General features: G+C 39.5%; 5 protein-coding genes and 1 long non-coding RNA gene across 18 annotated transcripts; 4 read left to right on the forward strand and 2 right to left on the reverse strand.

Annotated features, from left to right (window-relative positions):
• The first annotated feature begins 988 nt into the window (after nt 1–988).
• On the forward strand, nt 989–4001 carry LOC122877836. Its single transcript, XR_006378357.1, has 3 exons — nt 989–1980; nt 2821–2906; nt 3073–4001. It is a non-coding gene; the product is annotated as an uncharacterized LOC122877836 (long non-coding RNA).
• A 19589-nt stretch (nt 4002–23590) lies between these two features.
• Nucleotides 23591–29898, forward strand: si:ch211-262h13.5 (uncharacterized protein LOC571127 homolog). The gene is made up of 7 exons (XM_044200318.1): nt 23591–23904; nt 24953–25063; nt 25655–25742; nt 26772–26938; nt 27415–27522; nt 28077–28163; nt 29134–29898. Exons 1-7 carry the CDS (start codon nt 23671–23673, stop codon nt 29629–29631), a joined length of 1293 nt encoding a protein of 430 aa, XP_044056253.1. The 5' UTR covers nt 23591–23670; the 3' UTR covers nt 29632–29898.
• A 2575-nt stretch (nt 29899–32473) lies between these two features.
• Nucleotides 32474–54317, forward strand: LOC122878322 (G-protein-signaling modulator 2-like). Of its 5 annotated transcripts, none has more exons than XM_044201002.1 (15): nt 32474–32694; nt 41185–41406; nt 41767–41902; nt 42286–42425; nt 43671–43794; nt 43992–44107; nt 45061–45216; nt 46312–46420; nt 46700–46865; nt 47611–47708; nt 49022–49213; nt 50146–50308; nt 51072–51257; nt 51333–51442; nt 53288–54317. In XM_044201002.1, coding segments are annotated over exons 1-15 (2088 nt in total). In that variant the 5' UTR covers nt 32474–32692; the 3' UTR covers nt 53456–54317. The 5 variants fall into 5 exon arrangements, with proteins under 5 accessions (XP_044056937.1, XP_044056938.1, XP_044056934.1 ...); XM_044201003.1 differs by having other exon boundaries at nt 32475–32823; XM_044200999.1 differs by lacking the exon at nt 32474–32694 and adding an exon at nt 37948–38102.
• mcoln3b (mucolipin TRP cation channel 3b) lies at nt 54253–61398 on the reverse strand. 6 transcript variants are annotated; one of them, XM_044201008.1, is made up of 14 exons: nt 61032–61185; nt 60403–60632; nt 60148–60315; nt 59563–59716; nt 59356–59431; nt 59172–59268; nt 58680–58779; nt 58414–58526; nt 57690–57839; nt 57413–57514; nt 56743–56865; nt 56390–56596; nt 55578–55705; nt 54253–54735 (listed from the first exon to the last, which is right to left on the reverse strand). In XM_044201008.1, exons 1-14 carry the CDS (start codon nt 61090–61092, stop codon nt 54696–54698), a joined length of 1749 nt encoding a protein of 582 aa, XP_044056943.1. In that variant the 5' UTR covers nt 61093–61185; the 3' UTR covers nt 54253–54695. The 6 variants fall into 6 exon arrangements, with proteins under 6 accessions (XP_044056943.1, XP_044056942.1, XP_044056944.1 ...); XM_044201007.1 differs by having other exon boundaries at nt 55578–55708; nt 61032–61184; XM_044201009.1 differs by lacking the exons at nt 54253–54735; nt 61032–61185 and adding an exon at nt 61214–61398 and having other exon boundaries at nt 55573–56596.
• Nucleotides 61399–61467: 69 nt separating this feature from the next.
• Nucleotides 61468–83145, forward strand: dnai3 (dynein axonemal intermediate chain 3). Of its 2 annotated transcripts, none has more exons than XM_044200997.1 (23): nt 61468–61601; nt 62631–62707; nt 62832–62870; nt 65851–66035; nt 66522–66626; nt 67152–67280; nt 67392–67591; nt 67920–68036; nt 68441–68637; nt 69343–69461; nt 70139–70228; nt 70547–70636; nt 72336–72455; nt 73573–73646; nt 75428–75581; nt 76285–76384; nt 78433–78557; nt 78982–79042; nt 79460–79590; nt 79814–80021; nt 80751–80842; nt 81275–81388; nt 82408–83145. In XM_044200997.1, the coding sequence occupies exons 2-23, from the start codon at nt 62653–62655 to the stop codon at nt 82546–82548; spliced, it is 2646 nt and encodes an 881-aa protein (XP_044056932.1). In that variant the 5' UTR covers nt 61468–61601; nt 62631–62652; the 3' UTR covers nt 82549–83145. The 2 variants fall into 2 exon arrangements, with proteins under 2 accessions (XP_044056932.1, XP_044056933.1); XM_044200998.1 differs by having other exon boundaries at nt 76285–76372.
• Nucleotides 83146–92066: 8921 nt separating this feature from the next.
• syde2 (synapse defective 1, Rho GTPase, homolog 2 (C. elegans)) lies at nt 92067–140849 on the reverse strand. Of its 3 annotated transcripts, XM_044201011.1 has the most exons (9): nt 138549–140849; nt 130081–130376; nt 129327–129729; nt 117034–118175; nt 111016–111142; nt 100499–100680; nt 99691–99922; nt 97022–97077; nt 95764–95900 (listed from the first exon to the last, which is right to left on the reverse strand). In XM_044201011.1, exons 1-8 carry the CDS (start codon nt 140632–140634, stop codon nt 97064–97066), a joined length of 4482 nt encoding a protein of 1493 aa, XP_044056946.1. In that variant the 5' UTR covers nt 140635–140849; the 3' UTR covers nt 95764–95900; nt 97022–97063. The 3 variants fall into 3 exon arrangements, with proteins under 3 accessions (XP_044056947.1, XP_044056945.1, XP_044056946.1); XM_044201012.1 differs by lacking the exon at nt 97022–97077 and having other exon boundaries at nt 92067–95900; nt 140517–140849; XM_044201010.1 differs by lacking the exon at nt 97022–97077 and having other exon boundaries at nt 92067–95900.
• Nucleotides 140850–144179: the final 3330 nt, after the last annotated feature.

Below are 144179 nucleotides of genomic sequence, written 5' to 3' on the forward strand. Positions count from 1 at the left end.
AGCAAAATGTGGCAACCATATTTGGGCCGGAGCTGGCTAACATTTGGTCCTCTGATGCCAGAACACAGATGAGTGCATTAACATTTAGCTGCAACTGGTTCTGGCTGGCTACCTGGGATATTTACTGTAAATGAATGAGAACACATTCAGGAGGATTGGCAGCCTCTATCGAACGCTACATTCATGTTGTGTGCCACAGGCTCAAAGCTGACTTGAGATGTGCTAGATTGCTTTGTAACACAAATCAGGAAGATATTAATGTTCTTCCAGCACAAACAGAACTAATGCTTCAGAGTTTTTCACAAAGGCAGATGGTAGAAAGAGCGAAAGACAGATGGAAAAATCACTTTCTAGCTCTAGTTTATCCTCTTCAGAAAAGTAGAAGAGAAAATATTTGTCTAAAGAGGCACCATCTTCTTAATTGAGAGGAAGTGTTGCTTCCTCTCAAAAAGATTAAAGTTTATTGGTTTTTGGGAAATAGGGGCTTAATTTAGAGAAACATTAGCAGTGACAGCATCACTGGTGCGAGGCTCACATTACCAATCATCTCTACCATGGTGTCATTTGTTTACAGTAATTATACAAGGGTATCACAAATAGTTGGCAATGACTGATGTTTAAAAAGCACCTAGATTTTCAAGCATATCTAGAGGAGTAGCTACCTTTTCATGAGACAATTTCATATTTTTTAATACTGAATTAAGGCATCATAAGGTCTGCATACTGTCATGAAGGTCTCCTCAGCTTTCTTCAATAAGAGAGTGGGGGGTAAAGAATGAAACATAGCAATGCACTTAGAAAACTACATCACATATAATATAGACAGTTATTCTTAATTCTGCTCTTCCAGCACGGAATAATGAAGACTCCAGGGATATTGTGACCTCAAAGGTAGAATAAGGATCAAAGGTCATACAAGACAGGCAGCTCATCATGATAATCATCTCACTGCTTCAACATTTATGACTTCTGGGATGGATTGCTGTGACTCAATGTTTCTCTTTTTTTTTTGACTCTCCCACTAGGTGACAGTATTTTGTGAATCCTAATATATCTGATGGGTATGAGATACGCTGCATTTAAAAAGTTCTGAGGGGGCTGGGTTTTTTTTTTTTTTTTTGTCTTTCCAAAACCAAAAACACAACAAAAAAAGTGAAATGTGGATTAAACAGTGTATTTACAGTTTATTTACTCTAAAGTTAGGAGCAATTGTTAGCATGTCCGACTAAATAGCTTACTACCTACGTAACCAAATTTCCAAGGAGCACATCGTTAACTAACTACATTAGTTTGTGGGTTACACGCTAAGTGAAAAAAAGTTCTCTTAATAACCTCACAGTAGTATTAGTAGTATAGTAGCCGGTCCTGCATGATATCAGAGTTTAAGCTAACGTTAGGTACTCTGTCCTGCTCTTGGATTTGGGGAAGTTTACACTTCAGCAACCCTAGCCAATGTAAGGCGAGTTAGCGGTATGTTTGCCAAACACATCAGTTAGACCTCATCCTAAAAGTCTTGGCTCTTGTGACGTTAAAAGTGTGTTTGAAAAAACAAAAAAAGTATGTAAGCTAAAACAGGGTTGTTAATAATAAGTCTGATCTTACATTTTTCCTTTTTATACTTAGCCACACTGCAATACAAAAACAATGATGTTTCTTTATTTTGCGTTACATGTCATGGATCAGCAACTATTGAAGATTTTGATTTTTTGCCTGGGACATGAAGCTTTAGCCTCAGTAACACGATATAGAGTGTATTTTTAAGAACCCTTTTACAGGATTCTTGTTTAAAAACAAGTAAGCTGAAAACATTAAAAAATCATGACTTTCTCTCTCCACAAGCTACCCAGAGCCGCTGAAGCTACAATGTTGTTGTTTCATACATAGATTTATAAAGTACCAGATTTAGTCACACAAGCAATGCTCGTTCTTTTGCTTCCAGGCTGATAAAAGGACCAGGAGTCCCCGGATAAAAAACATCAGGTAAGCTAACGTTACAAGGGACGGCAATGTTAGTGTTGGAGACGTATATTGTGCGAGCGAGAGATGTAGTTCACTGAGCAGTTTCCCACAAAACCAAATGGTACTACGACAAACTGCGACTTTTTAAATTGACAAACATCATATGTGTAATTCATGGCACAATTCAAAACATTTTTGTCTCTCGCTGTTGACTACCGTACATATTTTTTCCGAAATAAGGTTAAGGAAATAAGGTTCCATGGGGGAGACAGGAAGGGGAGGGACCTCGCCTCTCTATAGCTACAGCTTGATAAAATCTGCAGTTGTCATTTCAAGTTGATGGTCGTCAGTTGAAAATGAGCAGCCTGCCTTTGTCTACCGCTGTCTGAAGTGTTTTAAAAATTATTATGAATATCGAGTAAATCTGCCATCATTTTCACAATAAACGGCATTTAAATGTGGTGCGAGAATGGAAAGCTTGACAGGTGTAGCAACAGTAACTGCTACGAATGGTCACTTCTCTCAAACCCACATAATATTTTACATTATACCTTTTAAATATATTACTTCATAAATTAAGAGGGACTTTATGACGTAATGATTAGGTTTTTTTTCTGGTCAGGAAACTTATTTTGATCTCTAAATGACCTCTTGTTCTTTATTATATAGAATCAACACACACCCACGAAGCGATGATGGCTTCATTGATTATTATTATTATTTAGATTAATACACTGTAGTTGTGAACACAAACATTAAACACTGCAGAAATAATCAGCTGTCACCAGAAATATGGCAGAAATATATGTGGATTTGTGGAGAATTTATGGCAGTCATTTAGGGAGAGGTTTACTGTTGCAGGAGCTGGGGAGGAAACGCAAGGCTGATGAAAAATAGTCTGTCAATCTGTCTGCCCTGGGTAGAATCTCAAACCCAGGAATCTGACGGTAAGAATGAAATATTATGTGAAGTGTGAAATATTCCAGTGGTGAAATATTCTGCTTTGTCTGTCCTTATTATCCATCTCTCTCTGTCTGCCCCTATCCTTCTCTTTTGTCTCACTTTCTACCTTTCTCTCCACCTACTGCTCTCTTCATCTCTCTGCTCTCCCAGTCTCTCTTTGTCTCTTTTTGTCTGTCTCTTTCTCTCAGTGCTGCAGGGAGTCATTCAGCATTAAATTAGTCACAGTTTTCACAACAAAGACACGAAAAGAGTGGAGAGTAAGTAGAGGGTGAAAGGGCATGACCCATCTTTATGTTTTTTAGGTTTCTGATTTATATTCAATTAAGATTCTTGTAGATAAAGAGCGAAGTAAAATAACAAGTGACGTAATTAAGAAAAGGGTAGTGAAAGTCACTACAACTCAACACACAGCACCCCTGGGAAATACTGTAAAAAGTGATGTGGAGCACAAGCCTATATAAAAATCTTAAGAGCTCATCAACTCATGGGTGTGTTTAAATAGAACAAGCTCAGCTCTCATAAACATTAAGAAGGCTGTGAATAGGAGGGAACCAAATTAATTTGATCTGACTTTAACTGAAATGAAAGTAGAGACACTGAGTTTTATTTCATTTAATTTGTGTGGCAGAGAGGGCGATTGATTCTTAGCACAAGCTATGGAGTTATCAGGGCTGAGGATACAAAAGCTTACTCAAATAAAAGTGGATGGAAAGAACAGATCATAGCGCATTTGGTCTGCTAGGAATCGGGTGGATTTGCACCACATTTGATTTGCTGTTTCCAACTAGCAAAATTTGATAACCAGGAAGTTAATACGGTCATTGTAATCTTTATACATTGTATGTGCAGGTCTTGAATTGTCTTAAAAAGCATTGAATTCGGTTTCTTCAATAAAAGGCCTTAGAAGGTATTCAAAAAGTCGTTCATATTTCTCTTGCCAGCTGTAGGCAGTAATGTAAGTTATTGCACTTAATATGGGCTGTCGAGAGACATTTTATATCTATGAACTCAAAGATAGTTGGAAAAGGATTGTTGCAATGTTGGATTGTGCTGCAGGAGTCCTTTATGGTTGAGCTTCAGACAGCACCATCAGACCTGTAGCAAACACTGTCACTACTGCTATCTGTAGTGTCTGGGAAGCTCAATGACTGATAGTGGACAAGTGTCGATTTTAGCAAAACTTGAAATTAAATAAATTAATGAAATAAAATTTAAAAAATGAAAATAAATAAATTAATCATTTTTCATTGATTAATACTTCAGTCTATTTTCTGCTGCGTATCTGGGTCCAGGTCAAGTTAGTTTTAATTAATTATATCATTAAAGCTTAGAAATACTGAATGTGATGTGATAATAAATAATTCTAGGCCATATTGCCCCTCCTGGTTTTCCATCATACTTTCATATTTTGGCTGGTAGGATTGTGAAACAGGTTTTAAATTGCATTGTATGTGGTATTCAAAAGACCATTGTGTAAGGATCACAGATAAAATCTGATGATGCAAAGTTTCCCTTAATATAAATGTAATAAGTTTAATTTATGATTTGTTGATTGAAAAAGGAGTTACTCCAAAATGCATTGATAAAATAATAGTTATTGAAGAAATCAAGAATCAAGATATACTTAGAAAAAAGTTCAGAATGGCAAGTTCTAGGTAATTTTTTTTCGTGTAGAATCACACATGTGTCATTAAAAAGAATTATAAATTAAGAAATAAATAAAAATTAAAAAGAGAGAATACAATTACTGAAATGGAAAAAAAGAACAAAAATGCAAGTTCAAATAACAATTAAGTGTTCCATTCCTTATCAACACAGAAGGCTATAAATAGGGAACAATAAACAACAGAACACAGCAGCAAGAAATGCTTTTTCTTTCTTCTGTAATAAAGCATTTTCAATGTAAATTTACAGTACTGCTGTATGCGAGTGTGAGACATTGTAATCTAAATGTTATTTTAACACATTTTCAAAACTCCATTCCTTTGACAAGGCAGTGTTGGACAAACTCCACTCAACACATCACAGCTGGATTCGGTCTCGATCGGGTTTGACTCACTGTGCTATTGTTACAGTCCTTCTACTCAGGCACATTTTTAGCATTAGAAGTGACAACCCCCTGATTTGCCTCCCCATGTCAGATTTACATCATTTGAATTACAGGAGCAGCAATTCTGCACCAGTCTGGGTCCAGTGTGGAGATTAGTTTTCCTGTGAAGACTTCAGATTCATTCATTCATTCATTAAGCTTCTCTTTAATGAATCTATTTGGACGTATTGGTCAAAAACGAGATGACTCTCAATGATCAGCACTGGAGTCATGGTGCAGTGAGCAGGGAGCTGTCCGTGGTCCTGATCAGACACTGTTGTCCGTGGTACTGACAGCAACACAGCAACGCTTGGCTGCCTTTATCCAGGTGCAGCACAAAAGCACTAACACCTTCTGCAAGCTTTTTGCTGATGTAATTGATCGTGTCATCTCTTTCCTCTCAGGGTGAATCCCATCCCACTTTCCAACACATCAGCCCTGTGCCTGCCAACCTGATACACAGTCACGCCATATACTGAGTTAATTCAAAAGCTTGCTCCTGAACAAGATGAAAGATTGTATTTGTGCCAGTGACTTGAACCGATTCCCTCGACACTGTGACACTTGATGTGCTGTAGCTTCTTTGTTACAGGAATTTTAGTAGGAAATAAGATTTTCCGCACTTTTCAGCTAACCAGAAAGCATGAGAAAGTCTCTGGAACTTTTTGAGAGGCAAACATTTTGTGAAGCGCCCACCCACACACGTACCCCTTCCTCCCTCCCTCCCTGTACCACACACTCATCTATGTGTGCATGCATATGCACAGACTCACACACAAAATAACACAGACAGAATAATAAAAATACCTCTGCACTCATGCTGAGATGAGAGCTTGCAAGTGGAAAATAATGACATCTATTGGGAGTCAAGCATCCCTCTGTGCAACACACAGAGATATACACACAAGAATGCACATGTGCACACAGAAGTTGATAAATACACTAATTTTCCTGCTCCTGTTGGATAGAAACAGTTCTGCCAGTCTTTTCAGTTCGAGTTAACTCAGTGTGTGTTTGTCTGGCACATAACTGTTAGTGGTGTGGAAATTAACAGGACGTCTCTGTGTCACCTGTGGTACCTGATGAGGCATTTCTTGGCTCAGGGATTCAGCGCTGGTTGTGTTGTGCCAGTTTTCTGAGACATGTGCTGTGACTACAAAAGAAATGAATCTGCCGAATGTTATTGCAGCTAACTTGCATGCACTGGAAAGAGTAATTTGATAATATAGAGTTCCAGTAGGTGTCCAGTCTATTTTTTAATTTGATGGGTTGTGCATCACCAAGTCTTCTCTCCTGCTGGTGCCTCCAAAAGCAGAATAATCCCAACTGCAACGTAAAGATAAGGATTCACTGTACGCCAGGGGATAATCTCCTGATACTGTGTTGTGTAGCAGCGGGGTGTGCAGTACAGGTAGTCATTCAAAAAACCCATTACCTGGCAAGTAGACAGCCTTAGTACTGAGGGATTTTCCAAATTATTGCACCTGAGAGAGGCAGGGGTTACCAACAGCAGTGCAATAGGGGATAGCTCTTCCCTGAGTGAGTCACTATGAGATTTGGAAGCAGAAACAGATTAGAGTAGTGAGTTGGACGGGTTGTATTTGTACAGGTTTTCATTCCAGCTGGTCAACCAGAGGAGAACTTAGCTGCTGTAATGTATTGCTGGGTGTATAATGCATCTCAGTTAGTACATGTTTGGAGACCACTGGCTTATAGTTTGTTCTGGCAATTTCATTTTGCATAGTTGTATGAAAGGACTACTATCAGGTTCAAGTTTATTCTTGACCTTGGAAACAGCAGTTGAGAAAATAATCTTGCATTAAGATTCATATCCTGAGTTTTAGTCCCTAGTATGGGTCAAGCTCCAAAAATGCCGGATCCAATATTTCCCATAATACAACCAATGGCATATTTTCATTAGACTCACCCTGCAAATCTCCCATTACATGCCCACAGCTTTCAAACTGCACACCTCCAGCTTTTAACTCAGACTTTATTTTATAAATTTGAAGTCTCTAAGTACAGGTTGATTTAACCTTGATGGCATCACTAGGGTTAGGCTGTGTTTAGACTAACTTCAGCCCTGCATTTAAAAAAAAACTATTCATTCATTTGAATGAGGCCAGTCCACTGACACACAAATGCAAATGGGTTCCGGCAAAAAACGCTGGATCGTCCGGCAAAAAGTTGAACCTGGCTCAACTTTTGCCACAATGCAATGCAATGTCATTCAACAAGTTGCTGTGTTGGCCAATCCCATTCCTGCAAGCACATTTCTACAGTTTGTCTCACAGTTGTCACTGCAAAAGATAAACTGATTATGATAGTGACAACTTTCCAGAGTCTCTGAGCATTATAAACTGCTGAAGGACAAAGCAGGAAATGAGCAAACTTTTCAATCATGCTCGATTTGTCCTTTAACATTGACCTCAATGATTGAAGCAGCGATTCTCCAAGCATCATTTTATTCCTGTAGCCTTTCGAATCAAAGTAGTAGAGAACTGGGAAGCTTTGAATGGTTGTAATCAGCTTCTCGTCCATTTTGCAGCCGCCATTGCTCATGACACAAAATTATAGTGATGGGGATACAAAGAAGTGTGAGAATTTGATTGGCTGTTGATGGCCCATTGATTCAGAAAAGTTCAGTTGTGGCCAACTTTTTGTTTGGCTTTTGACAAGATTGTTTATCATCCACACACAGGCCACGTTTGGTTACTCAGCGCTAGGAAATTAATAGTTTCCCAGTGACTTGTTGATCATGTTGCTTGCAGTGTGAATGCAGGGTTATGGGAGGAATATAATGGTATTTGTCACAGCAGTAAAAGGCAGCAATTAAGTGTGTGTGTGTGTGTGTGTGTGTGTGTGTGTGTGTGTGTGTGTGTGTGTGTGTGTGTGTGTGTGTGTGTGTGTACATGTATGAATACTTAAAACTGAGAGCCACAAGCCACCAACACAATAAATTAACTAAACAAATGAAGCAAAAAATGAACAAGCCAAGCAAAAAAACCTCCATCACGTTATCACTCTGTCTTTATGTCTATGTGTAGTTCTCTTTATCACTCCTAATCAGTGTATTAGTCAACTTTTACCGTTACATTCAGTGTTTTCAAACCTTGTTAATGTCCCACTGTAGAGTGTTTTTGGGTGTGTTTTGGAATAGCACGGTACAGCCTGTGCTCTGAGTCAGCAGACAAGAGTGGAACTGAATGTTAAAATGACTAAATGTTAAATGCCAGCTCAGTAATGAGAAACTGTCTAAAGCTGTCAGAGGCACCCCGGACCAAATGCTCCAGTTTGATTAAGACACCTATCGTCTCACAAACAGAAAACAGACTGCGCTCTAAAAAGGTCAGCTTTTCAGAAATTGAGAAACATTTGTTCATTTACCCAGTGAGATCTCTGCAAAATCTTAAAATCTTATCTTTGGACACATTAAAGTTTTATTCCTTCAGATTTCAGTCCTGGTTAATTGGGCGACACACGTGGTAACAGCAAGTGTGGTTTACTACAGCAAACACCCCTTGAGCAGCTGCTTTGTCAGAAATACAACAGCAGAGCAACTGGTGTATCTGTTTGCTGATACACCAGCCAAACAAACTCACATTGTTGTAATAAAGAAGTCAGTCAATAATTGCCCTTTTTCCATCATCCATGAGCAATGCTGACCTGATGTCATGCTGCACACAGTAGTTTTCCACACAACACCAGAGCACAGTGAAGTTGGTTACTGTGCTGAGGAGTTGGAGGTGTGCAGCCTGTCAAGCAGCTCAACAGTCAAAATATAATAGTGTTTTACAGTCATGTGAGAAAGAATGTTGGAAAGGAATCGTGCAGAGGTGAAAAGAGAGACTGAAAACACCAGAACATTCTTCTATCCAAAGTAGGAACGATTCTCTCACACGCATTCACTCTTTCTGATTGGTACTTTATCTGCTCTTTTTGAGATTATACTTCATAACATTCAATGTCATTATATCACACAAAATGTAAGGTATTTTGCACCCACTTGCAGTACCTGTCTTTTAAATATGGGTTAAAATAGCCAAACAAATTAGTTGATATCAAGATCAAGATAAAAACAACAACAGGACAGATTAAACAGTCTGAGTTCCTAAAAAGGTTCATGGAAAAGGTCCTGCAGTTAAAAAGGGCCATTTAAACCCAAGTTTTTACAGCTTTCTTGGACATTTTCCATTGTACACACTGATTATTAGAGGTTTTGTTCTGCTTGTTATGTCTCGAGACTGTCCTCCCTAGAAGAAAGACAGCATAATTCGTTTCAGCAACCATGCTGAACCATGAAGACGAAGCTCCTTAATGAAGGAGTCATTTTAATCCAAACCATGTTTCCCTAATCTTAACAAAGTGCTAATTTTAAACACAGACCATAATCTATCTGAGTCTAACCAAGTTGTTTTAAAAAAATAAAAATCCTGCATTGTTTACATCCACAATTTGTTGCCTTTGTTGGTGCATCGCTGCATTTCTTTGCTCCATAGCACTACCAGTGGTCCAAAACGCTACAGGGTACCTTTAATAACCACAATATTCTCACATAAAACAGATTTATTTTTCTGCATTGACTTGTAATGGTTTTGGAAGGCACAGACAAGTGATGTCGACCTGCCGATAAGGGCATCAGATCAGAAAACGTTTCTATGTGTTGTTCTGGACAAACGACATATTTTGTTGTTTAATTTGGAGGACTTGTTGGGGTCTCTCTTCCACATACCATTCTTTGTGTTGTGCTTTGTTTTGCCCCCCTGCTGTTTTGCATACTGTATTGCATAATTTTGTTCTCTGATTGATTATTGATTGGTTAGATGTACAAAACCTCTTTCTTGTGACTGTGTTGTGATGAAGGGCTTTATAAATAAATTATACTGAACTTGAACTGATTATGTTCTGTTCATATACACTCTACAGCCATATTTTATTCAGTTTGATAGTATTGTACAGTATGTTTCCAATCTTATTGTATTCTGTTTGATATCGCTTTGTTTATCATCTGGCTTCAACCAGCAGTTCAGACCAGCTCCACGATGGCCATATAAAATCTTTCCCTATGTTTAATTCTACTTTTTTTGGCCTTTTTTGTTAAATTTCAGTCTGACCAGAAAACAGACGCATCTTGGTTTCTCAGTGGACGATTCTCATCTGAGTAACCCAGCGGGAAACTCCTACTCTGGTAGTCGGCGAGCTCTTTTATCAAGGCCGGGGAAGCTACTTTGATTTAGCAGACAACACAGAGTCGGTAATGATGTTCTCAGTGGAGCACTCCCTCTAGAGTGATTGTGGGCCATGTTTGTTGGTGTTGTTCAGATGCATCAGTCTCACCGCTGAATGGAGTGGACTCCTGCTGCCACTGTTCAGCATTCAAATTATCTTCCAGTCAATTAGTCACAAAGTTGAGAAGCAAAACTGACGGAGGAAGTTTTTTTATTTTCAGAATGACCTAAATCTGTTATTTTAAAGAAGTGACATGTAGTCTCTGACCAAAAAGCACAAAGTCACCAGAGCAGACAGATAAAACCCCCGCCGTGTTGCTTAGAATTTGAGTCCACTTTTCATTTCAGAGGGGGTGGGGGGTTATTTTAAGGGTCTGTTGTTTTTTTTAAAATAAAGTATGAACACACGCGCGCATGTACACACCCTCTCGCATATATACACATCCCCTCTCTCACTGACGACTGTAGAAAAACCTCCTTAAGATCAAAGACTTGTTTCTCTTAATTACTCTGTTGCTGCAGTCCTATCCTGCCCTCACACGCACGCACGCACACACACACACACACACACACACACACACACAAGCAAAGCAAAGCAGAAAACTAATTAGACTGGTTATTTTTAAACCAGGATCACTTTCAGAGAGTGTTTTCTGTGTGTGTGTTCAGGATCAGGGCTATATAACCTATAACCTTATATCACTATATATGGTTATTTCCAAGTCATCACTTGTCTTATGACCTAAAGGTGGATCATACATAGTGATGGAGAGTAACTCATTTACTCAGGTGCTTACTTACACATTTGGATTATTATCTCTGTACTTTGCACATAGTATTTGAGAGAGAGAGAGCAGGTTACATTGCCCTGACCAAAGACCAATGCTACAAAAAACAGTAATGTATAGAGCCATATCTCTGCTTTATAACTCAAGAAACTACAACTTAGGTTTTAAGAAGCAGCTAAAGAGGTTATTCTTGAATACAGGCCTGCAAAATGAATAAGCAAAGTTGGTTTCTTCTTTGCAATATTGATGTTTAAATGAATTGAGATTGTTACTGTTGTTGTGTTTTACTTGTCAACCCATTTAAATTGTTCTATTTTGATGTTTTGTATATGTATGTTTTTTTTAAGTAATTGTATTGTTGGATGCAATGGTAATGTTGTAACTAAACTATTTTAGTTAGTTGGTAAACAATTGGTTATTGTATATAGTGTAAGTGCAAACCTTATTGATTATATGTATTTTATTTGAATATGGACCCCAGAAATAAAGTTATGATCAAGTAATAATAAAGTTTATTTGTATAGCACTTGTCAAAACCAATGTTACTTAGGCATAGATGCATCAGTATTAACAGTATTTCAGTAGAGATGGGCGATTACTATTTTAACGATACCGATACAGATACCGATACTGATCATTTCTTAAATGGGTATGTGATTTTTCAAAATAATGGTCATTTTTAGAAATAAAAGATCATTGCAAAAGTTTAAAGAGAGCGGCTGGGCGCTCGGTTCTCATGTCACATAGGTTTCCACAGTCATCTTACACAGGCCAGCTAAATATGTCAGGGCTGTGTATTGGTACACAAACATTATACAAAAGTACTGAAAACGTTTGGACGTGATGCAGACTAATTTTATTATCAATATTTTTTAAAGGAATCGATTCCAAATGAGTAGCTTGTGAGTACTGAAGTATCGATCCCACAGTATAGATCCATCCATCCCTATATTTCAATCAGAGGGGCCAGTTTTCTGCAGAATTAGTACTTTTGATACTTTAAGTAAATTTAGCTGATAATAATTCAGCACTTCTACATTGTGGTATTGTACTTATATAAAGGATCAGAGTAATTTTTCCACCACTGGTGATATGTCAAATAAAAAACCTCCAAAATGATTTTATAGATGTTGTTTTTAGTCTATCTACTGTGTTGTTTTGTTTCTCTGTGTCTCTGCAATGCAAGATAAAGTGGGGATTAAAACATGACACATGCTGGTGGAAAAATCTACATATTAGCTTGCAAAATCTTTTTGGGGATCACATTTATGCGTCCCCAGAGAAGGAGAAAATAGTTCTGTTTAGCCCAGTAGTTTTGTCAAACTTTTTGGCTCATTTGCAACCTCCAAAACAAGACGTGCATGCTGATGTATGTGAGCTTGTGTGGAATAGTGGCACCAGACAACTGACAACGACTTTTCTTTGACTTATTCTACTGTGGCTTTGGTACACCTGCACATAATTTCAAGGCACTTTTGCATGTGTGTGGATGTGCACGCATGTGTGTAAATCCCATCTTTTTATGTGAAATGCAATTCTGCCATGCCACTGGGAGGTGAAATCATGTTAGATCAGGTCTTTCACACATGAGTAGAGAGACTCACGTCAAGTCAACGCTCATCCCAGATGACTTATGCCTGACAACCATGTGGGTTTTAGCCTGTTTTCTTCTGCTCATTAAAGCCTCAGTAACCTGTGTGTGTGAAGATGTGTGAATCTGACTATTCTGTATCAAAAACAGTCCCTACACACCAAAACGACAATGTGTATGTTCTTTGTACTTGCCAACAAAGGACTATGTCTTTCTCTCATTCGCCAACATGGTGGCATGTAGATGGCACACCTGCCACTTCAAAGCCCTAGCCAGATGTGAAAGCACAGGGACTGGCTACACAGGGACCCACAGTGGGAGGTACCCACACAGTTCACTAGCATTATTCACACATGATAATTATACATGCAGAAACATAATGGATGGAGCTCATTACAATGCTGTAAATCATGCACCAGCCCCATTTCTTCACCTGTGGTCCCACTTTGATGGTCCAACATGCAGCAACCTCTTCAAATAAGCAATTGTTTTTAAATGTTTGAGACACTCAAGTGGTGTCTTTTAGCACTGCTATTACAAATCTGTGTGTCAGGTTTGAATACTTGTTAGACATAGACATGTGCTCAGTTGAAGTGTTCAAACTGTCAGGTAAAAGATCAGTGTGTAATGTCTGATTTTCTTTGTTGCTGCCTTAGGGGACGAAATTAAAGTCATATTTCACTTTGCTAGAATACTTTCTTGTACCTGTAGTCAGAGTAAATTCCTGGCATTCATTTTTAAAACATGGACCAAACATTGTATTTCACATTTATTCCTGACAAAGAAAGAAGATAGTCCAAAGAACATTAATTTAATCTTTATCCAGTTTCATACTGTTTTCTTTATAGATTTGTGAAGTACCATACATTTTTTCCAAAGACAATGCAATGTGGCTCACAGTTGAAGGACTTCTACAGCTTGAATGGGCATGAAACTCACAGTTAAATAATCAGTACAACAGATACACAAATGCTTCAGAAAATATCTGCTTCCAAGGTGCATTTTGGGAAGAAACATCCAATCACTGAGCTTAAAATTCTCACATGCACTGGTTACGGCGGGTGGAAGCTAAAATGTATGAATACACAATCTGCAGCTTAAGTCAATTCAGTTTTTTTTCTGAGTCAATTTTGGATTAATTCAGCAGCTATGTTGTTGTGTTTTGTTCTCAAATTCAACAACGAAGCATTTTGAATTCACTACCACTCTGATTCGCACCTCTGACTGGTTTCTTCTCCATGGCAACGGTGGCTGAGTCTCACGGGTACTGTAGTATTTAGACCTGTCCACCATGCCAAAATGACAGACAAACCAGGATTTCTCAGAAACAAAGTTGAAATAATTAAAACTGGTCATAATATAAAAAAATAGCATGATCTTTACATTATCCGAGAGAGTCCCATGTTTCTATGTTCCGTAACATTGTGGATATATGAAAAATTTGATATGGAAACAGAGAATGGGGAAAAACACTTCCAGAACCAGCTGCTCATCCCACTTCGCAACTCTATTACTATCGTGATCATGGCAATGATCAAGATAGAGTAGCAAAACTGAGTTATTTCAGGTATCCAAGGTTCCAAGGTATTTTATTTCAATGATATGTCCAGAAGTCAGCTCACTCCTTTCTCCATGTTTGGCATCAGCCAAAGGGAGGCTCATCTCTGCACCAGAATCATGTTACATGGGAGGGTTCATTAGGATTACAGGGACCCTGTTTGCCCGTTGGACCATCCTTTCCTCTCTCTTCCTCCAACCAACACCCTATCCGCCTCCGCTTGCTTGCCACAGTCACGTATTCCTTTTTAATACCACAAACCACTTCCCATTTCAGGGTTGATAAAGCTGCAGAACTGTTCCTCTCAAGAGCCACTGAGGTGTGTGTGTGTGTGTGTGTGTGTGTGTGTGTGTGTGTGTGTGTGTGTGTGTGTGTGTGTGGAGTGTTTTTCTTATCCATTAATGCTTAATATCATTCACAGAGGGCACAGCTCTCAATTTCCTCTCCTACAGCATTTAAGTGTTGAAACATCTATGATTGAAGTGTTGAAATGACTACATCATCGTGTTCTTTGCATGCCACTCATGTGCATCCTGACTTGGGACAACCACTTCAGTGATATCATGGAAGGTGTGCACGCACATCTTAAAATGGATTTCATGTTTGGCTCTGAAACGCTATGTGCAACTGTTACAATGTAAATGTGTTCTATATTTGGAGTGTGTGTGTGAGCTTGTGCATTTTGATGGAAGTTGTTACATATTTATGGCAGTCCCACTTTGGCTAAAACAACAAGGTTTTGATATTCCTTAGTTCATGGCATGCATTATAACACTGTCATGCCGAGGGTCTTTATTCAAGTGAAGAGAATCAGACAGGCAGAAAACTGGAAAGAGAAAGGAATGACACGTAACACACACACATGCACACACGTAACTTCACACAAACAACTGCATGTACACACACACAATCAGCCACACATGCACTGACACTCTTTCCTTGTTTCAGTCATTCTTTGGCTGGCATTTCCTAGGGTTTCTCTCTCTGCATGAGCTTTTCACACCTCCTCTCTCCCAGGCTGCGAGCAACACTGATCTGATGGGCAGAAAGAGAGAGAGAGGGAGTCAGGCAGAAAGAGAGAGAGAGAGAGTGCAATCAGGCAGATAGTTGGTCAGAGGCAGCCAAGCAAAGAGTGGTAGTCAGACAAAGAGACAGACTGTGTGGGAGTGGTGCTGGGTCCTGAATTTTTATTTTACCCTAACCAGCTGTCTTCATTCAAACATCAAACCAGGATCAATCCAGCTGAAGTGAAGGAAAGGTGAAGTTCAAGTGACCGGAGGTGAGCGTTCTTGAATGCTGGTGAAAACTGGACATGATCTTTAACTCTTCAGTTTCCTCTAGTTAGATTAAATTATATAATTTAAAGAGCAACTTAATACCAGAGCACCAGCTGAAATTTTTGTTTTTGTTGATGGTCTAACTTCTCACCTTGTGACATCACTATTTGGTGTAGATCCAAGGATAATCAGACCCGATCAATTTCCTGCACTTAACAGTTCACACACTCCATTTTGCCTCAAAAGACAAATTATTCTCTTGTGATGATTATTATGACACACTGCATGGTCAGAGCAGCTATCGAGTCGATCCACTCGGGTATTACACATATTGACACACAGACCCGAGATCTGCACTAATACAACGGGAACCCACCTGACCTGATTAGACTGAATATAATGAGGACCTGGCTAGGGTCATGTCTTGGCTACTAGGAACTGAGTGGATCTGTGAGTAGCCTACTTCTAGTCAGGTGCAGATCACTTTCGAAAAACATTTCATCCAGAGGGGGCAGGGAAACACTGCTCTTACAGCCTGGTATTAAAGGTACCTTGTGGAGTTTTCTTCTAAAAAATATGAAATAATGAAATGTTGTGTTTACATTTAGTGTTCCTCACTTAAATGCATTGTGTATCAGGCCCAGTCAGTCCTCACCAAAAAAACATCCATATAGGTTGTTTGAGCCAGCAGTTTATCGTGACCCATGCTTACATTTATGTGATGCCACCTCTAGTGGTCGTGGTAATTATTACGGGTGCAAACCAAGAAGTCAGGTGACATGGTATAAAGACCTAGAAAGTCCACTTGTGGAGATTGTGGGGTGGTTGGATGGCACAAACAAAGAAAGGACTTTCACTCAGGAGACTGTGGTTCATGTTCCGTGTGAAACCAAAAGTCAACATTGATTATTTAAAGTTTTAAGTTACATAACATTACGTACGGGACTTGCATAACTTATGTTAGCTACGTAACTTACGTAACATACTTATTTGAACCCAAACCATGATCTTTGCCTAAACCTAACCAAGTAGTTTTTTGCAAGCATTTCACAACGTAAACCATGTGTTTAACGTGACGTAAGTCACGTGATTTACGTGACGTACACTTGCAGCCAGTCCTCACCTTACAGCCCATCCTCAACTGCCACCAGTGGGAACACTCATTTAGGAAAAGCTCCTGTGGGTCGTATTAGAGGGTAGGAACAAATGACCTGCGTGGTCGTATGAGAACGTGTTGATCAGGCCTTACAAACGTGTTGAATGCATTTCCTTATTCACGAAACATTTTCAAAATCTTTTCTGTATATGAAAACTGCATTGTTTTCATCCGTGTTTGCTAGCTTGCTGTCTTCTTCATCCCTGCATTTTGGTGGCGCATTGCTACTTTTCTTTGGCGCATTTCAAGTTACTCTTAAAGTGGCCATCTTCAAGATTTCAGTTTATTCACACTGGTGGTTGACTCATGGTAACTATCACTGTTCATTGCTGACTGGTCAGCCGCTCCTCTGATTATTCCAGAAAAATGGAAATGTAAAATATATCACTTCTAGTTAGTGACAGATTTTATTTAAAGAAGACAACAAGTGCTTAGAACAGAAGATGTACAGGCTTTGTATTTATACCTGGTATAAGTTGTCACCGTTGTGTTATATCAATCTGAGATAAAGAACAGGAAAAATGGTATTTTTTAAAATGAAAATGTCACAAAATATTGCTGGGAAGCATGGAACAGGCATCTGCACAGCAGGAGGCTGTTGCAAGACACACAAACAGAATTAAAACAGAAAAAAAAATTATTTGATGGACATTAAAGAGAGAAAAATGCTAAGTGATTTTCAAAGACTGGGCTGAGACTGAGGTGGATAGCAATAAGATTAAAAGATTACTCTAGAGAAACTGAAAGTGAAAGATAATTGAAATGGCATGCTGCCAAGACATTCCAAGTCTGTGGTATATAAGGTAGTCTGAGAAATACAATGTAGGCTAGCAGATCAGTGGCTTGTTGACAGAAAAGACACAGGTACAACACATCTACTCAACAATCTGAAAAATTACAGTACAGGTTTAGACTTAAACTGAAGAGAACTTATTCTAAAAAAATAGATGCTAAAATGTCCTGGAAGATTTTAAATGTGTGAAAGCTTATTAAAACATCTCACCCTAAAACAAAGACTGCACCTCAGACGCTGGAGCAGATGGACATAAAAGGGATGAGAGGTGTAAAGTCTAGAAATATGAAAGTTAAAAAATGGTTAGTCATCATGAAGCTAAACACGGATGGGGAGCATGCACATACAGACACACACACACACATGCACACATTCTCACACATACCCAGACGTACACACACACACACACACACACACACACATGCACCCACATGTGCACACACACACACACACACAGGCTGAGACATCCAGAGCATCCTCTGTGTGCCAGGCTCTTCCTCCAGGGTGAGTTAGTGGTGCTTTTAAGTGCCGACATCAAAGAGGCCTGTATGGGAGTATAAATAGGCTTTAGGGCTGGAAAAGTTTTAGCTGTCATGAGTTTGATACCCAGTCGGTTAGACAAGGTCATGCATTGACTCAGTGACTTCTCCGTAACCCCTATCACACATAAAAACATATGAGCACACACACAGAGAAGAGTAGACACAGAGGTAGACAACCACCTGCTCACAGGCTTTCTAACACAGTATGTGCAAATAAACACATGCATCCAAACACATTTGAGCAAATTCAGCATGCACATGTATGCATACACACGCCAGAAATATAAATAGCAAATTGTGGTCAAGACATTTTCTAAATAGCCACAATATTACTGCCAAATAATTTTTTTGTCAACATGACTGCCACTGACGTCCAGCTGGGTAGCGGGGTAGCAGGTGACTGGCCATGATACATCTTAGAGTTGGCCGAGGAGGTAAAATGAGGAGTGGGCAATGCATCATGAGGGCCAGAGTTTGGAGTACCACACATGGCACTTCAATCACATTCAGTGATTGAGCCAGTCGCTCATACTGTGCGTCATCATCCCAGCTCTGGGTTTCTGTAACACACCCTGACATGACTATGTTCCTCTGTATTTTCTCTCTGCGACTTAAACCGATGCACTGTGCTTACATTTACTGCAGTGGTCGTGCAACTCATCTCGTGATGTCTTTAAATCCATTTAGCCAATTCTCTTGTTCTCACTCATTCTAATTTGTATAACAGAAAACTGACTGTGAATGGCAAGCCAAAAGTCGTGTAAAAACTTCAAAGCTGCATGTATTAATATGTGAATCAAATGAATATTTGTGTGGAAGAGGGTCACTTGAGAACAATCACCCAACTCAGTTCTACAGAGCTTTATACCCTCTTTGAGCTCATTGCTTTGGTTTTACAGAACATTTATGTATGGTTGAGTCTCACCGCTCTCAACAACCCAATTTCATTGTTCTCAGCAAACAAGCTCTGGTAATACCACTAAAAAAACATCTTCCATTTTGGATGATTCTGCACCTCACAATTTACATCCAACACCAGCGTCTAGTGCCAATGCAGAAAGTAGTGTGCCCTATACTGTATGTAACTAGGTGGATTGTAAGGGTGTGCAGATTTGAGTCTGACTTTCATGCAGGGGACTAAGGTTCATCTCCTGTTACATACCTTTTATTTTACCAATTAAAATAACTTCAACTAAGTGTTTTAGTTGTCAAGTAACCATACCTTAACCATAGTTTACTTGCTTTAACCACAATCTTTCCTGAATCTTAACCATACCATAATTGTCCATAACCATACCATATTGCAGAAGCAAGAATTTTTAAAACATTTGCATTGGTTGTTAAAAAAAACATAATCCAGGGATTTACAGAATCGTGCAGAGTTGATGTTTTTCTCAGGAGACCAAAACAGTGATAAAACAAGTAATATTAAGTAAGTAATATAGTAAGTAATATTTAGGCTTCCTATTTAATGTAAGTACAGAATTATGTTCATGTAGCATATTTTAAAATATTTATAGTGAAAAAGCAAGATGAGGTAAAAGTAGGTAAATATCAAATTATTGTTTTTTATGTATTTTATTATTCATTGTGGTATTTCATTTCTCTCTTTGTGAAGCATTATGTTTGTTTTGATAAATGTTCTATAAATAAAGTTCTATTATTATTATTATTATGAAACACAGGAACATGATCTTCTATTATGTAAGTTAATATAAGAAGCTGTGCTGTTTTTTAACTTCCAAAACCAAAAAATGCTACAGTACAAATAGTTAAATTTAGAATCACAACTATACTTATAACTATACCATAGAGTTCATCCGTGAAAAATTCGATTTTATGAACAAGACATTTGAGATAAGCAGTATTGCATGTGTTAGCAGTGTTATGGTGCAAAAAGATAAATAATTGATTGAGTTAATTTTATTTCCATTACAACACATGTTGTTAGGAAGCATCCTTGGTGAGCTTGTGAGTGCATTATACATTATAGTGCCAAAGGTTCATAATTCAAGAGTCGAATAACCTAAACATGTTAAAATACAAAAATATCACAAATAATTGCAAAGAAAACCATTAGCTGAAGGTAAAACGTACATTGAAGTGCCAAAGGTTTACAATTCAAGAGAGTATTCTTCTTTCTCTCCTCTTAATTAGAGTACAGTCATCTGCCACTAACTGCGGGCATAAAAACATGAAACTTCTCATATTGCAACTAATGTTTCACTTTGGGTGTCCTGCTCTCATTTACTTCCTGTGGCTGCAGTAAGAGAAGCTGAATACATGACGTGGAAATGAAGAGTCTAAAGCTGATTACTTTATCCAAGTAAAATGACAGGGATTTGTCACCACTGCTGCAGAGAATGCCAATCACCTGTGAAAGCTTTGTTAACGTGAGCTCATAGCTTGACCACTTACAGTGAAATTTAATGGGTTTAACATCAATGTCCATGTTTTGGCCACAACAGTGTAAGAAGCCGGTTTTCCAGGCGAGAAAAAGTTTGAAACCATTTAAATGAGGGAATTATCTGTCTTCCTGCTCTGTCTCCATCCTAATGTCTTCCCTTCTCCGTGCAGACTGTGACCAATAAGATAAGAAAAAAATCCCAACAGCATCTTGTGAAAGAAAAAAAAAACAGAAGAGTGAGAGAGAAGACAAAAGCAAATATAGTGTGTGAATGGAAGCATGTGAGATGGAGATAAAGAGGATGATTTGCAAAAGATAAAGGCTGGCTGCCATCCTGTAATTTTGTTCTCTTCATTCACACGTGTCTGTGAGAGATGGACAAAGTGATGATAAAAGACAAAATGTAAATACTCTGACTGAGACACACAAATCCCAGGTAGAATGTGGTTAGAAAGGGAAAGAGGAGAAATGGCATTGGCCTTATTTTTTCTTAAATGTGCCCTGCAGTAAAGAAACCAATTCTTTTCCTCTCCTACTGGCAGGCGATGTGACACAGGAGGAGATTTCTGCCAGTATTTCCCCCAGAAATGTGTTCTTGGCAAGGTGGAACGGTCTGTGAAACAGCATTTAGACCATGCGATACTGAAATTCTCTGCTGAAAACAATACTAATGAACTTCCCCGAAACGCCATTTATACCATGTCAGAGTAAAACTTTCCACTACAAGTAACTCCAGTGAAACCTTTCAAAACAGCATTTAGACCACATCAAACTGAAATTTCCTCTTCTCTTCCCGTCTCTTCTCCTCTTACCCCTGGCCCATCACTGTACAAAGTGAACAGCAGGAGCCCCAGTGGCAGCAACCCCATGGTATCTGGGCCTGGGCATCACTACAGCGTAGCATCTCTCCGTAGCGAGCAGAAGGGGAGATTACTCTGTACTCACATCAAAGAAGGTTTGTCTAACTTGGGTCTGGCGTTGTGCTGGTAGAGCGAGTCCTTGGAGCAGCCTCGTCGTTCTTATCTCTCCCCCACAGACTCTTTCTGCTTTCTGCTGCAACACAACTAGCTGCCGGTAACATTGACACATGCAGTCATGGCTCTGCACGGTCAAATGTGCACACAGACAAACACAAGTGCACATTCTCTTGTATGAAAACACACGCACAAACTCACACGCATACACAAAGACACACACAACATTGAGGCAGCTCTTTTTTTCTTCTGATATTAGCAGAATTTGTTCTGCTGAGTGAGTCTCTCTCTCTCTCTCTCTCCCTCTCTCTCTCTCTCTCCTTCAGCCTCTGTTGAGAGCTGAACCTGGTTCAGTGAATATTTGATATGTGTTAAATGATTATCCCTGGACAGATTCTTGTAAAAAGAACCCACTACACTTGAATTTCATGTTATATTTTAACTACTCAAAGTGTAGGCATACTTAGCACTGAAGTGAACAAAGGACTTACATGAAACATATAAACAAGCTGTTTTCCTTGATAATCATGGCTTTTATACTTCCTGATTGCTCAAATGATTTAAACCTAAAAATGAATAGCAATTTGAAACACTGTGGTCTACAGCTATGCTAGGGGCTACGTGAGGCTATACTTAGGCACAGTGGTGCTTTGAGCTCATTGCTGATGCCAGCGTGCTTACATGCTCACAATGACAACGCTAACATTCTGATGTTTAGCAGGTGGAGTTTTTTTAACAACTTTTTATAATGTTGGTAGTTTTTCTGTAATAATGCATCATATTTTATAACTAATCTTGTGTTTTATATGTGAAATCTTGATTTGAAATGTAACTAGTATGGCTGGTGTAAAAAGTACAATATTTCCCTCTGAATTGTAGTGGAGTAGAAGTATAAAGTAGCATAAAAGCTAATAAAGTACCTCAAATATGTGCTTAACTACAGTACTTGAGTAAATGAAGTTAGTTATATTCCACCACTGCATTTCACTCAAGTCAGGGGAAAGTCATTAGGATACATTGTCTGGGAACTATGAATTTGTGTACACAATTTTGTGCCAATCCATCTAGTAGTTGCTGAGATATTTCACTGAATACGTGAAAACTTTGACCTGTTGGTGGCGCTACAGGAAAAGTAAGGGGATTACCAAAGTCATTAAAATGTATCCTGCTGGAACTGTAAATATCTGTTGCAATTTTCACAACAATCCATCTGGTAGACTTTGATATATTTCAGTCTGGATCAAAGTGGTGGACCGACCAACCAATCAACATTGCCATCCCTAGCCACGCTGTTAACATGGTTAATAAAAATAAAATTTTCTTACTTTCTTCAAGTGTCCACAGACAAGATTTTTCAATCATTCGTGTATTTTGTTTCACACTTAAAAATCTGTGTTAAAACTCTGCTGAATCAAATATGTGTTAGGCAGACAGAGATTAAGAGAGTGTGTGTGCTTGCCTCTGTACACCTGCAGACATTAATCGATGTTGTGAACAATGGAACCAATCTGACTGCTCCAAACAGTGTGAACCCCACCCATGACACACAGTGCAGCTCGGTTAAACTGTTTACTGCTTTGAAATAAAAAACAATATATACTGTACACCCCATTTATAATAAATTCATCTGAATTCATTTTTGTAAATAACACAATGATTTGGAACAACTGAAGTAATTACCATTGCTCATTTACCATAATGAAGTAAATTCAGTCAGATTAAGGGTCAATGGTTTTTCAGAAAAAATCAAGACAGCAAACACAAATATTAGAGCTATGAGATTCTAATACAACAGCAAGTCTAATTGTCTAATTAACTGGATATCAGTGAATCATTAACCTAGTTCTCCAGTACGGCACACCAAACTCACAGTGACCCCTCCTGGTGAGATGCTCATATTACAACCACAAACATATGATCCACAATGTAATTCTTTGGTACAAGTTATAATGTAAATGGGGACTGTTGCATTAAATTAGTTCTCTTAAATACACTAAATGCATCTTTTGATCTGGATTTTAAACAAACATACACTGAGAATAAAACAGCCTTAAATCTTATTTGTGCATGCGTATAAACGTATGTATATTATGAATGAAATGTTTGTCATTCACTCTATTTGTCTTATAGGAATGAGTGTTCTCCAGGTTAAACGAATCACTGGAACATTCATTCACAAATATCAGCTCCCTGCCTTCAAATAAACTTTGTCCTTGGCATCATTTCAACATCTCCGTCCTGTTTTCATTCCAAAAGTCACTGCAGAGACTGAACGCAAACACAAGAGAACAAACTTCACTTGAAACCAGCTCTGTCTTTTATCTCCTGCCTGAACCTGTGCTACCATGGACAAATCCATCTGCACATTAGTACTGCTATTATCCCTGCTATCCATTCACACTCTGTGTGTGTACGCCGAGGGTTTTGCACTGGGCCCCATTGAACTTGCTCCCATTCCTTGTAATGACAAAGCAGTGGAGAAGCTGTCTCGTCTGGCGGCCACTTACATCAATGAGGATCGCACCGATGGCTATAAGTTTGCCCTCAACCGCATTGCAAATGTCCACCTGCACGCTCAGGTCAGTACAGAGATAAATGCCCAGTGGGAATAGCTGCCTGGGGTTGCTGTAATACTCTGTCAGTGGGTTATTTGTTTATGTTTAATGAGGGAAGTGGGGTGGAAAGGTTATTTTCCCTTCTGCTGTTGCTGAAATATCAAAACATCCCTGTGAAAAATGGGAAAGTCACACACTGATATATTTAATCAGCCGTGGCCAATCTTCATGTCAGTGGGATCCCATTTGAGAAGATTTGTGTTTTGTTGTTAGAAATGACACAGTCAAACTTCTAATCAGAAATCATCCCCTTGCATTGTCACAATGTACTGACTCTCACTCTGGGGAAGTGATAATAAAATTAAACTCTGCTTCTCAAGGACTTATTGTGGTCCCCAGACCCTAGTTTGGGAACCACTGGACTACATCAAAGACATGAAAAATAGCAGCATTAGTGTGCAACCATTAACGACTAAAAACAACAATAACTATTTGTTGTTTGTACTTTGTTGTGAATGACTGCCATCAGCACATGTCGCTTATAATAAATGTAACATTAAAATAGAAGTACAGACTTTTCTATCATGAAATGAGAAGCCATCCCCTTTCACGCCTCATGAAAAAAGGCCTTTAGGACTGAAATGACTGTTAATAAAGTCCAGGTCATTTCGGTCCAGGACCACTGGGACAAACCTTACACAACAGGCTTTATGAACTTCATGCTGTCAGCTGCTGAAGGCTATTGAAACCTGACTGCGAGATAGATCAGGTTTTAAGAAACTCAGTTCAACTTCATGACCTGAAAAGGCTTCCATTACACCTGCGCAAAGTGTTGACATTTGTTTTCAGTGCTACTGCTCAAATCAATATTGTCTTAAGTGTCATAGGGAATTACATAGAGCACCTCCTAAATGGTTCCTTAAAGGTGTAACTGAACAAATGAAGGTACTTGACCGTAGACTTTTCATAAATTTGAGCCTCAGAGATACACTAGGATAAAACAGTACTGCAGTGCACAGCATTGTTTGTATTTCCTCGCTCTTATTACATGTATTTGCATTGTGCATGTCAGGGCCCAGCAGGCAATGTGTATTACCTGGATCTGGATGTCCTGGAGACCAAGTGTCACATAGGCAGCCCAAAACCATGGAAACGCTGTGATGTCAGACCGTTCATGGAAACAGTAGGACACACACACACACACACATTTACAAATAAACACACGTGTTTGTACTTGTGCTATACTTGTGAGGACTCACGTAATGCATTCCCTGCACTGCAAAAAGGGCAGTTTAAGAATATCTTATCACAATATCTTTTTTTGAAAACACTCCAGCACCTTTATCCTGAATTTCTGAAGTGTCATGGCTAGTTTAAGAAATCTTATGAAGTCATTTTTGCTCACGCCACTGACCACTTTTTTTTTTTATAGTAAAACATTTCTATATTCTATATAATATTTTGCTCATTTGCAGAAGGGGCAAATGAGCACCCTTATGCTGGCCTAAACCTAATTCTAACTTTTAACCTTAAAACCAAAGTCTTTCCTCACATCCATCCATCGAAGAAGGAAGACAGGCCAAAATGTCCTCACTTCCCAAAAATGTCCTTACTTTCGAGGTCTAAAACTTTGGTCCTTGCTAAGATAGAAGTACAAGAGCACACACACATTTAAAGTCAGTTTGTCTTGGACTGTTTTAGTTATGTCACATGTTGCCCAATCTTTGTAGTGAAGTGGCTTTGATTGTTATAACTTCTATTTTATTCTTTTCAGCAAATTTCTGGCAACTGTAACACCACTATTCTCCACACACCAGAGGGATACTCCTACCTGTACAGCTACGACTGCACTCTTGTCCCAGGTAACATTAACATATTGTTAGATTAGCAGTTTGACATTGGTAGTTATTCATTCATTACTTCTGTACTATATTGCACAGAATGGCAGTTGAATACAAAGTGTAAAAACTGGTTTGTTCAAGAAGCCTGTTTCATTTTCATAATTGTATACACTGGAGCACTGAAGGGATGTAATCTTATTCCCCTGTATACTGATTCATTGCTGTATATGAACCTTGTATTTAACAAGTAATATTCTACAATATTCTACGATATCATAGGGAGATGTAATAGAAATTATGGATTTTGCCATATTGTGTTGTATGACAAATCTTGCGACTACTGGGGCTGGTTTGAATTTCTCAAAGTAATATTTGTGGTAGTAACATCGCTCAGTATAGAAGGATCATCAGCAAGAAAAGAAAAGAAAATCTCAGAATAGACATTTCCCTCTGTAGTTTATTCATTCATTCATTCATTTCAATTTGTCACAAACTGGTGTAACTAATAACATTAATAATGTCTTACTGGCACACCTAAATGGAATTGAGCCTTAATTCATGTAATTAGTTACGCCTGTGCATTTCCCACTATGACAAATCAAAATGTCGACCATGAAAAATGTCCATTGGTTTCGCCTTAATCTCAAACTGAGATTTAATATTTATTTTTTAGATCACTTAAAGGCCCTGAACACCAACACAGGTGTTCAAGTTATTTTGGCTGTTTAGACCTCTGCTCAAACTCCAAATTATATATTTTTAAGAAGCTGTAAGTTACAACCAATGATTTCAATCAAGCATGACCTGTACAAACCCACACAGTCCTGTAAAAAAGTTAAATGTGGGCTTTATCAAATAATTAACAAAAGATGTTCCAAAACATGTTTTACTAATTCAGCTTTTACCTTATACTGCTAATGACTTACTTTAATACTACTACTACCTACTTTAATGTCCATGCGTTTCTGCCTAACATATTCTGCAATTAGTTGTAATTTCAGTGCAAATGTTTACTTAACCATCTATATTATCCCTGTCTGGTCCCTGTAGATCCCCCAGAGAAGCTCCAGCAGACCTGTCCAACCTGCCCCCTCCTGCTACCTGTAGAAAGCCAACAGGCCGTGACCGCTGCTCAGGTCACTCTGGCGTCCTATAAGAGACAGTCCACGCTGGGTGCAGGGCTCGGAGTGAAGAAGATCACTAGAGCTGCAGCGCAGGTACGACTGGATATACAGAAATTAACTTTGATTGGACAAAGAAAGCTCCAGGGCTGATTTCATTACACAACAATGTGTTGAATGTTATGTTTATTGGTAAATTACACTTGAGAAAAATCTCTGGGTGTACATAAGCAGACGGCACAGTGCATCTTTGACACATCTGTGTGCCAGATGAGTACTGTTACTGCTCCACAATAACCATGATGATATAAGAATCTGGCAAGGCTGCAAAGGATTACTAAAGGCACTTCAGACCGTACTGTCTGGCCAGGCGTTTGTTTGGGGAGCAAATGAGAAATTGAGTAGTTTGCTTGGGGGCAAAAGCTCATTATATTGCTACTCTTTGCATACGGTAATTCACCTTAGGTAACATTTTTTGTGCTCTAAAACCAAGATGATAGCCATTACATTACAGCAACCATACTACCTCTCTGTATATGACTGTATGTTTGTGTTTATTTGTGCAATTTCAGGTTGTACCAGTGAAAGCCAGCTTTGTGGAGTACACAGTCCAAGAGTGTCCAGAGGGTGTGACAGAAAGAGGCACCTGCCAACGACTGACACTCGAATCTGACACAGAGGTACTCAACACAGAGTCCAGAGAGTCACCAGATTCAAAACACAATAAACATGCCATACTAGACAAGTAAAATGCTAAATAAGTGTAATACTTGAAAATTCACACAAAAACTGAAGTTGCATATCATTCCAATCTTGATTTGGATACATAAAAATGTTTCTTCTAAGGACAAAAAAAGGGATGTAATTGAACAACATTGTCTGATGGTGTTCCATTAATTAAGAAAATGGATTCCAATGCTGACAGTCTGACACTGTTATGACGCTAATTAATGGTGTTCAGAAAACTTAAATAAACATCAATCAGCCAGCAAGTTGTTTACTATCACTAAAGCAGTTCCTGACATGACAGATTCATTTTTACTGACACCACTAAAAGGCTGCAGTAATTGATTCTTTTTTAAAGACGCCTGACAGGTCCTCTCCTCTGTTTTTCATTTATTATTGTATTACTTATTTATATGTTTTTTTACCCTCCCTGCTCTATCCTGTTGCTTTTTTTCATGTAGTGAAAAAGTAGTATCCTAAAAGAAAATGTCTCATCTTCTCCTCTCAGACTGCAGGTTTCTGTGCGGGATCTGTGCATGGAGACTTGAACGTCCATCCTGATGTTCAGGTGTCCTGTGAGATGTTCAAAGTACAGGTACAGGAAGCAGTTAAGAAATACTTACCATCAGAATCAGAAACAGATTTATTGACAAGAAGGTTTCATATATAAGGAATTTGCCTTGGTGTTGTGGTGCACAACAGTCAAAAATATGTTATGCACCAATACATACATCTTATTACTAAGTGACAAGTGAAAAGTTACAACAAATATAATAATAATAAATGATCAATGTGTCTAAAATGAAAGGAAGAGAACGTAAAACAATAACAACGCCATCCAATATCTTCTTGCTGCTAACATATTTCTACAGTTTTCAGAGCTTTCATGTTCTTTCTTGACAAACACAGGAACCAAATGAGATTTATGATACTTTGACCTACATGTGAAATTTGACTTAAAGACTACCGAATCAAATTATTTCGATCCTCCTCTGTGAACCATGAGAGCACACCGAATACAGGAAAACAGCAGTAGAGGTTTAACACACAGAAAAAAATGTACACCCCAAAAAAGAACAGAACAATTGAGTGCATTAAAAGATGTAAGTCAGTAAGTGAACAAAGTACAAAAACTTTGGAAAAGTGTAATATGAAGTGCCAATCACTTCACACTGTGTGACTGCAGTTGGAAATGTAATAACCCACTGCCTGACTGAGATTTGATGAATGTTTTATGCTCTGTTTTGTTTCAGATTTTACTAAAGCGACCTTTAAAATGATAAATTAACTTTCTGAATGAATGCCACTGGCCATATAATTATTGTGTCATATCTTGTGTGTTGTGTTGTGTCTTAAAATGTACTGTATGCTGTGCATGTGTGTGTTTAAACGTATGTGTGAGATTTAAAATTGTATGGTTCTGTGCTATAATTATGTTGTCTTCTCACTCCTTTTTAGAGCTGTGGTGTGTAATGTAATATTGCATGACTGAGACTCGTTTTGCAGCCAGTGAGAGTGAGTTTGTAAAATATCAGTTTGGTGCGATCTTGTCTCTTTGTCTGAAGAATGTGGACATCCTCAGACCAGTGAGGCCTCAAGGTCACGACCTCCCCCAAGACCCTGCGATCCCAACCTTCCCGCCTCTGATCGATGACCCAAGAAACGATCCGCAGCCTGTTCCCTCTGACCCCACACTACCTCCTGCTGTTCAACCAGCGCCATTTGACCCAACGCCCATTCACCTTGTGCCCTTTGACCCCTCTGTTGTGGTTAACCCCTCTAACCCCCTCGCCTCATCTTCCAGTGAGTCTGCTGAAGATCTAGTAAACCAGCAACGGCAACCAGCAGTCGCTGGTCCTTTTGATTCATCCTCTGAAGAGATAGGAGGCCCTGTGGCACTGCGACCACCCTTTAACTTCCGCTACCAGAGGCGTGACCGCAAGAAACGGCAGGCCTTGATGGAGACCTCACCCTCTCACAACCCCATCTTCCTGTCTGATTTCCCCAGTGGGCCCTCTCCTTTCCGCTCCTGTCCTGGTCCTTCTCGATACACCACAGTTTAACTGGTGCTGCTCAGGAGTCCATTTGTTCATGTTTGATTTACCCAGAGGGGGTTGACCGATAAACTGCTCTGCTCGCTGTCACTGGAGGCTTGTAATAATTTGTGCTAATGAGAGGAATGTTATCTCTTCTCACCGGCCCTGAAATTACCTCTCTGCTGCTCCTGTAATGCTGCTCCCAAAGCAGCCAAAGCTTAAACCAAATGTATCTGAAAACAGCTTCAAATATTTGAACAATTTGAATAAATCTTGGTTTGAATCCCCTGTCAACTACCTGAAGAACTTACTTAAGCTAATAGTCTGGCAATACTTATTACAGTAAATTAAATATAATATTGTACAGTATCTATTTTGGTGGTATAAAGCAAGACAATTTTGATTTTAGAGCTGATTATTCATGAGCTGAAACAACTAGTCGATGGAAAGAAAATTAAATGACTATTTTGAAGTTATTCTTAGAACAAAAATGCCAAACATCTGCTAATTCCAGCTTCACAAATGTGAGGGTTTTCTGCTTTTCATGTGTTTTTTATCTTTCTAAATTGAATAGCGTTGGATTCTGGAGTGTTGTCAGACAAAACAGGACATCTGAATACATCACTTTGGCCTCTTGGAAATTATGAAGGCCATTTTTCACTAATTTCTGACATTTGTGGTCTAAATAAATAATGCATTCATTTAAAAAATTGTTATTTGCTGCCCTAAAATATTTAGCTGCAGTGTTTTCTTATAACCCATGTATTGAATTCCCTTGTAACACATCCCACTACACCATGATAATGATAAACAATAAATTAATTTAATTTTTCCTTGAACTTGCCCTAAAATGTTTTAAGTGAACACAAAAGGTAAATTGAGTGAACACAAAGTGTTGCAAAAGAACGCTAAAACTATCATTTGTGAGTTTTAGAGAAGGCAAAAAGCACTGTGAAGGGATGCATTAGCATTGTGAGGGAGCTGAAACATAGTCAAGTGGTCACTGAACATGGCCACTTGACTAGAGAAAGCTTTGCAAAGATGTCCAGAGAAGCAGAGGAAAAGTCAAGATTTATTAGGACTCTACACCACAGGGCTGACACTGTGCCAAATAGCACTGAGGCGAAAGACAAGTGCAAACATTTCAGGAAAGCTTTAAAAGCTTGCGGCTACCCAAAGTGGGCCTTTGTCAACACAGAAACTGGAGCTATTAGAAAGAGTAGACCGACACGAAGGAGAGAAGTGGTGGAGATGGCTGGAGTGTAACGCAGTCTGATTTTCAATAAACACAGCATCCCCGTGTTTGTCAAACCCAGCTAGTCAGAAACTTGCCCTCTATAAAAAAAAAACACTCACCAAACATAAGCAGAGCAATGTGAAGTCTAGAGTAATGACAAATACAGAGACCTATACATCAGGAGATGAAACACAACTAAGGTAGAGCAAATCCCACAGGTCAAGATGAAGCAGTATGTCTTCATTTAACGGACAGTGGAAACTCCTTTGGGGACAGCAAAGTACACATTTTTGACAGAGAGGATAGGTGGTTTGAAAGATGAGTGAAAAAGGCTAAAATAACCATCCCGAAACAAAGTGAGCGAGGCTGCTGTAATGCTGCATCAAACTCATATGATTGCCATGTAAACTACTTAGTGATTTACATGTGACATCAAGGTGTGAATGACCCACAGAGGTTTTAAATGCCTGGGAAAATGAGGCTTGGAAGAGTGAGTGTCAAAACATCTTGCCTTATGTATACTTCTGAATAGCACACTTTCATTCCAGACCCCTGGTAGGCCCTGCTCATAACATCGAGGGTTAACTTTTTTATGTGTTAATTCAAAGGGACTGAGAGTAACTCTCTCCTTTCTCTCTTTTCCTGGTTTTTATCACAGCTTTCTGCACCAATAGAAATCCCCAATGCTATTGGGGAAGGAAAGTTCAGGTGGGAGTGAGACCTCTGATCCTTCCTATCCTGTTGAACTGAGAGCAAAGCCTTTTTTGTACAACGTATCCTAGTCTATGATCCAACTCCCAGGCATGTTGTGCACTGACAGTGTGATACTCTGAGTTTTATCCACTGTCAGGATTCACAAGATTAGACCACAGTAGCTTGTAGATTCAGAATTTCAAACGGGCACTACATTTATTAGCTTGTTGTTGTTTTTACTCGTGGAACTGACGGATATTAAAGAAAAAAAATTTAAGATTTTTTAAATGTAGTTGGGACAGAGTTATTTTTGGTAAAGGTAAGAGAGTATATGTGGCTGGAAGATGGTGGTAATTTCAGTATTTAGGTCTGAGAGTTGTGAGATAGGGCATCTTGAGATGTGCTTCACTGGGGTGTATTGATGGTATAAAAAGCATGGAAAACAAAGAAGAAATATTGAGATTAAAAGTTCAATCTCGACCTTGGAAACATCAGTTGAAAAAACAATATCACCACAAGGTTCATTCAGTAGCTATTACTGAGCTTTTATTGTATCATAATATCTTTCCCAACAGGTGTAGTCGACCAGTACAATTTACATTAGACATAAAGGCTCCTTATTTGAAATCTTCTAATATTTGATAAACGTCTTGCTGCTTTCATGCGTTTCTCGGAATTCCCGCCTCTTCGAGTTCAGAACTTATAAACATATTTGTAAATATATTTCTCAGCCTTGCTTTTGTTTGGGAGTTTTAAAACAAAATAACGCATGTAACAATAGTTGTTTAATTTAGGTGCTGTTGATATATTTTTGAAATCGAGTAGCACAGACACACTTTGTGCGGCAGGGGGCGGGAGAGACCTTCAATGTAACTAACACGTCAGACATTGTGATCATTTGCGGCATGTTGATGTATAAAACACGACTTTAATGCATCTGTAAGGGCCTGCAACTTCCCTCCGCCCCCTAAACGTCACATTTAAAGCCTATTATTTACAGATTTGATTGGTCGTTCGTTTGCGCTTAAGTAGCGATGTCAACATTTGACAAGGCAACATTTGAAGGCAGCAACAGTGGAATCCTAATTGGAGGCAGATTTTCAGCGCAAGGAGTGGCTTCTTCAACTTCCCGGGACAACGGATTCATCTTCCTCCCAGATGTAAGAGTTAGCGTTAGTAGTCTTGTAAACAACTGCGTGAAAAGATTAGTTTAGAAGATTTTGAGTTGGTGAAAATATTTTTTGAAGCTGAAGACATGTTTGTGGTGTATTCGCGCACTTCAGTTTGAGGTAGGTGAAATGAATTACCTAAAAAAAAGTTTTGGTGTCCTGTTGTCATTTCTAGTAAAAGCGACCCTCTGATAAGTTACCTCTGACGTTAACGTTAGCTTGTTTTGCTCAGGGTGAAGCCTTCCTTAAAGTTACTCGGTTCTTCTATATAGTAACAGACGTCTCTCCACTTCATTATCTTCCGTTAAGCCAGACAGCGAACATGTGATGGCATGTTCATACTAAACTGACTCATTTCCAGCTTTCTGGTATATGATTTCCCAAACACGAAGGCTGTGTCATCATGAGACTTAATTTAGCCTTCTCAGAATAATTGACCTGAACTGAAAGAATAACTTGCAACTTCTCTATTTTTCCTTAAAAAACATAAGAACAGGATCTGATACTTATAGGACACATACATGTTAATTAATTGCAAGTATTAAATATGCTCTCATTACAATAATTAAGTAGCTTCTCTACACTTTTCCTGTTTTTTTTATACTTATTGGTAATGCTCCTTTAACATCTTGATGAAACACACTTAACTAGTTTAGCTCAGCTTTCCATTTAAATTAGCTTGTGACCTCTTTTCCCATGCAGGGTTAGGGTTGAGTCTCTAGTGAAGGTTTCTTCTAAAAAAAAAAAAGATGGTTATCACTTTAGAGAGCATCACCTATACTTGTCACTTACACACATGTGACTCAATAACTGTTAGTCAGAGGCTGTTTTATACTTTTTATTTGTAGTTTTACAATCAAGTAATCATTTTTCTATTAAAGAAAGATTTAACACAACAACAACAACAAACTGTGTTTTCATGGTTCTATCATTGCTGGGCTGTAATTTAGGGCTATAGAAATGATTTATTACAACTAATTGGTCTCACCTTATTTGCAAAATGCCCACACATCATCCCTCCCAGCAATTCAGAGGTCTACACTAGCAACAGTTAAACTAAACAGATGATATTTGCATTACATTTACATCAATTTAGATTTATATGGATGAAATCAGAAGTGAAAGGGCAAGTATTCTGTACTCTCTTGTTTTGTTTTGACATGGCAACACATCTCAGTTCCTGTTGAACAGGGTCCCTTGACATTGATAAGCTATTGTACAATACTACATGGTCAGAGGCAGTGAAAGTGAACTGTGCAAATGTAACAACAAAGTTAAATGTTTGCCCCAGTGTTGTTGATATTATCTTTTCTTCATTAATATGTTTTCAGTGAGCTGCAGCTTTTTACTTTGAAATTTACTGGGGATTGTTAAAGAAATGTGCCAGTATTTTTTTAATTATACATGCTGCTTTTCTTTTTCTTTACTTTGATAGCTACAACCCAAGTTTCAAACACCACTGGAAAAAATTATGTAAAGCATGCAGACACATCAAAAAGTAAAGTTACCATTTGATATATATTATAAAGAGCTAAAGTGACTTTGAACATGGTTTGATTGTTGCCAGACATTGTGGTTCCTGCATCAGAAACTGCTGCACCCTTGGGATTTTTTGCGCACTACACTGTCTAGAGTTTACAGAGGATGATGCAATCAACAAAAAATCATGCAGTCAGCTGGAGTTTTTTGGGTGAAAAACTTCAGCCAGTGAATGAGGTCATAGGGTAGTAGACTTAATGAAGTCAACAGGGTGGCAAACAAGTCCAGTACAGCTCAATGCAGCGGTATGTGCAGAAGAGATCAAAACAAATAGCTTACAGTGGGGACATGATCACCAAAATGGGAGCCACATATCAAGTTAGTAATCCTACCCAGTAATAGCTAGGCTTAACTGATAACGTGGCACAAAATGTTTATTGTATATTTGACTTATTTATAGTTAAAGTTGCATATTGCATGTTAATGAAACATCAGGGAAAATTGCCTGTATTGCCTTGAACAAAGTTGGGAACTGACTTGGGCTGCAACTAACGATTACTTTCATTATCCATTATGTTTTACAAAATAACTTGATGAAGGTCTGTGTACCGAAACGTTGTTATTAAATATCTCTGACTGCAAGTGAAGAGGACAGTGTGCGGGAGTCTTTTGTTTTGCATTATCGACCTAGGGTCTTCTACGCACCCGTCGATCCACAGGTGTGCAAAAAAATTCTGATTTTTCATTATCGTTTAGTCTGCCAATGGTTTTCTCGATACGTTTATTTTTTTTATTGTTTGGTCTATAAAATGTCATATTTTCTAAAAGTCAATAAAATGTTGGTCTGTAAAATATTGAACGTTTACATTTAAGTCTTGTTTTTTCGACCAACAGTCCAAACCCCCAAAACATACAGTTTACTATCATAGGGGACAAAGAAAACCAGTGAATAATCACATTTTAGAAACTCAACCGGTGAATCTTAGATATTTTTGCTCAAAAAGTTACTGAAATGATTAACAAATTATCAGAATTGTTGCCAGTAAATTTTCTGTTGATCAACTAATCGTTTCCGCTCTAGAATGGACAGCTTCTACAAAATTTATGGCAACTTGAGCATATTTAAACTGTGGAGCATTGCAGATTCGAGTGCTTTCTGTTTGATTAATGAATGAATGAAATAAGATGTTGCTGGTGCGAAACACATGACAGTGCATGTCAGTGAGTGTTTACTCTTGCCTCCTAGCTCCAGTTTCAAGATAAGAGGTGGGATAGTATGACGGCTGAATTCATTGTCCAATGGAAACCATGCATGGCAGTATTCAGCCTTTCACGACTTTCACGTATGGTAGTGTGTAGATTCCTTGTCAGTTATTCTCCAGATTTTTTCAAATACTCATTTTCCTCTTTAGCTTGGCAGTTGTCAGGGATCCATCATGTGGTTCATTCTCTGGCTGTGTTCACCCTTCTCCCTTGGGCTTTGTTTTGTACTGCTAGGCTGACTGTTATGTATGGCAGTGTTTCTCTGCACTGTGTACAGCACAGGGAGCATTTACTTCATGTCCGCCAGAGGTAGGCTGTAAATTCAGTGTCTGATGTGTGAGGTGTCACATTAACCGTGATGTAGTATCTTTCTATACTTTTTGAATTTGAGATGACTGCAATATGATCTGTTTTCATTGCTTAGTATCTGAAGAAAGTTTTTTGTGCTTCATATATTGCGATAAAAGCAGATAGCCTGAATGCTTTAACTTTTATTCTAGATTTGCCTCATAATATTTGATATGGATTAGAGCTGAAACAGTCAATTAATCAGTTAGTCCATCAACAAATATAATGTATGAAAACAATCTTGATAATCAATTAATAAATAACTTTATTACACATAAATGCTATAATCCTTTGGTTACAGCTACTTATATGTGAATATCTGCTAGTTTTCTTAGTCTTCTGTGATAGTTAACTGAATATCTTTGGATTTTGGACTGCTGGTTGGACAAAACAAGCAATTTGAATGAAATTGTGATTGGCATTTTTCCCTATTTATGGAATTTTTATTGATCAGTCAATTTATTGAGAAAATTATTGTTAGTGACAGCTCTAATATCGATTTTTATTTTTCTCCTCTATTACTGGGGAAATGTATATCTTATTGTGTTTCGACTTTGTTAATTCTAAAAAGAATATCAGACAATCAGTTAATTATTCAAATATCATTCAATATTTTATTATTGTATTTAAATGTCATTGTAGTAAAACCTGCCTATACTTGATTTTATAGGTATATTTACAGATTTGTGTGTCCACATAGATGTGAGGATAACTAACAACAGTTAAAAGTTTTTCTGTGGCAGTAACATGAGACCTTATTGGCTAACTGATGAAGGATGCTGAGCAGACTACAGGAGGTCCTTTCTAACCACAATGTAAATATTTCATGGCACAACTGAAACAACTGTGAGAATATGCACCTGATTGCAGGCTATGTTGTCATTGAAGGGTAGTTAGTTAAGACATAATATTGCACCCTCATTGTAATGTTAGATATTACATACAAGCCTCGTCAAGTCAGTGTGCCATTGGCACATTTCCCTCTAGTGAATTCTCCTCTCTGTATTCAGTAACAGGTAATGGACTAGCCTGCAGGTTATTGACACAATCTGATAACCAGATACGTGCTGGTCTAGTCTTGAGCACCAACAGCTATATCTTTTTCAGAAAGGAGCTAGCAAGAAGATGGAAGATGTGTCTTAAAATTTTGGAGCCCACCCAAAAGCAAGAAACTGCACCAGAGCAGCTGCAGTAAAGGTGGCTCTGTGCTCTGAGTAGCTGTTAGAGAAAAGGCATTTAGAAAGCATCATTATCTGATTTTTACTAGTCTAAAACATTTCCACATGCACTAAGGCTGGGTTATTCCCAACATTCGCCCTAATTACAAATGATTGAGCTGACTTTTAGTCAACTGAGGTGGCAGCTTTAATGTCACATGTCTTGTTCCAGTCCTTGTGGTCAACCTAATGGTGAGGCAACATATTGTTTCTTCCCTAGAGGGCACATTGGTCCAGACTTCTTAGTTAATTCAGACAAGTGGATTTCTCTGGATTGGCTACAGCTGAGTAACTAGAAGCTTTGGAGAAGGGAGGGATTGTGATGTGGTGTCAATTTATTTCTGGCTTGCCTTTTCTAAAACATTATTATGCCGTCTCTCTGGGATTTGCCCCAAGAAATCTTTGAGAATTATGGAAATTCAACAATGAGTAACCCACCTCATTAAAATGAATATTATCATGCAGGTGGTCAGTAGAAGAATAGAATATTCCTACCCATCGAGGCAGCCTGCCTCTGAATGATTATTTCATGGAGTGTTGAGCAAATAGCCTTAGTGTTCGCTGGAGCCACTTAAAGTGCCTATAATTACCACTGAGGTCTGACCTAATTGGAAGTGACACAAACCATCGGGTGGCTTAGAGATGCAGGTTACCAGTGGCTAATTGATAGAAAGAAATACAACAGTCAGCAAGACATGGCAACCTAGCTGACCATTCTCTTCATTCATTTCTGCTTGGTAACAACCTGGTGTTAGTCTGCATTCAGCTAAAGAAAAGATCTCCCGCTCCGGCACCTGACCGTTAAAGTCGTTGTGAACGCTGAGTGGATTAGGTCCTTTTGTTTAGCTGTTACCACAGGTTAGCAGAGTGCTCTGACAGACGGCAGCAGATCCAAAGGAGCCGTGTTTTCTTCATTTTTTAATGAAAGTGGGACACTGTGGCTGCATGCGTTATGTGTATGCACGTGAAGGAAGAGAGGGTAAATGGTGTTGTGCTGAAAGAGCTGTGTTTGCTCCAGAAAGTGATTGAGAAGCTTGAAATGTCTGTCGTGTCAAACTGTCTTGAGTGCATCAGAATGGGAAGAGGCAACAGGTATGTGAGCCTGGACATTGGTATGTCACTTCATATTGACTCGAGGTTATGATTTGTTCTGTTAGATGTCAGAAGGGATGTTAATGTAGACGAGGAAACAATTTGTTTCTGTTTTTTAGCTTTAAATAATACTCACGGCAGATTCAGAGAAATCCATCCCTGAGTTTCACAACATGCCTGGTTATACTATCATAGAAAACCTGTCCAAAGAATATCTTTAAGCAACAAGAGCAAACACGTCAGTATTTGTAGAGCCAAAAAAAAAAAAACATGGAGATTTTTTTTTTTTTTTCTATTCAATTTTCTTAAAGTCTCTGCATCAACTTTCACTTTTGAAAGCAGGTCCCTGCTGTCTAGTTGACATTAAATACTTCTGTCCTTGCCACCAAGGTGGGTTTAAGTAGTACCGGTGAATGGAGATGTGGAAGCTTCTAAGTTTAGAAAGCTGTAAGTTAAGGCAGCACAACAGTGACAAAAAAATACTTTTTTCTTTTGTTTTTGGAAAATGCGAATTATATGAAGCCACATTTGGACATTTCTCAATACAGGGAGTGGACAGGATAATAGATAAATGAGTTCTGCAGCAAATACAACATAGTTTGTCTTATTTGTTTGGAGTGGCAGACCTTAACAAACTCTACCAATGCTTTAGGAAATTAATGGTTAAGATTACTGTTGAAGGGTCAAGTTACAGACTTGGTGGAAGTGCTGTCTGTCTGGGAGCCTTAATACTGGGTCTCTCAGGGACTCAAAAGTCAGCTTAGAAGGGGAGTATGCACGCAATGTTTTGAGAGCTAGATGCCTAACTCCTACTTGTTTTGATTGGTTACATTTGACCTCAAGTCATAAACCTGTGATAAAATTCATGCAGGCAAATGTCATTTGTTTTTGTGTGATCAGCACTAAATGACCCAATTCAAATTATATCTCAAAAGCCACATTAGCACTTTTAATATCTGTATTTTTAGAAGGAAAGAGATTGAATTCAGTCTGTAAACATAAACCTCTTTATAGGTCTGAATACAGAGAAGTAGTGTTGTTTGGTCCAAATTTAGGATCAGTCAACTGGAATAAAGTAAATTCAGCTTTTGAAATTTTATCTTTAGACTTTAAACTGCATCCTACAAATGAAGTAAATGATGGATGTCCTTATTCGCAGTCCTGCAGATAGAAAACCTGTGCACCCATCCATGACTGGATTTGTTTTACAATCTTATGATGTAATCTCATAGATTTACTCATGTTTACGCACTTCTTTTTTTCATTACTGGCAGTTTGAAGTTGACAAAAAGGGATGGGCTTATTTCGTAGAAAGGGTGTGGAGGTTGTAAAATGGTAGTCCTTACCACAGACACATCTGAGTTTACTTTGTGTTTGTGGTTAAATGTAAGGTACATATTTTCATTCCAGGGTAATTTTGGAGTTTTTAGGTTCACGACAGACAGGAAATGCGCCATCCTATTTTAGATTTATAGTTCTTGTCTCTGGCTTCACGTGGTGTGGACTTCTCTCTGCTTGACATTTGCTGTTTCTGTGTCTGTGTGTGAGAAAGGATCCCAACACTGAGACTTAAGAGGCGCTTATGTAATCATTCATTCAAGTAATCTTAACTGTCAGGTTGATTGGCTTAATGCAACACACAGAAGACAGCCCTGTGCTATACTTGCTGATACATTCACAGATTTTGGGACATGGCATTTCTGGGTTAAGTATATTGTTTAAAACTGTGGCAGTTAGAAGTCAATTTGTTGATCGACAGAACATTAATTGACCAAAGTTTTGATAATTGTGTCTTTTAAGTAATTTATCAGGCAAAAATGCCAACGTTTAGCATTCACCAAATCCTCCTTTTACATTATTTTAAATTGAATATCTTTGGGATTTGGACTGTTGGTAGGACAAATCAAGCAATTTGAGGACGTCACTTTGGGCTGTGGGGCAAAAAATGTTTAAACAGTTAATCAGTTCATCTAAAATATAATCAACAAATTAAGTGATAATGAAAAGAATGATTAGTTAAGCCCTAGCTTAAAATATTAACCTTTCATATGTTACTTGATCAGCAATACTCTCTTAATGTGACAAAGTATCAAACGTTCATTGTAGTTATGTGGCTCTTTCAACAGCTCTATGTGCAACACCTGGAAAGGTTCCATTCATCTATGTCTGCAAATGTATGATAGGGAACTTAATTTGTAATTGTATATTTGAAAACTGGATATCCCAGTTCAGTCTAGACCAATGTCTTTTTAAAAGCTCCATCTGCCCTACCTTTTCTCCTGTTCCTATAGGAGCCTGGGAGAGCTGTTTCAGTATGACAGAATTATCAGAAAGAGAATTGTGGCCGTGACAATTAGTTGTAAGAATTCAGAGCTGAAATGATTTGTTGATTAGTTGATCAACAGAAAATCAACAGAAAAATTATGTGCATTTATTTTGATTAATCGATTTAATTATATTTTGATTAATTGATTTAATTATAGTGAAAAAATGCCAAACATTCTCTAGTTCCAGCTTCTCAAATGTGTCTCAAATTGTTTTTTGGACTGTTAGTCAGACAAAACAAGACATTTGAAGTTGCAATGGGCAGTTATTCATTATTTTTTGATATTTTATAAACTAAATGATTAATCAATTGATCAGAAAAATAATCTGCAGATTAGTAGATACTGAATATAATCATTAGTTGCTGCCCTTTAAGAATTGTAGTTAATTTTGACATTGCAGTCAATTATCATATTCAAGCTGTTTTGGCTCAAATATTCTATCAATGTCTATGTATTTTGGCTCAAATATTGTATCTATAGTAATCCCTTCCTCTGGGTGTACTAATGTAAAGTAGGGGTATAACTTAGCTCCTTTGATCCTTCGTTTTGCCTCATGTCATTCATTGATTTACTGTATCCCCCTAGGATCTAACAAAGTTTTATTTGAATGTGTTGATTGCATTTCAATATTTGCTTTTTGTAAATCTGGAGTGAGGTAACTTTGGAATTCTCCCGATATAGTTTTTCAACAATGTAATGACTTTTGGACAAAGAGTTCACTGTCACTTCTCACGTAGACCCCATTTCCCCTGCAGGATGGAGTCATCTTGTCTGGACCTGGCTCTGGAGGGTGAGCGGCTCTGTAAGGCTGGTGACTATCGTGCCGGTGTGTCCTTCTTTGAGTCTGCCATCCAGGTTGGAACAGAGGACCTCCAAATCCTTAGCGCCATCTACAGCCAGCTGGGCAATGCCTACTTTCACCTACAAGAGTATAACAAAGCCCTAGAGTACCATCGGCATGACCTCACACTTACCAGGTAAACAGTTTCACAACCTTTAATATTAATTTGTCCTGAAACCATATCCTGCTTTTAACCCTTTTCATACGGATTGGACAGCTTTGAAAAATACCTGTGTTTCCTGCTGGTGGGATTTTTGACCTGGGTTAGCAACTGTGTAGGTCCAGTGCGAATAATCTAGGACTCTATGCTAAAACTTTTTTAATAACCATTTCCCTCTCCATGATTAAACTGCCAGACTTGACTCCACTGTATTGCTTCTTGGCTGTAAATTACTTTCTTGCCTCTTGTGTTTTCGTACTAATACACCTCAGTAATCCACTAATATTTCAGTCTAATTATTTCCTAATGTGTTTTTTTTCCGTTTTGAAATCCCAGAACAATTGGAGATGAGCTTGGTGAGGCAAAAGCCAGTGGCAACCTTGGGAACACATTGAAGCTTTTAGGACGGTATAATGAAGCAGTGGTTTGTTGCCAAAGACATTTGGATATCACCAGATCCATGTATGATAAGGTGGGTTGTATTTTAGTGTAACAAGAGTTATGTAGGTTTAAGTGAAACATTCCTTCAGTCCTTTTTTTATTTTAGCAAACTGACAATGGATGACTTTGCACTTTCCTGTAAATAAAAAGTTCAGTCAATGATTAAAAGGCCCATTTGCTTTTATTAGAATAAATGGATCCAATTTTTTTTCAATCCTACCACATGACATGCTCTGCAACCACAGAACAGTTTTGGTACGCACGATGACTGCAGAGCGTCGGCGTACTAACATCTAGAATAGTTTGCCTGCCGCATGCAAACAAGCAGGTCTGGTGTCAGTGTATTTTAAGTATATAATTACAGCATTGGTCACTCTGGTTTCCGTCTGTGAAAATCTGGTGTGCGTGCTGTAGGTTGGGCAGGCTCGAGCGCTGTATAATTTCGGGAACGTTTACCATGCAAAGGGCAAGGGCATCTGCTGGTCTGGAGCCGAGCCAGGAGAGTTCTCGGAGGAGGCCAGGATAGCCCTGAGGAAAGCTGCGCACTACTATGAGTGAGTTGGTATCACTGTTTACTTCTAAACATTGACTATCTGTTGTTTTGCATTTATTTTGAAAGCCCTGAGGAATGATACAAGTGACTTGATTGTTAAATTGCCTGTATCTCAACTGAAGAGTGACAGGTTTGATTCCCACCTTGTTAGTTTAGTTAGTTTTTTCTTTCTGTGTCATGCCAAACATCTGGACCATCCCTCATGGGATTACTAGACACCATTATTTTACAAAGCATGCATCTTCCAGTAATACATATACAAAGTATTGCACAGTTTCTAGTAAAAACGACAATAGAAAACAAAATGGAATTTTCTACATTCAGACAAGACATTGCACAAATCTGCTTTTCTCCTTCCAGACTGACATACCCTCAAGTTTCAACAGTAAAATACCAGATCTTAGCTGGGCAAATAAAGATCTTTGCTATTTAAATACCATATTCGTATTTTATCATCCTAAATGTACACAGTTTTGGTTTTGTCCATATATTATCAGCCCACTTCTCTACCTTGTATCAAAGTATTCTTGATTAAGATGCTGCTCTCCTGGTTACTTTTTGTAAATTTGCCAGCCAAATTCCATAGATATAAAACATACTCTAGTCTGATTGGAGGCTGTATAACATTTGCAACAAAAAAGTTTTGCTCCAAGTCTCTAAAGGACACCATGGCTGCCTCAACTTTTACTTTTTGGAAGTGTTTACAAGTTGTGCTCCCCCTTGACCGTTCAATCAGCCTGTAGGTAAAATCTCTGTAAAAGAAAATACTTCTGATGGAAAGTGTTCTGACATGTTCCCAACTGCCACTAACATGTAGCCATGGTAGTATTACACAGTATATGTAATGTTGAGTGTGAAAGTTCAGTCATGACTTTGGAAATAGTATTTTGACAAAATAATCTCAACTCAAGGTCCATCTACTAGCTTTTGAACCTTTGTATGAAACTTACTCACATGCTAACAGGTGATGGTACTTTTAAACACTTTCTACAGTAGCTTCTAATTCAGAAAAACGCATTGATTTAAGATTATTTTATCAAAATATATATAAAATATTTTGGCCAGTTAATTCATCACAAGTAAACAAAAGGAAAGGAGTGTTTGTTCTTAAACGGCCTGAAAATACAAAGTCTTTTTTTTTTTTTTCATGAAAACTAAGCAATTAATAAGTGTCCATGTCTATATGTACCATAAAATGTGTGAATGTGTTTCTTTGTTGTCCTTTTTTGTTGTTTTCTTTAAAAAGAGCAAACCTGTGCATGGTGAAGGAGTTAGGCGATAAGGCAGCCCAGGGTCGTACCTATGGTAACCTTGGCAACACTTACTATCTGCTGGGTGACTTTGAAACTGCAGTAGCTGCACATGAAAAGGTAAGTGGCAAAGTTGTGGTGACGGTCAAATGATTGTGAAGGCTTTGTCTTGTCTTGATTATCAACGCCCCTTAAGGCAAATTATGATTTGTGATTTTGGACTATATAAATAAAATTGACTTGACCTCAAAATGTTTCCTGTTAATCCTATAATGGCATTAATGTGCACCCTACTGTTTGTCCTGTTTGTTTGAAAGCGGCTGCTCATCGCTAAAGAGTTTGGGGATAAGTCGGCTGAGAGGAGGGCCCACTGTAACCTTGGCAACGCTCACATATTCCTCAACCAGTTTGAAGTGGCAGCTGGTCATTACAAGTGAGTAAACAAGTGAGGCTCAAGGCTTTTCTCACGTATGTCATCATCATCATACTTGAACACGAAACTAGCATGCTAATGTTATTTTTCATTTTAGCACGGTTTTAACATTGATCCTGAAATATATATATATATATATATATATATATACTTTATTTCTGTTTTCTTCTTTGTACTCTAAAAGTGTAAGCGACAGCTTGAGAAGGTGTCATTTAACTTATAAACACACAACCATAAATCAGTTGGATAAGGAAAAATCAGATCAAGTTTAAATGATCCCCACTCGGAAATTGGTTCATCACACCAGCTGAGACTGACTTTTGTTCGCAACAAATTGCTTTATGTCCCCCTATTTAGCATTTATCAGCATTATATAAACATTTAATAAATGGTTTATAGCACACTATAATGTAGATGTAAGCAAATATAAGTGTTTATTATTGTATTTATCAGCAACTATAACTCCGCCTGTTGGCATTCATAAGTGGAGGCTGGTGTATAAACAGGAAATGAATGACAATATAGTAAAATAGTCATAATATAAAATGTCTTTTTTAGTAGAAGTTATTGCTGACAAATACTGTACATTAATAAACACTTTAAAAGGTCCTTATTAGTGTGTTTTAAACCATTTAGTAAATGTTTGTTTACTGCTTATAAATGCTAAATTGGGGGACTTGAAGTAAAGTGTTATCATTTTGGTTATATAAAGAAGACAAAACAATAGTCATTTATAACGACCACAGATTTGTGTACAGATATGTAGTTGTTCAGAAACAGTAGTCTGTTTAAATTCAAAAGTTTTTAATCCCTTACTCAAGCATTTTCTTGATACAGAAGCCCTTGGAAAATGGCAACAAAGAAAGAAAAGAAAGGAGCAGATAACTATAATTCTGCTGCTCCCACCCTAGACATTCTTTGACCTTCTTCCTCCTCTTCTGTTTCGCCCTCAGGAGGACTCTGCAGCTGGCCAGGCTTTTGAAGGACAAAGCAGTGGAGGCCCAGGCCTGTTACAGTCTGGGCAACACTTACACACTACTTCAGGACTATGAGAGAGCCATTGATTACCACCTCAAACATCTGGTCATTGCTCAGAACCTCAACGACAGGTATAAAAGCCATTTGTTGTCAGCTTTCTGTCAAACTGTCTTTGAAGTATAATGAGCATCTACAAATGTTCTAATGTGGGTGGCCCCTGAACTAATTACCTGCCAAAATTAGGTGGCGTTACTGCTAACGTCCATGAAGCCACTGTAAACTGCAAAAACACTGAAAATCAGACAAAGTCACAAGGAAACAGCATTTGGGCCTTGCTTGAGGGAGTTTAAAGTCCTTAACACATAATAATAGCTATGAGATCCCTCTATGAAGACTATCTAAAATGATCCAACAGCAAAGATGTGCAAATTCACATGCACATCAGAAAACAGGCAGAAAATAAGACTTTCCATTTACAGATTACATATATTATACATATTTTATCCAAAATATATAATCATTTATAAAACATGATACTCTTTTTTTTTTTTTTTTAATAGATTACTTTTAAAATTGGCTCCTCCTTGACCAACTACAACATTAAAAGGCTGATCAAAAGATGTGTCAGCCTGCAAACTTAAACTGGTTAAACTCTTTTTTGTGTTTCACTTTACAGATAGTCAGTGTGTATATAGGCTTCTCTACTACATCTCTGCTAATAAGGCAATGCTGTAACTCCTAGTGAGGGAGTAACTCTCTATTTTTATAGTCTTAGGAAAAGGAACCAAGACTTCTGGTAGAATAAACTTGAACAGCCATTTTGTCATTTAAGTCACGTAAAAGGTATAAAATGTGATGTAATAGGAGGAACAGAGACAGAGTTCTTCAAATTCTGTGATTATTGGTTTTGAAAATTTCTATTTACTGATACAAATATTCTTCCTATGAGCAGAACCTATAATATGGTATTCTTGTATAAAATAACATTTTAAAAATAGTATTTTTGTACACTCTGTGAAATGTGTACGCAGACGTGAGATTGATTTAAGGACTATGATAAATATGGAATTCTTGAATACCAGCCTTTGTTGCGAAATGAGCATAATCTCATGTCAAAATCAGGTTTTAGTGATTGTACTGTGTGATAGTTTGATGAATGCCCTTCCCATTCTTGCATAATCTCAGCTGAAGTTGCTCAGCCAGTTTCCCTCTGTGTCTCGCTGCAGAGTCGGTGAAGGAAGAGCGTACTGGAGTCTAGGAAATGCCCACACTGCCCTGGGGAATCATCAGCAAGCCATGTACTTCGCTGAGAAACATCTGGAAATTGCCAAAGAGGTGACTCTTTACGGTCTACCTCCTCCCTCGGAGACCAATCAGTACCTGCCACCAGGCAACACCCCCCTCTACTGGTTGTATTGGGAACAGCAGGGAATAATAGCTTCTTTGTATGCAGCATTTGTATGTATGCATGCATTAAGGATTTTTATGGACATATAAACTACAAATCCAGTGTAAAAATGAAGCCCACTTAGCAATAGTATGTTTTGTCTTTGTTTTGGAGTATGCTCACATTAAACTTTGTTTACATTAACTTTGATGTTGTCGATGTTGCAGACTGGAGACAAAAGCGGTGAGATGACAGCCAGGATGAACTTGTCGGATCTACGGCTGGTCGTAGGCCTGAAGTCCAACTCCAGCATCTACCCAAACATCTTTCGCAACACCAACATTAACAGCTCTGCTCTGGCAACAGCCTTCCAGGGTTACCCCAACCTCGCAGGTAAATCTGCAATCCTCAGAAAAGCCATTTTCAGGACATTTTGACAAATCCATTTTGGAACATGTAGCCATATGCCATTAAACTTGTGAATCTGTGTAATGGCATTTTTAGCACCATGTTTGCCAGAAAGCACAGTTAATGATATATTGCTCTTATACTGATAATGCTCTATATGCACACATTTAGAGATGTAAAATTCTGTGTAATGGAAACCTATTTTTCCAATCTCCAAAATAGGCCGCCTTTCGTTATGATGCTTTGTTAAAGTGGTTTTTGACCTCTAGTAGTGCTATGGATAATTTTTTTTTTTTTAATGAGTGGACCCCTGGTTTGTTTGCACACGTATGTGGTCGCAGGTGACACGATACACAGTCCCACCAATGGTGTCACGCTATTCCACTGATCTACAGGTGGCTGTAATGTGCCAAGAAACACAGCAATACGCAAACAAAGGCAGGGATGACAAAGACTGCAAGCTAGTAAACATGAATGTAAACAATGCAGGATTTAAAATACTTCAACAATCAGCTTTGCAAATGATTTGTGAGGAAGGAAATACATTCAACATGTTTGTTAGACCTCGGGGATACACACAATGAGTTAAACATTAAACATAACTTTTGTTTGTGTACAAGAAAACTCCACAGAACACCTTTTTAAATCACTGTTGTCCTGTAGTTGTGAAAGTGCTGTATAAATATTAAAACATGTGGCCACACTGTTGAATTTTGTATTTTTCTTTCAGGGGTCAATTCTCCATCAAGAATAGGAGGCAGTGCAGAGAACCTGGAACTAAGTTCAAATCCTGATAAAAATCAAACCGGAGATTCATCAGCACATCCAGTATGTATAAAAATACTTCACAAGGCACAAACACTTATGATGTGAAGTATTCACAAGTATTTTATTTTAGTTTAATGCTTTGCAACCCAGTGGAAGTTTCTCACTCTGATTTCAAAACCTGTCGAACAAACTCGTTAGTTTGCATACATATACAACATTGGTATCTGACATAAAAATCTAACTTGTAACACACAAAACTCTAACTGTAAGCACTACTCTATTTGTCATTTAAAAATTAAAGTTATTTTTTTCTTATTTTTTTAGATAATTTATGAGGCAAATTATATGGTTAATTTCTTTTGACAAATTGCTGTTCTGACAATGAAAATGTACTAAAGTGCCAAATGATGATACTTATTCAAAGTGATGCATATTAAATTGTGGGTGCAGTTTTCCTGGAAGCAGGAAGATATAGCAAGCATAGATATTTATAACTTAGTGTTTTTGTCATGTAAAATAATAATAATAATAATAATAATAATAATAATAAAACTTTATTTATAGAGCACTTATCAAAACAAAGTACAAAGTGCTTCACAACAAGAAAAATAAAATAACACAGTGAATGACGAAATATAAAGAAATAAAACACATGAAATACAGAAAAGCAATAAAATAAACAGTAAAATAAACAGCCAGTTCACGTAAAATCAGGATATGCTTTCAGATAAAAATGTGTTTTGAGACGAGATTTAAACGAAGACACTGACTCAGACAACCTAATTTCTTCGGCAAGTTGTTCCAGAGCCTCGGGGCCCTGATAGCAAAAGCTCTGTCCCCTTAGTTTTCATCCTGGACTCAGGAACAGACAGGAGACCCTGCCCGAAGATCTCAAACTACGTGAAGGTTCATAAGGGATTACAAGGTCTAAAATATAATCTGGGGCCAGGCCATGAAGAGCCTTAAAAGTAATCAACAAGATCTTAAAATCAATCCTAAAATCAACAGGGAGCCAGTGTAAAGAGGCTAAAACAGGTGTTATGTGGTCATACTTCTTGGTCCTGGTTAACAGCCTAGCAGCTGAGTTTTGTACAGTCTGCAGTCGTGTCAGAGCTTTTTGATTAAGACAAGTGAACAGGCTGTTACAATAATCAAGGCGTGAGGAGATAAAAGCATGCACAACAGTTTCTGCATCACTAAGATTTAAAATAGCTCATATTTTTGCAATGTTTCTGAGGTGATAGAAACATGATTGATGATGATACATTTCCCTTTACCCCACAATACTGTTTACCCAACCTATAGTGTTAACATGGGTAAAACGTTAGTCTGTAATGGTCAATTAAAATGATCAATCTGTATGCACCTTGAATGTACAGGATTGGGAGGGGGATGTATTCCCCGGGTCTTCAAAAAACAACACAATCAAGGCTTCTACTAAGCTCTTCCTCTTCCAGCGGCTGAAAAGCAAGAAGCAGAAGAACAACAAATCATCTCCTAAAGACCTGAATGAACCCGGCACCGAGCACTCAGCCCCTGAGCCGGATGCACCAGTGTCTCCTAAGGTATTTCTAAATATAGTAGATTTTTCTGCCGATTCCTAACAGTCTTGGAACCCACAAGAGGCTAATGGGCAATGATGATTCACCCTCAAGAAAAAGTTCAAAGTGAAACATGTATCCTATGACACAGCTTCACTCACCCAAAGATTTTTTTTCACATACAGACCGTAGGAGGAAATGTTTTGGTCTGGCAATGTGGGATCACCGTTTCTGACTCATGTGTTCCAAAACAATGTCAGACTCCAGTTTTGTTGTGAAAGAAAAGTCAAGTCAATTTCAAAATGAATAGTTAATTTGTATCAACTGAAAATGGCTTTGTAAAAAATGTTGCATTACAAACTATACAGTGTTGTCAAAAACTTGACACAGGAATTCAACTGAATCTAAAAGGTGGTATGCACAAGAACAAACCCATACCATTACAAACTACAGCAATGTTCAACTTTCACTTTTTTCTTTGTTTTTGAAGTGTTCTTTAAATTTTTGTCCTGGTTTCACTAAAAAACTTCCCAAAAGGCTAACAGCACAGATGTGCTGCATCATCTGCAAATACCTGCTGCACTGTCTGCGAGCAATATCTGTTTGGATTCATCTGTTAATTGTTTGGGAAATTGTGATGGGCATTTTCCCACTATTTTCTGACATTTTTTAGACCAGAGTGTAAGGTAACTTATTCAGATTCTTCAAAATAGTTATTGATTAATTTTCTGTCAGTTGAAAAATCGACTTGTCGTTTTAGTCCTAAACTAAAAATGACTTCTGTATCAAGAGAGTTTTGAAGTAGGAAGTCATGCAGTATGTCGATGCTGTTTTTCCTCTCTTTCCTGTAATTTGATTGTTTTCATTAAAAGCTTGTCAGCTATCCTGATTCTCTTAATTATCTGGAGCCCTTTTCTAATGTTATTAAGTCTATTTATCTTTTTTTAACATTATAGCCAGGATCACGGGACACTATTGGGGAGGATGGCTTTTTCGACCTCCTCTCTCGTTTCCAGGGCAACAGACTGGAAGACCAAAGGTGCTCCCTACTGGATGGCCAGAGCCATCCCCCTGCTCATTCCTCTCCCTCCTCCACCCCACCTGTAGATGAAAGGAAATGTAAGTTAGCCCCTTGTGTTTTCATCTGTGTTCACACCATATGTAATAATACGATTTTCTGACTCATCTTTCAAGGAGAAATACAAGTGGAAACATGTAAAAGAAATTAGTACATGATGGTCTTTTCTTATTTAATTACATGTCCTTCCTTAATTAATGACAAGCCAATTACTCATCGTATTCAGAGTCTGCTGTGTAATAACACCTCTGCCCCTATATGGTGTGAATGCAGCAAGTCCACATGGGTCCTTTACATAGTAAATGTTGTGTGATTAATCCTTTTGTGTTGTTTGTCTCAAAGACGACTTAAAGTGATACGCTACCTAAAATCTATGATTGTTTGAGTATCAAAACTCAAAACGCTTCTAATCTTGAAAGTTTCATGGAAAAGGTTTATAGTCTGATCCTTTTTGCCCATCCTAAAAACTGGTTACATTTGCTGTCCTTCTGTAATGGTCACAAATCCAAGCTTATCACAGCATGAAGGCTGTGATAAAGCATGAAGGACAAAACTACATTATTTTACAGCCAACTATGGGGAGTGTTTGATGCTCAAAAGATAGATTTGTGAGAGTGTTGCTTTAAATACCATAGAATAACCATTAATCACCTCATTCTTTTCAAACTCTTATGTGCTCTTTTTCCTGTATTTACCTTCTACAAAATCAGAATGAAATGCTAGGAAGAGGCGTAAAAGGCACAACTCACTGTTACCAGCACAAGCGTAATACACCACACTACATTTGTTACAATCTCTTTCTAGCTATTTTGGAGTGCGAAACACCATTGCAGGATCCTGGTCATTTCCTGGAGCTGCTGGCCAGCTGCCAGGCCCGTCGTCTGGACGACCAACGAGTCAGCCTGAACCATTTTCCTGGCTTACGTCTCAGCACTTCCAACCTGCCTCATACACCCTCCACCTCCAGCCCAGATCAACTCCACCCACAAGGTAAAAAAAATACTGCTCATTTTTGTCATCTCCTTCAGTATTCGCATCGTGACTAATACTAATTTCTCCTCCCAGTCCCCAGTACAGATACCTCTCACACACCCTCCCTGTACAGTCACCTCGAGGCAAGCGCTGAGCAGCCTGAGGGGGATGATGTCTTCTTCGACATGCTAGTGAAGTGCCAGGTGAGAAAAGGAAATCCAGTATATTGCTTCCTGCCCAAGCATATAGTGTTTTCCACATTACAGATTTAGATTCTAGTAAGACTTCATTTTACATATAATTTCCTAATAAATTTCAAGAGGTCTCCTGGAAAGAACTACATAGTTTGTTACTAATTATGGGGAGAAACAACTTTCCTTCGAAGAGCTGATCCATTAATAGTCAAATAAATATTCATTCAATATTATGTCATTATTAGGAACTTAATTCTCAATGTATGTTGAATTGTATGCTTTTCTATGGACAGATTTTACATTTTTGCATGCTGATATGACATGGTGCGCACTGAAAAGACTCTCCAGGTTACATAGCAATTTTTTTTTAATGCACCAGTTGAACAAGTCTCTATTTTTCCTATAATTAGTTCCACATTACATGGTTCTTTCCAGGAAACGTCTTGGAAATTAAAGTAAAAAAAAAAAATATAGCTTTTCAGAAACCTTTTAGAAAGTCATACTATTTTGAAGAGTGTTCAGTCCACTTATCGCAATTATTTTTCTGTTTACACAGTGGGAAGGTATAGAGAAGGTTCTTGCACTTGAAGTAACTATCTTGGTGCACTATTTTATTTCTGACCTGAGCCCCACTTAATTTTTTTTTTCTTTGTGTGTGTTTTGACTCAGTCCTGAGTGGCTGCAAGTAGATCACCCAATGTGTCATTGGTATATTATGACAAAGAAGGTGTGCGGTTCCAGATAAGCAAGGCCTGTGCAGAATCGGTGATCACCGTGTGGCTCAGCCTAATACATGACTTGCTGTAGTGTCACATCAACACAGGCAGTGATAATCTGAGAGTGCAGGCAGTGAGATCAAGCTGCTGAAGTTTACAGAGCCAGGTGCTCAATGGCATGATGGGAAACAATTGGCTTTACCCTGAGCTAAGTGTTCATTTGCTCTGAGGTTTGATCAACAAGATTTTGTTTCACATTAATTCTTACATTTTCTGTTCAATTAATGCATTTAGTTAATATTTTTTCTTGCCATAATTTAGACTATGAAGGTTTATCCTAAGAAAAACACTGAATTGATAACACCCAAATAAGCAGAATTTCTTTCCTTCTAGATATCTCAAATACTTTTACAAAGTGTAAAACATGTAACAGACCTCAATTAATAAGAGCTTTCCTTAAAAGGAGCAGTGTGTAGGATAGGGGTGTGTCATATTATATCATGCACGATAATACCAGTATAATTTTTAATGATTTTTTTTTTTTTTAAATGATATCTTTAAATTGGCAACATTCAGACTTGTTGATGTCTTACTGTTATGCACAGCAACAACAGTTAAGTACGGCTGTGTGTGTGAGTGTGTGTGTGAGTGTGAGAGAGAGAGAGAGTCCTACTTATGCTGTTGTTTAGTAAAAGCTTGTAAGTGGAAATTGCTGTTTGCAACCATTTGAATACTGCTCGCCTCACCCTCCCAAGTGTGTAGGAGAAACTACAGTGGCCGCAAAAAACGCAAAAGGCCCCATCTAGAGCCAGTGTTTGTTTTGTCCATCCTGGACTACTATAGAAACATGGTAGTTCAACATGGCGGACTCTATGGAAGGGGACCCTTTCCCTCTGTAGATATAAAGGGCTTATTCTAAGGTAACTAAAACACAACGATTCTTATTTTCAGGTGATTATACACTAATGAAAAAATACTTATGAATAGTATCGCGATATTCTGCAAATAGAGCCCCCTAAATCTTACACACTGAACCTTTAAATTGGCAGTGATGCATACATGGTTACTCATGCCAAACTGTAAATTGCTCTTTATAAGCGTCAGCTAATTAACTGTTCTGTCTCTTGTCAATGTTTAGGGCTCCCGACTGAACGACCAGAGGTGCACTGCTCCACCTTCTAAAACTAAGGGACCAACTGTTCCAGATGAGGATTTTTTCAGTCTCATCCTGCGTTCCCAGTCCAACAGGATGGAGGAGCAGCGAGTCCTGCTGCCTCCTGGCGTCACCCAATCCAAACCAGACTGACTTCATGAGTGATTTTTCTTATTGTCTCAGGATTGTTTTTTTTTTTTTTTTTTTTTTTTTTTAAAATCAAGAGTTGATGCTATTTTTGTAACCCACAATACTCTTGATTCCTGCCTTTTTGGATTGTCTTGACAACGTTCCTGCGAGACTGCCAAGAACACAAGGAACAATATTGGGAATCAAGGTCTCAACTAATACAGAACTGGTCATTGTGACTGTAAATCATGGGAAATTTAGTTTTTCAAGACTTATGGACTTGTTTTTAGATGATGTCTGCCTACATCAAGCCACTCCATACAAACCGTGGGTTGTGGTGGTTTATGTTTGGACTAAAATTACTGTATTCTAAAGGACATAAGCCAAACCGAGAATTTCTGTTTTATGATGATGGACATAAGAGACATTCTATGAACCCATCTCAGAGGTTCTGCAATTATGCAAATTAAAACATTGTTAGGCCTGTTCTGCCCATTTGCGATTACATTAAGTCTTTCAGAGTGGTACATCTTGGTTTGAATTGATCTCAGACCTCTCCAACAATAACTCAGAGGGTCAACTGATAAATCTTCTCGGGGGAAATAAAAGGTCCACATCCACCGCTACTGCTGCACTGGTGACTAATGGAGCCATTAATAGAATCTGCTTCCCGATATTGCTTTTGAAGACTTAAAGACTGTCAGTTTTACATTGTTAAAAGGTTGTATGGGTGGAGTTGTTATTGCCATGAACTGAAATGGGATTTTTTTTCATTAACAAGATTTTACAGGGGATTAACTAGTGTGAGAGAAAAAAAGAAATGTTATTTTAGCTTTTATATTGATAACTTCTATTCACAATGGAGAAATAAAATCATGAATTTACATTACAGCTTATTTACTTAACCTTGATTCGTTATCTTCAGTGTACAACACAGGCGTCCTTCCAAGGGACATGATTTGGAAAAAGAATTAAAATTAACAACCTTTTTTTTTATCTACATAGCAGTATAAATATTTGTATTTACAAAGTATTTTCCACATCACATTAGGCTTGAGGTTAGAAATGAAGGAACTGAGACACTTAATGTTTGGTCTTTTCAGCACTGAAAAACTCCCTCACATTAAATCAAATCACCTGAGCAAACCTGGGGCCTAATGTTAAATAAAAACTCCCACTGAATATAACACTATAAAATGCACATTAATTGTTAGGCTATAGTTAATACAGTATAGCCTTCCAGTATCTCCACATTAAAGGCCTGCTATGCCTCTGAAGTCAGGCTCTCTTGATGCTCCCTGCACCTGAAAGGAGAAAACAGTTCAGCTTAGATTCTATTAGAGATGTCATGTCTACAGACTACATAGAGTATTAAAAAGTGCTTTGACGGACTGCACTTGCATCCCCAGTTTAATTAGTGCTAATAAGGGGCACCCAAAATGGTTGACATTGTGAAGGAAATTCTTTGTGAGTTAGTCGACTCTGACGATGATGATGAAGTTTTCAGGAAATTCAGGATGTCTTACACAGCAATGTTTAATGAAGCTCTGCTGATGAGACAATGATATCAGCTGTACAAGCTAAAACCCTGTGTAGTGCCAAACCAAGTCTGAAGTTTCTCTTCCTAAGCAACAATATATATCACTTATAGCCCTATAGAGTCTAACATGTTCTCACTACAAGGTTATGCTTTTCTAGCCTAAATATGTGAATTCTAATGCTTACTTAAGTCATGTTGGAATTAGGAAGTCACATGTATTACATTTTAAAAGGGAGACGGTGTGTTACATCTACATCGGAGACAGAGAATCCAATCTACTGTCCTTGAGTGTCTAAGCAACGGATCTTCCTATCTCCACAGCTGTCGTTAAGGGTCTACTGCAGGAGACAGCAAAATGAACTAATGCTAGAGACTTAGAGGTCATTTCATTTCTAGGTTTGCAAGTGACCCCAAGTGTGACTTGTATATGACCTGTACCTCACCTGACACCCACAATAGGGCCACCTAAGGAAAATTCCTTCAGATGTTACCACATAAAAAGCAAAGGATGCCAGGATACCAATGATATTAAACTCTAAGCAGGATAAAATTACCCGTTAGCATTGGCCAATTAATTTTTAGTGGAGTGATCTGCATTTGACCTACCTAGCAATGCAGCAGTTAAAGAAGCAGCTGTTGTGCTCGTCGAGTCTGTATACCCCAGAGTTTGGCAGATCTATACACACGGACAAGAACTTTTGCAGCTCTGATGTCGGGGTTCCACTCTGCTGCTGCTGCTAAATAATACGTCAGAAAGTGACAGTTGACACCGTGTGGCATAGTTTGCTATAACTGCAAATGAAACATTACCCTTCTCCAGTAACGACAGTAGTGTACTTCAGTACAATTTTGAAGTACTTTACTTTTTTTCCCCCATTTTCTTTCACTTTATACTTCTGCTCCACTACAATTCAGAGGCAAATATTGTACTTTTTACCCCACTACATTTATTTGATAACTTTAGTTACTAGTTACTTTGCAGATTCAGATGATTAATACAAAATATTCAACAAATAAAAGGTATTATTATGGGTTAAGATAAGACTTTATTGATCCCCAGGGGTGAAATTCACAAGTTACCCAGCAGTACCTAAAGTAATTAAAATTAGCCCCACCTTTACCAGCTGCAACATTAACGTGATGTACACATTAACAGGTCAACAATTTACAATCCAATATTATAACATACATTATTCTGAAATGGGCCATACTACATGATGAGTACTTTTACTTAAGTACAATTTGGAATGCAGTGTATTTCTACACTGTGGTTTTGCTATTTTTTTTATTTTACTTAAATAGAACATCTGAGTACTTCTTTCACCACTGTCCTCCTTTGAATAACCAGCACATAAATCATCTTTCAAAACTAGGTAGGGAAAATAATAATACAAATATCTAAAACGAGTAAACATCACCTTGATGGTGTCATAGGTGTCGGTGATGATTGTGATGAAAAGGCTGAGGATCATGTAGATGAAGAGCGAGACAAAGGTGTAGAGGTAGACCCTGCTGAAAATCCACACCAGGCTACTCTTCTGGGTCATGTTCTTAAAGGTGGGAAACATGTCATCTCCGTTGATCAGGGAAAACAGACACTCTGACACGGTGTTCAAGGTCCGAAACTAAAGAGAAGAACGGTTATTATTTGTATCTGTCCTTCATTAACTACAGAAACTTGCAGAACCTGATTAGAATTGAAGATATTTTCTGGTTTGGCTTTTGTGAAAATCCAGCAGACTTTTCTTTGTATTATGTAAACACTCATTACCTTCTCATGATACGGGCCAAGGACGATCCAGCCGCACAAACAGTAACTCAGGTAGATGATTCCAGCACAGCAAATGAAACGGATAACATTTGGGAAAGCTGCCCTGAGTGTCAGGATGAGAATCTGAAAATAGCCACAGAACATATGGTAAAAGTTCTGAAAAATGTACACTCAAGACAAGCATCTGGAAAACCACACACACAAATGGAGTTTCTCTTAACAGTTCAAAATTTCCTGTAATTTGGTGCAATCATCATGAATAAATAAATCAAATAAATGCCTAAGCATGTAATGCCAAGATACAATGTTGCACTGCTTCATTGACGTTAAGTGTAGGAAATATTTTGTGGTCCCTAAGGACGTGTTTTATACAGCAACTGATGTGTTGTTACAGTGAGAAAAAATCCCCTTCAAGAGGAGATGTTTGTGTTCAAATACTGGCAGATCTATCTTAGACCACATGAAAAACAAAGTTTAGCGGCATTCCCTTTTTAGAATTGCAGACTCAGTTTTCAGAACTATGAACAAATAGGTAAAAGAGCAAAGATAATGACAGTTGTATCTGCATTACAACAATACGGCAATGGTATTGTTAAAATCATTGCACTACATGTGACACTCATAGAAACTAATGAACATGTACTGTATTTGATAAATGATCTGGTCTTACATTATACTTCCTGAAGTAACCCATGTAGCGGATGACCCCAATCCAGACAAGCATGGTGCCTGTCCCAAGGAAGATGCTGCAGATGTCATAACTTGTGAGAACCTAAAAGAAACAGTGGATGTTTAAAAATGTGACTAATGGACTGAAGGAATACCTCTAAGTACATGTTAGCTTGCACAGCTAATATTGATAGAATGTAATGTTGAAAGACATTGCAATTTACATGGATCGATTAATATGGATCGACCTCTATACTGCAATAGCAAATCCCCATTACCTTAGTCTGGATCGCTATCTTGAGAATGGAGCCGATGATGGTCAGTGTGTCGCTAACAATGATGAGGATATACCAACCATTCACAAACTCCAACTTGTCTGACCATGGGACTTCTTTACTGCAATGGTTCCTGCAGTATAGTGTGTACTCCTGTTTACAACAGAGGAAAATGCAGCTAAGTTGTACTGTAAATCTCAACAATAAATAAGTGTACAGGCCCAAGAATGAACACAATCCAGATAATGGAGATCAAATAATAACAGAAAAAGTAATGGGCAGCATATTACATCACTACCAAAAAGGTCACAACTCAAGCTGACCCTGTTTACATTATTAGAGCGTCTGAGAATTACAGAGTCAAAAAAAAGGAAAAGAGAAGTACAGAGAAAAGAGAAGTATCTACCTTCTCTTAGCTGCTGTTGTACCCATAAATAATATACATTTTTAATTAATGGACAGATTAAACAAAGAAGTACCATGAAGAAGTAAAACTGACTGAGCAAGTAAATGTTTGGCCCAAGACTGAAGTTGCGACGTCCATCCTTCAGTACTGATTTTAAGGGGGGTGTAAAAGGTTTTTGGCATTGACTTACCTCAACTTTATAATTACAGTACCATAATGAACAGATATCAGACAGACAATCATACATTTTCTTATGTATGAACAAATAAACTACTAATTGGGATAACAAAAATGCTTTTATGGTCAGTTGAGTTTACTTACAAACTGCAGCTGAATCCCATTGATCACTGAGCGTGTACAGAGGGTGAAGGAGGTGATGCACGTTATAATGATGAGGCAGTCAAACAGCACAGTCAGGTGTATGTTTCTAGCAGCTGAGGGAACAGAGAAATTAAAATGACTCATCTGAAAATGTGCAGCAAAGTCTGAAGCTTAGAGAGCAGCCTTAATGATTCCCAGGGATCCTGGACGTGGGCTTAAAGCAATACAGATTATTCCTTTGTACATACTAAATTCAGAAAACTTACATGCTCCAGTTACCTTCCAGTCTCTGCATTCATTGATGTCTACATCATTTTCCAGGTCAACCTTTATCCTGCCGCTGTGAGCCTGGTTGTTGAAAGTGATCTGTTAACCAGACAGTCATGTTTGAGGGAGGAAAGACAATTTTTGCACAGGACTACATGCTTACAGCCAAACCCAATAGCCTCCCAACATTCACTTGGGAGGCCCTAAAGATAACATTTAACTATGTAAATAGCTGGCACTGTGTGCAAACAGCATTACTTTTAGACTGCTCAGATTTATGTCTTCAAAGTAGCTTCATTAAATAAATAAAGGATTGACTCTGACTCTTAATTTTTCATCACTGCTGTGTGAAGAGGTGCAGTGACACAAGGAATCGTTGGCACCATTAAGGTAGCAATGAAGTGATCAGATGTGTCACTGCTTTTAAAAGACAAAGTCTGATGTGATCCACTAGTGTTTACTGAGCCATGAAGTCAAGTGACGAGACGTACAATAACATTGAAGTTGTAGCAGTCTGGCAGCTCTCGATGTCTCACTGTCTGTAAATTTATGGCCTTGAGGGCAAATGTGATCTTGACGGAGAGCATCCTGGAAGACAGAGCAGGAACAGTGAGGAGTTTTTCACATCACATACAAACCAAGAAAAAAAAAAAAAAAAAAAAGTTACGTACAAACCTTTTGAAATGCAATTCAAAATTTGGAAGTGCTTCCTGCAATGATGGGTGATACATTGGATAAACTTTAAGGCACTCTGTAAGATGCAAGCCACAACCAAAATTAAAAGACAATGTAAAACAAGCAATGTCAAATGTTTTACAAAATAAACTGATCCTGGTGAAGTATTCTGTTTTTCCTTTAACTCAAACAATCATGTTTACATACCAGTTTCCACTTGCACATCTATTTCAAAGGTCTCATTTCCAGGGAAGATAGTACAGTTTCTGTAGAACTCCTGACACAGTGACAGGGGGGTGTAGATAGCGCCATTTTTCTCATATTCGTGATTGCCTACTGTGATGTTGTGCAGACGTCCATACTAGAAATTAATAATGTAAATCTCAGGTTTAACAAAGTCAGGTTTGTTGACAATTTCACAGTGTTGGGGTGGAAAAATAACTCTGAAAAGAGTAGCTGCAGCTATAGGTTGTTTAGGTGAACTGTCATTTTACAGAAGATTTCTGCAGTCAAAACATACAAAACTAAATTACAGACTCAAACAACATAAGCAAAGTCCAATCCCATAACAAGCTACATCTTGTTGTGGGAGCTTAAGCTTTTTGGCCATTTAAGCATGCAGTAATAAAATTACAACAATGATTTACAGTTACACAAAAGCAAAAGGAAAACTTTTCTGTGTCATATGATCAAAAACGGACACACCAAGAAATTCCAACAAATAAAAATCTGCCTTCCTGGTGTTCCTTGCAAAAGGTAGGAAATAAAAAGAAAATGCAAGCAGTCAGTTACCTGTTCAATGATGTAATCGATGTGATCATAAACGTCAGCCTGTCTGTAAACTGCATACGTATTCATGCCTCCATCAACATAATCTTTTAAGAAGAGGTGCTTGAATGTCATAAGATTTTCCTCCTTGAATGTGACAACCATCTGGTTGCTCAGCCCAAAAGAGACTAACTGAGATGGGGGGGGGAGAGACATTTGTTATCAGAATGGTGAAACAACACAATTAACATCTGTCCAAGTCATGTCTGAGATTATTACCTGGATAGTAATAATAGCAATTTTGATGATCTGCAGTATGAGTTTCCATGGTTTTCGGCCTCGAGCGTGGTACTTCTCACAGGGGTTCATGAAGTAATATTTGATCTTCCTTCTGAGACACTCCACACTGTCCAGATTCTCCAGACATTGATGATGGTGGTCGACCCAGGGAGGGGAGCCATTTGTCTCATGCACATCATACAAGATTGTAGATATGGACTCCTCCATATCTACAATCAATTAAATATGGGTGACTTACATGCAATAAAAAAATGGCATTACATTACTGAGATTAATAAAATGTGAGAGAAAAAAATGCTAAATTATCGATCACATTTACATGTTTGGACTTAAGTGTAGCCTTGGTGGCACCAAAAAATAAATAAAAAGCAAAAATATTACACATTTTTTAACATTAAAAGCTTCAAAGATGTATTGCCGGACTGCTGTAACGTTACTGGACTGAACCTGAAAGTGAGTGTAAAAAAAACAAACACTGACATTTGGCATAGGATCAATATGAAGCTCTAATAGGCTATAGTTCTACTTTGATTGTCTTTACCCACATAGCAAATGGTTTACTAATCAGCAACTGTCTTTGAAGACGAAGGAAATTAAGTCAGGTGTACCTGAGCACTGTTGAATAATACACAGCAGCTTACATTCTGAAACCTGATCAGCTTCCACCATTGCAGCAAACTATTAAATATTCATTATTTGTCGTGTAAGAGTTAAAATCATATCCTGTCGATCCCGGCCAACAGTGAACAGGAATGAAATCAAACAGAAAATGTGCCAATGGGCAACTTACCAATGTCCCGCACCAGGTTAATCAACTTCTAGTTGCATCCACCTGTCGTCTGCGGCGTTTTGTCCAGATGTCTTGGTCTAATTAAAATTCATAACTTACTCAAATTGTTTTTCTCCTGTGAGAGTCGTGACTGAAGTAATTAACTCGATTTAACTTCCGGAGTGTGTTTTGTCTTGTGCGCGAACTCCTCAAGCTGAAGGCGAAAGCCTCAGGTAACATTTTACAGTGATGTAACGTCATTTCACTGCTGGGACCTGATTGGCTTTTGGATCTGTCAGTCAATATTTTTTCCACTCCTGTAACCCCTGGCAACCAAACAGTCCTACTGATGAGTGACGAGAAAAAAGTGTGAGAGGATTTCAAGCTAACTACTACGGCTTAACTACCGGTAAACTTTTATTTATTCGTCTATAAACTAAAGCTGTAACGTTTAGTAGCTGCATCTCTAGTGGAATTTACGTTATCGTTAACTGCAAATAGCAGCACCTTCGACGAAACTGACTTGTAATAAACAAACTGTATCCCTAGATCTCTTTAGCCACAGTGTCTTTTTCATTACTGTTAACGCTAGCTTACCTCTTCTAGTTAGCTAGCAAGTAAATTCTGCTAAATAAACATAAGCTAACGTTATTCTAACGTCTTCTTATTGTGAGGTTTTTACAGCTATAGTTTCTATTTACAAATTGTCACCCAAAATATGTTATAAAACATGATGCCTTCATAGATGAATTTACCCAATTAATATATATATATATATATATTGCTTTTGATACTTTGGGCAAGGAAAGTTTATTTGTATATCACTTTTCATCAACAAGGTAATTCAAAGTGCTTTACATAAGACAAAGACATTAAGAAACGATATAAGATAAGAAATATAGAAGAAACACTAGGTAATATAAAAAAGACAAATATAAAAAAGACAAATCTTTATATAGGCTTTAAAAACGTTAGAACAAAATAGAAAATAAGCTAAAATGGAATAAAATATTATAAACAGAAGAATAAAAAAGACTTGGATTCCTGAATACTTCCTTCCACACTCTATATCATTGGTTATAACCGTAGCAAGTATAAACTGAAGTACACCATAAAAATGTAAGTCAGCCTGAGGACATGGCTTAATTTTGTTTTTACAGATAAAGTAAATTTAGATAGGCTTCTCTTATTCTAGGGGCCTTCTTACAAGGCAATGCAAAAATGACTTCTGAATGAATTCTCTTATCCTCCACAAGATGTCGCCACTTGAGTTGATAATGATTTTTCAGGCACTTTAGCAAGACAATGCTCTGTTACTGTGTGTAGTATAAATAAACATGTGTATAGATAAAAAATATGCAGTTTGGTTTTTTACTAGGAGAATTGTAACACCATATGTTGTTTTCAGAGACTTTGTATGTAACCTCTTTCTCATTAGTGAAGCTATCCTAAGAGCAAGGATGCCACCTAAGAGCGCAAAAAGTGCAACAAGCAGTGCAGGCAGCAAGGGGAAAGGTAAAGCTGAGTGTCTGAATACTAGTATAGTGTTAATGTGTGTAAATGCATGCATGTTTATCTAAGGAAGATCAAATGGAGACACACGCAGTAAATAAAATGGTGACTGTTACTTCCCTTTTAGGTAAAAAGATTCAGTCACCTGCACCAGTGGAAAAGCCTGGTAAGAGAAAATTATTCACCTTTTTTACTTATTTATTTACCCATCCTAAACTATGATGTAGAAGAGACAATTAAAAAGGTATTTACTTTGAGCTTAGTGCATTCACAGTCATGTCAACTTGAAAAAATAGGAAAACACTTTTAGTAACTGTGATGGCTAAACTGAGCTTGGATTTGGCTATACTCAGCATAGATGCAGCTATCTAAAAGTAAACAACTGGTTTGTATTAGGTAGTCTGCAGGTCCTGAAGCAAATTTTAATAATCTTAAATTATATTAACTAGAAGTCTCGTAAAGCTTACATGGCCTTTGAATACAGTACACTCAAGAACTTTAAGTGTTATATTTAGTTTTATACATTTCTAATTTTAACTTGATGATAGATTCCATATGTATTTGATTACCTTGATTTATTTGAAAGGGTAGGGTCATTTTAATGAAAGTTATGTACCATTTATCCAAATTGGACTTAGATAATGTAGGACACCTAAATCACAAGAACTGTCTTACTTTGAAGTAGAGATGCAACAAGCATGGCTGCTTGAAACTAATAATCATAGATGTCTTTGAGGAGTTGGATAAACGATATGCATTCTTCTGATATGATCTTTATTCAGCTGTGGTTCCCCATTGTCATGGTCTGGTTTACTGTCAACATACCATGGTTTTGGTCACGAACAGTGTATCTTACTATAGACATTTCGTCATTGGCTGTTGTGGGAGTTTAAAGTAATGGTGTTAAGAGTCCTCATTCAGATTGACTCTGTTTTGTACATTTATTCATTAATTTTGCCCATTTTCAACTTATACACCCATCAATATAAGTGCACGTTTGTTAGATCTCCTAAATGAACACATCTTAAATAGATTTACCCTAATCTTGATCTAACCCTGGCCCTAAAATGTAATGGTTAACATTGTGAGGACCAATTTTTTTGTCCCCATCGTGTGACTATATGGTGGCCCACTGACACAAATATAAATGCAACTCATGAACAGGTTTCTCAAGGACATTGATTATATAAGTGATATGTAATCTTATCAGCTGATAAACGCCTATTTTTCAGGCTTAAATTCTTCTCTAGTAGCAACATAAAACAAACAGCCATAGTTACAATGTACTGTGGTATAGTATAAATATCTTACAGTGTGTAGTCGAAAAATGCTAACTTTGAGTGGATTATGCAAGAGGAAGGAGGCCCGACAAATTTAAAATATCTCTTCAGCGCAGCCTACAAGTGCAGTTTAATTGCATTCTTTAGGGTTATGAAACATTGCACATCACACTCTATGTCACTCAAGCAAATATTTCCCATGAATACAAATGCCATAGTTGACACATAACTCTGTGAAATGAGGGGTGTGAGTTTCCACTACAATGATTTGGCATGAGGCCTAAGTGGTGTGAGTGGGAAAGGTTGACACACCCAGCTGGGAAGTGGTTACTTAAGCTGTACTTTGGCATTCCCAGGGTCCCCTCAGCAACCTTGGCAAAAGACTTTGAAGAGAGAGACCGCAAGCAGGATGAAAACTATCATTATGCACAGCCCTGTTTACTGTAGTGTGCCCTGGACTGAGCCTGGCCTTAGATATGGAGGAGTCTACATAGATTATGTTTATTAGAAAAACTTTGCTGTGGTGATGGTGCAGTACTGCAGTTTTATATAGTAACAATCCTGGTTAGATGACTGTAACTAAGCAGTTTATGTCTCGAATTCATGCATAATTGATCTGCCTCTCACATGCCGGTATAGTACATGTAATACAGCAGCAAGCGTTTGGACATTATGTGTAGGCCATTCACAAGGATTGCATTTCATCCTGTGATTTTGTAGGGTGGTCCACCCTGCAGGGAGGGGCAGGTGAAGGATCAGAGGTATTGTTGTGCGTTTGATCAGAAAAGTAGGGGCAAGAATCTATGTCAAAGTCCATAGGCAATAGTGACTTTAAAGCCTGTCTATTGTGTGAATATCACTTGATAAGTAAGGTTTAGGCTCTTAGTTGTGGTATCTCTACATTCCTACTCATCATGCTTGTGTCTCGTTTTTCAGCACTGTTTCATCTATTTCTACAAATTACATTTCTGCTTTCTGTAGTGCATTCCCGTATGTCTGTCAGTCCTGTCTCGCTCCGTAGTATATATAATTGTTTTTGTTCTCTTTACTGTTCAGTACCTAATCTGCAAACAAGCTATTCACACTGTATATTGTTTATGTTTCTAAACCTCTTGTTTTTTCTCCATTCATATAAAACTGTTGAAGATAGAAAAAAACACAGATTTTATATGCAGGATATAATCAGACATAAACCATTTATATCTTTGTTTTAACAGCTCTATTTTGCTACCTCCAGCTGTAAAGGATTATTTTCGCGTGATATTTGTACATTTCATTTCAGGAAGATATTTTTTTGATGCACAGATGATGACAGCAATTTGTTTTGTACAGTCTACAGGATAGGCAGAACACACAGACATTTAAACATGTAACACAGCTCATTATTATCATTGTCAACACCATCAACATCAAATCTTCTGGCATCTGACAAGAACACCTAGACTTATGATTTCAGAATGATCGTAATGATTGACTTTATGAGGCCTATGAAGAAGATATGAATACACACTATGTTTCTGGTTAAATTCACCAGCGTGTGTTTGTTTACATTGTTTTGATATAGGGCTTCTTGCTATTAGATTAGCTGTTACAATCTATTTTTTTTAGATCAACATGTGTAATTATTCTCATGGTAGACTTTTATTTGTTGATCTTGTATTTATAAAAGAAAAAAGTTTCAGAACATCTCTAGCCCTAGTGATAAAAACTGTTTTGAAATGGGAGTACCTTTAACATCTTGAAAAGGGACCCAACTGACAAACAAATGATGCTATTATTGAGTGCTTTGCCCCAAAACTAATAAAATCCAAAACAAGATGCCTACCATCTTTCTTGTCTCCACTGATTGTGAACTCTCTCCCCAAGGTCATCCTGATGATATCTTCCCCATGGTCTTGACATCAGCCACCCAGGAGCTCTTTGGTTGCCGCACAGATGAGGACGTCACAGGGGAAAGCCCTTACAAGCTGCTGAAAAAAGACGACATCATACAGGACATTAAGACAAGAGCCGCAGTGTCCGATTTCAGCCCTGTGAAGCAGATTGTGCTGGTGAGGCTGATCCATTGTCATACAGATCACTCAGACAATACCCCCAAGACACTGTGATGATACACAGTACCCAAGTTAAAGGGCTGTGGGAACAGACCAGTAACCAGTGCAATTTTACCTAATTTTCCCTCTGTCTCTGATCTAGATTAAATACATGGTAACCACCACTTTTACTTTATGCTTTCATGCCCCTTCTACTACAATACATTACTCTAATGAGACCAGAGAGAGTCCTAAGGACTACAGACTTATCTGTTCTTTGGTGATGTGTGTGTGGTTGTCTGTCTTTTTCTGTGTTTCTAAACCCCACCACGTCGGTCTTCATGTCTGAAATCCATTCTATCAATCATTCCATCGTCCACTGTCTCGACCAAATTCCTGCTATAATAGGTTTCCTTGTGGTTGCCAGAATAAACACAAATACACCACGTTAATTATTTCTAAAGATACGCTGTCATAAAAATAGCTGAATCTTTTATCTGACAGGACTATCCAGAGGATGAGATCTTGCTGGTTTTTGACAGGGACTTCACCTATGATCAGAGCTTCTACCTGGTTCTGACACCAGAAGCTAAGGACAAAATCCTCAACGTAAGCAGACAGTAGTTTTGGTTATTGTAACAAAGTTCACTGTTTCCTAAATTGCTTTTGTTCTTACTAATACCCTACCCACTACTTGGTGTTTGAAAAGTGGTGCAGTAGGTTTTTCATTTTCATTTTCCTAGTTATGAGGATAAATGCCTTAATCATTTAGCATGAACATATTAGCACCAATGCGGGGGCCAATATTTTATTTCAATTTTATTCTGGTAAACAGTTTTGTAGACAGGAATGTTTTCTATTATTTACTTTCCTTTTATATTGGAGGTATGTACACTGTTTTATCCCTTATCACTAACAGTAATGGCTGGTATCAGAGGTCATACATTTGGAACCCCCATTTGGCTTTGCTAGTTGGCATATTTCCAGTTAAAGTAAGACTTCTCAAACTACTTCACTATCTTGCTCTAGCTCAAACATTTTGTGACAAGTGTAACTATGTGGGAAGATTTCAAGTTTATCAAAAAAAAAATTCCTGTTCTTTATACTGTATGTTCTTGTGATTGTGCTCTGTAGCTCCCAGAGCCTGAGACACCAGAAGTGCTTGAGAATGAAGTCAATAAAATCCCAAAACCAAGGCAATGGATATCTCTTGGCAGTGAGAAGGAAATAGACGAAGAGTCTATCAAAGAGACCAGAGAAAAGGTACTGCAGTATATAAAAAACAAATTAAATATGCATATAAAATCAGAATTTTTCTCATTCACCCTTGTCCTTACATTACACCTCTCTATTCTGTCTCCTTTTTGTCATCAGCTGTGGTACAAGTTCTCCAGAGTGCGGAGGAAGTTTGGGGTACCAGTCTGTTTTTCCGACCGCAGCACTGCAGATGCTAAGGGTGGCTACCTAGAGTGTGTTTCCTATCAAGACAGCAGATTCAGCATCATACAGATGCAGAGGGACTGCGGGATACAGGCTGTTCCCAGACTGCAGAGCAGCAGTGCTCAGACACAGTGGTATGCCAGCAAATCACTACACATAAAATGCAATTGTTCTACAAGGGGGGCACTTACAGGGTTCTGCCAACACCTGTTTCAATGCATTAAGAAAATAAGATTTTAACACTGAATGCAATATTAAATCCCTTTGTGAGACAAGTATTTTTCTGCAATTCATGCCTATGTGCCCTATACTTAGGTGATGCAGATTATATGGACGTATATTATGGACATATTCATGAAGTAGCATTCACCATATAACATTTTTCTCTCTTTATTGTTTTATATTTTCTCCACCGCCACAATTAATTTTAACAACAATATTTTTTTTCTGCTCACTTTACAGGAAGGTTCAGAGGAATATCTTTACCCAGTACATGCCAAGAGAGTTAAGTGATGAAGAAAAAGACAACATCCTCCAATCTGACAGTCTGAAGAATTTTTGTAAATCAGTGACCCCCAGGTAATATGAAATATTCTTGTAATTCATGTTTTGCTTCCTATACTGTATAGCAAGACTGATAGTCATTATTACCACTGTAGGACCATCAGAATATTCAAAAGGAATACTTTTAGGACACCTTCACCTTCCCCCAGTGTATTATATTTTGTGTTGTTATAGTTGCCTTCACAGCCCAGACTTTGGGTTTTAAGCAAAAGTTTCAATAATACATTGTAATCTTTCACTTTCCCACACCCCCAGCCTTCCTTTGTATCCAGGTAAGAGAGAAGAGAACATCTGGAGTATTACAAAACTTTGTACTGTAGTTATAGAGAGATATGATGGAAGAAAATGAAAAATTATGCACACTTTTATAAAAGTGTTTCCACTAGAAGTTTTACCTAAAAATGTTGTATTTTTTTCAGGGTTTTGCAAGCCCTTCAGCAGGAAGAGATCATGAATGTGTTCTTTGATGACTGGAAGGCTTTGGGGACAGCAGCTGAAGACGGTGACTATTCTGGGAAGGTTTCCGAAGGTTTGATGCTTTATCAGGCCTTCACAGACCAGAAGTACACGAAGGACAAGAAAATCAGCAGCATTAATTGGCACCCTACCATCTACGGTAAAGTACAGAATTACAGTCAGGGAACAGATTTTTCTACCAAATTTGAACAGTGGAAATATATTATCAAATTCCTGTGTTGTATTGTATTATATATTGAAATATTATTATTATAATATTGACCAAAAGACTTAATCCCTCAATACTTAAAGGTCATCGTCCGCATGCATAATTTTCTGTCAGTTATTTGGTTCAGATTACTTTAGTTAGTGTCCTTGAAGACATTTTCAGCAAATGAAAACAAATGTTGATACCTTGTGTGACTTGGGGAGGGTGCAATGTTCAGCAGATGTTCAATGTTCAGCAATGTCTATAATAGCATTTGGTTGGAAAGTGCTAACAAGGATAGTTTTGATGGACAATGCTGGCAATAAATATAACAAAAATAAGTGATATTCTTTCTCTGTGTAATCTCACTCTCACTGACAAGTATCAGAATTTCAAATCCTCATCTAAAAGCATTATTGTTCTTCAATACTGCTTTGTAATGTTGCCCAGCTGTCATCACCCATAGAGTAGGCAAGACCCAGAATAATATCAGTGCAAAAACATGTGATCAGTACGTACAGTAAATATGTTATTCAAAGAAGGGATCAGAGTTGAGCCACCGATTTCTCAGTTAAAAATACTTGGTAAACATATTTAACATCTATTTTTTGCCGCTGTGTAGTTCATACATTGTATGATGTGTTTTTGATGTGGTAGGTGTGATAGCTGTGGCTTTGACAGAGAAAAAGGAGGAGCGGTTGAACGAGTCCACAACGTTTGTCGTCAGACCTTCTTTCATTCTCTTCTATAGCTTCTCCGACCCCTCTAATCCCCAGGTATGGAAAGTATATGAGAGGGACCTTCTGAGTGAACGTGGAGAGTGTAAGTTGGAAAAGAAATTGAAAAGACAGAATTTCTCTCTCCCATATCTGTTTGAGACACACTTTGATAAGAAATGGCTGGAAGGATTTGCTTTGTGCTGTCATTCAAGGCCATTATTTGCTTTAGCAAAATTTGATAGGCTCTATCGATTTGACCCAGGCTCTCAATCAATAAAACTGAGCTGCTAAATCACTCAAAAGTAATATGAGATCTGGATGATGTATGCCTTCACTGGTGCATGTGTCATGCTTTGGTTTCACTGTCTGCTGGAGCAGTGATCAAAGTGGCAAAGGGAAACCAGAGACATTATATAATGGATAAATATATTTATTTAGTGTGGGGAGTAAAGTGCTGTAGTACAGTCTTGCTGTTAATTTAAACTCCAGCATGATGCTGAAAAATGACTTCTCTGTAATACCATCCTGCCCCTCCTGGGTCTTTTTTTCCACTTATGCCTGATGAAATGGAATCTACTGTATGCATCTGGTTTTGTGGATTAAAAGCTGAACTTTGTATGGAGAGACTAGAATAAATAAATACTTGGGATGGCAAGCACCCAATACATGGAAATGTCTACTTTGAAATATAATATTTCTGCCCTGTGTATGTGGGTTTTCTGTGTTGTTTGCAGTTGCTGCTGGAGTGCCCAGATGACATTTTTGCCTTTGAGTTCTGCCCCTCTGATCCAAATATTATTGTTGGCGGCTGCATAAATGGCCAGGTGCTGACTCTGTTCTGCATCTCTGCTTTGCTGCATCTGCTGCCTTTTCTGCCTCATAGTAGCTTTTGTACCTCCACTTTCCCATCCCTTTCTTTTTATTGTAAGGAAAAATGACGAGAGATAAATGTGATTTATCAAATATACCTTTAGTCATGTTAGTCATATCCTGTAGAGTTCTCACGTATTGTTTCTGTTCCCATTCTGTTTTTAATCAACATTTGATCATATTTCTGAGTGTTTTTTACATGAGGAAGTATATTTTGCACCCAGCTCAGATGTTGATCTCCAGTAACTGATTTTGTGTTGCTGTTGTCTCAGGTTGTGTTGTGGGACATTTCTGCTTACGTCACACACTTACAGGGAACACAGCCTGGTGGTAAAAAGGTCTCTGTCAACACTGACACATTCGTAAGTATCCTGTCTCTAATGTGCACAATGTTGATACAATAATATATGGTGTTCTGTATCTGTTGGTGTATTACATGTGGTATCAGTTACCGTAATTCTTTGGCTTATGATGATGTCAGCTTGGTTTATTCAAGTATGGGTCCTCAGTTTATCAAAACATGCAGCATATTTTTGCTGTTAAAGACAGGCAGTACTCTTCAGTGGTGCTGTATGACAGAGTGAGATGATGATACGTTGACTACTGAGTTCTCTCCTCATCCTCACCCTTTCATTAGATGGGAATGCAGTAACCTAATGGTCCTTTTCAAGCCAGCCACAGCTGTCAAAACTAGTTCCACAAATGTACTAATGCCTGGAGTAAATCTCAAAACAAGTTTATATCATTCATTGACCCCACTGCTAAACGAAAGCAGCCTATTAGGCCTCATACAAACACCCCAGTCAGACTTAACTTATCTAATTGAATTAAACAAACTTCAAAGAGGTTTTCTCTTTTGGCTTAACATCATAGTAAATGGCATATCTGCCCTGTTTACATGGTATTATGTAGAGTAATAAAGGAAAGGATGGGGAAGAGAGAGGTAATGATACGTGACAAAAACCAGGGCTCAGATTTAAAGCCACAAAATAGCAAGTACATTAAATCCACCGTAGCCTGTTGAGAAATCCTGACACCAAATATTAAACCAGTTCTGTCCCTTAAAGCCTGATCTCCACAGACATCTTCCACTCGCCTGCTGTATTTAAATAGACATATATGCCCCCATCATCTAGTCTCCATTTGCTTTGTGTGTTTTTATTGCCTCTACAGTGGAACAGCTGTCTCCATCCCTGTCCTCACTACTTCCATCTCTTTTGCTTTCCCCTCTCCCACCGTCCGCACCTCCCTCTATTCTCTTTGTGCTTGTTTGCTCTTCATTCCCCAGAGTCAACAGCATCAGCTCACATACTCCAGCTGTTACACAAGCCTTCCATCTTCCACCATAGTTTGTCCCCCATAGAAGATAACACACAAGCAAATCAGATCTCTGCCCTCTGTTGTGTTTGCAGTGTAAACAATGGCAGTTGTATCTGCTAAAAGGCTTTATTTCCATGTTGAGTGCTGTGAAAGCTGTGCTACACCAGCATCTGTTGCTAGCTTATCAGATAAATGAAGAATTAAAATCCTCCTGTATAGATTTGTGTTCTGTTGACAAAATTTAAATCCAACTGCACTGCACAATCAAACAAGCAGATGTATGCACACTCAGAGTTAGCCTGTAGCAGTATGAGTAGATGTTTTAAACCAGTGATCTAACTTTAATAAAAAGCAGAGAAAGATAAAATTATGTTTGACGTGCAAACTTGTGTCACAATCAGCATTGCAGAAGTTTTGGGTTTGGTACATGTTGAGCTGTTATTATACTTGTTGCCAGGTTTAATATCTAGTATTGCAATAAGTGCGCCATAATCCATATTGTTATTAACAATGGTGTGTTATTTGGATTTTCATTCCACATGAGAGCAGCACTATCATGATACAGTGATACTGTAGGCACAGTTTTTGGAGTTTTGTGTTGCATTATATATAATTTGTTACGCATACTATATTTGAATATCCTGCTGGACCATTTCAGGATGGCTGTTCACCACTGTATAAAGATTGAGTTGTCAGAGCTCACTGTACATGCTGTGCCTTTTGTGTCTGACCTCCCACCAGGACCTCGATGACAATAAAGAGAATCAGACTCCTGTCGTGCGCTTCTGTGCTGTGTCTGCCTTAGAGAGCAGCCACAAAGCACCAATTACTGATGTCCAGTGGCTGCCACCAACATTTGAGGTACACGGAGCTGAATGGCAGAGGGGTTGAAAGGAGTAACAACTGCAGATCAAATAGGCAGAACACTGATCACGTAGAGAGTTATTTCTTGATGTTTTCCATTAGGAGTGCATTAGGTAGGTGTTTTGTGTGACTACACAGCAGTGCTTTCAACAAAACATTCTTCAATGTTTTCTTCTTCTCAAGCTTCTTTTATCATATCTAATGTAAACACTGTTGCATAGTTTCCAAAATACTGGAGGCAACTAGAGTACATTTGAATCCTTCACACCTAAGTCTCAAATTGATAATAAAACATTAAACACTTAAAGGTTCAGGTTTCTTATTGCTCTAATGATTTCTGTATCTAGTTTTGGAATATTGACAGAGTTTTTATCTGACTAATGTTAAAAGCCACTTGAATGTAAACAAGATTAACAGGAGGTAAGGCAATAGTGGAGTAGTCACGGCAGAGAAAAGGCTGTGAAGGTTAGACTGCAACATTGAGGGTATGATGATAGGAATTTCAAGATTCAACAGGAAGGTATAGAAGGTTGATGCTGTTGGAGAAAACAAAATAATGAAAAAACACAGTTGGTCATAACTAATTGCAGAACATGAACTCCACAACCACAAACGATTGCATATTGTTTTATTGTACTTGTACTGACAGACTTTCCTGTTCCTAACACCTGTAGAAAACAGTGTCTGCCTCCAGCCTTTGTCTACTAATAGTGGCCCAGCATAAGGTGTTTGGTCTGTAACCCAGTACAAAGAAGTGCAATAATAAATGTGAAAGCAACTATGGCCTCACACAGATTCAGTAATATTTTACAGTCCACAGAACCTAAGCTTGTTGCTTAGTGTTTCTAAAGTCTTCTTCATGAAACAATGAGTAAATTATATTTCTGGTTTCCCACTGGTGCCTATCCCTTGTGTCTATATAGCCAACTGTAATAAATCACTGTTGAAAACTGGCACTCATCTGGATAAATAAAATAAGGCAATCATCAAAATGCCCCCGGGGGCACATTAACCTCCCATATATCTTCAGGAACCTTGTTCACTACTATCAGCTCTTTACAATACAAAGCTTGACAGAAATTTGTTGATTTTGTGACTCCCTCTCTCTGATTAGGTGACCAGGACAGGCTTACCAGTAGAGAACAAGTATAACATTTCTGTCCAGGTTGTCACCTGCTCCCCTGACTGGTAGGTCTTATACAGAAAAATTTATGAAATGCTGTCAGCTTGTAGTAAATATAACCGAGTGATATACGACAGATTTTGACTTAACAAGTATGCCTGTTTGTTTATATGTCTGCCTCTCCACTGATTTAAAAAATGTATGGTTGGCAGCTACTGCCGGGTACAGAACATCTGTCTCTATCTTCCTTTTATTACTATTCCCCCTCACTGTTCAATTTTATCTGTCTGTGGAATCCAGTATGATCAGTGACTGATTGTATTTACATGTCAGTTGTATGTATGTGGGGTGTCGGCACGGTAGATACCGGTAAGCTATTTTACCAGTGTTGTTGATGTTTCTGTATGCGTGTCATAGTGGCTGGTGGCTTATGTCCTGCAAAAATCTGACTATTTTTAACTGACATAGGCAGCTTTTATCATCTACCATGCATAACCATAACTGACCTTGTGTAGAAATATTGTACCCTGTGTTACAAGTAGTCATACATTCAAAAGTAAAAAGTACAAAAGTATTTGCATCAAAATATACTTAAAGTACAAAGTTGTTGAATACATTTTTGTATTATCAATCTGGATCTGCAAAGTAACTTAACTAAAGTTATAAAAAAAAGTAAAAAGTACAGTATTTGTCTCTGAACTGTAGTGGAATAGAAGTATAAAGTAGCAGAAAATGAAAATAAAGTATGAGTACCTCAAAATTGTACCTAAGTACAGTACTTGAGTAAATGTACTCAGTAACTTTCCACTAATGTGTGAGGGCAACTGTCATTTGCTGTGACACTCAACAACCAACATCTGCCAATGCATGGAGGTTCTACATGGACTACACTAGACTGGCTTTAACCCACAGGGCAAGCTAACTTGTCCTCCCGCTGCTAAACACACTGTACTGTGCCAGTTAGATATTTAAGAGCTGTGCAGTCAATGAGGGTATTGTCTTTTGTAGCCAGATTACAGGTCCCACTAGTAGTGTTTCTCTCTAGTTTACTAGAAATCATCAGTTCATATCGCTCACACACAAACATTTTTGTGAATTCTTCTCACATATTCTGAAGACCTGATATGTGTGAATGTATATAGCAAGACGTGACAGAGTTGTTGATATAGTATACTGATTTATTTCAGCATCTGTGAGAATGTAAAACGTTTCCGGTGTGTGTTTTCTGTGTTTGAACAGTGAAATAGTAATTGTGGTGAGTTTTGTAGCCTTTCAGCTAATATACCAGATGTTGTCAGAGCAATTTGTTTTTATTTGTTTGGGAGTGGACTATACTTGTGACTAAAGTCTGCAGAAGCTGTTACTCAGTTAAGTTATGAAGTATCAGACTTTAGCAGGCTGCTTGTTATATCGTAAATTGACTGTACTTGTACAGTGCCTTTCTAGTCTTCCGACCGCTCAAAGCGCCTTACACTCCATGTCATTCAGCCCATTCATACACTGATGGCAGGTGCCAACTGCTCACTAAGCTGATCTTCCGATTAGTGAACGACCCGCTCTACCTCTAAGCCACAGCCGTCCCTATATATATTTGGAAGTCTGGGTAATGTCCATAGATTGGTGTTGAAGAGGTTGCAGATGACAGAGGGATGCCAAAATACTGCTCACTGTCTGCAGTTATTGGCAGTCACAACATTTGGAGAAGATGCTGCTTTTTGTAGCTTTAATTAGAGTATGACACGGGTCTCCAACAGAGTCTGTATCAATCAATAAGTTTTTGTTAATTTTTAGGATGATGATCATTTTTCATTACACTGTTTGTCTGTGTCTCCCTCTCCCTCTACAGTTCTATAATGTTCTGGGATGTGCGAGCATCAAAACAGTTGAGCCTGTCAGCGTCAGGCAGGAAGCAGAATGTGGATCAGAAGACCCAGTTGACACCCTACACTGTCCCCAACACTTTCAAACACCTGGACCGGACATGGAAACCTCTGTTCAGGGTACTGCAGGCTTCAAGGGTGCAATGGGGATGCGCAAAACTCATGATTTGTGTAGAACCATAACTTTTAACTGACAAAAAGGAAATTAATATTGGGACTTTTTCCTGCAGTTTCCAAATCTAAAAATTAAGCTGTATACACATTGTAATAGTGTACAGCAAACTGAATGGCCATTGTGTTCAGTAGAAAAACATTAAGCCACCAACACTGGCAGAAAATGCCACTGATTCTACCTGTAGATAGAGCTTTGAGAAAACATTTAATAAATGTTAACAAATGTTGCCTTCCACTGTCATGACTAATTTAATTTTGATGTTGAAAAATCTGACACAATGGATTTATGTATATATATGAATACACCTGCATTTAATATAAAGTCATGAGTAAGCTAAAGCTTTCAACTAAAATTAAATATTGAAAATAAACACTTAAAAGGAGGAAGGACTAAGGCTTTGAGTTTGGCTGATTTCCCACAGTGCTAACAAGTTAAACCACCATGTGAATGTCACATTATTTCCAACTTTTAAAAGCTCTGTGAATATGTTTATTTATGTATGTATTTCTACGTATTCAAATGTGACTCATTTAATGCTTTTCAGTGTACAGTTGCTTGAGCATAGTCTGTGATTTTGCTTTAAATAATGTTTAGTCTCTGTCAGTTCTTCAAATGTCAAAAGTTGTCTTCTTCTCTGTCATGTGTCAGGTTTCCCTGCCAAAGATTGAAACCAGTGGAGAATATGCTCCTTTGAAGTTCAGCCTAGAACACTACACCTGTAATGGTAATAATACAGGTAGGACCACAGGTGAGGGATTTTACCCTTGAGGCTGCCTGGGTTTGTTTGTTTCTGTCTGTGCCACCGTCTCTCCCTTTTCCTACAATCAATCACAAAAATACACATTACTGAATTACAATAATTTACAATAAATATTATCTGGTTTTATTGTTGGATACAAAGCACCTCATGAAAGTGGGTTTAACTCAGTCACACACTCACTCAAGTGATTGTCCGAAAGAGATGGCTGTTTGGTCATTGTCACAGTTTCACACACAGCAACCTGGATAAAGAATGTGATAGCAAAACTCAGTTTGCGAGTTCAAAATGTAAAACTAATTTTGCCTGGTTTTCCATGAGTAGTCCTAGTTTTCTTTTTACTCCTGAAAACATCACAGATGAGAGGAAAGCTTATTTTGTGAAGGTGAACAATTAATTCATTCTGAATCTTTAAAAACAGTGTTAAAAACAAGTGAGGAGATCAAATAATGAACATTACAAACATAACTATCCCATGTCTGATAGTTCTTAAAAGTGTGTGCATGACTGCAAGTCTATTTTTGGAGGATCTTGGAGTCTTTAATTCCGCTTTGGATGGTTGAGCACAGTGATCAGTGGGGCAGGGTTCACTCAGCCCTCAGGTACTTTGGTTCTCTGTCTGTCTCCCTCTTCTCTCCTCCGGTTTCATAGCACTTTATTAAGTGATACTTCTAAACAAGGCCTTCATAGTTGAAGAGCATTAGCCTTGCTGAATGTCAGCTCTTTGCAATATGCTGCTGAGGCTTCTTGAGGGCCAGAAGATGATCGTGTGTGTCCTGGCTGGTCAAGAAGAGGCCTGTCTTTGTCTGGCTGAAGGTCTGCCTCTGTAATCACAGCTTTGGTGGCTGGCGGTTATAGAATTAATATGTTCACTAACTGAGGCAATAAATCTGATGTTTTTTTTCAGCAGCCCTCAGGCAGTCTGTTATTAAGGTTTTAATGAATCCCTGTATGATTAAAACTTTGGTGCTACTTAAGATGTTTGACTGATTGATTGAGTCTATGCTGTCTGCCTCTGCGCTCTCAGCATTTTGGTCTGTACCTTTTGCCATTTCTGATGCTGGACTCACTTGCACTTACAGTAGTAGCTTCTGTAGAAGGTTTTACGAGCAACCCCTCGTGGGGATTAAGCAGTTGAACAGCAGTGCAGTGTGGTAAAAGTGAAACAATGTCTACATCTGTAGCTGTGCTATATCAACTGTCTCATATCTCTACACACATCTTAACTGGGGGAATGTGGATTTAGAAGATGTGTGATTGGGTAATCTGATCTGACCTTCAAGAGCTAATCTAACAGTGAGGCTGAGACCGATAAGGGGGTGTGAACGGATAGTCCTATACTGGCCCTGACAGGGCTTTTGTGATGGAAAAAGCCTCTTCCATCACAACCAGTCCTGCCTATCTCAACCCTCCCACCCTTCTCCCTTACTGTCCCCATTTTCGCCACAATCCTTACCCCCACCTCCACCTCCTTCTCTTTCCCATTCCCCTCATATCCCATCTTACCAACCCATTCACTTCAGCTGTACCCTTCCCCACCTCCCTGTCTTTTGTCCTGCTGTCGTCTTGTTCATGGTCATATTACAGAGCAGGCTGCATCAATGCCACTGTTCAATCTCTATTATTTCCTTACTTTAAATAAAAAGTAGATGTCTTTCTTTCCTGACAAGTCGTTAGTGTTTTCAAATCTTGCCCATCGTTCTTCCCTTATTGTTGTTTTGTTTAAATGCATATTTGGGCATTTCTTCTTTGCAAACAAGACCCAAAATAGCTGCATGAAAGCCATGCATGAGCCAGTTAGCTATTGCAAAAAACAAGTGCTCTGTGATTTTTTGTAAATGTTTTTTTATTTTATGTATATTTATTTCCCTTTTAGATAATTGTTTTCTAAAGAGTTTTCTACAGTGTATTGTCAACATTTTTGTCCCTGTTGAGGGCCGTGCTACCTCTCTTGACTGGCTGAAAAAAAGTTGAACTTTTAACCTTACCTTACTTTCTGCCCCACACCCTACACTCTCTCTTGCTGTTTCCCCTGACAGAGAAAGCTGATAAAAATGATGACAGCTCAGAGGTCATCCCAGACTACAGCCATCTCAGAGTGCCCTCAGCTAAAACACTCACAGCTCTGGAAGATGTCAATACTAAGCTCTATATTGGAACAGAGGTAAAATATTCCTACCAATAAAATCAACAACATCAAGTAGTATTTTACTTCAGCACAACACTCGACCAAGATGACCAAAGTCACCAAATCATTTTTCACCATGAGCCTTCAAGAGTTTTTCTGCTCACAGATATTAATAATGGAACAAAGATAAAGTCAGATCTTGGAAAATAATGTACAAAATTAAATATTGCCTTTAAGTTGAGATAGATATTTCACATTTTACTGTATTCCATAGGAGAAATTTCTCATCTCAAAATCACAGGAAAATAAATGAACTGTTCAAGTTATACTTGAGCAGCACATCTGTAACACATTTTATCAATAGCACTGTTAACAAAACTAAGACAAAATAGAAAATGTGACAAGTTTATTCCATGTTTCCTTGTAACATGTTCCATAATTTGTATATTTTTACTGCCAGGATGGGGAGATTGTTTACACTGACTGGAAACTGGGAAAGGACGACTCTGGACGGCTGCACAGTGAGTGTTCTGGCTTGTAATTATCAAAGTGAGTTTAAAGGAACATAGGCCCATTGACTGACTGTTGACCATTCTCCAAAGCAGACCAGAATGCAGTTTGTTTTAGCCATTTGATGTTATCCACAATAGTAATAGTATCCTCAAAGCCTTGAGACAAAAGAAGCCATTGACAGTAATAGATTAAATCATAAAAACAATAATATCCAAATTATTAAAATAATTTTAATAAGCAATATCACTGTAAGTCAAGTCTTCATCCATGCTGAACGTTTTCACTGTTATAAATTAGTCAATAAATCTACAAGGACACAGAGGGTTAATCGTTCCTTGTATTGCATTGCCCTGTTGCTTCTGTGGAAGCAAATTACTGTTGAATGTAACAGTGCTCCTTCTCTTCCTATCTCTCCTCCCTCCCAGGTGCCAAGCCCCTCCGCTGTTTTAGCATCCATCACTGGTTGGTGAATATGGTACAGCGGTCGCCCTTCTTCAAAGACATTCTTTTGACAACAGGAGGCTGGAGCTTCGCCATCTGGAAGGAGGGAGTCATGGTAACAACACCTGTCGCTTCAACTACAGTAGCAAAAAACATTGCAGCAAGTTAAAATTATACCCACATACGTGATTGAGTTAGAAAAAATAATAATAAACACAAAATATCAAAGTTATCCTAAAATATTCCATTAGTATTTATACTAATAATAAAACAGACCAGATTTATTGCATTTTAAATCCACTGACTCTATTTGACTTCTTGTAAACTACGTTATCCAGGATGGCCCCATCATCCTGTCACCAAGCTCTGAGCAGGTGTGCACTGTGGGATGCTGGTCCTTGTCCCGACCAGCTGTTTTTTTCATTGGGAAAGAGGATGGCAGCATTGAGGTGTGGAACCTGCTGGAAAAGACCAGTCAACCTGTGCACGTCCACGCACACATCACCAATGCCAAGATTACCTGCATCAAACCCTGGAGCGCGTCCTGTGAGTTCTTGGCCTCTTTGGTGCACAACACAGTAGTAAGCATATGTGTAGCTCCATTAACTTGTTTTACTATTTTTTGTTTCTAACTGTTGTGTCTCACACCCAAATCACATTTTAATAATATGTTTATGTAAATGACAATAAATGGAGGTAAGCCTGTGAATCAGTTTGGGCAGAAAACTTGAGTGCGCTGCTACAAAAGCTATATCAATCAATCAGTCAAACTTTATTTATTTGTATAGCACCTTTTGTACAGCTTAGTGCCATTTAGTGCTTGATAGAAGACTGACAAGCTGATAATAAGACAGTACAAATGTAAACAGTAAAACAATTTGAGACTAATGCACACGAGTAATAAATATGATGAAAATGTAATAACAAAACCAATAAAATAGATAAAAATGTATTAAAAAACAATACAATAGATAAAAGACAATAACAAATAAAATAGGGAGTAAAAGGGAGTAAGACATTTTAAAACATGAATACAATAAAATATATGATTAAATAAAATAAATAATGGCCATAAAACATTCAAATATACTGTCTGCTGCTCACCTGAAAACTCTGTTGTACCTGCTGTAATCTCTTGCCGCTGTTACTGCTAAGATACAGAATGTTGCCTCACTCCCTGTTTTACTTATATTTTCACAGAATTGATCAGAATTTCCTTGTTGTAAGATTTTTTGAGTGATGGAGCTCATTTACTGGATTTTTTTGTACATACAGCCAAGCAACACTTCCTGACTGTGACCGATGACCTTGGGGTGGTCCGTGTTTTCGAAATCCCAAAGACACTCTACGTTCCCTCCAGGAGTGAGGTAAGACAGTCCAACCAACTCGTATGTACTCACTTCAAAGAAGATTATGAGTTGTCTATTAACTTATTATTTTGCAAAAACAAAGGATAATGTACCCTTGACCAAGGTTGAAAAACGGAGGTAACAAATCTAGCCCTGCAGCATGCCAACACTAGTTTTAGTGTTTATTTTTGTTGCTTTACTGCATTGATATTAAGCTAGTCCACATAAAGAATTCTAGTAATGCTGTATTGTGATTTGATTTGATGTCACTTTATTGTCAGAATATTTTTCTGGTAATTTTGTCTAGCGTCTCTAGACGTACACTGTTTCACATACATAACAAAACTCAACATTTAACCAAAACAACAAAACAAATACTACAGACATACTGTATATTACATCATACATTAGAACTTCAAACCAGTGCCTTTCTCTTTTGTCTGTTTGTAGAGTTTGAGTGTGAAGAAATACTTTGAGCTGGAGGAAGACAGGCTGAAGGATTTTATGAAGAGGGAGGAACTGTGGGCAAAACAGAAGGAAGCTGAAGAACTCAAGAAGAAGACGGTGAGCTGTGGATTCTGACTGTAGAAAGAATGAACTTTGTGTGGACATTACAGTAGACCTAGAGTACAGAAGTGAGTTTTTGTATGGAGGGTTGTTGGTTTGGATCATCATGCCGACTGTAGTTAGACTTAGTGCATGATGATTTCTCTCCCAACCATCAATATTTGCCATTAAAGTGGCTTTGAATGAGACCTTGTGTCCTCAGCTAGGCTCTGATCTCACTGGTATTGGCGGACAGTCCTCTGAACGTACAGTGAGACCTACAAATGGTTTTTACTGGCCCAGTTCAAAGTGTGTACACCAGTTCAAAGTTGACCCTGGAAAATTCTGGAGTAGGTCATCCCTTTGTTTCTGTCTACTCTGTCTCACTTATTCTCTTTCCCTCTCTCTGCCCTCATCTTTAATTCATTCAGATCATCATTTGATCCTGGGCACTGGGGAGAGTATAGTTAGAAGCTGGATGGCAGTTATGAATGCAGAGGAAGTTTAGTTTTGTTGCAGTAATTTCATACACATATGCTGTTATGTGTAACAAACCTCCCCCCTCTGGTGAAAGAAGATGATAGAAAAACATTTTGCACGATTAAAATACCATATTTGAATTGGTATGTTTTTTACATCAGCAAATTTGCAACTTCCAAAGTAGACATGTAGGAATTTGCTCAAACTGATTATAACTAATTTACTTCAATAAAATTATAAGACCAATGTGTTCTGTCGAGCATTTCCTGAAGCCACAATATGTTTCCTCACCAGGAATAGATTTATATTTTAGGACTCTTAAAATTTGAGCTTTGCTTGAAATTAATGTTCAATATTTAGTTAATGAAAAATCAAGTCACTAAAATTCAGAGGCAAGAAAAGTTTGGTTTATAACATGTTACCTAGATATGACCTTAACATTTCTGCTTTAAAGAGGGGAAATTGTCAGCTCTGTAGTAAGGAGCAGTTTTAAAGTGCCCTATCATTTGCTACATATTGTTTATGACTCTAACACTTCTCTGGTTTTTGTCCCCCAGGAGCCTGACAAGCCAGTCAAATTCCTGGAGGAGAATGAAGAGGTGAACATGAAGGAATACAATGATTACCTGACGCTGGAGGAAAGCATCCTGAAGGGCCTGGGCCTGTGGCCAGCTACTGCCGATACACACGATACCTGATATCACACACACATACACAAATTGCATTTTATATAAATTATATAAAACAGGTTTTCACATAGTTTTTATCATTTTTATATGAATCTGATTGACTGTTTTTATAAAAAACACAAAGGTTTGTATCTTTGTAGCAGTTTTCACAATATGTCATAACTACTTGTATATTAACAGTTTTTATTAAAATGCGACCTATATACTACTTAGATGTAAAAGATGAGAAAAGTGAACATTTTTGTAAATCGATTCTGCCATCAACATTCAGACCATTTTTTTCATCCACCCATCTGAGATTTAGTTACTGGGTAATGTCATCCATTAGCGCCCTCTTCACCACCGCTCCCTGAGGATACAGTTTGGAATACCTCAAGGATCTGACCTTGACCTTGGCTCTTTGATTTCATGATATCTATCTGTTGCTGTTGCTGTTAAAAGCTCCTCTAGTATATAAATCAATTTTGTACGGCTCATCTTATGTGCTGTTGATAAAGAAATGTTTTAATCAGAAGGAATTTAAAAGTCACAGACCACAGACCATGGAAAAAGTCTCCAATCATAACCTAGAAATGATCCTCGTACAGTAAAATTATGTATACAGTACGGGTCTTGATTTAGGTAACAGTTCACACAGCAGCTATCTGAAGTTGGAGTAGGGGGATGTAGGCCTGACTACGTTTTAGTAGGGCAAGGCGAGAAAAATAATAGTATGTACAACTTTCTGTAATTCATTCAGATGATTTTAGAAATTCTGGCTGGACCACATTCTTAAAGCTGCACTAATCAATATTCTTATATAAACAATGGGTCAAATGACTGTGTGTAATGTGAAAGGACACGTTTGTAGTGACAAACCCACAGAGAATTATCATCTGACTTTACAGCTCCCTTCAGCTCTTTTAGCGTCTTTCAGCTCATTGTTTTGGTTTTTACGGCCCATAACTTTACTGTTTTGGTTCAGTCTCACTGCTCTCATCCACCATGCTTTCAGTCACAGCAGGCAGCTGTTTTCAGCAAAAGCAAACCCACTGTACACTCCCTGTCCAGCACCAAACAGCTGACAAAATTAGCAACTAGCTGGTGAACATTGTGGAGCATTTAGCAGCTAAAGAGCCAGATATTTCCCTCAGGAGACAAAGTGAATATTGGCCAGGTGGCCAGAATCACAACTCCAAATGAATGATCATGTTGCTTTGTATCTGCTGTATGTGTAAAAAAGCTATTCTTTGCCAACATTTTCAGAATAACAAATTTATAAGGTGATGATACTGTATGTCAGTGGTGTGTGTACACATCTCCAAAATAATCACTTAATGCCTCTGTAACTTCATCTCAACAGTGGTCATATATTACCTCTAGATTTGATGCAGCCTGCTACATTAACAATGTGAATCCAGTCATTCTAATGAGATGATTCCTAGCTTGTCATTTTTCAATTTGTTTTTGAGTCAGTAGCATCACCTGCCAGTTGCCATATAGTGCTGGCTAGCTGCTGTCCAATCATTTGTGAGACTTGACTGTTTTGACATTGCAGGGGACTGCACCTGAATGAGTGGCCTTGACACTTTGTCAACAGGAGCAATGGAGCAGTGGAGTACTGTTCACACTGACAAGTAGCTCTGCAGCTGAAAAGGTGTGGTTTCCTCATTTATTTCAGTAAGACTCTTTCACCACAATGGAAAGGTTTTCCCAAGTGAAACTTTTACTTCTGTCACATTGTTCACAACATTTATGAGAAGGCTGATTCCCTTGCAGTGTGTTGTAATGAGTACCTCTCCAGCTCTCTGGACTCCATTAGTTTCGCTCCTTCATGGGAATAAAATAAGGACGCCCAGAGTGCTGACACCACAGGTCAAGAGCAGACCAGCAAACCTATAGACCCAACTTGCAGCCGGTATCCTACCAGAAAAGAGGCTGGAGGGACAGAGGGAGGGGGGTCGTTGCATAATATAGGGGCAGCTGTCTATTGCCAGGTTTTCACTCTGTGTCAGAGATGCCTCAAAAGGGAAGAGAGAGTAGAGAGAGGATTGAGAGAACAGATGATCAACAGCAATACAAGTAGTTGAATGTTGAGTGAAAGCGGGAAGGAAAGAGAGAGAGAAGAAAAAGATGGCAAGAGATGGAAAACAGTTGATTCCCCTCAACAGAAGTGAGCTGGGGTCGACTTCACTCTGGCCATGACTCATTCACGTGGACGGTCCTGTCACAAAGCGGAGGGGGTGGAGGAGGGTGAAGAATGGGCTGATGTGAGGGTGCACAGAGGCAGGCGTCCATATGGCCCCTTAGGCACCAACAAGGATGACAAAAGAGGCCTCTGCTCTCCAGTCGTCCCCTCCTCAAACCTCTCTGGGAATTCTTTTTTGCAGTCCCTCTTTCCTCTCCAGAGCCTCTCACTTTCTCCCAGGCCACCTCAGGAATGTGCCTTCTGCAAACCAATACACACATGGGGAGTGTCTTCATCCTTGCTGGTTAGTTATTATTGTAATAGCTGATACAAAGAATGTTGTGCAATTGAGTAATCTTGCGTGCAATGTAAACACTCGTGGCATTTGAAGTTACACAGACATATGCAGAGACGTTTGCAGGTTAAGCTCTGCTGCTTAGCACTCACACTTTTTTAATGTTTTGGACAATGGTCAACAGCACGATCATAAACCCAGTGACCCCCCCCTGGCATGACGGGTATTCATGATGTCAGATTTTCCTCAGTTGATTTCTTCATCTAAATCCAAGAGATTTCCCAAACATAAAAAGAAACATTTTACCAAGGGGGGGTTTCTATATAGGATGGATTGCCTGCAGTCCAGTTTTTATCACCAATTCTTTAAAGTTTTCAAGCCAAATCCTGGGAAACAATGTGAGCAGGTGCTGGGCAGGAGGGGCTGTAAATCTGGCCTGGCGAATTAAGCCATTCCCTGGCATTGTTCTGGCTGGCCTCTTAGCTGCTCCTGCTGGGGAGGGTGTTAGGTGGGGTGAGGTGGAGCGAGGGTCTACTGCCTAAATCTCCCAACATGGAGGCACCCTGCACATTTCACACACAGTTGGACCCCAGTTGGACCCCAGCTGCAGATGGGGAGATACAAGTCACATAAACACACAACGTCACAGGTCCTGCAGGAGAAGGAACTTGCTGCATGACAAAGGCAAGAACATTAAATGAGGGAAAACAGAGTCAAGTGGTAGCCTCTGAGAAAAGTCATTGTTCAGACGTGTTTCTTACTCTTTTGTTGACCATCAGAACAGCACATTTGCATCTAGTTAAAATGAAAATAAAAACCGTAGAAAAGGTTTCAGTCGTAGTCATCTGGACACTGTTTTCAGAATTAAGTCATTCTCAATTGTGAGAAATAAAATAAAAACAACAATTTGACATAAAAAGCATTTCCTCTTCTCAATAAAGAATTCAATCAGCATTTTCCTTTAACCTCAAAGCAGTTGCTGAGTAGCTCAAATTATCCCCAGTTAAATCGTCAGGTTACGTTTCATCACTGTAAACCGTAAAGCTGTTTCTCTTTTAAACCTCTGAGAGGCTGGTGGTAGGTTTCATTAGTTGACTCTTGACCTCATAAGAGATCAGGTGACCAGGGCACTACTGTGGAATGTTCCCTCTTGACTCCTTTTCATTTTCTAATTTCAAAGCTCTCAGCAGTTTGGATTCTTGTCATTTTACCAGCCCCTCCCAACATACTGTCTGTGTGTGTGGGGGTTGGGGGGGGGCATTTGTATGTCCTGTGTGCAGTCAAGAATAGAAAAAATAAAAGCCCACATACAGGGTGCATGCTTTATTCAGTTCAACTTATCATAATTTCTAACATATCCTATATGTAAAGCAGTTGACTGAATTTTTGGAATTATGGAAATTATGGAAATTTGAAAGTCACAGATCGCCAAAGTTAATACAAGTCATACGGAGGGGGACATGAACGTCTGTACCACATTTCATGGCAATCCATCTTATGGTTTTCAAGACATTCAATCTGGACCACTTTGACCGACTGACTGACCAGCCGCTAGCATGGCTATAAAAAGTGCACAGTATAGTTTGATAAAAGTTTTACTCAAGTTCTACTTAATACTTAATTTTTTAGAGCTATCAGTTGTATCTCACAGTGTCATCAGCATAGTAAGTTGGCTTTCTGAGCAATACAATCCACTGATGAAAACCACAAAATGTGGTTGAAAGCTCTGTTCTTTCAAGGGATTGTTGCTTTACATATGTTCTGCTCAGAAAGCAAACCCCATCTACTGATGAGGACTGTGATATGCAGTTGAGAGTTCAGAAAAAAGCTAGCAAGTAAACCTTGAGTCAAGATTAATTTGTCAAACTACCTTTTCCGAGGTCCAAAAATGAACTTTCATGCTCATCTACAGTATCAACTTCCCTTTATATTTTTGATCACAATTTAGTAGTGCATGTTTTGTATCATTCTTTTGAATGTTTCCACTTTTAATCATTAGTTTATATATTATACTGTCCTTGTTAAGGGACTTCTTAAGCTCGTCTACAAAAATATAGTTTATTATTCTGAGTAAGGACTTCCTCTCAGGCGGGATTCTCACTCAACCCTGCTGAACGACTGATGCTCCACTGCCTGATCCACATCAAAAGAAGGCACTTCATTGTGGAAATATTCATAGTATTTCTACCAGAGCAATTCAGGTTCAGGTGCTGTAATTTCAGTCCATCAGCAACTGTGGCTGGAGGATGATTCACATTGAACATTGAGAAATTTTTCATACGACATCTTGGCATAAACCCAGACCAGGATGCTGCCCCTTCAGAGTGGGATCTGTCATCTAAACTATTAGTCTATCAGAGCAAACATATGGAAACCCCTTAAGGCTTTTCCTATGACGATGGAAACTCCAAAGTCAGTGATGGCAGATTGTACATAACTTTGCTTCCATGAAATAAAGTTCATTTTTAGGAAATTCTCACATAAATTTATAGTATGAATTGCTGTGAATTTAGTTTTTTGGGTGAAATGAATAGTTCTACACTTTGGGAAATGCACTTATTTGCACTCTTGCTGAGAGCTAGATGAGAAGATTGATACCACTCATCTATATGTCAGTTGAATATGAAGCTGCAGCCAGTTAGCTTAGCACAAAACCTGGAAACAGGGAAATTGAGCCGGAAATAGTCTGGCACATAACCCCCTGTGTCCTTTTCACACAACAGATTTTGTATTGTTTAAATAACAGTGCTAGTAGTGAATTTTGTTAGCTTTGGACAGAACCAAGCTAGCTGTTTCCCCCGATTTCCAGTCTTTGTGCTAAGCTATGCTAACCAGCTGCTCACTGAAGCTTCATATTTATCCTACTGACATGAGAGTGGTATCAATCTTCTCATCTAACTCTCAGCAAGAAAGCGAATTTCCCAAAATGTGTAACTATTCCTTTAAGAAAAGAGGCTATCGTAGCTGGTACTCAGCATCAAGGAGACTTCTGCAGCAGCAGGCAAACTAAGTTTTAATGCTGACAGCTGGAGAGTGCTCTGCTGACAGGAGGCAGGCGATAGCATTCACTAAAATGCCAACTGTATCACTCCACTTCCTCTGCGGAGCACAAAGTTATCACCGCACCTCATATCAGCATGATGTTACAGGCTGGTTGGAGAATGAATCGCCACAAAAGGTGTGCCACCTGCAAGTTTATCAAACCACGGAGGCCCAAATCTTCTCATTGAGTCCGACCACAGCTGTCAGGGCCTCTTTTCAGTCTCACCTTTCACATTTTTCTCTCCTATCAAGCGGAGCAAACCCTCACCCTCATCCTGTCCTCAAGCTGAAAGGAGATTGCTCTCGTCTGGAAGAGTGGGAGGGGGAGAGGTGATGAGCAGCTTACCTCTAGGAGGGATTAGCCTTATTAAAATGAAATAGTCTAGTCCTGAGTGACAGAGCAATGGAGGTGGAGGAGGGAAGAGGCACAGAGGAGAGAGCCTACATGTGTGTGAGGCCCGGCCCCTGAGGATCTGAAGCACCGCTTGTGTGTGTTCTGCTTCCCCCCATTCTTCACTTTCACCTCTCGCTCTCTCCTCATCTTCTCCCCCCTTTCCTCTGGTCTGCTCTCTCATCATCTCCGCGGTCCAGAACAGGCGGATCTGTCAGCGGTGCTTCAAGAGATCTGCCCCAAGGCCCTCAGATGAGCTGCCAAGTACAGGGGCTGGAGCGTAAGGGAACAAAAGACCCCCAAAAAACACATCAGAAAGGCTTGGACCTTGGTAAAATGTGTTTAATAGCCTTCCTATTGAAGGGCACTGCATGTATGGAATGTGTGCCCATGGTCACTGCATAAAGTTCCCAGCAATTACCCAGGCTTAGCTTGCCCATGTTTATAAGGGGTGAATAGGTAGTATGTATTGGAGAACATTAACCAACCTGAGCCTCTCAGAACATGTCCAATGAAAGATGTACAAAAGGATTGAAACATGTTGAATATGACTTGTGTAATTTGTACCTAATGACATTTACACTATGGTAATCCTTGTTATGAGCATAACGCCATGATTGAATCAGAAGACCGAGTGCACACCATGTTTTTGTCACCATGTGTTGAGTCTGATTGAGTCATGTTGGCCTGAGCAGGTCAATGTCTTCCTCTGGAGACAACAAAGAAAGTATTAAAGGTTTTAAATCTTAAGTATTTCTCTGCAACATTAAATATTCATGGCTAAATAGATAAGAAACAAAGTTAAAGTTAGTAAAAAAAAAAAAACATCCTTCATTATTATTTATTGAGAGTTTAACAGTCAAAAATCTAGCTTATTTGCTGGCCTACCAACATAAGCAAACAACCTACCTCCAAATTTGGTATATTATATTTTAGTCACAAATTTCCCTTTTTGAAATAAATGAGCTAGGAAGTTAAAGTATCCCCTGAGTCCTCCCTTGTTATAGGCCCATTGTCAACACAACTTACAGACCTTCTAACTCTAGAGACTTAAATAGGCTACCAACAAACAGCAAAGGCCAATCAGGAGGAAGGTGGCAGAAGGTGTTTTCAATGGACTCATCAACTAATTGAGGTCAAAAGCCCTACAAGGGTATCTGAATCAATATGTAGACAATACTGCAACTAATATGCTTACACACACATGCATGTCCTATGTGCAAAACATTCAGGCTATATGTAGGCTATATGAAGAACCTTCTAGTTTGTTATCAGTGTGTTTTGTTTGTTTTTTATAAGATGAAACTGTTCACCTTGGCCACACACACCTGACGCCACGTAAAGCTGGAGCTGAGAGAGCAAACATTTCCACATCCCTTATTGAACGTTTTCATGGGAAACAGTAAGGTTTACACTGTGCAATATAAAAACATCATGCTGTCTGACATTACTGTCCTACTGTGATCACTGCAGCAGACAACATGTAGCTTGCCTGAAATACTGTAGACCAACAAAATAAATCTTGAAAGATCAGTTATTTTAGTTTGATATCACGTGGATGATTTTAAATGTCTGCAATGGCGTCTCATCACTCAGCAGGTAAGCTGACCAAAGGGCCATTCGCCCCAGACCTTTAGTCTTTATTGTCATGGTTAACACTAAACTGTACTGAAGGGGGAAAAAGTCTGAAACAAAGACCATGTGTTTGTGTGGTTGGCTGGCTGAATTGCAGGCATGATACTGACTCAAAGGTCGGCAGAGATTAAGGGAACAGAGGAGAGAAGAAGGGGAGAAAAGGTCTGGTTTCACATGCAGGTGGCTGTCAAGGATGTTTACCTAAAGAAACCCATATCTCTTCTCTCTCCCAAATTAGAAATGAACAAAAGTTTAACTCAGTTCACTCCGACAGACGGCCTGATATCAAGTGGCGACCCTGACTATCCAAACAGGCTCTGTGTTATTATGTCTACCTCTGTCTTCATATGGGATTTCACTCTTGCTTTTATTGGGACTGAGAGAACTGCTTTGCAAGTCAAACATGGATGAAGTACTTTTAAAATAGGCACTTGGCACGTTTAGAGTCAGCACCTGAGTCTAAATATAAAACTTTTTTTCCAGATGTTTTAAGATGGAATTTAAAATGTTAGAAATAAATATAACACGTTGAGTGAATCGTTTTCCATCGTGAAAGACCCAAAATAACTGACTGAAAAGAACACTATCCTTTGTGTTTAAAATTATGTACATTTTTAAACTGTCAGTCAAATATTTGGCTCCAACTCCACAAAATTCCAGTCTGAATGTTTATGATGGTTTATTGCAGGTAGATGGGTTTTTTTTCTTGACTTTCAGTGGGGATATGAAACAGGGCTGCAGGGTGCAGGCAGGTATGTGTACATTCTGTACCCTAAAGCCTTATCATACCTGTTCAAGGCAGCCATAAAAACATGATATGAACCTACAGTAGTGACATCAAACAAGGCTGAAAACCATTTAGTGCTGAAAGGCCTGGGGCTGCTCTGGGTTCTCATGCTAACTGCCAGAGATGTGTATCACCTCAGCTGGAGCCGCTTGGGTGTAATTTTCATGGTCCTGATTTCAGATCTCATTTTGAAAAAATACTTCACATTAAAATTACGTTTAACTGTTTCAGCAAACTGCTTCGGGGTCTACCTGTGGCACACATTGTTCTAAATTTAGGTTAATTGTATATATCTCACAAGTGCTCATGGTAATGTTGGTTTTTGGAGCCACAGTGAAACTGCAGTGGATTTTACTGGATGGCTAAATGCAGCTGCGTCCTGGGAATGTCCCTGAAGCTGGAAGTTGTTCTGGGAGATTCCCACAAGCCAACAAGGGCAGTTCCCCGACTTATTTATCTGTTCTCTGCTGAGGCTGACTTACAATGCTCCCACAGCAAAGAGATGATCTACAAAACAAGTCCAGTTTATTGAAGTTAAGGTAATCTTTTCCCAATAGTTTTCAATAAAACAAAGAGTGTTTAGAATGGTTTGGGAAAGTGCGGCTACAGTGTCAAGTAATTTCAACAAGAGTGATGTGATGCCACATGTTTTTATAAAAATATTGTCATAACAAAGTTTTTTATGAATGAATTCCAGGCTTGTCTGTGTGCGTAGGAATGAGAAGATGTTAACTGTGCACTAAAGACTGTGCAAACCCAGATATTTTGGTATTTTTTAGCACAGAATTGTTTTTCTTTGTTTAGACAGCTGCATAATCAGATCTGTAAAATCCCATTCCAGTGTTAGTGAAGCTTTAGCTCAAGTGAGTTTTAATGAGCATTTAATTCTGGGTAGTTCTGGTCATTCAATTCATGAGAAAAAATTACAGTCAGTGTTAAGGAAAGCCGATATGCAACTAAAACCTTGATTGTGTTGTGGAAATTACTATTAATGTATTCAAAATAAGGAAATGTGACATTAAAGCTCAATTACATCCTTGGCAGATTATAGCTGAATCCAAGAGCCAGTGATTTTCAGTAGGTTTGTAGGTTTGTATATATGTGTGTGTATATACATGTGTACATGCGTGTGTCAGCAATTACGTGTTGAATTATTTGTATGCTTGATTTTTTTTCTGTCTCTGGCAAAAAATGACGCACAGTCCACGTGTGAATGTAAAATAATATACTTTATTATGACCATACATTTCTCAGGATCAATACAAAGCACTTTTCTGTTTTGTTTAGTGATGCTTTCCATGTGACATTTTCTCTCCAAAGGACAAAGAGGACACGACAGAAAGATTAACCATCTAAGATGTATCACACAAAGAAATTATGCAGGTATTTGCAGATATATTCTGTGACAGAGAGGTGAGAAGGTGGGAGGATGAGAGGATGCTAGAACAGACAGAAATGCCTGAAGAGTACCTAATGTGTAAAAACCAGCGACAGCTGAGGAAAAACTACAGGAAGAGTGTATGAGAAGGCTACCTCATAAAAACATCTCAGTCAAATTTAATCTTTTAAGTGTTTGCAGGCAGAAATCCATACCAGCATCTCTTAAATTTCAAATTTAAAAAAATAATCTAAATGAGATCAAACTGCAGGTGATGCTCCATGTTAGTTGCCCAGGCAGGCAGATGGTTTGAACGGAACCCTGCTGAAACTCACTTTCACCAGACCCGCTCAGACTGACAGCAGCAGCCACGGCTTCACCATGAAGCAGCGGGACCGTGAACAGATACCATGCAGGAGGGTGGGGTGTGGAACAACAGTGAAAAAAAATATATAAATAAAAAAGCAAACTCTACACCAAAATGTCCATCTTACAATGTAATTTCTTTTCAAGCCCAGTCTAATGTCTCTTTCATAAAACAAGTGTTAAATTCTGCAACTGAGTTTCACTTATTGTCAGTTCAGTTTATCTTATTTTTGCATCAGAGGAATGCACTCCTCTAGAAAATAACATTTGATTAAAGATGAATCTGGAAACATGCTAATTTAGTACAATGAAACTGTCTTATGCATTTGTCATATTTTTCCACTGCCTATAAGTCCTCTGGAGAAAAGCTTGACCTATGCAGTCATTTAAAACAGGGTGACGAACAAACAAGCATTCATCGCAAAATAAGTATTTTTACACATAAATATCAAATACAAAGGCAGATGAGAAAGAGCCTTATTTGTGTCAGTAAAGCTTTTGACCATGCAACGTTCAGTACCTTAAAAAAAACAAAACACCAAAACTCATGAACACAGCTTAGTCCACTAGAGACACAAAAACAATGTCAAATATATACACAATACAATAAAAATATCACTTTTTCTGCAAGAGCACGATTTTATCATATATTTTACAGCTAAAGTTGTACCATTAGTCCAGCACATTAAGATGTGTACAGGTAGCTTGAAGGGAGGAAAAGCGACTATTGCTACAAGTCAACACTACGAGGTCATCAGAAGTATTTAAATACACCATTGAAATAGAAGCTGTAAAAATAATATACTCCGAATACATTTATATAATTATATACATATACATATAGGTTAAATACTGATCATTCTGAATCCCTGGATTGCTGAAAACGTTCTTTAACGATTTAGGCAGCTAGCTAAGTCGTACTAACTGAAGCCCTCCACTAACAGTTTCCACTGCTGCTCTGAAAATTGTGCTTCACATTTGCGCTGTGGCTATTTCATGGATTTGCCAAAAGCTGGGAGACGCAGAAAGGTGACTGGTTGGTGTTTTTTTTTTTTAAAGGAGCAGTTCGACATCTTGAGAAAATTTGCTTCTCACCTATAACAGTGGTATCAATCTTCTCATGTAACTCTCGGCAAGAAAGAAAATTTCCCAAAAGGTTGTCCTTTTCTTTTAAGCCTAAACTGAATATGATGCCACATGAAACACATTTTTTCTGTTTTTAGTTGCCTGCTTAAGCTCAATAGTACAGCTTTCTGGGAACAGAGATAAGCGTGTTATTACCCTTATCTTGTATCATATGTATCTTTAAGAGGAGGTTTCAGTGGCAGCTGTTTCTCCCTCAGTTCAGTCCACAGCCAGAATATTTTTTTACTGCATGAACAATAATGACAATCTACACTACTGCCTGCCTCATAAGTGCATTATTGTTGTACAACATTTAGTGTTTCATACCTCAATAACAAAAGCTCTCTGCTGCCTTAAAAAGGAAATCCACCCTAAAACAGAATGTACACATATTCCTCCTATGATCTTGGTTTGTATTAATAAACACTGTGCTTACATGCTCGGAAATAGACAGTAGGAACTAGAAACTCTGGTATTCAGGAACAAATCAGCGAGTTTTCCCATTCAGCATTAGAGACTGATGTTCTGGTCAACAGTGTGGTTCAATAAAATGTCGGAACATATTTCTTCAACTACCAAACGTGACAGAGGGCCTGCCTTGACTGTAGAACCGACAGGAGGGTTTTGTTTTCTTTGCACATTTTGTATTAATTTAATTACCTAATTACATATTTTAGTTGGACAACCAATTCTTAATTGAAAGGGCCTAATGCATCCCAGATTTTTTCCTGTCCAATGTGTCCAATGTCCAAAGGCTGCTTCAGGAGCCTGCCAAGAAAACACTCATGTGGGAAACTCTGGAAGCATTGGGGTGTTTTGGTATGAAAATGGTCAATTTTAAGATGTGAATAAATATGGACTATCAGTAACTTTACTCAGTATCACCGATTAAAAGCTTGCACAAGTAGTGCTCCATAGTACCCAGAATGGATTCGTACCTCCTAAAAAATATAATATACTGCAGCCTTTTTCTATGTAAAAACCACTCATAGAAGTTATCGTGTTGGTTGGCAACACTGTATCAAGATCATACGGGGGGAGACATTTTATGTCAGGGTGGATTTTCCTCTTGACGTACCACCTTCACACAATTAAGGCACCTTTTAAACCCCTGAGGGGTCAATGGGTTCTTCTAATAAGAAGAGAAGCAACATTAACAACATGGAACACAGAACCGGACTGAAACAAACCAACAACAACAACATACAGAAAATAAAAACATTACGGAATGTCTACGGGTAAGGTACAAATGCCAGAAGTGCCCCGTTACATTTCGTCTCATCTAACCCTTTATGTTTTTACAGCAGCACCGTGCCCCACTGCCATGGTGACGTCACAGGATCTCCATGGAAACACTGTGGCTGTATCCTGAAGCACCTTGATCAGTAAAGAAGGTCTTCCCCAAACCTCATCAGGCAATATGAGTGTGTGAGTGGCTATGTGTGTGTGTGTGTCACTGTGGTAGGAGTCAGTATCCGACGTTGAGCTTGTTCTTGTTGAGCTCTCTCTCCAGGTTTCCTATCAGAGTGTCGATGCTCTCCTGCAGGTCTCTCAGGTTGACTCTGTTGCTCAGCACGGGGCTGATATCCTGGATCTTCATGTAAGCCTGGTAGGTGTGCTCTTTGGGCAGACGAGGGGCCAGGATGTGGTCGCACACCCTCTCCTCCTCCTCCTTGTCCTCTAATGGCTGCCCATTGCCTGAACTATCACTCTCTACTTGATTCTCCTCGTCCTCTTCCTCCTTTTCCTCCTCCTTCACCACCTCCTCTCTCTGAGGTTGCTCCAGCTCAGCAGGATCAGACGCAGGGCTTGTGACCTTGTGCCCTTCATCTTCCTCTGCATCCTCAGGCTTCCCCTGCCCCTCCTCAGCTGCGTCTGTATCCTCGGCGGGCACGTCATCATAGTCCGCCTCCTCTTTGCTGGGAGGCAGCAGAATTTCACAAGGGAAGTAGCTCTCGCCACAGCCGCTCCAGTCGCCTGCGTAGCGGTTGCTGGGGCTGTCCAGGCGCCCAGGTTTGGGCCGCAGAACACCCGCCATCTCCGCTTCTGTGAGGTTCAGGACCTGGGGGCGCTCTTTTCTCCGCCGTAATGGAGGAACTGACAGCAGGTCAGATGAGGCCGGAGCCAAAGAAGCTGCAGGGGGCTGGGAGGAGGACTGTCCATATGGGTCCACAACTGGAAGAGCAGACAGGAAGAGAGACAAAAGACAGGCAGATTTAATCAGATGTATATAGGCCATTAAAACTAATATCCTTAAATGAATGGTCCGACATTTTGGGAAATACGCTTATTTGCTTTCTTGCCTAGATTTATATGAGTTATATGAGTCTCTACAGTAAATATGTACTTACAGCCAGCCACTGGTTAGCTTAGCATAGCATAAAGACTGGAAATGAGGAAACAGCTAAGGGTGTTATTAGGTGGATTTTTTACCTTTCAAAGAATATTTCCCAAAATGACAAAATATTTGTTTAAAGGGTTGGTTCACCCAAATTACAAAAGATAAAAAAACACATTTTCTCATATACCCAGAGTGGTATCTAGCCATGCAGATATTTTCGGTTTTATTTGCCCAAGTCTTGAGATATCTGTCTCTGAAAGTCAGTCCCAGTGAAAACTGTTGACAGTGAAGTCTGTGGATCATCCTTAGTATTGTTTATAGACAGTCACACTGCTGTTGAAGTTTTCTTTCATGTAATTTTTCAATGTTTTAAGTGCCAAAAACAAAATTCCAGAAATCTCAAAACATAGGCACAACAACCAAAACTGTCTGCAGAGCTAGATATCACTACGAGTAAGAGACAAAATACTATTTTTTGTAATTTGTGTGAACATAACCTTTAAGTCCCCCTTTCGTAACATTATGGTCAAACTGACATTTAAAAACATGCCTTGAAAACAACAAGCTTGTTTTTTTTTTTTATCACAACTGATTCCTACCATTAAATAAGACCACCAGTTTATCTGAATGAACCTCTATCAGAGCAACAAAGATATCTGATATAAGCCGTGGGAGCCCTGGTATATAACAAACGCCCTGCCAAAATAATCCAGATATGAACATGCCATGCCATGCTCAAAGTCAGACAACCACATGCTGAAGTCACACCACCACACTCTGTGACTTTGATGCCATCCTTCTGTACTATTTGTTATCAAATGTTGACTAAACCAAATTTAAAAATTAACTAAACTGAAACACTGTTTGGACATGATGAAAGAATCATCTGACAGTGCCTCGAAAAAAAAAAAAAAGAACAGTGAGCACTCCAACACAACCAGCACAGTCCGGTTACCTTTCTGTCTTTATCTCTGTGTACCTACACTTGTTGACACCGCTAGCTCTCTCTAACTGGATTGAAAAGGAACAAAAAAACAAAAAGTTTGGGCTGTAAGTCACATACAAGAAGTACAATATATAACAATACTGAATTGTATTTTGTCCACGGGGGTATGAAAGAGGACCTTGAAAGCTTTTCAAATATTATCCTTACAGACCTTAAATCAAAAATGAATTATGAACCATGTTGACTCCATTTCATTCATATGGAGTGGCAGGTGCTGATACAGTATTTATGTTCGGCAGTTGCATGCCTTGCAACTCCTCCTGAGGCTAAAGCAATTATCACCAAAAACAAACAGACATTATCCCCCTTTAAGAGGCAACATGTTATTTAATTTCAGACATGATTCACTGATGACATGATTAAAGTTATTAGCTGTAAGCAGAGAAAGAAGACAAAAATACTGTGCCTTGTGTTACAATAGGCAAAATGTACGTTATATACGTTTTTCTTAAAGTACTTTAAACAAAGTACAGCTGGTGGATTTAAAAACATTATCCCTGCACACAAGCACAATAACAAGATACAAACAAATGCACACACACCACAAAGACGCACATTCTCCTCTTCTTCCTGTCATTCTGTCTGTCTAACTATCTGCTCACATCTACTCACATACAGGCAAACCACATAATTCATACTGAATACACCCCCCAGCCTCTTCAACACACATATGCTCATGCTCTCACACTTCTTGTAAATAGTGTCAGTAGTGTCTGATGTCCTTGCACTTGCCCAAAGACATGTACACTTGAGGCCTGAGCAACAATGCCTTGGAGGGTTGGGTATGTGTGTGAGAGGTGTGAGAGGTTTCAGTGGCAGCTGAAAATACCCCATAATGATTGTGAAATGTTAGGGTGAGGGGCTGGTTCAGGGGCTGAGGGCTAAGGTTTAGCCTGGAATGTCTTTAATTACAGTCCAGGCGTCCTCCACTCTGAGCCCAGGAAGCGGACAGAATGGAGATGTCAGTGAGGGTGTTAATAAAGGCTTGAACCTGGACTGAAACCTTTGTAAAGGTTATCACAGGTCATTTTAAGCACCCGCCTGGTGACATCAGCTGCAGACAGGAGTTCAGAACAAGTACAGGCTTCTACTGAAGATTAAAAACTACTTTCTTCAGACCACTTGACCCCATCGCCCTCCGTCATTGTCTGCATGTATGCTCTATCCTCTAAAAGAAAAATATCTTTGCACTTTTTTGTTTCTCTTTTGAAATTCCACTTGTACTACCTGCAATTATGGGATTCACAAATGCTGACTTATTCAGTTGCTGCACTTAGTTTAAGTTTCCCTCTCTGTGTGTTTCTTCCCCAGTTGGTGTAAAGGAGGGTGGAGGGTGCTCGACTTCAGCGGTTTACACAGAATTGGTTCAATGTGGGAGTCTGAGGATAGTTAAAGGTAGTTAAATTGAGAGGCCAGACCAGACACCGAGACAGTTCTTCTTCAGACATCCATCATCAGATCTGGTTAAAGCTACAGGTTACAGGGAAGAGCTCCGAGGATTTGAATCTTTCAGGAATAAAGTTGGTCCAATGTGATGCTAGGAACACTGCGAAAAGACTTTTCTAAATACAGCATGCATTTGAATTTTGAAAAATGTTTGCCTCGAGACACACTGAAACAATGAGACAAACTTAAAAGAAAATCACTGCACTCTGAACAGCTTTCTTTCAATGAAGATACGTAAGCAGACTCAGTTTTGGAATGATGACCGTGCATATTTGAAATTGTATAATCGGTTTTCAAACAGTCTAATGACCTTTATGTTCAAAAAAATGGTAATAACCCACAGAGGAAAATGCATTTTTTCAACTGAGGTTAGAACAGGCAAACTGCCAACTACTCCTAATCATTTTCACATGGCCTTATATTTTACGTGTAGGCAGAGCACACTGGTCAATTTTGTAAAGTTTTGTTTAATTTTCTACAGTAGCTGAGACTTGAACTACACTACAGCAGCCACTGAATAGTTCACACATCGATTAGTGACGGGGTAAACATGAAATATAAAAAATTAAATGCCTAAGGTTAAAAAATACTAATAATAGATGCTGTGACCAATAGAAATTCGACCCTGCCTCGTTTTCATCCCTCGACTCTCACTCTGAATAATCTTTGGGTTCCTTCATATCTCACACTGAGCAGACAGCTGCAGCTGGCAGAGAACAGCTGTGCTGGCAGACAGATGACCTGTGCTGAGGGAAGCTGGTACTGGGTATCTGTCTAGTATCTGTCCTTGGTTGGTAATTTATCTTAAGACAGGGGGCCACGCCTCAAAAGTTTGGTTTACATTGGGGCTTACTGGCTTGGCTCTCATTGGCTCAGTCTGCCATGATGAAGCACTCTGTGGAGGGTTTCATCTCTGAGGAGCCAACAGATGGTGGCAAATGGCTATCAGAGCTGTAATTGTGCCAATTGTGGATAACCTCAAGGATCAAAGCAGCTCAGCCCTTTAACATCCCTTTGTAGAGTTGAACCACAGAGCTGGCACTGATTTGTACAAGACCCTCAAGCAGAAAGAATATGCTTCAAACCAAAACACCAGGTAGAACTGTATTGAACATGGCAAAATATTAACATTTATTCACTTGTTTTAAAAAAGACATAAAACGATCACTCACCTGGCCAGAGCTGCAGCAGGTAGTGCAGGACTTCGATGTGTTTTTTGAAGTGGAGCGCACTGGCCAGCTCCTCGGAGTCGATGAAGACTCGGTTGGTGTGGCAGGATGCCTCCTGGCGCTGGCTGAGTAGCACCGGGCCGAAACACACCGCCAGGTTCTGACACGTCATCTTGTTCACTTCCTGATAGGACGCTACCAACTTTAGGTGGTCAAGAAGCCTCCGCAGTGTCATCTGATGTACACACACACACACACAGAAAGTGCACAAACAGACAAGTAACACATGTTATTCTTTCTTGAAAGAAATGAAGAAAAATCTTGTGTGGCTTAAAGATGCTTTCTTGGCTAATGTTAATAGGATCTGTAAAGGTTAGTCACAGAACAGCGTAGCCATATCCATAGCATCACAGATTCACCATGCCTGGAGGATAAACTATGTAATGTCACCATTACATAGTTTCTCCTCAGAAAGCATTTTTACTTTTCAACTGTAAAATGTTCCACTCAGTACATATCTTGGCACAATGGGGTGCTTGTCAAAAATATTTATTTAGGAATATTAGCCAATACATGAAAATAGTTAAATGACAGTGAAAAGCTGTAGAGGCTTGTGGACTGTATGCCACCACTAATATCACCCAATGTAAAAGCCTACGTAATAGTTAAACAGTAGTGATCTGCAGCATTATCATCATATCCATCATTATCTATGCCACAATGATCCCTTTCACAACCACTTCTGTGATAGTATTCTAGCACTATGATGACTGTGAGAGCCAGCGGGGGGTGTACAGTTTGTCTTCCTCACCCTCTCCACCTCTGGCAGGTTGTCCAGCAGACTGACGGTGTGCTCCGAGTCGGCCTGGTCGTTCTCGCAGCCCGCTGCTCCCATCCGCAGAGGCCTCGTGACCATGGTCTCCAACACTGCCTCATACAGGTGCTTAGTGATCAAAGGGTAGGGCAGCTCTCGCAGGTAGTCCTTCAGTACTCCTGAAAAGTGGGAGAGAAAGAGAACTGAGCATGAGAAAAACTGCTGCACCAACATAGTGAGTGGATGTTAAATTAGTCAGGGAATAACCCTGTAAATGAGTTCTTCATTCAATTTCCCCACACTTGAACTGAGAAATACTTCTTTTGCTCGACTCAGGTAGCTTGAATACCTGACAAATCACTAACAATATATCTTTATGAAGTGTTGTCATTGAGAAATAAAAAGCTTTTATTTTCCCTCTCTTGACTGAACCTGGTGCACTCTCTTGGCTGCAAATTGAGGTCCCATTGTTTCAACGGGTGAACCTGTGGCGTCTGCTGAGATGCCTGATTGGAGTCGGGCGTGACTCTGCAGCCAAACGTGTTGGGGGTTCACACCTGTGACTTCAGCCTCCCACAGTTCAGACAAAAGCTACGGGAAAACATGAAACCCATGCTGTCTGTCTCCACTAAGCCCCTGAAATATCGCTGGCATGTCTTTTCATCAAAGGCAAAGGGTGAAAAAAAAGAATAAATACGGGAATAAGAAAGGCTCTTGGCAGTGTGACAGCTCTTTGTGGTGAGTGTCTGCTCTCTTTTCCCTCTGCATGAAGCTGGATCAGTTTTCAGAGACAGCTGGGGGTTGTGTAATCAGCAATATTGTTTTACTAATACACACTGAATGAAGAGTAACAAGAATAACATTTTATACGACTTAAGTGTTAATGTCACTACAATGATCAAATGATCAGCAAATAAATCACGCTGTTGGTCAAATCATTTAGAAAAGGACACATTTGATCGATTTAGCATTTAGCATTCCTGTAACATTGTCAGACTCAGAATGGGCAGTTAAAAGAAAAGGATCAAAATTGATAAAGCAAAAGATATCGTCTTTTTTATTCCATGCATTCTTCTTCCTCATCAAAATCTGGCACCTACATTACCCACAATGCAACCGGCGACAGTTCGGTCAGAGATTCAGGTGTGTTATGCTAGAAGCGGCTAATGTAGCCTCAAGCAGAGATGTGGAGCGGACTACAGAGGTCTGATAAGCTCACTTCTTTTTTACTACACACCCTCAGATTTTTTTCATTTTCAAACTTGTAGTCTTCAGCCCCAACAGACACTGACTCAAGTGACATTACTTGAGGCAGCTTATCAGATTTCACGCAGCTTGCTCTGGAGCCACAAAAGGCTTTATGCAACTTTTTTCACATATGACACTCACATCAAGGTTTTAACCATTTATTGGAGCAACATGCATTTTAGTTTGGCAGTGTGTTCATGTTATGGCCTGGAACAAATCTGAGCAAGCTGAGAACACAGACCAGACTGTCCCTGAGCTCACAAACTCCCCTGGCAGAGCCTGAGGTACACATTTAATAAACCAATTAAATAAAAAATTCACGTACGTGGGGCACCCTGGTAGATCACCTGGTAGAGCGCGTACCATGTATCAAGGCTGAGTCCTTACCGCAGTGGCCTGGGTTCAAATCCGGCCCGGGCTCTTTGCTGCATGTCATCCCCTCTCTCTCTCCCCTGCCTTTCCTGTCTCTCTCTACTGTGACTATCAAATAAAGCAGAAATGCCGAAAAAATAATCTTAAAAAAAATAATAATAATAATTCACGTACAAATAAATGCTAATACAGAAGGAGGCTGGGGAGGTGGAGGGAGTTCAATTCCTGAAAGCAGGCAGCAGTGAAGCAGTATGGATGCAGAGCTCAGCATTGTTGTATGCAGACTGACTGAACGCCAAATATTTCTATGAACGCCTACTGAGAGAGATAAGTCGTGGATATGCGTGATTGGAGAGTAAATGGAACCTGTGACTATAAAATGACTTTTGTGCCTGCCTGAACTACCACATGCTCCATTAGTACTCCCCAAGACCTGTAAACAGACTTTGATGTGTAAAATCAGTGTTTGTTGGTTCACAAAGAAAGATTTGACAGACTTCAAGTCGGCCAATTTGCGACAGAACATGAGCTGCAAATGGAGTGACGCCTGTAAGCCAGTTCAAGCAGATTGATTTGTGTTGTGCTGCTGCAATCATATGTGAAACACTTTACTCAACATATATCAATACACCCACACTGAACGCATATATTCACACTGCACCTTATGTCCGACGCATCCCTTGCAATTTTGTTCTGCGATGCTGCTGCTGCACTGCTCATTTGCAAACTTGCTGCTGATGCTTGAACAACAGTTCACCTGCCAACAGTCCAATCATGTCGCTTCAAGATGGCGATGTTGAGGATTAGTCATACTGCTATAGCTGCTGGTGTTTCACAACTTTGTGTTTCGGTCACTTATCTTATCAGCTGTATAATTGTGTTAGTAAAATGCGTGCTATGAGCTGAATAGGTTTTGTGCTGTAGGTTGTTGCATTGTTTTGGGAGTTTTCTTATTGGTTCACCACAAACTTGTATCTCTGGTAGATGGTATGATTGTATATCAGCTTGAGAGAGATCAGTTACTTCTAAACAGCTATGTTTCTTTTATATGCTTTACAGTTTACACTATCTATCTAACTATCTAACATAACATTTGATAAGATAATTGTCTTGTCCAAGCCATGAAGATTTGCAATTTCAACATAGATAACGTAATAATTATCAGTTGCGTACCTGACATGCCTTATCATCCATCAGGTGAATAGCTGGGTATAGACTAGGAAAGGCCACATGGCAGCAAGTGTCAGAAAAATGTAAGATGATGAATAAAAGAGAGCACAACAACAGTATGTTTAGGTATAAAGGTAAAAAGACATGTATCTATGGAAATTCCCAAAGTAGTGGCACAATCCCTTGAGCTTTTGTAACTGACCAAGATGCTGTAAATAGGAGCTCCTTCTTTATCACTTCTACATCGCTGGATTATCTCCCCTTCCACCCGAGGAGTTTTTCCTCTCGCCTTCTATTTACAGCAAACTACAATACGATTCACTGTAAATCCGCTGACATCCCTTCAGACCCAGTAAGGAGAACGGAGTGCACAACTTAACACGCTCACATTTTAATCCCAGTAAGTCTCCGCTCTGCTCTTTAAGGCAGCCCGGGGCTTAAAGATTTTCAGTCTGTTCCTAACTGGTATTGTGGGTCCATCACCCCATTAAGTGGACAAACAAATGTTTAAAAATGAATCTTAAATTTCAGTGTTTTTAGGTGATGACACATAAAAGTCCTGTTTTCCATTCCAACAGCTACATGGGCACAAGATCTCTTGCATATAGGATTAGAGAGTGAAAGAAGGATCTAAATTCAGTTCAGTGTTTCACTGCAAAGTCTCAGATTAGCATTAGGTTCAGTATCTGCACAGCGGCATTCAGCACAAACAAAAACTCAACAGTCATCCGGAGAACTTTAAGTATTACATCACTTACAATGCCACAAATTCAACTGGTGAAACTTTTTGAAATTATATGAAATGAAATCGCTTATTTCTTTTCAGATGTCAAAAGGTTTCCTTTTGCTCATGTTGCCCACTACTTCTACTTCCTTTTTACCTGAGTTTGTTTCCATAGAACTTAAAATAGATCCTAAATGGGATCATTTAATGCTAGCTGAGATAGTTGCGGAAGAGTGATCAATCATGCACTCAGTCACAAGTAATAAGGAGGCATATTAGGATGTTTAGTGAAATTTCTCTACAACTACTACCATGAAATTTGGTACAGGTATCCATGGTTTCTAAAGTAAGAAATCCTAATAACTTTGGTGATCCCTTGACTTTTCATCAGCGCCATAATCTGGTCAAATTTAAATTTGTCCAATATGCTTAACTTAATGATATTTCCATCAGCCTCAGCTGTACTTTGTGTTTAGTACTAATTATCAAATGTTAGCATGCTAACACGCTAAACTAAGCTGGTGAACATGGTAATTAATACCTGCTAGGCATCAGCATGTTAGCATTGCAATTGTAAGCATTGTAAGCACACTGACATTAGCATTTAGCTCAAAGGACCTCTGCTAGCATGGCTGTAGACTCTCGTTACTCCTCTTATGGTGTTTTCTTTGCAATTTGTATTAGGTACTGATTGTTTTTTCCATAGTTGCACATGTATTTTGAATTCGACTTTTTGATGATTATTCCATGCTGTGAATCTGTCCGTACAAAATTAATAAATATTTGAAAAAAGGGTAAATAATAAATAATGTACCGTTGTGCCAGCAACCATCTTAAAAGAAAAAACGGCAACTTTGTTATCTTGCTTTTGAAGCCCCTCCACAACTCTTTCCTCTGAACTCGAGATTCAACACGTCCTGACACACACACACACACACACACACACACACACACACACACACAGATACACACAAAGATACAGAGAAAGAGATATTGTGCATTCCTGAGGCAGTTGGTGGCTCTAAAGGAAAACAACTCATACCAAAACAAGCTCACTGGCGTACTATGTCAGCCTTCCATCTCAGATAGACCAACACAATGACAGCTCTAAGTCAGCAGGGTCAGACTTTAACACAGCTTCAGGCAAACATGCACTTAAAACTTCATAAAATGTCCCTGCAATTTAACATGTCCCATGTGCTCTGTGAGCCAGCGTAGCTGATCTGTGGCGGCATGTTTGCATTTTTGTTTTCAGTTCTGATTCACATTCTTGAATGCTTCTGTTATCTTCTGTTCGGTATGAAATCTGGTATGAGCAGAACGCGATAAGTACACATGAACACAACATACATTCACTCTCCTTTACGCTCCTCCAGACATGCTGATTTCCAAAACAGATTACAAAGAAACGCTTTGTGAACATCATCCGGCTTCCTGTTGTCAATCTTTACTGAGACTTTAGAGAGATAATAATAATCAACTTGTTTCATCGCAGGAAAACTGCCTGGAAGCAAAAACGAGCCATGTGTTTTTATCCTTATCTCAGCCAAAGCAAGGCTTGTTATGTTAAGCAAATGTGCAAATAAAATGCAGAGAGGTATCATTTGACCTGTTTTTTCTCCCTCAAAATGGAAACTCAAGCATGGCAAACCCTCTGACCTTCCCTGTGCTGTGAGGCAGATCATCTAGACACAACAACAGCAGGACTGTTTTAAGTTAGCACTGCTTCATGAAACATATCATCCTCTTTATGCCTCACATGCAATTTATGACTACATAACATACATATTTAGGCTCTTTCCATTTGAATCATTTAAAAAATACACCAGTCAGTCAAACCTTGTGTACGTGTATGTGCACATGTGCTTGTGTTTGTCTGAAGTGAGGAGACATACAGCCATTCAGGTAAATCATTAGCCTGCTATGAGTCAGTGCTAGTGTTTACTTTTATGTCTTGGCCCCTGTTGGTGCCTGATCCACACACACATAAACATACACATGCTCAGTGAAACATGAACACACATATATACACAAGGTCGTGGGCTCAGGGGTGAACAGGTGTGCTTCCCCTGCAGGTGCTTCACTTTCCTTCACAGCCAAGCTGACAACAAGCACATGCTGAGTGTCTGTTCTCTCTCACATTTAAACTGTTGTTATACCAGCAGAGATATGAACTACACACATACATTTATCTCCACCCATGTGTGGCTGATTAAGACCAAACAGTAGAATGAGTGCTGCTATCAAAAGCAGCTCAGAAATAAAGAAAAACAAGCCCCCGAGACATGCTATTAAAGATACGGATGATTGCAGCTGTAAGTATTTTGATGTAAATGTTTTCTTTCTACTCAATTCAGACTTTCAATGTTCCAAATGTGCCACCAAACACTACAGGGCACACAATGCACTGGGGCATGGCTCTACCTTTGACCTCTTGTTCAAACAAAGTGGAAGGTCACTCCTCTTGTCAGTGCTGCAGTCAACGCCTCGACTGGAGAACAAATGGGGGTTTGTTCTCCGTACTGCCCCCTCCCTGCTGTCCTGCACGCCCCCACAGCACTAGTGGGGGCCAGAGGAGATGTGTGTGTCGCTGCCTTGTCCGGTGGCACGGTAAAGCTTTACACTGTGGTTTCTTCAACTTTTCCGTAGCCCCCTGAAACCCAAAATGAGCAAACCCCATTCCTAACTCTGGAAACAGTGGTGCTCTCATGCTACATGTGGATTCATCAGAAATACGTCTGCAACCCGTTTCTGATTCCCGACCCCGCAGTTTAAGAAATATTCTGACACCCACACAGGGCCTGCAGCTCTTTGTAAAGTGGTTGCCTGCTTCCCCGGCCGGCCCAGGGTTCAGCTAATCCCCCATGCGTGAGCCAAATACCATCTGTGTTTGTTCGGCAACAAAGGGGGCACTTGTTAATGACTTTCCATGTCTTCACTGGAGTACTGCCGAGGGTGGGGGGCAAAGTAGGGAAGCAGGCTATGGAAAAGACAAGACAAGGCAAAGTAAAGACCACAAACTAGGATCAATAACTGTGCTGAGCTTTCAACCAGCAGGGCTTGGGACACACTGGTTTTATTTTCTGAGGGAAGAGGACAGATATCTGAACCACTTTCCCATCATTGGATCACTTTAGAAGCTTTGTTTCCACACAAAGGCCAAAACAGGTTGAGCTGAGGGCTTAATCATTAATGAAGGTCGCTCTGAAGTGAAGTGTCCTCTAAAACAAAATTTTTCACAGTGATTCATTGTGCATTTATTTTATCCAACCAGGATAATCTGTAAATAGATTGTGATTTAAAGCTTATGTTGGTAAACACTTTGAGGTTATACTGCTTATGCTGAGTTCCCCTTGGCACTGATGTTGCTGAAGTAACTGCTGATGTCACAAACAAAGCTGCCAAACAGCCCTGTAAGGCTTTACCGACTCCATTACCACTCCAAACTACTGAGTGAAGCCTTCCTTACCAAGTAGAAAAACATCTGATATTTTGAGTTTCTTTTTATCTATTAAAACTATATGACAACACAAAGGGCTACTGAGAAGCATCATTAAATGCCACAACAGGAAATTAATTAAACCTCAATTCAACAGTGTCACTAATCAAGTGGATGTTTTGAAGTACTTAAATTAGAGCTATTGCCATTTTTAGATTCTTGCATTTAATCTACACTGAATTTACTGAATATTTCAGAGATCTTTCTGATTTTGATTAGTAGTCTCTCTTGCACAGTTCATGTTTAAACTGTCTAAAGGCTCAAAAGTCCTGCTCTAAGGAAACTTCTCCTACAGAATTAATAAGGGAAATATGGGTATATTCGGTGTAATTTCAAGTAGCTGAGTAAGAAGAAGCACTTTAAATACCTAATGAAATAGTTCAACATTTTGGGAAATATGCTAATTAGCTCAGTTGCTGAGAGTTAGATGAGAAGATCTCATGTATGTGTAGTAAATATGATGCTACCGCCAGCAGCTGGTTATCTTAGCTTAGCATAAAGACTCTAAACAGCTAGCCAAGCTCTGTCAAAATGAAATCTGCTCACCTGCATCTCTAAAGCTCACTATTTAACACGTTATATCTTGTTTGTTTAATCTGTACAAAAAAGTTTACAAGAGGTTATGTCCTGGACTCAGGATGATGATTTTAGTTTCCTGCATTTAATCTACACTGAATTTATTAAAGATTAGAGACATCAATCTGATACTGAGTTGTATTGTCTTTTGCAGTCCATATATAAAGTGTCTGAAAGCTTCAAAATCTCCTGTTCTCATTCCTCTTCCTCACTTGTAGAATTAATAAGGGAAACTTTAAGGTGTCCAATATTTGGTACACACAGTGTAAATTAAAATAGTTGAGAATAAGAAACAGCACTTTCAACTATTATTCAAAACAAAGCAAAACTAAAAACTAATTGACCCATGACCCTGGTGAGTTGTTAGATGATTGCCAGGAGTCAATGGAGGTCATGAAACCCTCTGGTCCAACTCCACATCACCCAACATATTGCAGCTGCTCTACGGCAACACAGACTCTTTCTATGACCGCCTTCTAAAGTGTCACACATGTTCACAGAAAGTGTAACGAACAGATTAACTACGGATCAGAAAGAGTAACAACTGAACACAAATTGCTGAAGATTCACAGCACGTTGCTCATGTTGATAACACCTTTCTGGTTCTTTTGAGTGAATTGTGATTTGAAACAATGGAGGGCCATGCACTGAGCATGTTTTGCAAGCTTTGGGTTGAACTCTGATCCCTGGATAATCCTTTTCACTACCTCCGATTTTAAATTAGCCGTGTGACACGCCAGCTCTCTTAGCTCATCTGTTTGCTGTTCATTTATTAGCCTCTAGTCTGACTCCACCATTTTAATCCAATACTTAGCATTTACATTTTAAAGAAGTAGATGATATAACATGAGGGGACATTTCACTTCAATTATAAATTCAAATTAGAAGGCATTTCATGAAACATGGGGAGATTATATTTCAAAATACCGACAAGAAAACTGGCAGATTTTTACCAAATGTTTCAGGAAAGTATGTTTTACAACTAAACCCATGATTATATCCCAGATGGACATTTTTGCAGCACACACCACAAACCCCTCATCTGCCTCCCTTCCCCCTCTCTGTCCTCTTCCACTCACTCAGGCCCATCTGCAACAGCAACTCGCTTGGTGGAGCGAATTTAGGCAGCAAGCAAAAACCAACAATCCACGCTGGTTCAGGGCCTTTTTTTCTAACCCGCTCAACTGTTAACTGTGTTCTTTGCCCTGCCATGCAAATGCATGTGGATCAAAGCAGGCATGATAGGACGACGCCTATACGGGGCCTCTTCCCAAAACCAACAGCAGCTCCTACAATGCCCAGAGGTTTCCATGGTCTTCCTCTTTTTGTGGGAGAAACAAAAATCATGACAAAGTCATGTTCTACAACTTTGCCTCCCCCCTCATCTGTCGCACTGCTGGAATCGTTACTCAATCCAATGACACGGCTGTTTTTGTAAGCTGGAGACTGTGAGATGTGCTGTTACTCACTGTTTCCACTTTTAATTTCACAGCAACAGAGCGGAAAGAAGCTGCAACTTACAGGAATCTGAGTGGCATTTAAATTACTGGCTTTAAATAATAAGACATAAAATTTGCAGCACTGCCTGTGGGACAATGAAAACAACTTTAACACTTACATCATAACCAGACTGACTCCTTTATATTTGACAAAAGAAAGTCCTCCGACTTGACTAAAAGGTGACCTAGAAGGGACAGTACACAGTGTGTGTGTGTGTGTGTGTGTGTGGGCCCTACCTCTAGCACCAGCTTATACTGTTAGTTGACTGCTGGAATGCTTTTACTACAAACAGCAGACTCAAACACTCTCTTAGACGTACACATGTGCTGACCAAACTGCAGCGGACATACCAGTTCAAACAAGTTTACTGGGGCACGGACTGGATCAATACTAAATCCAGACTCCATTTGAGTAATGTCCTATTTGTTTTTATTATTAATGTAGGTGCGTTACAAAGCCTTGCTCTCTATATAAATAATTCATTAACTCTTCTTCTCTTCGTAGCTTCAAATCACTTCTCAAATCCTACAGCTTATAAAGCAATTTGTAACTTTTACCTAAAAAGTGCTGTATAAACCTAGTTTCATTACTACCAAAATAAGTGACAACAGTCTAAAATAGAGTACCAAATCCTCCTCTAACAGATGCAATACTGAGGTTTAAAAATGTTTGATATAATTCAATATCACAGATATTTTTGACTCATAAACTTGTGCCTTTCTTTCCACAAAACATCTCAAAAATGTTTCGCTTTTTCTTCTATCTCTTCTGCTTCATGACAGAACTGACTTTGGCAGGTCAAATCAATCACAACTAGAGCTAAAACGATCAAGTAATTAATTGATTAGGAGACTGTCAGAAAATGAATCTGCAACAATTATAAGACTTAAGTCATTTTTCAAGCAAAAATGCCAAAACTTCACTGGTTCCAGCTTCTCAAATGTGAGAATATGGGATGGGAAAGTGGATATCTTTTGGGTTTGCATGGTTTTTCAGAATGCAACAAGCTATTTGAAGACATTCATTTGAGCTCGGGGAAATTGTGATGTGCATTTCACTAGTTTCTGACATCTTATGGACCAAAAGATTAATCCAGAAAATAATCGGCATAATAATCGATAATGGTTAGTTGCAGCCCTGATCAAGATTCATAGATTTTATCTAGGATCACCTGTTCTGTCTGTTTCATGGGAAACCTGAGCATACCTAATGTTTTGTATACACAGGGTATCATGTAATATCCTAATGAAGTGCAGGTAAGAGGGTACTTTGCAGGCAAGCAGAGTATCCTGAGACCAGAGGGACACCAGCGCTCAATGGAAAAGCCATCTAGTTAATTAACCATCTCCTAATCATACTGAGTGTGTGTGATGACCCTGTGCTTTGTTGGCGTCTTATGTTCTCTGTTACCAACGATCATTTTACCTGTGATGACGTTAACGTCGGGATACGTGTTTTCACACAGATCCACGGCGTAGCTGTCTCTCTCAAACGCCTCACGTAGCTCCTTCTTTACAGCTGCGGATCCACACAGACGGTAGAGACCCACCACCTGGAAACACACAGACACACAACTAGGTCAAGTAAACAAAACATTTGACAGAGAGGCAGACATTTTTACAACCCTATCAATCAAGTGCTACGTCTGCACCCAAACAATGTGCTGGACAGAAGCCAAAACTACTTTCACAGAAAATCCACATGTCTCAAAACTCTAGTCTGTTTTATCTCTATTGTATATATAACTCTATCAGGAGGCCCAGCGTGGAGCAGCACCAGGCTGCTACAAGCTGCTTTGATATTTACAGAACAGAATCAATATGAACCAAAATTAACAGACAGATGTAACGCAAGAAGGCACAGTGCCACCTTTACTAGGATTTCATACTCTAATTCAAAACATTTCACATTAAAATCCTAGGTCACAGTTTTTCCGACAGGGACTTTCAAGTGCCAATGAATGGACTGACTTATCACACTTACTATTTACTTATTTTACTATATATACCTTATATTGTACTTTTTATCTACTTACTATTGTAATTCTGTTTCTCTATATTGTATTCTGCTACTGCTACTTCTGTCTACTCTGCATATACTGCACCTTATGAATGTATGTGTATCCTCTGTTGCTCTTCATGAAAATTCTCTCATTATTTTTCAGATTTTTGTTTTATGTCTGGGTTTTCCTATCCAAATCAAGAGTTTAACGATAGATGGAGACGCATGTTGTACAGATTGTAAAGACCTTACACAAATGAAACTCAACTTGACTTGACTGACCACCAGCTGGCTCTTCTCAACAGAGACAGACTGAACACTGTTATAGCATGTTTGTTTAAAGTGAGACTATATAACTCTTGCTGGACAAAAGTGATAAAACCTCTGAAATATGTATCTAACATGCAATGTAACAGTGGCACAAGTAGAGAAGAGTCAAAAGTACTTACATGACTCAGTAATGTCACTTATACAGCAATATGTTGCTAATAGTAGCTAACATTAGCCAACATAGGCTAATGGTAATACTAGCCCATCTGTAGCGGCAAAACCTTGAGTGTATTGAATAGAGCAAAAGTACATTTTGTTGCTTTTGAATTGAACTTTTCATTTGTAAGAAGAAAATTGCGTTATTTATAGACTTTAAAGCAAGACTAACATTTGCTGAAGTTACAGGATAATGATAAGTGCTAAAAGCAATGCTAACAGTATTAAAAAGAGTCATCAAGTCAGCAGACTGACTCAATAATGTCAGTTACATGTCTAAAGTTTGCAAACATTAAGTCAAGTAAGGCTGTAGCGGTAAAATTCCTGAGTAGACTGAAATCAGCTACTGTGCATTTTATTGCTTATGAACTGTACTTTTCAATTGTAAGAGGAAGATTTGGTTATTTTTTCTTTCAAAAGATATATAGACTGACTTTAAAACACCGCTGTGCATTAAAAACTTCTGAAAAAGTAGCATGTAGCATCATTTTCAATACATCTGTGAGCATAGTTTCATCACTTGGCTTATTTGAAAGTGAACAAAGGAAAATGTGGTCTGTGTTTGGCCAAACTACACTCAGAGGTGTGATAAAAGTGTCACATCCTTATGACTGAATAGATAAACACTGAGCTCTCCTAAAATCCCAGATGACAGCTCAGCATTAAAAATGGAAGCCTACGCAATAAACCATCAATGTTTCTTTACCTAAGCCTGTGACCTAAAGGAACTCTTAAAAATCACCTTGAGACGTTGACATTTGATTTGAAACTTTGCACCAGTGGTCTCCTTGTTATGTTGGGATTAGGCCTGGCAACAGGCATAAAATAATTTCTCCTACATGTGTCTGTCTGGTATGTGGCATAGCAGACCAACTGGTGTGGTTGCCCTGGTAACGTGTTAAGTCAGTGGGCTGTGAATGGCGGGTCAGGTCTGGTTCCACACAAACACAAATACACACATTTGTACACACACACTGCTGGCCGTTCCGGGCTCCAGCATAGGAACACTATAATGTCTCCCCACCAGACCAACTGTGAGCTCTCCTCGTCGAGTTGAGCAGTGTTTTCTAAACCTCACACGAGAGGGAGAGAGGAGGACAGATTAGGCAGGGATTTGCCTTTGTGTGAGAGTAAACAGAAGTCACTGGGCACAATGAACAACAAGTCCATTCAGAAAAAAAAGAGTCTCTCTTCAGGGGAGAGCCGAGCGCAGGCGGAGAACAGCTGTTAGCAAAACACTTATGCACTTATGCACTGTGGCTGCTGGGCAACACAACAGGCAGCGCCAGCCAGGACCTATATGCAGAATAAGGCAGACACAATGACCACGAAACCAAACGAGTTCCCTCGACAGGAATGTGGATGCTCAGGGACTGTAGAACCAGTGATGGGATCAGTTGTTTTGTTTGTTTGTTTGCTTTGGGGGGGGTGGTGGTCTGGGATAGAAAGGAAAGAAAGAAAAGTGCATTTGACTTTCAGACAGCGATACTCACAACTCTTCTGCTAATATAGTTAATATCACAACAACAGCATATTTTGGCAAACTAGAAAGTAAGCTGAATGTCCGTGGGCAAGTCATTTAATGTTACCTGACATACAAATCATGGCTGGAATGGCTAGCCATCAGTGATGTAGCCTGTGAGAAAACTCTTCAAGAAATCTTCAATTACAGAACCATTCCATTACGGATCATTTACATAATAAAGCCCATAAGCCATAATTATTACAGATGAAGCTACCGTTACTGATTCAATGTCTGAAAGGGCTTTAGTCTGGAAGTCACATCTGTGTTAAGTCAAAACCTAAACCTTTACCAACGCAATGCTAATAAGTCTGTTCTGTCTAAAATGGTGCATCTTTATAGCCATTCATAACATGTCATAACATCTGTGTGCATCTTTTACTGTCATGTATGGTAATATGTGTGTTACTGATGGGTACAGAGTGCTCACATACATAACTCCAGTCTCTGACACAGACATTGTCTGCAGTCTTTTCAAAACACCCACAATCATCCAGCGTCTTAAAAGCTTGGAGAAGCCCTTAGGACATTTCTAAGAGACTCTGAAAGACAGTCTCCATCAAACATCCACATAATCATTTGTAAGGGCACACCACTACACGTCTGGCTTTGGTGACATAACCTGAAAATTCCTCTGGCATCTGGTGTCAACCCAGTCCTAACCCCCTGTCTGCCTGCAACCTTACAATTGATCTCAGACTGATACCCTGTGCAAAGTCTACTCTGCATCTCTGTACTGAAAGACAGCCGCATAAAGGGGGGTGGTAGTGATTAGAAGAAACACTGTGAGGGACAGGAGACAAACAGTGTCAAAAACAAAGATGGAAGGAGAAACAGAGGCAGATAAGGAGAGACAGAAACATCAGATAGGAATCACAATATGGCAAGATCAAGCAGAGTGAATTACATAAACAGAAGAAATCTGGCTAACAGACAGAAAACTAGTGGTTAAGTGAGAGCTATAGTTGGCATTGAAGAGAGCAGTCAGGTGAGTCTGGCCACAGTACAGTCTAGACAGAGTCTCCAGAGTCAAAGTCAGAGATTAGTGACCTGAGAAGGCAAAGGCCACCAGCAGCCTAACATCTGGGAAGTGTATTGTACAACATATGTACAACATGCAAAAATAAGACAACCAAGTGTATATGTGTTTCCCTGAAAACGCTTGTACTTCCACAACTGGTGTCTTTCCTTCTTTTCAACTTGAATTTGAAAGGTCTTTCATTACATTTATGCAATGTAGATTTGATGAAACTTATAAAAATTCTCAAGGGGAAATGCTGGTAAACCTGAACCGAACTGCAGGTACTCGTACTATTTTTTGCAAGAGGCCTGCAAGTTCCCTTTATTCATTGCGGGGCTAAAAGTGAAAACACTGCACTTAAGGCTCTTATATAGTGTTGAAATGATAAGTCGATTCATCGATCTATTTCTCAAAGACAATTTTGATAATCAGTTCATCATTTATCGACCAAAAATGCCAAACATTCTCTGGTTCCAGCTTCTCAAATGTGAGAATTTGATGTTTTTCTCCAGCATATATTATTGTAAAGGTAATAACTTTGGGTTTTGAACCACGGACAAAACAGGCAATTTGAAGAGGTCACATTGGGCTCTGGGGACAGGTGATGGACATTTTTCATAGCATTTTGACGACAGATTCTAACGACAGATTAATCGAATAATTGAAAAAATGATCCACATATTAATAAAATAAAATTTAAATAATTCAAAAGACAAGACAAAAGACAAGAAAGACAAAACAAGAAAGTTGAAGATTTTCACTATTTTCTGACATTTTAATATAAAATGTTCAATCAACTAAATAAATAATCGAATAAATAATAGACAGATGATGGATGATGAAAACAATCACTAGTTGGTACCCTAGTTGGTCTTACGCACTACCAACTATGATACACAGGCTCATTATCTACTAACAAGAATAAAATGTAATGAATCCAAACTTTTGATTTGAAATCAGCAAATAATTTGCGACCTTTGAAATCATGAAATCAAACAAATTAATATCAGGTTTGTTGTTACTACTCCTGCTAGAAGCCCGTCATGCTGCACAAGTGGCCAAGGGCGGGGTCTGATTTGACAGACAGGCTCCTTGGAGAGGCCTAATGTTTGCCTGTTGGCCCCAGGCACCCGCTGCCCCTGGCATGCCCCCCTAGAGCGATCAGTCAGTAACAGTGGCCAGACACTTTTACTGCCGCTGTCTCAGCTCTAATTAGGAGAAACTCCGCCGCCTCTCTCTGGGCTTCAAAGAGAACAAGAGATTTGGAGGGGGCGCCAAACAAGAGATGATCACATAATCCAGGGGAACACTCCACTCCACCATCATCACCACCACGTCAGTCTCTTAACTCTGAGTCTTTCTCCTCTCTGAATAATAGAGCCAGTCGCCCCAGGAAGGCTCAGAGACATCATGAAGTGCGGTACATCTCTTCTCTCCATTCTGTTCATGCCAGTCATCCAGTATTATAACTGGCTGCAGGGCGAGCACCCGTCTCACGGCACACTGAGCTAAAAGGATGCTATGAATGTGGGATTATTTTCTCTCCCTATTCTATCACCCTCATACAAAAATGCATTATATAATTGTATCCTACCAGCCTTCTTTTCAAATGAATCCCCATCCTTTTTCAATTAACAGAATAGGAATTGACTGGCGTCCATCCACATGTACTGTGTATATATGTGTCCTCAAATATATATTTACATCATACAGACCTGAAATGATTATTAAATGAATCGGCAACTTCTCTTATAATCAATTAATCATTTCAATTGTTTTTCAAGCAAAAATGCCAATTGGTTCTAGTGTTGCAAATGTTTGGATTTTCTCCTTTTCCTGTTTTATTTCATTGTAAATTTAATATCTTTGGGTTTTGGACTGCTGGCCAGATAAAACAAGACATTTGAAGACATCACTTTAAGCACTGGGAAATAATTAAAATTAATTATTCCACTATTCTCTATAATTTTACAGATAAAACAATTAATCGAGAAAACAATCGGCAAATTAAATAATAATGAAAAGCCCTAAGTGCTGGAATTACTTGTCAATTCATCGGTTTGAGTGAAAAATAAACGAGTGAAAGATAACAAATCATTCAAGTTCTTTGTAAAGCAAAAATTCAAAAAATTCCATGTTTGCTGAATCTCAAATGTGAGGGTTTGTTGCTTTTCTGTTTTATATCAATGTAAACTGAATATGGTTGGGTTTTGGACTGTTAAAAAAACAATTTGAAGACATTACTGTAGGCTCTGTAAATTTGTCACTACTTTCTCATATTTTATAGTTTAAACAATTCATCGATGAATCAAAAATAGACAGATAAATCCACGAGGGAAATAAAAGCTGCAGCACTAATCATCACCAGCAAAAACACAGCTTGCCACAGTGTCACCTGGTTGACTTGACTCACCTGGCAGCCTCTCTTTTCGATCTCATTGATGCACTTGCTTATAAGCAGCGGCACCATCAGTCCCGTGCTCTCCCTCTCCACAACCCGCCACGCCTCCACACCAAACACCTGGGGCTCCCTGTCTCCATCTGGCCCACCATCCAGCGAGTTCTGCCACTGCTCCATCAGGCTCAGCTTGACGTAGATCAACCCCCGAGGCTCCAGCTTCACCGCCAGCTGGTGGCACCGCGTCACCCGGAAGAGCGCAGGCAGAACCACCGTACCGTGGCAGCAGACACGGTTGCGTCTCGGCGTCGGCTCCCAGCTGAACACCACCAGCTTCAGGTGCTGGGCGTTCTCCAGCTCAATGTTGAAGGTGTGGTCCATATCTAGGAAGGTAGTTCGGCATGTGAGGAGAGCGGTTCGTGCTTTATTAACTGAGTCCACTTGGATGGCGCAATATACGTCTCGAGAGTCAACGCGTGGAGGTTTGAGGTCCTCAGCACCATAAAAGTGCAGGCTCATCAGTCCGGAGATGTACTGGCTGCACTTGGGCTGCTCTGTGAAGCTGTAATGGCGGAAAGCATCAATGTCCAGCTCCGTGCCATTGAGTTTGGAGCTTCCACCTCCTCCTTCTACCTCCTTGCCTTTTCCTCCCTTCCCCTCTGCAGAGCCGTGCTTCCCAGATTTGGCCACCAGCTCAGGTGAGTCACCATCACTGAGGTAGCCACCTTTACTGGCGGACTTCGAGCTGCCGTTACTTTTCTTCTTGCTGAAGCTGTGCTGTGTGGACACGCTGCTGTCCAGGTGGTAGCGTGAGATCACGTTACGGCTGGCCTGCCCACCCCCAGATGCAGCTAATCTGGGAGGGCCTGGGGAATGGGGGACAGCCTCTGACCCACTCCCGTTGTTTCGGGGAGAATGGGCTCTGGGCTCTAACTGACTGCTTCCGTTGCCGTTGTTGCTGTTACTGCTACTCGGAGTCCCCTTGACGCTGAGCTTCCGGCTAAGCTCCGGAAGCTTCTTCATCTTCATAGAGATCTTCCTTACAGTGCGCGGGGATTTAATCTTGTCTGGAAAGGACCAATTGATGGAGCTGCTCTTCTTGGCCGGGTTTGGGCTGGAGGGAGGGGAGCTGACGGCATTGGGCAGGTCAGGACCATCTACAAGGGAAATAACAGGGCAAGAGAAAAACTGATTAAAAGGGGAGACTGACGCATTTTGAATTTAGATTTTTCTTTGATTGAGACTTTGTGGAAAGTTTAAACATTTTTACTGCCAAATTCTTTGGCAAGAAAAATATTTAGTAAGCAATTTTTGGATTACTCTCAAGAACAAATGGGTACCACCATGGGTACCACAAGTTCATAAAGTCACTGTAATTGCTGGTTTCACTAGACAATCCACCTCACTCCCATTATTACACGTAACTGTTCAGATGTCCAGTGAAGACAGACAGGAAAGAGAAGACTAAAACCAAAGGGAAAGTGTGCATAAGCAATAATTTACAGCCTCTCAGAAAAGCACTACACCTTCATGGCACATCATCAAGTGATTAGGTTTACACGCAACCCAGTAATCCACTGACAGAGATACATTCAGCAGGCAACGCTTCATAAACACTTGAGCACTATATAATACAGTTACAGCCTATATGTAAACCTAGACAGTGATTTAGATAATAGCTTAAAAGATAAAGGTTGCTGAAATGGCGCCGATATCAAAAATTAAATTGTTCACAAAGAGTTTCCATGAGGCCCCTTTGCTTAAAGTGGGCTTCAATCAATCAAACACCAGGGAAATTGAAGTGGAATGTCTTTAGCTGCAGCTCCAGGAAAAACTGTGGTTGGGAAATGTTTGTCTAGAGACACCAACTGCTTCAGGGCTGAGCTTGAGTTACTCAGTCATTATTCAAGTTAAAAAATATCCATTTGAATTGAACCTTGTAGGCAGCTCTCGCCTAACTAGATGTCTACAACATGAAATTTCAGGGTCTAGAGTTCTATGTAGGAGTGACAGCCATTGTTTAGTCTACAGGACTGAGCTGTGGCTATAAGTTTTATCCATGTCGTTTCTTCAACATGTCACTTACCCAACAAGAGCTTTTCTGTGGCTATTAATCTTATAAAGCTGCTGTAATCAATAATTTTATATCAACAATGAATCAAGTGACCTGTGTAATATGAAATGTGTCACTCGTAGTGGCAAACCCACAGAGAATTACTAGCAGACGCTGCAGTTCCCCTCAGCTCTTTAGTGTCTTTCAGCTCATTGTTTCGCAACTTTACTGTTTTGGTTCACTTTCACCGCTATAAGCATAATTTTTGGCCGCAGCAGGCAGTTGTTTTCAGCACAAAAACTCTATAAACCCACTGTAGCAAATAGTAAGTTTATAGTGCTTTTTTCCTGCCTAACACCAAACAGAAAACAGTTAATGTTAGCAAATCTGTGGACATAGTGGAGCATTTAGCAGCTAAAGAGTCAAATATTTCCCCTCGGAGTTGGTGGAGACAAAAACGGAGCTAAAAGAAGAATGAATATTGGACTAAAATTCATCAGGTGGACAGAAACACTCCAATTCCATGTGAATGCTAATGTTACTCATCAGCTGGCTGTGTAAATGGACAACTGTTTGCTAACAAGTTTTTTCAACTTAAAAGGTTGTCAGTGTTGCGTTCACATCTTGCTTCCCTCAAATCAGTTGATGCAGGTTTAAGATCCGATCAAAAAATACTGTCACTGTTCTGTACATCAATAATATGTACATCTTGTATGTCTAAATGGTAATATCACTGTTAATATGTATGGATATTTTCTTTTGTTCGCTGTCCATGCAACCTCCATCCATTAGAATGTGCTGACTGTAACTGCCATAATGACAACAATAACTATGTACCAAAGCACCTTGTACACAGTTACTGCCCTGGGTATGTGGTAAGAGCTCCATCGCTGACATAGATACAATCCTTTCAGTCATTTTCCACGTTCAAATAATCTATCTGGCAAAGGAAGAGAAAGAATTGGTACAGAGCCAGCCCGATTTGAGTGATTAAAGCAGAATTTGTCAAATTATGGGTATCCTGCTATTTGCCCAACGGGAAGCTTGAGCCTGTTTCAAACAGAAAAACAGATATTTTCTACATTCAGCACTCTTTTAATAAGATTTCCTCTGTGGCTAACCTGCCTTTTTTTACACTTTAGAGGGAATACCTCGCTGCATGGATCCATGGGAGATTAAGTCTGGACCCCATGACTCGGCACAACAAATTTAGCTTCTGTAGGCCCTTTGAGGAGTGCTTTTAGACCTGGCCTAGATATTAAACAAGACACTAAGTCTAGGGGCTGATGTGAACTTTTATTGATTTTGAATTCCCACTTCAAATATAAAAGCTTTTGTTGTTTTTATCAGCTAATTACTTTCTCTGAATAAACCTCTGAAACAAAAGACTGATTTTGTAAGGGAGAGAGAGAGAGAGAGAGAGAGAGAGAGAGAGAGAGAGAGAGAGAGAGAGAGAGAGAACAGAGAGAGAGAGAACAGAGAGAGAGGATACAAAGTAGAAAGAAGAGAGAGAGAGCTTGACCCTGCCAACATCACCAGCTCTATTTTCAGAGGGGACCTGCTGTGCTATTCTGGGGCGAGGGCCCACAAGTGAAAAGAGGGAGGCAGAGGAGGTGCAACAGGATGGAGAGAAGGGTAAGATGGGGGGCAGGAGCAGGGCAGGGTGTAGCCGGCAGATGGGGGACAAAGGCGCCCCTTGTCCAGGCACTCAGAGGTCTGGATGGTCGACTGGAAGGCTGGCAAGCTGGCTGGTGAATGTACAAATGAACATGGCTGTTCTCTCACATTCCTCACCAAACCATGTTTAGCCTCCTTTCCCCCCTGGCTGAGTAGTCTGCCCTGTCACGGCTTCCTGCCAATAATAGACACAGAGGCGCTCTGAGAAGGGAGAACATGGGTGGAGAGCACTGGACGTGCAAACTTACCAAACAACATCTGGGGAGGGGTCTGGCATACAGAGAGCCCTGCTCAGGTCTGAAACAAGACTTTCAGGAGTGACACTCCTTCACTAATCTTAATTTCTCTACATATTGTAATGAGTATTAAATTACAGTACAAATGAGAATGAAATGCAGACATAAGTAGAATACAATTACCTACAAAACTGTAATGGATTGGAACTGCTGTTTATAGTGTTCAATAGTAATTACACATTCGGTACACATAAGACAACATCACATTTAATGAAGCATTAAGTAACCACAGAGGATGCCATTGTTCATTTACAGTAATTACACTCCTGTCTCTAGTTTAAACTGGTAATAATTTATTAATGTGAAAACACTACATGTCAAGGCCAGCGTTCAGTGCAATTGTGTCATGTTGACATGATCCTCTAGCATTCTGTGGTCCAAATTAATGACTCAGAGCAAATTATAATCAAAAATTGAAAAAAGAAGTTTGGGAAGTTTTGGATTTACACAAATTAAGAGTTTTGACAATGCATAACAGAGGAACACCGTTCATGCATTGAACATACATTTTATTCTCATTTATGTGATTTTGCACATATTTGCCATGTTGTGATTATCATTGGATATTGTTTAATATCAGTGCCAATATAGTACTTGAGTTTCACTACCAAAACAATACTTTTTTTAATTTCTTAGTTTGGGGAATATAAACATGTTTTTACTTTTTGCCGTCATTTCACAAAATATGCCAAATTGCCTATTGCATCAGTCTTAAAATAAAAACTTAAAAAGTTCCCTGATTTAGATAAGACATTATCTGAGCAAAGAATATGCAAACAAGCATAGGAATACAACCAAGCATTCTATACCAACGTTTGGTACATAAAATAAAAGATAAATTGGCACACTTTTCAATACTTAACAGTGGGGTATGCGATTCTAATCCAATACACATTTTTTTGTCAAATTCAGCGAATATCTCCTCATGGTCCTGCCAAGCCATACATGTGATACCTATAATAATGCAGATGCACGACGATTAGTAATTATGACCAACATCAATGCCCATTTACTTGACCATCTCATACTCTCAAATACTCTCATCTCACATGTAAGAGCATTCAAGAGTGAGAACCAATGCAACTTCCATCACTGTACTGCTGCTGTCCCATTTATTTAATGATCATCATGAACTGGGGCAACATCCACTAGCCCTGGAAGGCAGATCTGCCTCTGATAAAGTTAATGACAGTTGTGTGGTTAATGACTGTGGCTTTACACACACACACATGCAGCTGAGTCCTCTGTGGGCTTTGGCCTTGTGGCAGCAGCCAGGAGTAACGTGACACCTCACTAGTTGAGGTTCAGGGGCGATGGTTTGACACCCAACCCTCCAGGGCCATGTTCCTGGGTCAAAGGGCAAAAGGTCATTTCTCTGGGTGACACTTGAGCCGGGTAACTGTGTCCACCCCCAACACTTTAACATGCACATGCACTCACCGTATTACTGTGACACAAAGAGAGAGTGCATGTAAATATGCGTGCATAAACACACATAGACACACATGCCCTCCCTGACCCTGCAGCCCTCCTCAGGCACCCGGCCACTGACACCTCTTAACAAAGCCCAGGAATTTATGATGAGGGCTTTTCACAACGCTGGCACCAGACAGGTGCAGGAGGAGGGTGTGTGTGAGGGACGACCTGTTCATTATCAAATACGCCTGATATTTGTTTCTATGAACCTCTAGAATGAGCCAAATTGTCACTCTAGCCAATAGTCAGATAATATGAAATGTCCTCCAATGAAACAATATTAGGCGCCTGGGCTACAACAATGTGAGAGTGTGCGTTTGTGTGTGTGTGAGAAAGAGACAGACAGACACTGAGCATACTATGATAAGCCTTGGAGGGAGACAATAATCTGCTGTCCCTGATTACCCCTGTAAAACCACTTGTATTCACTGAGTGTGTGTGTGTCTGTACAAGCATGTCTGCCAAATGTGTGTGTTAAATGTAAAAACAGAGCAGACCAGGGTGTGCTGACAAATAAGGGGAGTGTAAATAAACTGGTGAATGGCATACTTGTCCTGTAGTTTCTTCACTCGGTGACCGAGACCAGGCTCTGAACTGCTTCCTCTCCTTTTGGCTCTAAATCATTCAGTGCTGGAAGGCCTTTCAGGGGCCACGGGAGCCCGGCCGTTTCATTACAATGGTTACAAAACCCCTGCTAATATATCCAAGCATGCAGGCCTTCTCACTAGCACAACATGGCCCCCTGCCAAAGCAGCCCTCATGTAGCCTAGCTCGCCTACCACGGCAGGCATTCCTGCTCTGCTGTAACTCAACTGACAGAGTGGCTGCTAATTCTAGACAGCCTGCAGCCACACCGGCCTCGCTGCACTGTCGCGACCCAAACAACAAGACAAATGACTTATTTTCTTTTTTTCTGAAAACAAATCAAAAACATTTTCAGTAATTAACATTTAATGGAGATGCAATCTTAATTTAATGATTAATTTAATTATTTTACACTGAAAGAGCAAATAAATTACTTACTTATTGCAATAAATGTATCTAATTTTATCAATAAAAATTAATTGCTCACAAAGAATGATTGAGGAATATATTGTTAATAGCACAAAGAGGCAGCAAGACGCTATAGATAACCTTATGGAATAAAATTACAATAGTGCTGAAACAACAATTAATCTGAAATAATTGCCAAACATTCAAGGGTTTCTGCAGCGTTTAATAGTGGAGGCACCCCACCTCGCCTGAAATAAAGAGCACCTCTGCTATCTTCAGAAGAAATTTTTATGAAATATAACATAAGCTTACTAGGCTTCAGAGAAAATGAGCAGTGGTGCTACATCACACAGCAAAGTAGGGCTGCACAATATGGTAGAAAAAATCATATTGCTATTATTTTGACATATTATGATTGCGATGATTCACGATTAGTGGGAATGATAATTTTGCATCACAATTTTCATTTTCACTGAAAAAACTTAAAATCATGATGATGTGACATTTGTTGGGGTCTGTACGAAACAAATGTGTTTTCTTACATCTGGAAAACAAGATTTGTAGACCAGGGCATCTCTGCAGCACTACAGTACTTCATTATAATGCTGTTTTGTCACACATTTTACCTTAAAAATTGCAGATTCTGCAATCTGGATATTATACTTGGCCATATTGCGATTTCAATAATATTTTAATTAATTGTGCAGCCCTACAGCAAAAGCTATTGCCTTCTAGTAACTACAGTGATAACAAATTCTGATTCCGCTCAGCAAATGATTGATTGGTTGATCACACCGTGCATTTGCAATGTTGGAAAAAAAGAAAACCTTTTAGTTTTACTTAGTTTTTATAAGTTGGAAAAAGTTGAAACTGCCTAATCAGTCACAATCAGGTGCTGATGTGTGATGAGAGTCAGTTTATTTAGACAAAGGATTTTTTAAACAAAGGATCAAAATCAATGCAGCAGAACCTGAGATTTTTTATTCCACAAATTCTTCTTCCTGTCCAAACCTGGTGCCTACATTACCCACAATGCAACTCGACCACCGACAGCTTAGGTGGAGATTCAGGTGAGTTATGCTAGTAGCGGCTAATGTAGCCTCGAGCAGAGATGAGGAGTAGGCTATAGAGGTCTGGTAATCTCACTTCTTTCTAACTCCACACCCCCAGATTTTTTTCATTTTCAAACTTTAAACTGACTCAAGTGACATCACTTAAGGCAATTTATCAGATTGAGCGCAGCTCCCTCTGGAGCCACAAAAGGCTTTATACAACTGTTTTAACATATGCAGTACAACTCCCCAAGGCCTGTAAACAGACTTTGATGTGTAAACATGGTTCTCCTTTAAAGTTTGTACTGACCGGCGAGATTGGTATCATCAACGACTGTAATAACTTACCACCGACTACACTGATCACCTCCGCTAAACAATTTTCTGGGGGAAACCCTGTATTTTCTGGTTCCACCTCCTTAAATGTGAGGATTTGCTGCTTTTTACGTAAATGTATTATCTTTTGGTTTTGGACTGTTGGTCGTACAAAACAGGCCACATGAAGACATCACCTTGGGCTCTGGGAAATTGTTGTGGTCATTTTGGTACTTTTTAAAAATGTTTAAATTTTTTTTACAATTTAATTGAAAACATATTCAACAGATCAATCAATAATGAAAATAGTTGTAAGCTGCAGCCCTAATTAATAGTGCTTGGGGGTTATAAACACTCTTGGACAACCTATCATCAAACACATGGTCAGGATCAGATTCTCTACCAACTAAACTACAGATACTATTGTTACCCCCAATACATGCATGACCAATTAAGGAAGAATTATGCATTAGTGATCCCAGATAATATTCTTTACTCATCAAAACAGAGACCAGAACAGTTTTCTACACCTGCTCTGGTGATGAAATGAAAAACAGACCAGAAAGAAAGAACCATGAGAAAACTATGTGACCCGAACTTCACATCTAGCGCCAAGCTAAGGAATCTGCTCTGGTTTTGAAGTGCTGCTCTCACAACGTTGCTCCTCTGAGTTGTTGACTTCCTCCAGACCAAACCGTGCAATCGTGAGCCGAGATTAGATTCCAGGTTTCAACTCAGAGGCTTGAACTCTCATGTAACTTTAGCAGCTGGGGCCAATTCTCAAACGCAGCAGCAAGCGTGACCAAAACACCCCCCAGAAATAGCTCTGATGCCATTCTGAGCGCTGGTCAAGTCAAATTCCCCACACAGGCGCTAAAGGGAACAAGAGATTGGGAACACACCATGCTCACCACCCCCAAAGTCCATCAATCATTATTCTCCATACAAATAGAGCATTCAGATGGACAAAAAGTCAGTCAATAGGCAGCACACGAGGAGTCTGGAGTGTATCCGGTGAGGGAAAAAGAACCAGCCAGCCGAACAGAGGAAAGCTATAGTCGCAGAGAGTCATCTACATCTGCACTGCTTCATTAATTCAGCAGACGCTCTTATTTGTGCTCAATCAACGAAAGGCCTGTCAAATTTTTAGCCCTGCAGATAAAGTGGAGTCTGTATGGGCTCATTTTAATGAAGAATCTGAAATAGAAGACACAAAAGATGGGACTAAAATAGTGGAGTTCAACACTGTGGTTGCACAGTAAATGACTTAGCTTGGATCAAAGACCATTATTCCCTAGTAGGCGTGAGTACATTTACAAAAATGTGGTGAGGCAACCATGATGTGGTATCTAAACACACATACAGTAGATGAGGTAAAGATATGGCTCGCTGTGGCGGTAACAATAATGTTACTACCAACGTGTACAACCAATTTGTTTAGTGAAGTTTAGTTTAGTAGCATTTGGTAGCAGTTTGACAGCATTTCATATTCTGCTATTTTGGTACATGCTTTCATGAAAAATTAAAAACCAATGAATGACAATTTCTGTACTGCATGAAAGCCAATGAAAAGACTGAAAGCCTCTGAAACTTACTTGAGTCGTGTAATCCATATCAGTGAACATCAAGTTGTATTATCGTTGCATGGTAAAACAGTCTAAATCCAGACGAATTTAAAACGTCTGCGCCACATTACAATAATGTTAATATTACTTGTAATCATAAAAAAGATTTAATGTGTACTGTTACAGATCACAGAAATCAGTTTCAAGAGTTTGCTAACTGGTTTTCATACCTTGCTAAAATGAATGGAAGCCAGTGGCTGCCTGTAAAGTGGGAAAATACATTAAAAAACCTAAAGATGAACTGCATTGTTTTCAAAATGGTTAGCTGTGATGTAAACTATATGCGAGCTGTTGTTAATAGGCTAAAACATGCAAAACAACTGGTATGGCCCTTTAAGTAATCAATGACTTTTTCAGTCATATGAAAAGTGCAAAATGATGTAATACTGTTGTATTATGATTTTCTTTGGCCTAAAGAAATAGATTTGGGACCCACAGCAGGCTTTTCACTCCTGCCCACCATCCTCCAACCCTCCCAACCAGTGTGAGTGGAGGAGGAGTGCAGAGTCATACTACAGCCAATACAAACTGAGTTAACAGCAACCACATTACACTCACACACACACACACACACACACACACACAGCAATTTCTGGAGGTACAGGAGGTTTCTAACTAAAGGTGAAGAAAGACGGTGAAGCAATATTTTACCTTCCTACCATTCCTTTTGATTTTAAACCAAGGTGCCCACTGCACCATCAACACGCACACACAAACAACCAGTAATGAGTGTTTCCTCTTTGATGACACGTAGCCGGGCTTGTTGCCCTTTTTTGTTGCAGTGAAGTGTGGGATGGCGTGGCCAAACCCACAGGAATCAATTGCAAAGTCAACAGGCTGCAGAGAGGGGGGCAGTTCCGGAGCGAGAGGGAAAAGAAAAAAACAACACGTCTGTTCCCGCTTCTCATTTTCACAGCAACAAGTCAGAGCACCAGTAAACCCACACCATCACAGACCTGCTATTAAGTACTCCCATTAAACAGAATCTTGTTACAGGATGTAAATGAGGCACATGTCTTTGAACCGTAGCAAGCTGATGGAAAATGAATCACTTCTGAAAAAGGCTGACAGCTCAGGGAATATTAAAAAAGCCTTTCTGTTCACAGAAGCTCAGAACATGATTTCTTCTCCATTAAAACTGCTGAACAAGAAACTCCAGCCTCCAATTATGTCCACTCATCTGCTTACCCAGCATGAAAGGCCCTAATGACACCAGCACATTTCATCTGGACTGCAAAATAGGTCTGAAACCTATCAAAAGGTGCAGGCAGAAATAGCCTAAATTTGATTAGCTCTGTGCGCAATGATTAGTGCCTTTCCTGGGCCGGTACACTGAGACTCATTCGGGACTGGTTTAATCCTAATCCCACAGGGAAAGTCTCTCAGGACAGAGAGTTTTGCTGAGCCACACGAGATGTCAGAGAGAGCCAGGAGTTTGACGCCAGTCAATGAGGATCAAGGCATTTACCAGCTGCCAATCAAACCTTTGTCCTTGTCATGGGCAGATTTGTTTTGGGAGAGAATGCAACACCTCAAGAAGTTAAGACTTTCCACTCTGCTAGACAAACAGTTTCGTTATATGCACTGATTATTGTTTTGAAACATGGAAAAACTGGAGCCTAAAGTATATTCTTTCATTTATTGGAACGGTTCTCAACGACTTGTGGTTTCAACTTTTAAAACTAGCATTTTAGGCTGAAAAAAATTTCTATTTCTGAGCTCATTTCAAGCCTTCATTTCTGCAGTAAAAATGTGGCTGTAAACACTAAAGCTTAAAGTATTAGATTTCACTCAGCGTACCCAAACTATTCAGCCTCGCTTTGTGCTACAACTAGAAATGGCTGTTGCGTGCCACAGAAAAGTGTTGTCAAAAGTTGTAATTATAGGCTCAGCTCAAGATGTGCCAATTGGTTGAAACTACCGTGTTGCCACATCAGAGAGGACAAAAAGTCAGAAGTTAGAAAAAACAGGCCGAGCTTATTAAGAGACAGGGAGCCGTGTGCTGGCTGTCATCATTATGCTGTTGCCTTAGACCAGAGTTGTCAACAATTTCCAAGGACACAAGTAAAAGTGCAGAGAGATTAATTTACATTTATTCTGCTTAAACTCTGCACGTCATTAATCTTTATTATTATGATTATAATCTGTTTTTCTGCACACATGATAAGTGCAGTTTTAATGAGAAAGCTTTCAACATCAGAGGACATTTATTCAACTGAGGACTAAAAAACTTCAAGAACCACCAAAAGTTCACAGCCCTCTGTGTGAGCTGCAGCCACAAGTAAATGGATATTCTTTCCTCTGAGGAATGCCGGTTCTGAATTCCTCCTGGCTAATGTCTTTCTGAGTTTAACTAATGAGGGACACTGATATGGAGTATGTATATGATTAGACAGCCACAGCCACAGCTCCTGTCTGCTTCTATCAAACAGAACAGAACAAGAAAAAAACTGAGCTAGGATGGCTATATTTGTTATAGATTTTGAGGGGAATTTGGGATTTTTAAACCCTGCAAAACTCTATTTTTGGTATTTAATGTATTTCTGAGTAGCGGTATAGTCAGCCAGGAATTACTTGCAGCTAAATAAGTCTGTTGATCCTTTGATTGGGAACATTTTCAACAATAGCTGTAATTAGTGCTCAGGGTTCTAACAACCGCAAAAATCTGCTGACTGGCTGAGAGACAAAACGACAATAATTGGCCCTCGAGCATCGGCCTAAAGAAATGTAAGGGAAAGACTGAATGAAGAAGTTGAAAAAAGCAGAAAGGGATGGAAAGCAAGAATCAGCGGAGGTGTGTATGTGTCTTTTTTTGCCTTACCTGTGGCTCTGTTGGTGGAAGGCCCTCCCTCCTCCTGAGGTTTGCACGCGAGCATCTGTCTGTGCAGATGTAGTGCCTCTGTGGAATGTACAGCATTCCCCTGACTCCCATCTCCTGAACCGCCACCGCCACCAAGGCTTTCCCCGATCGCCTCCGGCGCGGCGTGGCTGCCACCCCCCAGGTTCCTGCCACCATGACCCAAATCCCCTCCCCTGATGGGCCTCCTCTGGGCCTCTGCTCGAAGGGGAACCAGCAGCCGAACGGAGGGTCTATGAGACATCTCCGGTTCCTCATCCTCAGGGATTGGGTTGTACCAGATCTCTCCTTCATCATCAGCGTCATTCTCCTCGGCTGGGTCCACGCTCCGAGGGTGAGGAGACACCTTGGCCTGACCGACGATAACCTAATTCAAGACAGAGGCCAAAGTTTTCGGTTTAACTTTGAGGAAGACAAAAAGCATGCCACCTGAACTGAAACATACAATGACCACTGTGTTGGTTCTTATGTCACTTCCTTAAAGAAATAGTTTGAAATTTTGGGAAATACGCTTATTCACTTTCTTGCTAAGCGTTAGATGAGAAGATTGATACCACTCTCATGTCTGTACGCTAAACATAAAGCTAGATCCAGCACCCTGTTAGCTTAGCTTAGCATAGAGACTGGAAAACGGGGGAAACCGCCAGCCTGGCTCAGCCTGGCTCTTGAACTATTCCTTAAAACTCATTCTTGTTAACAGAGAGACCTCAAGGCTAACCTGAGGCAGGTGCAGGCGGACTGGCCGTGATGGAACTCCCCCTGTGGGTCTCAGGTGGTCTGGAGAGGGACTGGGAGGAGGTGGCGGCTGATGGGAGCCCTGGCTGCCCTCCTCCTCAGCTCCCAGCATTCCCTGCAGTTCATCCTTGGTGCAGTGATTCTTCCCAAGGGAGCTTTGCTGTAGCCAGTTGCGCTTCTTGGAGACAGTGATGGTGGTGAGCGGTGGCCGCCATGACTCATTGGCTCTGCCCACCTCACGGCCATTAGCACAGGGGGTTGGAACATTCTCAATGAAAGCTGATGGAGTGATGAAAAGAGACAGAGTGTGAGGGTTACAACTTCACGCAGGGAGACACTAACAAATTATTTGCTTGGCATGAAAAAGCAACTAATCATCATCATGATCATCATTTAGGCAATTATTGAACTGAGGTGAAAGAATCAGATGTTTCATCTCAGACTATTCATGTCCTGTCAAGTTGAAGAAAACATCTGTATCAAGAAAGCACAGGTGTGGAAACACTGAACAATGCCATTAGGTTTAATAGTCTTTTCCTCTCTCATCCCTTCTCTTATTCTTATCTCTGCCTTTTAAAGTCATCAAAAAAACCCAGCCACGTCTTTGCTTTGTCTCTTTCGACTGTGATATGTTTTATAACTTTTGGATGGACTATTGTGATTTTGTTTTTATGACCAAAGTCAAACTCACAATCACACCACCACAGTCCCCCTGGAGCACCTCCCCTCTTTTCTCCTCAGTGACGCTTCGGGAATATGTGAGCTTTGAATTCAAAAGAGATCACAGGGAGATGGAGGGATTTAGCACACATATCTTCCATCACAGCAACTTGGAAAAAAGAGCGAGAAACCGCTGGCATTACAGCTGTGAAAATAGAGCAGAGAGGGGAGGGTGTGTGTGCGTGTAAGGGGGTGACGATAAAGCCGGTGGCAATATGTGCAGTGAAAAAGGAAAATAATAGAGATGGTGATGTGGTCCCTTAATATCCCAAAGAAAGCATAAAAAACGTCCCTTCATAGCTTTGAGCGTGTTGATGTGTTTGTGGATGTTTTTCCAGCCAGACGGTAAGAATTAGTTTTCCTAGAAATCAAAAAACGCCTTTGCAAATCATCTCACATGCTTTTATTTTCACAAGGGTTGATTAGCAGATGCAGCCAGAGAAAAACAACCTCTGAGCATGAGTGTGTGTGTGTGTGTGTGTGTGTGTGTGTGTGTGTGTGTGTGCGTGTGTGTGTGTGTGTGTGTGACAGGGAGAGCGAGGTGCTGAGGGCAGGGTCTTGCTCGAACATGTACAGCAGGCTCGTGTAAAAGACTGTTTTGATCCTCAGCAGCTCCCAGACGAGCCCCTCCACATGCTATAATGACAACTTCTCTTTTCCTCAAGGAAATTAATTTTCATGCACGCCAGGCTACATCCACCGAATTATAGACTTGGGAATATTTTCACTTTATGAAAATCTAAATCTAACACAGGGCATCCAGTATGTGCAAGTGTGACTGTGCTATTAAAAAGTGTGAATGAGTCAGAATAAACCGCAACAGGGTGTTTTTTGATATTATTAATCCAGAGCAGTCATAGAGAAGAGAAGTGAAGTACATTAAAAAATCACATGGTTTCAAATTGCATAACTACTCAGTTAATTGAGACTATGGTATTTTTTTTGCTTGGTTGCTTTTATTGACAAAGCCCTGAAAGCGGCACAGAGAGAGCAGAGAGCTCCACTGGGATTCAGTCGGTGATTTGTTAATTTTTAAAAGAGGAGATGGCCCAATGGGAGCACCCCATGACAAGGGGGATACATTTTGCTAACAAGGGGCATGGCATCCCCCCTCAAATCGTCTCCTGGATATACTGGATTTACTTTGCCTTGGAAGTCCACCAGCCTCTCTAAACAGCTTTCCTGTGATCTACAAGGCAACTTAATAAAGCAACTGTTGACTCGCAATAATTGCTGCCACCTCCAGTGCCTCAAAATCCCATAAACACCAACTTTGGAGTTCCTCTCACCACAACAAAACAAGTCTTTAACTTAATTTCTTTATGTGCTGCTCGACTTTTTCCCACTTGAGAAATGTATGATATAAAGTGGGATGAAGTTCATTCTGTTGCGGATGCCATTCCTCTGCGTTCCAGCTGATTATATAACACACTGCTGAGTATATAAAACAGCCTTCAGTGGCAAGAACAGAGGCCACTTTTAAGGCATTCCTAATCTCCACAGTGAAAATAAAAACAAACAGCTTGAACTACAAAAATACAACCCATCACAGCCCCTTCTGTCATCCGTTTCACTTTAATTCAAACAGACCACCACACTGCCAGGATATAAAGCACATCTTAGTATTTCTTGCTTTCTGCTCTGTTTAGTTCAAGCAAGGTTTCCAGCCAGAAACGTGTTTGTATGACCTGAGCCAGCAGTGTGTTTGCATTAGTCTGGATTAGAGCTGATGCTGTGTTTGAGGGCCTGGAGCTCAGTAGCTTTAGCATGTGCCAACTACTGAGTGCTATACTGAGTCCCATGAGTTAATGTGTAGGCCCAAACTGGCAGGCTATAATAATCTGCTATGGTTTGAGCAGTGTTTTTACAGAAAAGTAGATTACAATAGTAATTGGATATTTTTTGTAAACTAGCCTTGTAGACTAGTTTAAGACACATTCAAAACTACATGCTCTTTCATGCTCTCTTCAAAATTGTGGATGGATATGAATTAAATAAACTGTAGGAAAAGAGAGGGATAATTCGAAAGTGTAAACAAGCAGGATATTGGTTGGGAAAGAACTTTTTTTGGAGAGAAGGGAAAGATTTTTAAGACCAAGACGGCTCCAAAAACTGCAGACTCTGCCGCCAACACTCGATCTGTTAACACGAGACGAAAGAGAGGTGAGATGGTTGTGCATGGAGTTGTTGTCAACATGCCATCTTCTTTAAGGGGTCTTTTATAACTGGAAGAGGAAGCGTGTTCTGACATGAGCAGCATTCCAGACCACAGCTCCAGATTTATAGCCTCACCGCTGTCTCCTTCCACTGTCACACTCTTTCACAGGAGTAACACAAAGCAACAGCAGGACACTGGTTTGACTTAATAAGTGAGATTTTAGCCATTTTCACTGCCGTCAAATATCAAACCATCACACCACTCTCCGGCTCCTCACATCAGCATGTCAGTATTTCCTCCATTACCTGCTTTTGATATGAAAAGCTACTTATGATTCTAGCAGACATCCAACAGTTTTTACACTGCAGAACATTCAGCCTGATGAAAAACAGATGATGGAAATGATGGATGGAGTTTGCTTTTCTTAAAAATAACATTTTAACTACAATATATAGTTAACGAGGGGAACTGTTTTTACAAGATAAGCCATGTCTAAAGGTGGTAACTGAAATACTCATAAAAAGGACAAAGAGATTTCTTAGACACTTAAAGTCAAAGACAAAAAGAATACAAAAATAAATTATAACTATAAATTACGCTTGTTTTACACCCTAAACAAATAGATTAGTTGATTAATCTATTGGTCGATTGTCAGAAAATTAATAGGCAGCTATTTTGATAATCGATTAATAGTTTCAATAGTGAAGTCCTTTTTCAAGCAAAAATGTAAAACATTACCTTGTTTCAGCTTCTCAGTGTTGAGGATTTGCTGCTTTTCTTTGTTTTATGTGACAAGTAAAAGTAAGAAAGCATCTCCTTTCCCCTTTGGTTGTTATTTGGCATGAGAGACAGATGACCATCACAAGTACCTACTAACCTCCTATAAACACAATGCAAAGCAAAAAATGACCCTGTCAATTAAAATCTCTATAACAGAACTAACACAGTCCAGCTCCCTGTGCTGTGATGGCATGAAGATGATGTGTTCAGGGCACGAAAAACTCACACCCCTGACCTGAAGGTAACAGTTGGCCAGAGCACATAATACAAAGGTGCACGTCTGTGTGAGAAAATAAAGAGAAGAAGAGAGAGAGGGAGAGGTGGACGGTAAGGAGCGATATGGGTTTGTCTGAGTTGCTAAAAGGAATGCAAACTTATAAAGAAAAAAGCTTATTTTCTGGATGTGCTTGTGTGAACCTGTGCCACGTGAGCCTGACAGTAAAACCAATTATATTCATGTCTAAATCTAAATCTGAATAACTGAATAACTTTTTCTCCTCTAAGACAAAACACTTGATCCACTTTCCCATAGGCTTTTCTTTTATTTCCTGAATTCCTTTTGCTTCATAGAGGCTCCTCTTTTGATAAGTGCAAAACACACACCAGCTAGTTTTCTCCTCCATACAGACAACACTTTGTTGTGTGTACAGAGTTTCGGCCCCCCCACCCTTAAGAGGGAATCTTTTGCTGTGTGCCATACATCCCTGTTGACACTCATTCACATGGTAATGAGGATTCTCAGTGTGGATTTTTCTTTTTACACCGCTGCAGAGCCAAGATCGTCCAGGGTTGCATCACATGTCAACACTTGCATCCCGTTGAGGCGTCCTGGCAGCACAGCCTGCTAATGCTAATACCACTTCCTTCTCAATATGTTGGCTTGAAACCCAAATTCTTTACAATGTTGCAGCTCTTTCAGTGACTCTTCTGTCCTGTCTTATTATGTCTTTTTTAAAAAACTGATAAAAATGCTTCAGGGGAGAGACTATACAATCTATAAAAGGCACATGGACTCAAAGTGTGACCAAAACACTGGTAAAAGCAAGACAAGTCATTGAAAGGCCCTTCAACAACCCCTTGTCCAAAAGCTCCAGATAAAATGCTGCCACCTAATAAATACAATCCGGTTAGTTTTACTGATAATCGATCATTTAAAATTGCTAAACAAGTTGCTAGTGTTTGCCCCACACTCTTTGCAGACACCATCATGTGACTCATACATCTCATAAACTATATGAACACTAATGCCTCAAGTTTCTCCTCCATCACCTGATCTGTCTTTAGAGATACCATCCTCCATAAATCTGTCCAAGTACAGACACACCAGACAAGACAAATTATTGTACCTCCACCATCAGCTGTGTGTGTTTATGTGAAAAAAAAACAAAAACCTCTGCAGCTCAGTAACAAGGTTTCTGGCACAGTGCAGATCGCCACATCGTTCTGACATGATTTGACAGCAGTCAAGGAGAATTATATTACACCTGCACTCTCGTGTCATTCTGTAGCTACTTTGAATCTACTGAGCAAGCAGGAATTAATGTAATCAAAATGTTGAGCAATACTGCACTGTGTGCCTAATCCAGAGCACGTATTTGCTTCATGCTTAATGTGTTATTTTTAAAGGAATGGTTAAACATTTTGGGAAATATTCCTTTTTACTTAATTCAATTTAGATAAGTAGTCTGTACGGTAAATATGAAGAGACAACCAGCAGCCGGTTAGCTTAGCACAAAGACTGAAAACAAGAGGAAACAGTTAGCATGGGTCTGTCCAAAGGCGACCAAATCTGCCTATCAGCACATCTAAAGCTCACCGATTAACATGTTTGTGATTAATGACATCATTAACTCATTTGTTTAATTTGTTCAAAAAACAACACATTGTGGAGCAGAGACTTCAGGAAGTCACTGCTCCACGCCAAGAAATAGTCTGACACATAACTCCTTGTAAACCACAGCTTGTCAAATTAATACTTTGCCTTTTATACGAATTAAACAAACAAGATATAAAATGTTAATTAACAAGCTTCAGACATATTTTTGAATTTTGGACAGAGCCTTGCTAGCTTTTCTCAACCTGTTTCCAGTCTTTATTGCTAAGCTACGCTAACCGGCTGCGGGCAGTAGCTTCATATTTAACAGACAAATGAGAGAGTGGTATTGATCTTCTCATCTAACTGCTTTGGGGGAGATACAAAAAGCTATTTCACTTTTTTTGCCCAATGCTGCTCTGTTCCAAAGTGGTCAGTATTTCTAGACATGCAAACATGTAAAACATATGATTTTCCTCTTAAAAAAGAAAGAACTTAAAAAAGAAAAGGATATCTGCCTCCCAGGCGTGGATCTCATACTCCTCTGTTTGTGGTGTCTATAGCTCAGTCTCAACATCAGCTTTGACTGACACACCACTCCAGAGTTCAGGTCTGGCCAAAACATGATGCCTGGATACTGCCTGCCTGCCGGCAAGCCAATCCTCTGCCACACCACAACGCAACAAAACTATAAATCCTCCAACTGCAAATACAAACATGCATGTGCAACACGGAGATGTGCATATGCATGCTCATGTGCAATATCCCTCACTCACACATATACATATAAGGAGTGACACACTCAGCTGTGGGTGATAATCCATGTGATCTTTTTTTACACAATAATTAAAGGAAAAGTCTAATTAAGCCAATATTTTGTCCTATGACTTCAAAGTGTGGTTGAATTTCCAAGTAACACTCAGGGGGAGAAACTGGACTATTTTTAGAAAGTCAGAAATATATAAATATTTGTATAAATTAAGAGTTTCAAGCCAAGACAAGCAATTCACTGGAGCTTTTGAGACCTTTGGCATTTCTTTTTTTTTTTTTAATGGCTCTTTGTGAGGCGCTGAGAGGCCCACAGGGGCAAGATAAGCCCAGGGCTGACCTTAATAAATACTTAATCACCCTTCATTTTGTTCATTCATGGAGAGGAATTAATTGACACAACGCAAACAAGTTAAACAACAGGAATGGCATCCTAAATATTCCATCCAACGTCTCTTTAAAATGCAAGTTACCATGGAGCTGTCCAGAGCAAACGACTGGGGAAGAAGGCAACATGACAGCCCAACCCCCCCTATACTCTCAAACAAACACACACACACCACTACCACACAAAGTAACTACAGTGGCTTCATTGGAATCCTCTGGCCACAGCTGTGGAAAAGTTCAGTGGGGACAGAGAGGGGAAAGCTGAGCAAAATGGGGAAAAAAATGAGAATCAAGGGGGTAAAGAGACCTTGGAAACTAATATGAAGAGGAGTCCTGTCTTTATTCTAACTAAAAGAGGAAAGAGCTTGGGATGTAAAAGTTGGTGCTATGTTGAGCCAACAGCGGCTGGAAGTCAAACACAGAGGCCTTCCGCTCCCGCTCAGCAGCCTCAGAGATCACACTCTATTTCTAGCAGCACAGCACACTGACAGTCAACAACAGCCTGCACACATGGCAGGTCATCTATTTACTCTGGAAAACACTGTCAGAACAACATACACGCTCACAGGCACGCACGCTGGCACTCACAAACACACATACTATACACCCAAACACATACTTAAACTATGAGTGGTAGAATGAAAAGATGGTGAAATGTTTTTGATCCATACAAAGCGAGCCAATTTCCACATGCTGTGCAACAAATGTCAATACAAAGTTTTCCACACAGACAGTTTCCGAATCCTGTGATTGAACTGGCTAACTGCCTTGTTTGCAGTCAATTCAGGTCAGCATGGACGAAAAGTGCTATTCATTTAGTAAAACCATGCACTACACATAGTGAAATGGCAACTAAATGTATGTGCAATGTAAAGTACCATATGGGTTACCGTCACTGCAAGGTGGTGCAAAGCATCAATTAATATGAAAGCAATTAAAAGTGTGTAAAATAAGTGGATAAATGGACCTTGTGGTGAGATTATTTTGTTAACTACAGTTTCCGAGGTCATGGTCAAGGTCAATGAACTTTAAGTCTCAACTTTTCAGCCAACATGGACAAGAAGTACTTTACTAGATATTTAAACATACAATTCCATGACAAACTGGGCAAACTCCATCTGCTGAGGAAGATTGGGTGATATGACTGAAAGCGCCAGAACAATTGTTAAATGGACTTTACTGTGATATTGTTTTGCCATTTGGGTAAAGTTCAGGCCAATTTACATTCCCCCAAATCCCTGACTATCTCACATTTAAGATGCATTTTTTTGAACACCTAAACACACTCCTTTGGTATAACATGATAACATGTGTCACCTGTTAGTGGTTTCATGATACAGATGTTTTCCTGTTTTTGCACCTTATCACAAGCAGAACATCAAAGCACAATCAGAAAATCATTGGGCATTTTGTACATAATCAGAAGTCATTTACACACACACACACAAACCCCAGCACCAACACCACGAAAAACACCACTGCAGCTAGCAGAGGAGAGTGAGTTAGTTGTTACTGAACTACACTGTGAGTGATCTGACCTACAAACTGATGTGCTATTAATTTAGTGTTAAAATGCACCTAAATTAGTGTGAAGGACAGAACCCGCCACCGATTAGAGAATCTTAAAAGGAAAGCAAAGAGGTCTGAGGTGTCTTGTCCCTTTGCTTTGCATCCAGAAGAGGAGGAGAGCGGGGTGAACCGCCACCAGACGGAGTTTACTATGAGTGGAGGAGGATGACAATAATCAGATGGGAGGAAGGAGGGTGAGAGGTCTCTGATTAAGAGGATCCACAGGAGTTGAGGCCACTCCGTGTAGCCTTCCTACCTGGCTGCTGCTGCCGTGGTGACTTGATTGCAGATGACTTGGTGACCTTGACAGATTTAACCCCTCGGCTGGAGGTCTGGACCCCTAGTTTACGCACACCAAGGTTAGCCTGAGGACAGGACCGGTCCTGGCTTTGGCACCCACCACGGGGCAAAGATGAGCCCTCAATCCGCTGCTTCATCTCAGAAGACAACAGACGCCCCTTGTGCATCCACTCTTGCATCTTGTTGACAGTGACACCATGCCCCTTGTTGACAGAGTTGGCACCCTGTGCGCGGGCTTCAGTCAGCTCCCGCTTGTTGTCGAGACCCTGATGTGTTGATGCATCGGCATTGCTGTCTGAAGAACCTGTGAGGCTGTTGACTGAGCCGCTGCTCTCATTGAGCTGCCCGCCACGGTCTTCATCACCGCCAGCGTCTTGTAGCAGCTCATCACTGCTGATGGCATCAAAAAGCACCCCAGGATGTGACAGCTCACCCACTCCTGTGACTTTACCCCCTTCAGCCTCTTTTGTCTCTGTGGCCCCCTTATCACCAGTGGCCTGAATACAGAGCGAGGGTCCACCTGGAAACCGGATAGCTCCGTCACTAGCAGAGCGTAGTAATGTGGGTCTTATCTTGGTCAAGGACAGGTTCACCATACTCTTACTATTCAACCTGCCTTTGAGGTCTGACTCAAGGTTCCCACTGAGGCAAAGCAGGAGTGAGTCAGTGTCAGACACCTGCTGAGGGCTGTGGTCGGCCCCTGAGGACCAGGAGTCACTGTCTATGTTTTTGGCAGACAACCTCGAGCACAGGCTGTCCCTGGAGTGGCTACTACAGGAGGAGGTGGTCTGCTGCTCAGTTGAACCACTACTAATCTGTTGGACATCCAGGTTGATATCATTCATAGCATTGATAAGAAGGTAATAAGCTTCTTTCAGCTGGTTCCTAAGCCTGTCTGTTTCCTGGGCACTGTCATCAAGCTGTCCTTTATCCTGACCAGGCTGTGGCAGCTCTGCAACCTCTGCTCTATCACCATCACTTTTTGCTCGAATAGTTTCATAAAAAGGCAGAATTTCATTATCATAATAATCCTCATCTTCACTATCTAAAGTGTACCTAAGTGACCCCTCTGTGGCGCAAAGGGATGCCATGTTAATGTCGCATATTTCTAACTCTGTGGGGAAAAACGTCGGGCTCTGCAGACAGCCTGCAGTCCCTCTAATGTCCCCTGCATACTCAGGCCCATAACTCTCAACATTTCTGATTAAAATGTTTTCTTCCGTGTTTCTTGACGTACCGTTTGGATACACAAGCGCTGCGCAAACTGTCGAGCTCGTCTCCAAATTGTGGTTGTTGTGGTTGTCAAAACTCCAGTTGGCGTTGTGTTCATCAACAGCCTCTACAGTCCCTGCCATGTGCCGGGAGTGTCCTCTGTCTCTGGGCTCTGTCCCATCACTATCATGAGCGGTAACCCGGCCCTCTGGTTGTTTACCGTCCCCGGTATGCGGTTCTACCCGTGCTCGGTGCAAAACGTGATTTGAACTGTCCCCAAACCCGATTGAATCCCCGACGCTGCACTGCCGCGGGACCGAGATCGAGAAGTGTCTTCTCTGGACATGCGGTCCTCCAAGCGTGACCCCCGCCGATAACGTGATTTTGCCAGCGGATCTGGGCCCCTGGTGGCTCGTATCTCCCTCCCTTACCCCATGTCCCCCAAACTGCACATCTCTTTGAAGTGAGACCCCCAGGAGGTCCTCATTAACCCGAACCCTGCCCCCGCTGCTCCGCTCCTGGGGACGTGCGCCGGCCAACTCAGCTGCGCGACTCTCACGGACTATTACAACCCCCGCAGTTTGCACCATCGCCCAATCGACACAATTCTCGTACGTACTCATTCTCTCTGTCGTGCAATCCAGCCCTGTGAGCAACACTACCGGGCGAGCCCCGTCGGAGTCTCGCTGCGTTTGCATAACTTTTTCTTTACCTTCTCGGCCCCCATTCGCCGCAGCAGCAGAGCCGTATCCACCGCCGACCGTCGCTCCTTTCTTGGATTTCTTCCCCCGGAGTTTCGCTAGTAAAGTCCTCCGCAGAGGATCAGCCATTCCTTTCCTTTGCCCCCTGTTAATTCCTCCCGGTTTCTTTCAGCACGCTGGCTCCAGAAGGGAAGGACCGAGTGGGTTCTCCTCGCTCGCCGCGGTCAAAGCTCGCCGGGCGGACGAGCTCCTCTCCATTCTCCGCTGTCACCTCCGCTCTGTCGCCTCACTCACTCCTGACTCTCTCTGTTTAACTGCACCACCTCTCTCTCCCTCCCTTCCTCTCCGCTCCACACACACTCTGCCCTCCTCCCTCCCCCTTTTACTCTGTCTTGCTTTCCCTCTAGCGCCTCACCTCACCTTCTCCTCATGTTTGCAGCTCAGATATTTGGAATATTTTCCTGGCTCAATTTGCAGGGACCTTGCACGTCTGTTATTCGGAGAAAATGACATGAAAGCTTCTTTAAAACTACCGAAAGGTCCAACTAAATTGAGCTTGGTTTTGTAACTCTTGAACATTACTAGGCTGTAGAAAGTTGTAGATTGAAACACAAGCACACCTGAACATCTTATGACTAATAATTCCTTTAGAGTGACACAAATATCACATTTAAACTGCAAGTAGCCCTACAGGAATATATAGCCTATACATGTAGCTTTAGCCTAAGCATTCAGGGAGCCACTCAAATAAGTTTCAACTAATGGCTTCATTAATGCTTAATAAATCAATTAATAATGCTCTGTGGGGCTGAATCGATTATTTTCATTATTGGTTAATCTTCTAATTATTTTCTCGATTAATCTGTTCATCATTTGGCCTATCAAATGTAAGAAAATGCCCATCAGACCACGGTGATTTCATCAAATTGCTTGTTTAGTCCAACAGTCCAAAACACAGAGATATTCATTCACGATCACATAAGAAAAGCAGCAAGTCCTTGAGAGGCTGGAACTAGGGAAAAATAACTTAGGTTATAATATAATAAATTGCAGATTAACTTTCTGAAGATCGACCAGTCGAATTGTTTCAGCTCTACTTTATAGATCAGTTATAAGCCATGAATAAGAACTTTTGGGTTGCCAGGTTGTGGAAAATCCATTTTGTTGTTAAGTTTTCTCATTAATAAAAGTTAACGAATGTAACATTTTAATAATTCATCAATTCTGCAGTTACAAATGTTGATAAAAATCATCATTAAAGGGTCATGAGTTACTTTCTTATAAGCCAACAGTCTGCAGATATATGTGTCAATAAGTCATTAATAAAATGTGAAGGCATTAACGTTTTAAGAAATCATCAATTATTCAGTTTCAAAACATTATTAATGTACTTACTAAAGTCTTTACAATATTCCATCAGGTCTGCAGTTGTAAAAGTTGTTGATGAATTAATTTTGGTCTATATGCTTTGCCACTCTTTTTTCAAAAGGTCAGAGGTCAAATGAGAAACAGCTAACTGTGGCACATTTACAGCAGTGTTTATTAATGTGCACTGTCCCTGTTAAATAAACCAATAAATAAAATATTGGAGGGGTCTTACTGATGATTTAAAAAACTAAAAAGGCAAATCAAGTGTCATGCTGGAGTGGGATAAGCACCAGCCACAACCTGGCAACCGAAAAGTAGATTTTATTAATGGCTTATAACTGACAAGCTTTTGTAAATTATTTACTATCAACTATATACTAAGAAAGCCAGTTTCAACTTGTAAAGACATTATAAATGGTGGCTTACTAGAAAGTTGTTACTGCGTTACGTTACAATGGTAAACAACAAATATGAAGTAAAATAGAGTCATTTCAAACCCAAATCCAATTAAATTATATTAAAAGAAACATAAAGGGTATTACAGTCACCACAGTATGGATGTTTGTGATATAATGAGAATCAGTAAATCTATGCATCTCATTTGTGAATGTAGGACAATGAATACAGCAGTATGATTGGCTGGCAGCAGTAAGTATTCCATCTAGAGCTGAAACGTTTAGTCCATTAATCGATTAGTCGATGATCAGAAAAATGTATCGTTTCAGTCATTTTTCAAGCAAAAACGTCAAACATAATCAACAACAATAATCAGCAGATGAATCAATAATGAAAATAATCTTTAGTTGCAGCCTTAATCCCATAAATGGTGTAATAAGTATTAAGATCTTTTTCTTGCAAAAAAGGTTTTACTTAAAAGTACAAAATATCAGCAAAATGTACTTAAAGTATCAAAATTAATAGTGCTCATTACACAGAATGAACTCTTTCTCAGTGTTATGTTTATCATATATATTATTGAAATACTATTACTGATGCAGTAACGTGTGAGCAGCATTTTAATATTGTCAAGATGGAGTGTTTTAACTACTTTATATACTTTGGGATAGTTTTATCTATAACAGTGCATCATATTTTAGAAGATGATTGTATATTTTGGATTAAGTTTATAATCTGAAAACTAACTTTAGTTGTGTAATAAATGTAGTGGAGTCAAAAGTATAATATTTCCTTCTGAAATGTAGTGGAGTCAAAGTGTAAAGTAACATTAAATGGAAATACTTTTATGTACAAATACCTCAAAATTATACTTATGAACAGCACTGGAACAAACTTATTTACATTCTTCCACTGTATTACATACATTGCATTCAACATTTTAGCAAATGCGTATAAAGGACGAGGATGGCTCCAAATATCATCAGAATGTTTCCTTTTTAGTAACGCAGGTGTACAAATATAACGTCATAAGTCTCATACCCTGGATGAGACTGTAGGTTTAGGTTTTGGTGATGAAATGTAGCTCCAGCCTCTCTATTGAAATTCAACACATATTTGTCCCCGAAATGTGAATTAGATTCAGTTGGAGAGCAGCGAGCTAGGACTTCAAATTACCACCTTCACTGGTAGCTGTGAAGGCATTTCAGCAAACAGCAGAGAAAAAACTCTCAGGGGGGAAATGTTCTGGGCCCTCTGCAGAGAAAGAAAGAGAAAAATGTTGCTCTCAGCAAGAAACAATGAGGAGAATGGTGATAACCTAGGAGCTCTGAATCATCTCTTCGCCTTTACAAATGAGCAGGATTGTGTATGTCATGAGGAATATGGCTTTTCATATTATCATCTTCATTATTACACACACACAAAGGTTATTTTTCATCCTCCAATGGCAACACCAACCTAAAAAGCACAGCCTGCCACATGATGGATCACTGCCGATTATCAGGCTGACACTTTTATCTGAAGTGTATCTTGAGTAATCCTCTCCTCTTTGACCTTGCATCTAACCCCTGTCCCTGCTTGCAGCACAACCTGAGACTTTAAGAGCGGCGGAGACAGGAATGTCAAGGAATGAAACATACTTCACTTAAACCTTAAGCCATTTGTTTGCTGTTGCCTCCACTTGGAATGTGCAAGAGGACAAGCTGCTGAAAAGCTGCAGTTGGTGTAAGAGTGCACATGCGCTCTCTGCCTCTCTTTAAGGCTTGCACATACACTCAAATGCCTACACACACACTCTCTCCCTCACTCTGACTTAATCTGACTCCATTATAACCCTCCTGGCATAACTGTGCGTCTCTTCTCTAAGGTACAATGTCTACCCATGATTGAGGGCATTTATTGTCAGAGCC

The sequence above is a fragment of the Siniperca chuatsi genome, linkage group LG6 (genome assembly GCF_020085105.1).
Source record: "Siniperca chuatsi isolate FFG_IHB_CAS linkage group LG6, ASM2008510v1, whole genome shotgun sequence".
NCBI classification, from domain to species: domain Eukaryota; kingdom Metazoa; phylum Chordata; class Actinopteri; order Centrarchiformes; family Sinipercidae; genus Siniperca; species Siniperca chuatsi.

Excerpts from the sequence above, each read along its gene's own strand:
- si:ch211-262h13.5 (XM_044200318.1), top strand. The coding sequence starts at position 23,671 with ATGGACAAATCCATCTGCACATTAGTACTGCTATTATCCCTGCTATCC. Across the intron at positions 23,905-24,952 it reads ATGTCCACCTGCACGCTCAG|GGCCCAGCAGGCAATGTGTA; the intron begins GTCAGTACAGAG and ends TGTGCATGTCAG. Across the intron at positions 27,523-28,076 it reads CACTCGAATCTGACACAGAG|ACTGCAGGTTTCTGTGCGGG; the intron begins GTACTCAACACA and ends TTCTCCTCTCAG.
- LOC122878322 (XM_044200999.1), top strand. The coding sequence starts at position 37,963 with ATGTGTATGCACGTGAAGGAAGAGAGGGTAAATGGTGTTGTGCTGAAA. Across the intron at positions 42,426-43,670 it reads AAAGCTGCGCACTACTATGA|AGCAAACCTGTGCATGGTGA; the intron begins GTGAGTTGGTAT and ends TTCTTTAAAAAG. Across the intron at positions 51,443-53,287 it reads ACATGCTAGTGAAGTGCCAG|GGCTCCCGACTGAACGACCA; the intron begins GTGAGAAAAGGA and ends GTCAATGTTTAG.
- mcoln3b (XM_044201004.1), bottom strand. The coding sequence starts at position 61,092 with ATGGTGGAAGCTGATCAGGTTTCAGAATGTAAGCTGCTGTGTATTATT. Across the intron at positions 59,717-60,147 it reads TCGATTACATCATTGAACAG|TATGGACGTCTGCACAACAT; the intron begins GTAACTGACTGC and ends ATTAATTTCTAG. Across the intron at positions 56,597-56,742 it reads TTGGCCCGTATCATGAGAAG|TTTCGGACCTTGAACACCGT; the intron begins GTAATGAGTGTT and ends TCTTCTCTTTAG.
- dnai3 (XM_044200997.1), top strand. The coding sequence starts at position 62,653 with ATGCCACCTAAGAGCGCAAAAAGTGCAACAAGCAGTGCAGGCAGCAAG. Across the intron at positions 62,708-62,831 it reads TGCAGGCAGCAAGGGGAAAG|GTAAAAAGATTCAGTCACCT; the intron begins GTAAAGCTGAGT and ends CTTCCCTTTTAG. Across the intron at positions 79,591-79,813 it reads TCTGGAAGGAGGGAGTCATG|GATGGCCCCATCATCCTGTC; the intron begins GTAACAACACCT and ends TACGTTATCCAG.
- syde2 (XM_044201010.1), bottom strand. The coding sequence starts at position 140,634 with ATGGCTGATCCTCTGCGGAGGACTTTACTAGCGAAACTCCGGGGGAAG. Across the intron at positions 129,730-130,080 it reads TCCGCCTGCACCTGCCTCAG|GTTATCGTCGGTCAGGCCAA; the intron begins GTTAGCCTTGAG and ends GTCTTGAATTAG. Across the intron at positions 100,681-111,015 it reads CGACGTTAACGTCATCACAG|GAGTACTGAAGGACTACCTG; the intron begins GTAAAATGATCG and ends CCCACTTTTCAG.